Source organism: Sinohyriopsis cumingii, chromosome 3 (genome assembly GCF_028554795.1).
Source record: "Sinohyriopsis cumingii isolate HCF-2022 chromosome 3, ASM2855479v2, whole genome shotgun sequence".
In the NCBI taxonomy this organism is placed as follows: domain Eukaryota; kingdom Metazoa; phylum Mollusca; class Bivalvia; order Unionida; family Unionidae; genus Sinohyriopsis; species Sinohyriopsis cumingii.
Genome location: NC_142963.1, coordinates 134,556,031 through 134,659,972, shown reverse-complemented (window position 1 = coordinate 134,659,972; position 103,942 = coordinate 134,556,031). Strand labels below are relative to the sequence as shown.

Sequence of the window (103,942 nt, the reverse complement as noted above, 5' to 3'; positions counted from 1 at the left end):
TTTAGATGGGTGTGCTCTTCGCAGTATTTTATTTGTTATGCATTTTAACATCAAAATTAATAACATTACCAAGTTTCTGTCTCCTGGTGTGGATTGCTCCTTATGTTTACAATTTCCTAATAAGTTATCGATCAAAACACATGCTACAATAAAGACAATTGCAAGAAACTATGAATATGATTCATAGTTGGGCCACTGTCAGTGGTTTTAAATTCTTCAAATCAAATATAGTGTGCATGCATTTCTGTTAGCTATGAAGGCAACATGATGATCCTAAACTTTGACAGAAAACTCGCCTTCATTCCATATACCGGTACTAAGAAATTGAAAGCTAAATGCTTGAAAACACTTGATTACTCAACACACACAGTTCCCATGCTACTGGGAAATCAGGAATGTCGGGAGAAATAATTTTTCTCCCAACCGTGAAAAGTCCTTGAATTTCGCAACTATTGATGAAAGTCAGGAAGGGAATTTTCTGCCACAACTTGACACATTCACGTAATTGAGATGTAACTAAACTGATTGTGAATTAAATTTATCGAGTTCTAACCAGAATATTTGGAGGGTGGATATTTGGTGGGTGGTATGGATCATTTGGGTGCTTGCAATAAACATATATGCTGAGTCAATCCAAACGCTCAGTGGATTAGATTCGTCTAATAGACTTTTATTTTTAAAGTCAGCTCGATATCTGCATCTTTCCTAACATGGAATGTATGAAAACCAGTCTAGCATCACAAGAGGCCAACATGGTGGTGGCAAAGCGTAGCTGCTTACCGGATGGCCAAGCAAACTTTAAACATTAGATCGAGAGATACATGCATGAAATCAATATGAAAATTGCTTATTTTCTCAGAAATTATGAGTGTTAAAATCGTTATGTCTTTAATCTGCTGAAAGACAAGAAAAAACTACATTGTTGATGAAGTATGATCTCTGTACTCATGATCTGCATTGCTAGCTGCACAAGTACACAAATCTAACAACCCACATTTTCAAATGTTGTAGAGAAAAATATAAAACATTAAATGAAAGTTGTATACTGGTTGTAATAAAAATACAAAAACGAAAGAACACAAAATTCTCCATATTTATATATTCTGAGAACATCTTCTGGAGTTTTGTTGTATCATGTGACTACCACGTTGACATGTGCTGCGTGATAAATCGGACTGGCCAGATTGCTGGTTTTTACAAAAAGTATCTGACTTTCATTTAATATAATTGAATTTCTGTACAACATTATAAAGGAGTTTGTTCTTGATATCAGGTGACTATTGGACTTCCAATGTCGTCGTTTGAGATTTGTGAAGTCATGTGACTTGTAATGCAAATGGCGAGTACCAGGTCAGGTTTCATCTATGCTGTAGTTTCGTCTAGTCTGTCAGTGGATTAAAAGACATAACGATCATAATACTTGCCATTTCTGAGAAAATAAAATCATTTTCCTATTGATTTCATGCAGATATGAGTCGATATCACAAAAGTTTAAATTTTCTAGGTTTGCTGGTAAGTGACTACCATATGTCAGTACTGCAAGGTGGTGGCAAATTCCAAATTTTCGAAATGCAGTTGCAATGACCCCACACCCCAACCTAAATGTCCAAATATGTAAAATAGGGTGGGAATATTCAGAGGAAACTTAGATTAGAAAATGGACTGCTATTCATTTCAAGCCAAATTTGTAGTCCAAATTTTTTAATCTCAGAACTGAAATGAGAAATTGTCGTCCTTTGTATTATGTATTAAAAAATGATACGAGCCCCTGCATCAATACAGGGTTGGGGACTGGTTAAACGATTTACAAGGAGACAAGTTGATTTTACAAAAAATTCAGTCCTTGTTTATACAACAGTATCTAATTTTGAAGGTCTTTTGTCAAAATTTAAATAATCTCTTTTGAAAATGTTTTTTAAATGGTGGATTTTTAACCAGATTGTCTTAAGGAGATTAGGTTGTTTGAAAAATCTTGTTTGGAATTTTATTGGCACAGATAAATTCAGGGTTAAACTCTTTTCATTACAAGATAAGATCCTAATTATTTGCTTCTTTTGTTTTTTTTTTATACTGTAATTGGAAATGTTACTTTCTATGAGATGCATATATATATATTTATTGCTATAGAATTCTTTAGAATTAAAGGTTTGAAAGGAAACAAAACATAATTTATGTTCATTATGTTGTTCCCATTTAGCAACTTAATGCAGCAAAACAAAATTAGAATTTGTATTCTGTACACTGAAATGACTTTACATGCCAATTTATATAAATGTAATCAAACTTGTTTCCTGTGATACATTTTGTGGTTTTGTACATGATTATCTTTTCTGACTTTTTGGAGAGTCTTGAAAGAGAAACATCTATAGATTTAGAAAATGCATGTTTTCTGATCTAAAATGTTCTTTAATTCCATTCAGTAATGGTCATATGTGAACCTTGAAAAAATTAATTTCATCCTGGAAAAACCCTGGAAATTTATCTTTAGAAAAGCGTGGGAACCATGAACACAGTACTTCATTGTGAATGGGATGCTGATAGATATAGAATCTTTATTAGAGATCAAAACTGGATTATAGTTGTGTTGTTTATGGTCCAGCCATATAGTTACATATGAAGAAGTTTGACCCAATGCACTATCAAGCAATAAGACTCATTTTGGGAGTGTTCAGGACCATCCCCATGTGAAAGCCTTTTGGGTGAAGTGAACAAGTCACATCGCAGAGAAACATTATCTTTATAATATGCTTTAAAATTAAGATCCAACCCTTTAAACCCTGCTTTGCATATTTTCCAACCCAAATAAAAAATATTATACCAAAATAAACCAAATGCCATACCTACTTTTGGCATTTGAATATATTCCAGCATTGACAGTACAAAAATTGACCTTTCAAACCTCGGAAGTCATTGGTTTCTTTAACAACTTCTAAAACAAAAATTTACAATGTATGAAGAAAATAAAAAATCTGAAATAGATCCTTCCATTTCTCGTAACTTACAATAAACTTCTCTCCAAATTTAAGAACTACACAAGAATCTACACTGATGGCTCTTATGGTGTATTAGGTAAATTAGGGTTATTATCTAATTACCCTTTGTACACATCATTTACATACACCATTGATTGGCACTGTCATATATTATCCTCACCATCACATTGTTGTTTGTGTATTTTTATCGCTCATTAGTAATAAACCTTTTTAATACATACATTTTTATCATATGACCTTTTTGTGGTGATATACAACCTTACAATGCTGGTACACCGTAAAATCCACAATCGACCAACCAACAATCTTGGATTTACAAAAAAGAATTCTTATGATATCTAGTTGGACCAAAATGAAATTGGTACTTGTCTGACATCCAATATTGCTGCTACAATAGTATCATGACCCCTCCTATATGGATGGTTGCATCAACATAGTGGGTTTTCACCAAAAGACGTATTATGATGTCTAAGCTGGCTCAAAATAAAAATGGTGCTGATCTGATCTCCATTATGGCCACCAAAGTGCTCATCTTTACAGTCTTGTTCATGCTACATGTACTTCTCCTGAATGAAATGTAATATTACCATGGGGTCTTCACTTTTTATTATATTTAGTTGGCCCATAATCAAAATGGTCATGATCTGATTTCTGATATGTAATATATTTATAGGTTACTGCATTTGTATGGGAAAATATGAATGAGTTTTGGGATGGAATACTGCACGACCTAGGGAGTGTAGTATATCCTTTGACAAAACGAGTTCATATTTTCCCATACAAATGCAGTAACCTTTTTATTATATTTTTTTATTCTACCCAAGGTTTAATTATATAGCCACAATACACTAAAAGAAACAACATAAATGAATGTATGCCGCATTCTAAACTAAATACACAAGCGTATATTCATCATTACACAAATCAACATTATTACTGTGCACATAACTCCGCACAGATAAATTTGAACTTAGTTGTGCGCTCGACATAACTTTCGAAAGAAAATGGTGTGTCTAGTTGAAATTTGGAGTCATATTGTGAATTGGAATGAATAGATTTTGGTATTTTTCTCGATTCTAGGAAATTTCGTGATTATGGACTGGATTTGTATGTGACGATTCCACATGAGATTTAATAAGCTAGGGAGAAGCATGTTGACATCTGCAGATGTGTTTCTGTTTCTGTCATTGAATGTTTGAAATCATAATTTGGGAAAAATATGAAGTCTTTCAATTGCAATTATCAAAAAGACGCTATGGAATTTAATGCTTATTTCATTTTGAGTGCAGTAAGGAGGATGCAATTACACTTATCGAAATTACAGTACAATTTCAAAATGTGTAATCCAGATTGAAAACCTATGACTTGGCTCATGTAATTCGGATTTGCAGAATTAAGAAAAATACATTTTGAGGAAATTCAGGATGAAAAACTAAGTATATTTTATTTTGCCATTCTTATCACCAGCTAAAGAAGAGAGTATATGACTTGTCACTTGTATGTTATTTGTAAGGACCTTATCTTGCGTCTGTTATATACTGTAGCTAGCCTAAATCCGTAACATTATATCAATGCAAAATGTGCCAAAGCAGCTGGTATGTGGCAGTCCACAAAACATCTGTTTTAGTTCATTCAGAAACAAATTTAAACAACCACAACGTAAAGAGCCTCTTACGCGAGTGTACATGATTTGTGTACAAATCAAAAGTGCTGGCGTCTGTGTCCATTGTTTGTTTACAACTGAAAGTAGTTCCTTTATGCACGTGAATGCTATATGTGTATTGTCGCGCAAGTTCAGTATCGGGTAATACTGAACTATTCTGACAATGTAAAGTTAACGGGGAAAAAAATGAGCATATAATAACACAAGGTTTTTCACCATAAGACTTTTTATGCTTTGTTGGTCCTAAATGAAAATGATGATTTGATTGCTGATATGGCTGCCACAATGGCCATCTTGAAAATCTTATTGCTAAATCCTTATGAATGAAAAGTAACACTGCCATGGGGGAGGGGGTCACCAGAAGACTTCTTATCTAGTTGGTCTAAAATAAAAATGGTTGTATCATCATGGGGTTTTTGCTAAACAACTTCTTATGATGTCTAGCTGGTCCTAATAGTGCCATTCAGTCATTCAAATTGGCTGCCAGTCTTCAAAATCCTGTTTTCATGCTAAATGAAAGTGTTTATAAAGGCAACATGCTCTTCAGTGGGTTTGTCAGACATTGAATTCTGTCACTGTAAATATCAGTACAGCTAACTGATCAACACATTTTCCCACTCAGCAGGTGGCTAAAGCAAGATTGGCAAGTCTTTGAATTTTGCCACCCACCTATCACATCGGTACAGAGGACTCCTGCCTGTGATTTCTGCATCCCAGATAAAAAATCTGCATCCAAATACATGTGATTAAGCGTTTCCAAGACCTCTGATTACTGGTACATTTATAACTACACCTTTAACATTTCAGGGGAGAATACTGTCTGGAAAAGTCTTATTTTCAGCCTTTACTGTCTATATTTTGAAGGAAATTTGACCGCTTAATCCCCATCTCGCTAACTTAGGTTTTTGCAACATAACCTCATAAGTGTTACATTTTATTCAAATTTTGCTTGCAGCTTTATTGTCATGTCCACCTTAATGGAAGCTTGATACAGCAATCATTTTTCCATCACTGTTTGTCCATCTGTCCTTCCAAACCCTACTGTAATGTAAATGTTAATATTTTTAAGATTAATGTACCATGTTAAAGATTTTACTCTCAAGATAAATAAAATGCTAGGCTTGCCAAAAGAGGGGGCTGTTGTATTACATCATTATTAGCTTAAGTGGCCATAAGTCTAATTCAGTTTACATGAGCAATTGCTTGTTACCACTCCAGAGACCATATTTCTAATTCGATTTCTATCCAGGTTGGAACATGTATTAAATGATGTTGCAGAATGCTGACAATTAAATCTGTTCAAGGTCTCATCAGTATCAAGCTGCAGACCAAAAACTGAGTTGAAAATCAACAATCTTTGTCAAAGTGATGTGGTGGACTATAAGTCAAGAGGACCATCAGGGGCCATAACTCCTGTAAATGTGGTGGAACATTATGCCCAATCTGCATACATGCTAACCCTTGATGAGGAAAAAGTGTAATCCAAGTGGACAAAAAGAGGAATCCAAGCAGAAAACGAGGAATCTACAAATACATGCTAAAAATTCAATAAACAATGATTTATTTGCAACTCTCATCTTTTAACATCCTTTACTGCTTCAAGTTTTCATATGTAGCACTTTTAGCTTTCGAAAGCAACATATTTTCATGTTGCATTTTAAAATACTTTGTACCAGCTGAGACCATGAATGTTTTGCACACCAGTAGAGCACAGTACTGGGTTACTGAGCCTGGATCTGAATTCACTTTTATTTTTGTTAACAATACTGAACAATCTCTCACAGTCAGCATTAGAATGGTAAAGAACCAATATTCCTTTCATAACCTGACAAAGAAGAGGAAATTTATATCTTCCCGTGATTGTGTCTTTTAGCTGGGAAATAAGGTGCCACTGCACATCAAATCTATCTGCATTAAGTATATTGTCAGGTAGAATCCCAACTTTATACTGCAGGAATTCTCCTTCCAGATGAGCCAAGGTAAGCAAGGATGGTAATAGAAAGGGATATCTCTTGACAAAGAATCTAACACACTTTTGAAGCTTTTTGACTATTTCTCATCATTTACATCAGCAACTGAAGCATTTAAAAGCACTTCATTTCCATAGGGGAATTTCTGGAGCATGTAATCACAGTCTGTAGCATAATAATCTCTAACAATATCATAAAACACCTTCACAGCTAGAGTAGAATTGTGTTCTATGAATTCTCTTGCTTCTGCACCAATAGCAAGATCTTCATCATCTTTCTATTTAGAACTCGGTAAATAACACCTCAGCATTTATAACATTCATGTCTGTAATTTAGTTCTGCTGTAGATAAGTTACCTTAGTCTTGGAGTTTGTAAGACAAGCTAATTCGATGTGTTTCTTTGTTTTCAAGTGTTTCTCCACATAAAATTTACCACCATGTTCAATATTAAAATCGTTTCCGCACAGACTGCAATGAGCATGATGCTGTCCTAGAATATAGGGAATCATATCGTTGCTTAAAACTGACCTGTTGTACATGTACTATATAGTACATGTATGCTGTCCTAGAATATAGGGACTCGTATCGTTGCTTAAAACTATATAGTACATGTATGACAGGTCAATTTTAAGCAACGATACAAGCTACTGTGCCCGAGAATGGAACACTGTATTATGCCATTCATGTATTAATCTTTGAAGGATTCGGTTTTTTGTTGTCTTTTTCTGATCCACCTGTGAAATTCTTTGATAAAATATGTGCTCTAACACAAACATCGACTAAAATACATTTGATTACTTTTAGCACCAAATAGTAAAATTATTTCCACACGGCCTGCAATAAACGTCATGTTATGCTGCCCTCATGTCCTCATCTTTGTAGGATTCTGTTATTTTATGTTTCGTTTATTTTTGGCCTTTTTCTAATCCATCTGTGAAATTATTTGGAAGGAGATATTTTTGTTCTCATACACTGACTAAAATAAATTTTACTTTTTAGTGCCAAATACCTATAGACTGGTTCTGTACTAAATATAAATTAGAAAAAAGAATCTGTGAGTAAAGATTAAAAATTAGAAAACCAGTCTGTTCTCTCCTCACTAAGCCATACAGCTGCTAAAAACAGAATACAAGGTCGAAAGTTTGAAAGTAGAACCAGCATGTTTCTGGGTAATAGGATAGTTGCTATAAATAGAACATAATACTGTTAGGAAAGTGCACGGACAAACGTACTCTTATATTGTAGTTACGTAAAAGCCGTCTTTTCTCAATTATGGTCTGTGGGATTAATGGGATGTTAATAAAAACAAGAAAACAAACAACTGATTTTTTTGTAGAAGGTGGATATACCGAAAAAGTGTTATATATACACGTTTATGCGTAAGGCATAATTTAGTGAAAAAAAGCGTAATGATTACACCAAAAGCGTAATGGATGGCATGTATGAATCTGGTTGAAATCCAACAAGTTGTGTAACTTTGATCACAATTAAAGTCCCATAAAGGAAATGGATCAATGTATCAAAATTTACAATAAAAGACATACAATTTTACTGCATTACTAATATTTACTTTTCAACTTGCATATGATAAAACTACTAGGCAGTAGCTTGACATTTGCTAACTTCACTTTTACATATTCAAAATATTAATAACATTTGTACTTTACATTGAGGACAAAGTATATCTATCCCAGTACTATTACTTAAATCAATAACAAAGTAAGCATGCATTAATCAAACTGTACAGAATGAGGAACAATTATACTCTAACTAACGCACATGATATATGTCAGTTCCTTTTGTTTCCTGGTTTGTTTCAACTAGTTCAGTGCTTGGTGTTCCAAACTTAAACAATAATTTCAGACTTGCAGTCACTCATGAAAACTGAAGGTGTTTCCTAACCTTTGTTTCCCTCTTTCTCTTTAACATTTTAAACAATTCTTGTCTGATGTTTACATCACAGCATCATAATGATTTAAAAGAGCAATATGCCACCATTAGCTCTTTTACCAAAACTCAGATGACCACTGCATTCAATGCAATTTCCACAATGCCTGACAAGTTCAAATCCTGCTTTTTGGCTCAAAATGCCCCTACAAATTCCCTTCTGATTGCATGTTTCTCAATACTGGCATCCCTGTGAAGGAAGTGGCTGCTAAAAACTATTAGAAAATCTTGATTTTCTTGGAACTTACCATTATACATGTCTGATGTTTTGTTATGACTTAAGGGGCAACTTAATTTTTACAAAAATGAATCTACCATGCTTTATTCAGCATACTGGAAGAGACACTGCACCTCCCAAGTAGAAAGCTCCCAACATAAACAATTGATGGGGTACTATGTCTAATACTGTATTTTGCCAGCATAAAGGCTATGCAGAACTCAGGAAATTGCATTTTTTTTGCCAGCATAAAAAGAGACATATATCTTCAGCTTGTAATTCCCTGGAAGCTTGGAGATGTTCAAATCCAACATGTACTTCAAGTATCAATCCATTGGCTGTACAGGTTCTGCTACTTTAAGAAGTCATCAGACAGCTGTGACAGCAAGTCATCACTGAGATCTGCAAAATATTAACACAACATATTGATATTTACCATTAATAATTATGTCATTCTTAAAATAAAATTTGAGGAAAAATGAGTTTTGTCATGTTTGATTATACAAGCTGAACCTAAAATTGTTCTTACTTTATCTTCCTCTGCCTTCTAAAGAAGGCAAGAGTTGAATGAGAAATGACATTTTTTCTGGATTATGATAATGATTTTCCAGAGTAATGATAAGAAAAGTCATTTGCTGTAGCTGTCAGAGATCTTCATGGTCTCTATGGCCTTGGACAATGGGAGTCAAGGACACCAAGTTTTCATCAACAGTGACCAGCAGGAAAAAGTGGGATCCAGGTCAGGAAAGGATAAATAATTACATTTAAGACTAACAATCAAATTTTAATATATTTTATTGCCTATAGTCAATAGCTGAGGATGTTTTAGTCTCAGAAACTCATGAGTATGCAGGATGCACAGCCTTATAACACTGAGGGTCCAAGTCTAGCTTTTCATGTCTCCTGAAGGCTTTACAATGAGCCAGGGCTATTCTTATATCTATTATGTTTCTCTAATCATTGTCATCTGATTTAAATCACCTTGAATATGAAAATTAGTGACATCCCTGACTGAAATCAGCTTGAATATGAATTACTGACATCATCTAACTGAAATCACACTGAATATGAAAATTAGTGACATCACTTTACTGAAATCACCTTGAATATGAACATTACTGACATCATCTAATTGAAATCACATTGAATATGAACTTTAATATAATCATCTAGATATCTAACTCTAGATTGAAATCACCCTGAATATGAACATTACTAACATCATCTAACTGAAATCACTTTGAATATGAACATTACTGACATCATCTAACTTAAATCACTTTGAATATGAACAATACTGACATCATCTAACTTAAATCACATTGAATATGAACATTACTTAAATCTAACTTAAATCACTTTGAATATGAACAATACTGACATCATCTAACTAAAATCACTTTGAATATGAACAATACTGACATCATCTAACTTAAATCACATTGAATATGAACATTACTTAAATCTAACTTAAATCACTTTGAATATAAACATTACTGACATCATCAAACTGAAATCACCCTGAATATGAACATTACTGACATCATCTAACTGAAATCACCTTGAATATGAACATTACTGATATCTAACTCTAGACTGAAATCACCTTGAATATGAACATTACTGATATCTAACTCTAGATTGAAATCACCTTGAATATGAACATTACTGACATCATCATTGGATTGAAATCACCTTGAATATAAACATTACTGATATCTAACTCTAGATTGAAATCACCTTGAATATGAACATTACTGACATCATCACTGGATTGAAATCACCTTGAATATGAACATTACTGATATCTAACTCTAGATTGAAATCACCTTGAATATGAACATTACTGATATCTAACTCTAGATTGAAATCACCTTGAATATGAACATTACTGACATCATCACTGGATTGAAATCACCTTGAATATGAACATTACTGATATCTAACTCTAGACTGAAATCACCGTGAATATGAACATTACTGACATCATCTAGCAGAAATCACCTTGAATATGAACATTACTGATATCTAACTCTAGACTGAAATCACCTTGAATATGAACATTACTGACATCATCTAGCAGAAATCACCTTGAATATGAACATTACTGATATCTAACTCTAGACTGAAATCACCTTGAATATGAACATTACTGACATCATTTAACTGAAATCACCGTGAATATGAACATTACTGACATCATCATTGGATTGAAACATTATTAACATCATCTGACTGAAATCACTTTGAATAAGAACAATACTGATATCATCATCTAACTGAAATCACCTTCAGTATGAAAATTAGTGACACAATATTTGCAAGGTGACATAGCAACTGAAAATTCATTCACTGTAAAAAATGTCATCTTTAATTTTCCACATTTTGTGAAGTGATTTTCTATGAATCCAGATAAGCCTATAGTGTATATGCAAAATATATTGCAATTAACTAATGCAAATAGGTATGAAATGTTCCTCTTCATAAAAAAACCTATATTTTCATTAAATATGCTCCTAAAAGAAAACAGAAAGGTGTGTCAACATGAAGATGTGGCTAAGTACTTTTACAGGTGTCAAAATTAAGCCTAAAATAACTGGAATATCAAAATAAAATATATATATATATATATATATATATATATATATATATATATATATATATATATATATATATATATATATATATATATATATAAAACAAGCTGCTATTGCTGTTAATAACAGTGTTACGTATACTGACAAATGATGGCAGACACCTGCTTCCAAGGGAGGTTAATCTGACTGAAAAAGATTAAAAATACTTTACATACTCACCATCCTGCCACAAATTGTCCTCCTCTATCTTCCTCTTCACTCCAGACTGTGTTTCTGTCCTCTGTTGAACAGTCAAATTCTCATCTGTCAAATGACAGTTTGCAGTCACTCCTATGGAGGGACTATTCAGACAGCTCCTTGGTTTGAATGACCATTTTGACTTAAGTTTATTTGAAAGATGTTCTTCCATGTTTTGATTTAATAAATTCATGTTTCTTTCATTTAATCTCTGTCCTTCAAAGAGAGTAGCTATATTGGCAGTACTCTGCACTGCAGAATTGTGCTGATTTAATTGTGAATCTTCACAATTTGAATTTCCTAGAAGCTGACATGACCTTGTGTTTGCAACACTCTTTGTAACAAGATTGATTGAGCCTGTATTCTCAAGGTTGTGTTTATTCCCATCTTTGCTAATACCTGAATTCTGTTGTCCATATTGTTGAGATTTTGTAGTCTGATAAACTGCATCTGAATTAGTATTAAATGAGGTAGATAATCTTTGTTGTGGGGCACTGGATGGGGAAGTTCTGGACTGAAATCTCCAGGGGTTCCCTAAAGGGGAATCGTTACCTGATGAGACATTAAATGCTGAAGTCACTGTTGTTGCAATGCCTACAAGTCCTGGAACAGATGCTGCTGATGCACTATTGGAACTTTTTGAAGATCCTTGTTCTATATGATTCTGCTTATTTACAGAACTATTCTGAACAAAAATGGTGCCTACAGTCCGGTTTGAGGTCTTATTATCTGAAAGAAATGACTGCTCATTTGTAAGCACTGATTGAGTACTGGCACTTGGTGTACGGTTCTGCATTTGAGAACTTCCAATGTATGGCGGTCTAACACTGGCAGCTACGTTGCTTGGAAATGGACTACTGACTTTAAGAATCTGTGACCTATTATCAGAAAAAGGCATACCTGCTCCTTGTATATTAGGGCCAATCTTAAAATTATAGTTCCTTCCTGAAGCAATAACCCTGGACATGTTTGGAGTATTCATTCTTTGAACTCCACTGAGTAACTGAGGTGTACTATTCTGTGCACCTGTAACGCTCCCAGGTGTTCTAACACTTAAATTTCTATTTTGACCTGGGGTAGTAAAAAGTGGTGTGCCTTCTTTATTTATGAAATTTACATTGTTGCCAGTCTGAGTTTCCCACTTCTCCCTCTCTTTAATTTCCTGTTCCTCCTCCTGACAAGCTTGTCTGTCTAATGAAAGCAACACCTCTGACAGGGAACAAGCCTCTTTAATGCACCATACCTTAGCAAGGCCTGTCTTCTTGTTCTGGTAGATAATAACAATATTGGATGGAGTGATGTTCAAATAGTGGTTTCTGCTAGTCAGACTCAGGACACTCACCTTAAAACAACACAAGAGAGAGTAGACCATAAGAACAATTGAAAATTTCACAGATCAATTATGAGTTGAAATATAGATATTTGATTTATAAGTTGAGATTCTCACAAAAACAATTTAAGCTGTGAAGATAGCAAACCATATTCTATAATGAATAAGAAAATTCACCTTGCTTCTTGTTTACTTAGAATGATTGTCAGAAAAAGGAACAATATTTTAAAAATGGGTGCCACTTAGAATCTTAAAAAAACATTGTTACCCTGAAAATATAAACTGATCATGTGTTGTATTTTCACAAACCTATTTTATTCATCACAAAAATTTATTTGTACAGCCATAACTATAAGGTGCTTGTAATAAGCATAATGTCTATTGTACAAGTTGGCATACCATATATCAGGCATACTGGAACCCCCATACAGCATAATGGAACCCCCATATAGCATAATGGAACCCCCATATAGCATTTGGAACCCCCATACAGCATTTTGGAACCCTCATACAGCATTTTGGAACACCCATACAGCATTTGGAACACCCATACAGCACAATCTTCAGTATATCCACTGCTGACAAATAAATGTTTACCATGCAACTCGGAGAGGACTGAATCAACTTTTCTTATGTCAGTATTATGAAATCATTCATTAAAGGTTAGTGGCATGGTTCTAATATTTATTGGATATGCTATGACATCATTCAATAAAACTAAGTGGTATGGTTCTAATATTTATTGGATATATTATGACATCATTTAATAAAGCTAAGTGGCATGGTTCTAGGATTTATTTGATATATTATGACATCATTCAATAAAGCTAAGTGGCATGGTTCTAATATTTATTGGATATGCTATGACATCATTCAATAAAACTAAGTGGTATGGTTCTAATATTTATTGGATATATTATGACATCATTTAATAAAGCTAAGTGGCATGGTTCTAGGATTTATTTGATATATTATGACATCATTCAATAAAGCTAAGTTGCATGGTTCTAATATTTATTGGATATGCTATGACATCATTCAATAAAACTAAGTGGTATGGTTCTAATATTTATTGGATATATTATGACATCATTTAATAAAGCTAAGTGGCATGGTTCGAATATTTATTGGATATATTATGACATCATTTAATAAAGCTAAGTGGCATGGTTCTAGGATTTATTTGATATATTATGACATCATTCAATAAAGCTAAGTGGCATGGTTCTAGGATTTATTTGATACATTATGACATAATTCATTAAAGCTAAGTGGCATGGTTCTAGGATTTATTTGATATATTATGACATAATTCATTAAAACTAAGTGGCATGGTTCTAGGATTTATTTGATACATTATGACATAATTCATTAAAGCTAAGTGGCATGGTTCTAGGATTTATTTGATACATTATGACATAATTCATTAAAGCTAAGTGGCATGGTTCTAGGATTTATTTGATACATTATGACATAATTCATTAAAGCTAAGTGGCATGGTTCTAGGATTTATTTGATACATTATGACATAATTCATTAAAGCTAAGTGGCATGGTTCTAGGATTTATTTGATACATTATGACATAATTCATTAAAGCTAAGTGGCATGGTTCTAGGATTTATTTGATATATTATGACATAATTCATTAAAACTAAGTGGCATGGTTCTAGGATTTATTTGATATATTATGACATCATTCAATAAAGCTAAGTGGCATGGTTCTAATATTTATTGGATATATTATGACATCATTCAATAAAACTAAGTGGTATGGTTCTAATATTTATTGGATATATTATGACATCATTCAATAAAGCTAAGTGGCATGGTTCGAATATTTATTGGATATATTATGACAGCATTCAATAAAGCTAAGTTGCATGGTTCTAGGATTTATTGGATATATTATAACATCATCCAATAAAGCTAAGTTGCATGGTTCTATGATTTATTTGATATATTGTGACATCATTCATTAAAGCTAAGTGGCATGGTTCTAGGATTTATTTGATATAGTAGATGTCGTTATATATAATATTCTTCATTCAAATAACGAAAGGGATTGATTTAAATACCAACAAAAAATCTGAACAACCTTAGTGAAATTAACACCAAAACATGTGCATATAAAAATCTTCACAATTGTTACGACTTTCCTTGTATCTCCACCAATGTCTGTCTACTTCATGTTGTAATTATAATGTTACTAGAAAGAATATATCAGAAAAAAAGTCAGTAAGCATCCTATGCATTTCTTGATTATTAAGTGAGGGGAATATATAATACTCGACTCATAAAATTATTTTCCAGATAGACGGTAACAGGTCATCACTGCACTTTTTTTAAATGTAATTATTTTTTATTTTAAGACATTTTCTGTAGATCCTAGTGCAACAAAATGCACATGAATCTATGAACATCTTAATGTCTTTAGAAAGTAACGTAAAAACTGTGTCTTTAGGCCACGATGAATCATTGATCTGATTTCAAGGTGAACTGACAAAGTATATCACTGTGAAGTTTTTAATGTAATATCATGTTTTACCCTTCACTGATCAATGAAAGTAATTTTTACGAGAAAAAATGTCAAAAAAATATTTTACATGTGACACATTTTAAAGTATCACTCTTACTGGTATTGTCACTTACCTCACTTGACAATGAGGTCATGATACTGTCACTTACCTCACTTGACAATGAGGTCATGATACTGTCACTTACCTCACTTGACAATGAGGTCATGGTACTGTCACTTACCTCACTTGACAATGAAGTCAAATGAGTCCTTTGCATTACAAGCTATATTTAATACCATTTAAATTACATATAAAAATTTGCAAATAAGTCATATAATACATAATAATTAACAACCAACAAACTCTTTCTCTGTTGTTTGTATCTGAGCTTAAATGTTGTTTTTTGGAGGGGTCAAATGACCTGTCAATATGTAATTATTTATCTGTCACTATCGCCTTTCTTACTTAGCTCTTCAGGGACATAGTTATCTTTGTCATACTTCCTTTCTTTTATTAGGAAATGTCTAGAACAGAATAAATAGTCTGACTCCCAAATCATAGGCTCCCTTCAGACTACTTTTTCACCTTGACTAGGACTACACTAACAGAGCCAGGTCTGAGGAGAGAATCTTGCAATAGTGACAGGTAAATATCCCCCCGCCCCCATAGCAGTAATACATCATCTGTTACTACTGCCATGCTGAATTTGCCATTTCAGAGGGTTGCTGATGGCATTCAAAAAATAGGTATAAACTGGTGTACTAAACCTTACAGTAGTGTTATTCATTGCTGTAACCTGGCTGAAAAGGTTGAGCCACCTTTTAAGCGATTACTGTTCAGCACAGTGAGCATATCCCTTTGTTCTGATACATCAAGATCAAAGGTAATAGAAAAAAGTATTATGTGACTGCCAAAATGCAGGTCTCATAACATGAATAAGAATGATAAAGAAAGGCCCAGGAAGTGACAATGACCCTGAATTCATGGTTTTTAAATTCTCCTGAAAGAAAGGGAATGGATGAGTTCACAATTGAAAAACCTGTTACTCCAGGCAAAACCAAAAATACTTCCTGTGGGGAGGAAAAATGTGGATGTGAAGACCTGAATATCAATAAAGACTGCCAAGTAAAAGAGCTTTACAAAATTTGGGAGCCAGTGGTCTCCATCTTGAATGATGACTCCTACAGGAATATGTTTAAGGAGGAAAGATCAATGAAAAGCCAAAACACACTGCATTTTTGGACACTCAATCAATTTAGAAGTAGAAAACTAGTGAATGTTCTTTCTTTGCCCTGTCTAATATGCCCTTCTCAGCCAATTCATTATCAAACTCATAAAAGTCCACCAACACAGAAAGGACATCTTCATCCTGTATTCACTCCTGTGCGGATGCAGGACTTTGCATCTCAATGTCTCTCTGATGTGAGGGAGTCATGGGAATAGGGGTATCCTTGTCCCTCAAATGGAGAGTGAAGGGACTGTCCTTATTAGCAGACCTTACAGGAAGATGAGAATGCTTCTTCCACTTCCTAGAATGTACAGAGTGAGAGGACCATTCCGTTGTTTCTTCTGCACTTGAGCTGACATGTTAGGTCCATCATGTGACATGATTCATCTAAGTATCTAGAGACCAAGACGTAGGCATCCATGACACAATAATGGGGAAGGAGGATTTTCTTCCCCACATCCCACTGGGATTGAAAGGGAACATAGGAAAAATCAAGTTGATATGGCCATCAATTCAGGCGGAGTAGTGGTAAAAGTATTTTTGGACTCGGTAGACATCATAAGAAATCTTCTGGTGAAAACCATGACATTACATTCAAACCCACTTATCTTGACCTCGGTTATGTCGAGTGTTTTAGCCTGCTCTAAAAAAAAGCCTTCTTTGTTATGCTAATTTTTTCCCATTTATCTCGACCCCTGTTAAGTTGACAACTCCATTATGTTGGGCATAAATTTTGTTCCAAAGTAACATGTGGACCCGCTTAATTCGATGAAATGCAACGTTTAATGTCCATCTTCGAGGAATTTTACAACTGATTGGGCATTTCTGCTACTACTGGTACCTTGTACCGCAAGGATGGAAAAGGCTGGTACAGACCAAGTTTTACCAGTACAAATGCTAATCAACGAATCTCATCAATGCATGGTTTATCACTTGCACATGGTGAAGAAAATTATATTGTAAACAGTATTTTAGAGTAAGAGAATTGAATGAATGCATTTCTGACCTTTATGGGAGCTGCATTCATAATGGAGAGCGTCACATATCAACACCATGACAATATAGTTTGTTCCACACTGCATCGCGAATTTTATCGATCTTTAACTCAGTAAATTATCAGGTCAGCATCATTAAACGTAGCTAAAAATACTTGATTCATTTTACACTAAATATTTAAAATGAATTAGGTAATTTTAGCTACATTTAATGACGCTAACCTGAAAACTGAAAGAATTACAGATAGGGTAAAATTCACGATGCTTTTTGGAACAAACTAGAGTGTTATCACATTCCAATATTGTTACACTCAGTCACCAACTTAATTCATACACGATTAAAAACTTCCTTTTAGAGTTAAAAGTAAACAGTTAAAGTGTTTCCATGGTTGGAGCAAGTGTAAGCCTTAAAATTCAGCATGATCATGTGACTTAAAAATATCTAGAAATAGAAACCGGCAATATTCACAACCCAGCTGGTACCCACTCCACCCCCAACAAAAGACATGGTTATTAATTTGTTTTGAACAAGAGCAAATAAAAGCACAAATGGTAATTTTTAAAAATCATAGCGCACAATATTTTTTTTAAAAAAAGAAGTCCCTTGCTGTGCCATGATTACAGATTCTTCAGCGCAAACAAAATGAAGCAGAAAGTGACTGGTAAGAGTAATGTCTATGAAACAGAAAACAGATTGCTTTCATTTGTATTATTTTATCTTGAATCAAATATAAAAGCCTTGCACTCCATGAAAGTATCACGCCAACAGTTCTTCTGGCTACTGTTCCGGTGGCCTAGTGGTAAGAGCGTCTGCCTCGGATGCGGGAGGTCGTGGGTTCGATCCCTGGCCGAGTCATACCAAAGACTTACAAAAATGGTACTAACAGCTACCTCGCTTGGCGCTTAGCATTATGAGGTTAGTGTTAGGACTGGTCGGACTGGTGTCAGGATAATGTGACTGGGTGGGACATCATGCTACATGTCTATGGCATGATGTCCCAGTGCCAGACATCCCTATAAACTGCCACATTGCAGACATCGTAGCGATATGACTGAAAAATTGTTAAAGCTACGTTAAAAATCCAAATCACACACACTTCTTCTGGCGCTATGTTGTTGCCGACAGCCACTAATCAAAGGGGGGGGGACATGCGACTACAACTATATGAATAGAAAAAGTCAGCTTCTTACAGATGTTGAGACGGTTAACTTTAATGACTTTAAATATATTTAACAGTTTGTCGGTACATGAATACTGACGGAACAGAGGCAAATTTTATTGGTAAAAACCGACATACCGGTGTCAAAGAACAAAAACAATCAATTTTCATGCACAGTTTGGTTATTTACACTCTGCTACAAGTTAAAGTCAACACTAAGAAAAGAAAATCCTATAAAATAAAATAAAAACTAAAAAAACAGTATAGTCCTACTTAATGGGATGTTTGGACAGACAAAACAACAGATGGATGCACAGGAAACAGCAATGGGTGCATTACTGAAATCATACAGAAACATAATCATCCAGTTCACATTAGTTTGACTTATTACCTGTCTAAGTACTAGTACAGAACCAGCTTGGAATTCTGACTCATATTCCTTCAACACATCTCTGTGCACAGTTCCCTGCATCTTGCCTATAAACAATGGTGATATTTTATGATAAATTGTATCACGGAAAATATCAAACTAAATGAGATTTTAAAAACATCGAACTCAAAATTCTTGTAAATGTTTTTTTTAAGATAAGGAGCCTTTTTATCAGCTATTGCATTATAGCAAAATTGTGGCTGTAATGTATTCATGTACTGTATATTCTCACTTATAAATCAAGTCCAACTGCAAACTCCATAGACCAAGATCTGCCATCGCATATTTCACCAGCAGATCTGGGTCTATGCACTTTGTCAGAAGTAATCAGTAGCAGAAACCTTGACCTACTTGTGTATTGTGCAATAGCAGATCTGGGTACACATTTTTTGCAGTTGGACATGCAAGAGTATTATATACAGTAATATATGTATCAATTCTTGTTTAGAATATAGCCATGTGTGTGAGGTTTATTTTTTATTTTTTATGTCAACTGTAGGGCTGATGGCGAGGTCAAAATCCTTTTTTTATGCATGCTTCTAATTGGAAGAAAGGAAAGAAGACCTAAATGTCTACATCTTACAATGGCTTTATATAAAGAAGTAGAACAACCCCAGTGTGTGCAGCTTTGAGTGAAGACCTTGGGATGAGTGGATCATTCTGTTTGTTTCAGTCTGGACAGTGAAATCAATAAGACATTGTCCTTCAGGGAAGTGGTGGGTTTGAATGGGGATTTGTCAATGACACAAAAAAAAATCCCAACAAAATGGCAGAGATCCATGGATTTGGATCTCCCTTACCTTTAGAGATAACTAACAGAAAAGTTATTTTAAAAAAGATGAGAACAGTGTCCCCTGCTATGATCAAAAGTCATTTGCTATGTACCTGTAATCTGACTAATCTCCACTCTCCAAAATGGCGGTTGTGGATTTCATTCAGTACTTACGAAGTTGTCATGATTAGAATCACAACTATGCAAGATTAAATAACTTAGGTAAAGGCTCTGATACTGATGTAGGCAGCAATTAGTTTTTATAAATTATCAAATTCAGATGACTTAGTGATATAGACGTAGACGAAAAACGTAAATTTCGAGTATGGGAAATGGCAGCTACGGTTGGTCATGCGGCCTCACTGACATGACGGTGAATGAGATCTCTCAAGATTTTAAAGTACATAAAATATTCTTCCGTGAAAAATAATTACACAGCTATATCAATCGGACTTTACTCTTAAATTTTTCCACATATAATAGATGTGTACCAAAAATGTAAAATGGTGAAAATTGCTGAAAATGGTGAAAATTGCTGTTAAATGTAACATATACTACATTGCTTAACAGTTCACAGGCAGGATTTCATTCAGTACTTATGAAGTTTTCACAATTGGAATCACAACTATGAAAGATTCAATAACTTAGGTAAAGGCTCTGATATTGATGTAGGCAGCAATTAGTTTTTATAAATTATCAAATTCAGATGACTTAGCGATGCAAACGCAGATGAAACACAATTAAATTTCGAGTATGGGAAATAGTAGCTATGGTTGGTCACGCGGCCTCACTGACATGACGGTGAACGGGTTCTCTCAAGATTTTAAAGCACAAAAATAAATCCCCGTGAAAAAACAATTACGCAGATATAACAATCGGACTTTACTCTTAAAGTTTTCCACATGTAATAGATGTGTACCAAAAATGTAAAATGGTTAAAATTGCTGTTAAACGTAACATACACTACATTGCTTAACAGTTCACAGGCAGGCTATGTGTATGCGGTCGACTAGGTAACAGGTGTTCTATTTATAGCACGCTGCACTTTGTCACTATGCTCTATAAGGTAAAGGGTTAACACTTGCATCATTAAAATTGTTTATTATCTCTCACCTGACTTATCTTTCAATATAACACTGGCATCTTTAAAATTGCACATTATCTCTTACCTAACTTGTCTTTCAATATAACACTGGCATCTTTAAAATTGTGTATTATCTCTTACCTGACTTGTCTTTCAATATAACACTGGCATCTTTAACATTACTTATTATCTCAAACCTGACTTATCTTTCAATAAAACGTTGGCATCTCTAACACTGCTTATTATCTCTTACCAGACTTGTCTTTCAAGGTAACACTGACATACTGAATTGTTCTTTATCTCTTACCTGACTGGTCTTTCAATATAACATTGGCATCTTTAACATTGCTTATTATCTCTTACCTGACTGGTCTTTCAAGGTAACACTGGCATCCAGAGCAAGAGTATCCACACTTTCAATCACTGCAAACATCAGGGTGACCTTGCCACGAGGTAACTGTTTCCTTCGTGCCTGTGATGAACAATGACATGTCATTTTTATCAGTTTATCAAAGATGTGTACAGGTAGCAACCAAATGAAGAACACAAAGCAATACTGAACACTTCTATCCTTGCCTGATGCAAAATAAACATGAGGAAAATAACACTAAATACACCTACTATCAAAATGGCATTAACTGTTGCAAACATTTTGCATCAGATGATTCGAACTATTTGGGCATCTTCAAATGATGACCATAACATATCTAAAGTTTCCTGACCATCGATTAAAAACTGATTCTAGTACTGTGCACATGATTCTTTCACAAAAAACATCATGACTGAAGTCAAAATGAGCAATAACTCAAATAAAAAAGCACAAGAGTACAGTAATTTGTCAATATCTCCTGATAATTATCATAACATTTTCCCATTTCACTGAAATTCACTGTAATCTGACAATAGATAGGTTGCAATGCACTTAGTCTTTAGACTAAAAGGGCAATAACTCTTTAACAACTGGAGGAGAAATGTAATTTGTTCACATGCATCTAAGGTGATTACTGTAATATTTAAGTTTCACTGTAATCTACCAAAATCAGAAGATTTTTTACACTAATGAAATTGTCACACCTTGCATTATGATACAAGACAAAAATTACAATAATTCTAACAAAAACTGATGGAACAAAGTGATTATCAGTTTGCACATCTTCAGGTGATAACCATAACGCTTATAAAATTTCATAGCAATCCATCAAACACTGTGGGACTCGCATAACAAGATTCTGTGCTGAACAGATGAATGGATAACTCATATATACCCCAAACATCTTGGGGTATAATAAAATCAGTATAATTATGTTGTCAAAAAACCACCATAACTTGTTAATTCCTAAACAGACTACAGATATAAAAAATAAGAATGGCATCATGTACAACACATTATACACCTACCCTGTGCATAACAGTCCTCATTAAAGCCATTAGTTGGGTATATTTCATTCTGTATTATTCTGTATCAATGACCTGCATTTTGATGAAAGTATGCAGTCTTAAACTAAATATAATGAACAGAAACCTTTCTTATAAGATTTACCATAACCATGACCACTCACCTTTTGACCCCTAAATCTAAAGGTTTCTTTTCTATTCTACATGCAAGTCATCCACAAAGTCTGGACAAGAAATTTCTCCAGAACAAAGCTGTTTTGCAAAATGCTTCTTTCAACCATAATAATTTTGACCTTTGACTGTTTGACTCATTAACCTCGATGTTTGACCTTATGAGCCCAAAAGCTGATAGGCCACATTCTTACCCAAAGTGCAGTCCAGGTCTGTGATGTAGAGCTTGTGCTATTGTGTAGAAACCATCTTTCTTCTATCACTCTAAATAATTTTAACCTTTACCATCTTGCAGACCTGCAAATCCTAGCAAGACCTCAGCAAAGCAGTCTAAATATTTCAGTAAGTTATCAAAATATTTGGCAGGGAGAAACAAAATTTAATGTCCTGCTATTGTTGAAATGGAAACATACATTTAAAAAGTTCAGAAGCATAGCCTGAGACTAAAGCAATGAAAAATTGTTAAAGCAACATTAAAAATCCAAACCACACAACACACACTAAAGCAATGAAGGCCAATATAGCTCAACTAAAAATGTTCGCAAAAAGTACATAAACCTTAATTACCTCCAGTACAATTTCCGAAATTGCAGTTCCAAACCCCACTGAGCTCAAAGGCTTCTTGCTAGAGCTCTCAACATGATTTGTTTTTTTGTTATTTTATTTCAATTTCAAGCAGTGATGTAAATTATCTTTCCCACTACAAAACATACTCAGATCAACACAATATGATGTCCAAGTAACATAAGTGATGCATTTCATGCTTTTTTTCTCCCACAAATCTGAATATTCCTTTTAATGCTTATATCATGAGTGTTAAAACATTTTAAGACTGTTAAGTTAATTTGCTACAATTAAATGGTGTAAACACCAGCTTGATCATGCAGGTGCTTTGCATTAAAAATATATGGACAGTTTACAGCATTTTAGGTACTACTGTAAAAGTTAGACTGCCTCCCTCACCAACTCCAATGCACCTAATTAAGATACCCAGATCAAACCAGCTTCCTAATTTGACCCAAACAATCATATTTCTGTAATTTTTGCTATTATTCCTTAAGTGCATAATTTAAGGTTCATTTAGTAAATCATTTTGGTTAGCAGGTCTGCTTTTGACCCCAAAATCTATTAACAGACTGCCTTCTTACAGCAAGAGAAGCAATCCAAAAAGTTTAGAGCAGGTATGTTAACGTTTAAGTATTGTTACTGTGTGGAAACCATTTTCAGTCAGGTATGTTATGTAGAAGTATTGTTACTGTGTGGAACCCATTTTCAGTCAGTCACCCTGATCTTTAGACTTTTGTCCTGGCAATAAACACGGTTCTTCCTTCAAGCCATCCACTAAGTCTGGTAACTGTAAATGGCAGAGAACTTAAAATTTGACTGAAATTGCTTACAGATGGATAGATGGATGGATGTAATAAGATAATACACTTTCCATATAATGGCCATATAAAAACTGGATGAAGTTAACTGGATGAACACTTGCATCACAGATTTAAGTATCCAGATCAAACAATCCGTGATATTTTAAATGTTGCAATATACAGTATACAATATTTTACAAAGCTGATGATGTAAACTTTCCAAATATTTGTTGTTAGAGATACCATTGTAGGATAATGCATATTACCAGTTTCTAAATGCATTCTGAATAGATCCATCCAATACAACACCCAAATTAATTTAAAGGAAAAAATTATTTAACTTGTTTTCTACCAGCATATGTATGGGTGTGTATTCTCAAGTTTAACTTGTAATTCAGTGTATATTTATATTTCTAAACTGAAATTCAGAGTTTGTGCCGAATGTTGAGAACTAAAATGTGAGTTCACCTTGAGATGCTACATTTGCCATTTTCCCATCTTTGTCTGTGGATAAACTCATGGCCAGATGGGTGAGAGCACTGGTGCATGACAGCTTGTCAATAGATGCCCTTTCTCTCTGCATGGGTGTTATGTATTTCAACTTTATATATATATTATTTTGAAAATAATGATTTTTAATAAGGGTTGTTTAGTTAAATTTTTAATGTTGGTATTCTAACATTGTAGTATGCACTTTAAAATTAGGTAACATCATACATAATGTATAGCACTATTTCATTCATAAATTCCAAAAGCGATCCATGCAACAATTCAAAAACATCACACGATCCAACAAGGACATTGGTACTGATAGGAAAGTCATCCTGATCTAGTTCCTGATTTGCTAGAACTGATTTTGTTTACTACATTTAATAATTCATATGATACATGTTTTTTTTAAAAACAGTATTGTATTTTCTCCGTGTATTAAATGAGAATATAGAGAAATTTTTAATGCAGTGTTTCTCATTCTTGACATAGCTATTGAACTTGAAGAAGTACACTGATTAGTTTGATTGATTTATTTAAATTAATATCATTCACTGGAATTGCAGTGCAAAAAATAAACATTTATTCAAAAACTTGGAAATATTATTGGCTGTGCAGATTTGCTATGACACTTCCATGACCTTTGGATTTAAAACATTGTGATTCTTATATTGGGTACATAAGAACATCACAGTTATCATTTTTGGAGCATTTAGATTACTTGAATTTATTGGAACTAAAAGAACATTTTAGGAAATTTTAAGAATTCATTAACCATTGTTAATTTCTTTTAAAATCTTTCACTTTATATTTTAGGGAAATAAAATTATATTTTGAATGACGAATCACTTGTTGGTTAAGATTTTACTTTTTTTACATACATTAAGTGCCTAGAGATTGTAACAGTGGGTTCAATTCCAGCTTGGAATGAATAACTATCTGACCTTTTTGATTATACTCGTGTCATTCATGAATTTCATTGACATAATCTTTATGTGTGTGTGTGTGTATATATATATATATAAAACACCTTGTCTAGAATCACAGAAATAGCAAATTTTGACAGCAGTTCCTTTCCATCATCACCCAGGTCTTTCAGAAGAGTTTGCCAGGGATGATCACTGAAGATATCTTCACTGCTCTGTGATGATACAACCACAGTATCTTCCTAAAAGATGTGAAGAACTGTATTAGTATTAACTACATACAATTTAACATTTTCATAAAGTGTCATAAATACTGCTGATTGCCATGCATACAATTCATTTTACAAGATGCTATCATATATAGTATATACAGTTAACTCCACAGATGGGCATAACTATAAGAATTTATCAGACCAAGATTACAGAATGATAGGCACATGTTTTTTTTAAAGTCAATAATGGCTTCTAAATATCAACAAAGTCCACAGAAAGATGTAGGGTTTGTAGTGTTTTGAGAATCACATATGAATAGGACAAGCTGATAAAGCTATCGTTACCTGCTCATGCAATATTTGTGGCAATGGATTACAAATTTATTTTGTAATTAGGATGCAGCAATATGTAGTAACCCATAAAGCCTAATTAAAGAACATACATGTAGCTAGAAATGGAGCATTAAATTCTCTGTGACTTATTAGCAATGAATAATACTCTTAGGATTAATGGATACATCAAGTTTTATGACTGTGGATACCAGTGTTCAAAACATGAACCAAGTGTAAAAATAATGAAAATGTTGAACAAGAACCAGTGACATAAATCTAGCTGTGAGCTGGAATCATCACGAAGTAAAACATGTGAAAAACCATGCATGCATGAAAGAACATTGAAGGGTTGACTGAACATCATTCTGCTAATGATAACAGGGATTTCTGTACCAACATTAATCTTCTACTTTCCCATAAAATAACACTGTTATGAATAAAGATTTTATTTTAGATGCCAATTTTGCTTTGAAATGAAAGAAGGGAATAACAATTTTGATATTTTAGTAATCTATATCGGCATAACAGATCCTCTCAACTGGGAATTTTCAGGTCAAAATTCAGAAATATATCCATTTTATAGTTTGGGATAAAAGTATGTCTTTAGAATGGCTATAAAAATCCTGTAATACATTTTTTTTAATCAAATAAACACCACCATGTCTCCAAAAATGTATCATATGTACAAAAATGATTTGATTATCCAAACTTATAAATGACCTGAAACATTCCCATATCCCAGAAAAAATCTGAAAAATTAATTTTCTACTGTATAACTTCTATTTATCTTGAATACAATATCCAATAAATCCTTAATTCTTCAGTAAGCTTTGTCATATTTAATCAGCTAATACAGGGATACAATAAGAACAATAACCTAGTGCCAACCTGGCCATGGAATATACAAGGATACAATAGTAGCACTAATCTGGTTACAACATGACCTAGTTAGCTTCATGAAATGGAATATACAAGGATACAATAGCAGTTCTAATCTGGTTACAACATGACCTAGTTAGCTTCATGAAATGGAATATACAAATACAATAGCAGTTCTAATCTGGTTACAGCATGACCTAGTTAGCTTCATGAAATGGAATATACAAGGATACAATAGCTGTTCTAATCTGGTTACAGCATGACCTAGTTAGCATTATGTAATGGAATATACAAGGACACAATAGCAGCTCTAATTTGGCCTAGTTATGTAATGGAATACAAATGTAGCAAGAGTACCATAAACAGTACAACATTCATCCATCATATGGTAAATAGTATATTTCTATTTTTCTTGTCTTTCCATGGTTAAGGTGGTGCTCCAAACATATTATGAACTTCTGAGACAGTGAAGAGAATGTTGGTATAGCTCTATGTTACTTTCATGTACTGTGGCTGAAATTTCATTGGATATTGTACTTGTGGAAATTGTAAATGATCGAAGCACACGGGTAACTAAAATGACTGCTCCCTTGTGTTAAAAAAATCAGCCTGAATTAGTCTAAAGAACCCTATCTTTAGCAGCTATTAAAAAAGGGAAATTTATTTTTGCCAGACTAGCCAATACCGACTTCTGAAAGTGCAATGAATGAATTACCAAATATATAAAATGTAAAAAAAGTTATTAGCTCTTTCTTTTAAAATTTACGTCTGAAATCCAGGAAGTGAAATGGACCAAGAAGAGCTAGCATTTTTTGAAAGATGCACATCTGGAGTAAGGCCAAACTGTATGCTCTAAAGCCCATATTACACCCATCAATCATACATCAAAATAAAGGGAATTAAAGCTTCTTTGAACATTACCTAAGATATACAAGGTCTTTTTGAAACAGACAGTATAACCAGTGAGGAAACCTGTGGAAATTCTTTTTCTTTAAAATTCTAACCCTATGCAAAATATGAAACTGGTGAATGCAACCATAAAACTTGACCTTTTGAACCATTTTAAATGCAAACCCATCCACAAACTTTTGTAAATATAAATAACACAGAACTGAAACTATTTTGCAGCAACCATTTTCCTTCTTTCAGGATTGAGGACTTCACTTCTCATTTATTGATCTCAAAACTGATCAGTGCTTTTCCTGTCTCAAATACAACCCATCTACAAATCTGGTCTAAGTTTGTGGCAGAGGATTCAAGTCACTCAGTGCAAACAATTCTCGTTTAGAAATCTTCACCTCTGACCTTTTAACCACTACATCAAAAGGTGTTTATCTTGTCTCAAACACATTCGATCAAAGTAAGTAATAAAAACCAAAGAAACCATTTATCTTCTTTGAGTCACTGTGACAAACCAATAGGAGTCTTTTGTATCTCAAGTGCAAACCATTTACAAAGTTTGATCATAGCATCTGGCATAAAGGGTACTGTGTGGAAACAGTTTTCCTCTTTTCAGTTCCTGTAATCTTAACGTTTGACATTCTGAGTGCAAAATTTACAGATTTCTTGCCGAAAATGCAAGCTTATTACAAAGTTTGGGAATGTATATGGTGGAGAACTCAAGTCATTTATAGAAACGAAACAGGGGACAGATGGATGGATAAACACCATCATACCATCAAACACTCAGCCTTATGGTAGGCATATTGTTGTCGTTGTTGTTGTTGTGGGTTTTAATGCCATTGTTCAGCACAAGATAGGCTATACAGGATAGCCAGTATAACTAGTGGAGGAAGAACCCTGGAAAACCCCAGGAAGAACCACCGACCCACGCGAAGCTACTGACAGGCTTTCTCACGTACCTACTTTAGATGAGCCTGAGACTCGAACCCACACAGACAGAGGTGAGATAGCAGTGATCCGGAATGGTGAGTGCTTTAGACCAGTCAGCCACTCAGGGCCCCTGGTAGGCATATAACTAGTGCATCTCTTAATGCATCAACTGCCACATGTAATACTGTGACTACCTGCAAAACTTGTCGGCTCCAAACCAGTCCAGCAGTACATGTAGCAGTAAACAATAGTGAAATAAAGAATATACCATTAGGATCTTAATGTTTAATTTATACTTGGAGATCATTTTCCTACCTTAAGATTGGTAGCTGCTGGATTGGGACTCCCTATTCCAAATATGGCAATACCATCCATTGACTGGCCTGGAGACTAAAGTAAAAAGATGTATACAATTAGATTTGTGTTTGTAAAACACATAAGACCACACTGCTGACACTGACTGAATATATAAACAAGGTCCAAGTCTAAACAAGTTTCAGAACTATAAAAATGTACACATCTGCTATTATAATAGCATGAAAATTTAATGAAGGCATCTATTTCAAATTGTGCTAACAATGCTATTGTTTGAAAAAAACTCTGAAAGGTGTTTTTTTTTTTAAATTAATAATTGCAATAAATCCCTTAAAATCTAATGAGGTCATCTACATGTAAATATAAACAAGCCTATAAAATTTCTTTTGTCAACTTCAAGTGATTTTTGCATCATTGTGCCAACAAGATTTTTGTCAAAGAAGTTGAAGTATAACAATTATAAAATGTGTAGAAAAATATTAGAAATTGCTGTAATGGCTAGAAAATTTAACCAGTTTTTCTGATCATGACCATAAAATCTATTGGTTCTGAGACTGATAGGTTTTGTTCAAATGTGCTAAAATGGATTTGGAATGGACTTGCAGCTGTGGAGACTTTATGACCAGACAATAGCAAAGCAATATGCCTTCTTTACCTCAGAAGTTGAAGAATAATTAAAAGTGTTAAGTGATTACAGTATATTGTGCAGTTTGTCATTTGAATATGGCAAAATACATTAAATTTTGAACACATAAAAAATTTAGCTTTTGGTATGGGTAAAACTAAACTTAAATTATGCAATACTTGTCAGCTATTATTGCACTGCTGTATCTTTTTCCTGGTACTAGTCCCCAGTCAAAGGACATAATTCCCTCTTCCAATTAGTAATTAGGTCTAGAATTAAACAATAACATCATCTCAGTCTGTTACCATCAATATGAATATCATCCTTTTCTGACTTGGACAGAGACTGAGGGATATCAGAGTGTATTACATAATTAAAATTAGTGTTCTACCCAAAAAACATACATTTTAATAGCAGTAATACAGTAATTTGCTAGCCTAGAGTGCCCAAAGATAAGCTGTCAAACTCACTGTCAGAATTCAACTGGGGATGGCTTGACAAATTACTAGACTGATACAAATGGACCCAGATCACAAATACCCTTGCTCTGGTGCAACACTGAATAAAGGTAAAATGATGAGAAGGTGGAGTGAGAATGCCAGAAGGAAGCTTTCATGACATCATCCACATAGCTGTCAACCTCTGAGTACAAAAATACTGACTGCTTATGACAAAAATACTGATTTTCAGGAACAAATATTTATGTATAAAACTTTAATACATATTTAACTAGTTACAACATCTACAACCATCAGTAAAGCCAGACAATAACCTAAATAACTATTTATATCAAAGATGGCTGTGCTGCACTCTTGCATGATCTGAATCATCAAATACAGGCTGTTTACAGAAGCCTTTTCCACACCTTGTCTATTTAATCATTATTGATTCCAATGTATCATCTTTCACTGATGATCTAAATTCTGTGCGACTGTTTGTTAATGAACCCAAAAAAAACTCACAATCAGCAATAGAGTGTGGTAAAGATATAAGTCCTAACATAAAATAACTCAGACTGTTTTTGTTCTAGCACACAAGTATTTCTTTGTCATTTACTGTCTGGAGAAAGTGTGCAAAATAAATCGCCATCATCACTAGCAACTGAACGAAGAAGTTTCCTTTCTAAAAGAAATTTTTTAAACAAACTTCCAATCGAATTACATCAAGGTTCTCTCTGGTATTTATAAAAGTTGGAAGTTCAGGCTGTGCTGTTGATGATGAAGCAGCAAGCTGATGTTTTATTTAGCTTTTTCATGCTGTTTTATCATGGGTGTCTCCATGCCCAATAGCAAAATCACAACTGCACAATTTGCAAAATGCAAAATTTTCTCCTTTACTGGGTGGTTTTACATATTTAAACATGACAGCATAATTGTCCTTCCAGTTCTGTTTTCTTTTCTTTGCTGGAGAAAATTCAGAATCTTCTGCTTTCCTTTTAAACATGATGATGAGATACAATGACAGTGGCACATGCTTTGCAGAGTCTAATATGTTGGTCAATGACTGGCATGACAGCCTCAATTTCAAATGAACCAAACATTTTAGAACTATATATCCCTATATACACGCAATACATTTACTTTAAGAATGGAACCAGGTACACAGTCTAAACAAAACTGCAAGGAAATTTTTAATTTAATTTTTTTTTTACACAAAAAACGTACACCCGTATTCAGGTCCAAAATACCAGAAATACGGGAATAATGGACGCTTAGCGGCTATGCATCAAAGAAGACCAAAGATGCAGCAAGAACACTTACCACATGGACATACTTTTCACGAATGTGATTTCTCTCAGTGAAAGACTGACAGGCTCTGTCAATAGTCCGACAATCCAACTAATTACGGGGAGAAAAGATGCTTACATCCCTTTCTTTTCACTACTGATTGATCTAGACAGAACCATAAGGCTCTACTTATCATTTCTTGCTAAGATTAGTCTGACTATAGATTTCAATTGGGAACAGGAATTAGCAAAATTAACTGATAATAAGGCCATGAACTCAGGAAAGCAAAGAGAGACTGAATCATACTTACCATTCAAATGTAAACAACCATTTCCACTGACAAAGCAAGAATTTCACTCCTTCTTGTAAATGCTCAGTAGAGGAGGGAGACAGCTTCAAGTGAAAGTTTCTCAAAAGATCCTTCACTCAGAGGTTCAGATAATGACCAAACACAAATGGTTCCACTGGAGCAAGAACAAGCAACTTGACTCGGGAGCTCCAAGCACCTGATTAGCTGAAAGATGTACAGCCCTTAGAAACCTTAAAAACATTGAAGGGGGCTGCTCAATAGCCTTCAACAGTGGATACAGTGCGATATTTTTCTTTTTCAAAGAGGAAAAGAAGAAAATTGGCAACTGCAGTTAAAAGAAGGCAGAGAGAACCAACAATTTCCTATAACACAAATTACAGAAAATTTACCACTTGGCATTATAAACCTGAGAATTACATGTAGATTGCCTTCCAGCCTGAGTAATGCATTTGGCAACCTTGTTCAAAAACTGGTCTTGGCACGGAGATTGTTTGATAAAAATCAGGAATGAAGGTGGAGGATTTAGGAAGTGTTGTTAATGAGGCATGGATGCTGCAACAGTAGAACCCACCTCAAATGTAACTGACCTGTATTGTCAACAGACAGTTATGGTGATCACTGAATCATGATTTCAGAGGACACAGCATTCAGAATTTCAGGATGAGCCATAACTTGGAATTCCAGACTCTGTCAAGAAACTTTAAAAAATTACAAGAGTCAGGGAGGCCATAACTATGCTACCCTTAATCACGGTCAAAGGTCAAGCAACACAATATGAATTAAATATACATAACAGGGTGGCCATTAATGCCATACAACAAATTCAGGCAAAAAAGAGAGCTATAAAATTCATGATCAAGAATGTGGATGCCCTCAGTCATGTGCCGGCACCACATCTGTCAACAATTTACTTTTGACTGAATTCATGAAACCAGAAAGCCCATCCATTCGTAAGGAAATCCGGCAAACCTTAACATCACAAGCTTCACACAAAGCACCATCCCTGTTATCACCCTCATTATCATAAACATATTAGATTTTCTCATCATTACCTACCTGGCCAGTATTGACAGGGTGGTCTATATGCACCTCTAGAAAGTATATTATAAATAAGGACAAAACCCAGTACTGGCTATGGCCATTTTCGGTGGAATATCCAGTACTTTAGAACCAAATACCAACTGGTTGTGGACCACACCCATGCTGGCACTACCAAGATTTATGACCTACGACCTATGACTTCTAGGCCTGAACATAGTACTCTATTTTCCCAGAGAGTTACTGTCCATCACCTGGTCATTACAACATAGCACAATGGCCCCATCCCTGGACATTCTATAAGTTACCTCATTTAGACCATATAACTGACTATAGTGATCATACCCTTAATAGTAAATACTGGACTCTGAAACCAAAGTCATTCAGCTCCAACCAAGTGTTCAGTTCTACTTCCCTGATATATCCAGTTCACAGTGCCACCATCAAAGCATTCCTTCATGTCAAACACTACTGGTGGTGACTGGTCATTACTGACATGCCCAACAGGCAAAGCTCATGCTGGCTCAGGTATGACCAAGTTTCTCTTCATGGCAACCTTCTAACAGAAAATCTATATTTCCTGGACTACTGTGTAATCTCAGTGCTTGATGAATCAACTGCTGAAGAAGTCAGATATGTTGAACATGTAGGCCTGGCTCACGTCAATGTTGCCGTCATTATGAAAAATATGTCCGTAATAGAGTAAGCTACTCAACGGCAACAGTTATGTATTTCTAATATTCAATCCAACAATACAAATTCAAAACAATGAATACACAACATGTATATTAATTTTCAAAGAGGGTAAGATCAAATCTTTATTTACCAGTTTAGGTAGGATGCCAGCTGGTCCTGGAAACTTACGCCTACTTCTATATGGCCCTTTTAGGGTTTCCTCATAAGGTAAATTTTCATCTTTGCTTCTGAGTGGATTAGACAAGGATTGATTCTTTGTAAATGAGTGAGATATCTGACCAAGAGATTGGGTTCTGGCTTGCAATGGCCTTGATAACTGGCTTTCATCTCTACCAGCCAAAGTTGCTGAGGGTACAGAATTTGCAGCAGGAGGAGCATCTTCTTTTCCATGTTCATTTTTCATCCCCTTTAATGGTTCTGGGAACCCTAATCAGAACAGAACTATATGATAAATAATATATATAATGTACCATGAATCATTAAAATTAAAAATGAATAATTAAAATTTAATTTTTACAAAAAATTCCAGTAACATTGGAAACTATGGTTACATTCAAGATGAATGTTATTCATTGTCAACATTTTAACAATTTTGTCGTGAACTTCACAATAATTGGAAGTCATACCAGTTTTTTCCCAGTTATAAATCGATATAGAACTATCTTTGGCTTAGTCCTAAACCTCTTCACCTCCTTTTCCAAAGTCTACCTCAATGGTCACATGTGAAAATCATTGAAATATCCTTAAAAGCGTGTCATTCTGCACTTTTTTCCAACATATGTCATACTTCTTTCACTCTAAATAAATTTTAGTTTGCTATTATCAGTTTTAAAAACATGAATAGTCATTTCATGATAAGTGTTGTTTACAATGTCCAATTATCAATGTCTAGAAATGTGGTCATGGAATGTGGCCATCCTACCACTAAACTACTCATACAAATTCTTGCTATGTTTTCCACTTTAGGACACTCATAACAGTACATCCAGGAAAACCATTTAGAAAAGAGACTCAAGTGGGCATGAGGCCACTCACCTGCCTGACATTTGAGTAACTGCCAAATGGAAGAGCAGTTAACCAAGAAATATGGGCCAGTAATGTCCTTTCTGTTTATTTTAATGCTTTTGATTGAATATGTTACAAAAACACTTGTTTTAACAAATTTATTCAGGTTAAAATTTCTTTATGCCAGAATGATTTCTGTCAAATTCTGTAGTTCTTAGCTCATCTGGGCACAAGAAAACTGAGCTTATGATATGGTCTGATGTTGTCCATTATGTAAACTGGGTAATGGGTATCCATCAATATTTGTTATTTTCAGGTTATTTTTTCCCCTCAAAAACTGCTGTACCAATTACAACCAAACTTAGGTTAGAACATTCCAACATGAAAGCCTTCCAACTTTGTACCATCAAATGAGGCAACTGTTTACTAAAAACAGAAAAACCAAGGAAACAATTTCAATATGAAAAATTAACTTGACAGTATTTGAACCAAGCTAAAGAAAAACAACCTAGCATGAGTAGTCAAAATATTTGTAAAATGTTCAAAAATAATGCTGGTCCGACATCCAAATTGGCCACCATTACTAAACATTTCAAAGATAAACATATATACAAAATTTGACAGAAACCATCCTGATATGAATGCCTTGTAGTGGTACAAAAGTTGGTAGTGAGTTAGCAAATATGGCCACTGTTGCTGAAAACAGAACCATTCAACAGCTGTTAAATTTACAGAAACAGATGAACAGAATTTTGAAAAATTTAAATAGCATCTTAGTCTAAACACATATTATGCACAAGTGATACTGATATCAAACAATGATGAATGTAAAAACATCGTCATAAACTTCAACTAAATCACATATAAAAAAGATTCTTGGAACTAAGTCCTTTAGTATCTGTACAACTAGCAACTGTTACAAACAAAAAATGCTTACTGACTTCCCAAAAACAACTAAAAAACTACATATCTACATAAAAATATTAATATAGTGTTGTTTTTTTTTCATTGCAAGTATATAAAACTATGGATGTGGCTGATACAAACTTGTGTATTCTGATTTCTGACCTCTCCAAATGTTCTTGTTGGTTCGAAAAATAACGTTAAAAAATTGACTTTTTATTACCCCACTATCTGTCCAACTGGTTATGTGATGTTCAACAACTTGCCATGTCATAATACCTTCAGTAAATGAAATAGTAAATGTGCATTCTGAGTCATTTTATGTTTTTTTTTTCAATAAAGAAAACTTAAATACTTTTATATATTCAGCATTTGACAAATTTACAGACAAACTGCCCAGTGTCCATCCACTTTCAATGTTACGCGAGTAAATTTTTTTTTGTTCTATTATTATTGAAAACCAAAACACTGCACATGACATTCAGTTTGCACATAGCACACAACCATGATCCGAGGTTGCTTGCAAAGAATGTCTGTAAGATGTTACATGACTATTACGGGAACTGATACATTATGTGATTGTGATAAAATAAGAGAATTCTTTAAAAGTTAGCAAACAGACTTAAAATAAATTGTTTTTCTTTATTTACAAATGCATGATGACCATTAAAATGAAAGAATTTAGCGAGGAAACACCAGTATTTTCCTGGCACTGATGAGATGGTTGTTTATGACTGATATCAAAACTAGCCTTGACTGATATCAAAACTAGCCTCATGTTACATTTACGGACCAGAAGTGTTCATCAATGTTACACTGTTGTGCATAAACAGCAGTAATGTTAATAAACATAACTGAAATTGTATACCAGTTCAATGATCTGATTGATCTTTATGTTTGATAGTAGCCTTGATACTGGCATTTGGTCTTTTTGCAGTACAATCAAAATTGTTAACCAAATTGTGTGCAAATCACAAAACATCGACAGAACAAAAATGACAGCCATAAAACTTGATTACTGTTTACTGATTCTTGTTATTTTACGAGGATAGCACTCACATGCACCTAATTAAACTAATAAATACCGCATTTCCAATTAAGGATTCAGTATAATTTGATTACTTTTAATTAACATGCACACCTAGCGAAACATTTATGGAACAACATTGGCAGTCATAGTAACATTATTCTTGTCTATTGTCAAGGAAAGTTACACAATATAGCATTGCTTTGCTTAAAATAAGATTTTGAAAGAATTTACTGTGATTGAGTACTGTCAAGATTTGATAGCAGCAGCATCAGATCAACAATAAGGGTCAAAAAGTTTCCTTTGACATCAAGCACTTAGTTCAGTAGTCACGCTAAGCAAATCGGAATGCCACAGAGCACACACAAAAGCCAAAATGTGCATAAAGAATCAATATCATATATTGCAAATGAAAATAATGCAACATAACTATATAAATATTTGAATGACCAACATACTAAACAATCAATACACTACATACATTAAATATTTCTCTTTTTAGAATACATCAGAATTATCATTGGCAGCCAAATATATACAGAATGTTGGCAAATTAAGTGGTAATGAAGAAGCTTAATACAAAAAATTATCAACATCTTAAATACAGAAATATAATTATGTTTTTCAATTCTTCTTACATGAGTTACATTTTCTACCCTAATAAAGTTGTAATACAAAATTAACAGAACATTATTTGCAAAATGGTCATTAACATCTTAAAAAATACTAAGAAAATATTTCACATAAGAATATTTGTAATTCCTAATGTAATGTTTAAATTTGTTACAAGTACATGATAAATGGGTTTTATATACATCCTAACCATACTGCTGCTACTTTTATTCATTACGATAGAATTTATTTATCCAGATAATAAAAGAAATCATTAGTTAAGGATCTAATTTTCCCATCCTGTTACATGAATTACAAGTAAATGACTGCAATGATCTGACAGAGGACTTGCTAGGATTTTAAAACTAGGAGTACAGGACTCCCACTTTTGTAAAAATAGGAGTCCCACCAGCAAAAGCTGCAGTCCCCTCCAGGGTTCAAGCTAGACCTGAATTTTAAGAAGAGACTTCTCCTTTTGGACAGAACAGGGAGAACTGAGAGCTTAACAGGGAGAAGTGAACGTGAAGGAAGAAACGCAATACACACAACATATATATATATATATATATATATATATATATATATATATATATATATATATATATATATATATATATATATATATATATATATATCTGCGCACACACACTTATATGTTCTATTATTTCAATTAAGCCCTTTATTTACCAGTACTCATATTTGCATTTAACTTGGGATTTAAGAACTACTTTATTTTCAAGTATTCAATTTTCTCAGTTATTTTGGCCATATGACTCTAAAAGAGAATAAAAGAAACTACATTGTAACAAATTTTAACTGAGTAACCAGATTATATTACTGTAATTTTAAGTTAGTAAAAATGCTTAATCAACTACCCTTAATCAATTTTTTAAAATTCTTTTATTTATTTATACTTTCTAAAAGTTCACAATAATGGCACTTTCAAAGATTTCTAAATGTGTTTGAAACAACTCCTGTACCATGTACATGAGGCAAATGCACATTTGTCTTCAGATCATACTGTTCGTCTTTATTTCTTCGTTGTAGATAAAATATTACCTTAACTATTCATACATAACACACTAAAATGCATAAAATTACAGACATGTCTCCTTTATAGTCGGTATATGAACTAAACCTTTCTTTCCTACAGATTCAACACAGATGTGAGTGAATCTATTTTTAGAAGGAGAGGTTTTCGTAATGTAATCACTCACTTTAATATACATGTAGCTTCATTACAACAGTCCAATGAAAGGATTGCAAATTTATGGTTTATTTATTTGTCAACGTACTTGTAGTAATTTTAGGCAATGGTTAAATAGTATCTGCTTTGCTGCTTTTTCTGTATTTTCACAAATATTGTCAAGTCAGAAAACAACTTAGACCTTACAAAGCATCTCGCAAATTCCACAACATAACATTGTCCCATATGTTTCTGACCCACATAATTTGCATTTTAAAGTTAAATCTTTAATAAAATAATACCAATGGCTTTGCTTTCAATGAATTGGATATTTTTCTGAATATATCTGCCCGATGATTTACGAAAACAGACAATCTAATAAACTGGTAAGTCCCAGACTTAGTGATGTCTACCATTATTTCCTGTTAGGCCAACTGGTTCACTTCCAGTTTCAAACTAATTTTATGACAAAATAGTGTACAAGAGGCAGCTTAAATAAATCCAGATCACTGACTCTGATCTTAAAACACAAACTGCTATTTACACACTATTGTAAAAGTTTCAAAACACAAGTTTGTATGTTTTTACCATCGATGGATAGCATGCAGAATTGGGCAGTGATATTTGCTACCTTTCTCGGGAAAGGGTTAATGGTCAATCAGCTATCAAAACACATGCTTGTGAATGGGCAAGAGTTTGTTCGTCAACGTAATTGATATCAAAACTAAGCCTAGCTACTGATGTCTTGATGAATACATTTCGCTACAACACTAGAATTAACCAGGCTAAGGCAAGGGAGCATCTAAAAAACTATGGTCAGTCAATGTACCTCTTAAAGCATCACAGGGCAAAATCGTTTTCACTTTCCTAACAGACGAAGATGAAGTTTATATTTTTTAGGCGACTTAGTCACCCACTTTGCCTGGTAGTGTGACCCCTGGCCCTCCCCAAAACTATAATAATAATAATAATAATAATGAGGACTTTGTATAGCGCCTAATCTTTAAAAGCTCTAAGCACTTCACAACATTCGACAACACCTATAACATAAAAAAAACATACATAATGATATTATTACAAAAAACACACAAACACCATGAAATTAAAACAACATGCTGAAAATATTTAAGGTAGGGAACATTATTAGGTCTTTAAGTTTGTTCTTGCAGTTGAAATAAGTGAGTTTTATTTAAGAGCACTCTTGAATGGGATCACTGTGTCTTTGTGTTTAGGTTCAGTGGGCAATTCATTCCACATTGCAGGGCCCTGGTATGCAAAAGAACGTTGTCCAAATGACTTCATTTTCATAGTGGGAATAATGAGTATACAATTGTCAGAAGAGGAGCGTAAGTATCTTCCTGGTGTGTACACATGGGTGAGGTCGGATAGGTATGTTGGACAGGAGTCCATCAGTGAAATGTAGCATAGAGAACAAATTTTGTGTTTGATTCTGGATCGAATGGATAGCCAGTGTAGGGTACACAGTGTAGGGTACAGAGCGGCAGGGAGGTGTGCTCTGATCGTGGTACTCTAAGTATGATCTGAGCAGCTGTGTTTTGAACTTTTTGAAGTTTCTGAAGTAGATATTGAGATGAACCAGACAGAACTGAGTTACAATAGTCCAGTCCTGAAAGTACTAATGAACATACAAGTGAAAATTAGAAGAGCTATTGGTTGCCATTGAGTTTAATTTCCACATTCTATATAACACAGACATAGCTCTTGTTTGTCCATCAGAGTGAGACTGAATTTTGTCAATCAAAGTAAGGACTTATTCCAAACACTAAGCTAGGCATCAAAAATTTTCTTACACTTAGCTACTGTCCCATCTGAACTATCAATTCTAGCAGCTTTAGTACTCTTCTGAATCTTGCTACAATCTTCATAAGTTATCCGTTTAACCCCAAAAGACTTAACCAAATTTGCAAAAGGCATTGTCTGTCTCAACATGTCTTGATTCTGAGGTCATGTACACTGCTTATTCCGCTACGTTCAGAAATGAACACAATAATGAAAGCTAAAGTTGTTTATTTGATGGACTCTTACACCTCTCCCTCGATAACTCTTGCACAATGGGGTACACAAACACAGACCGCACTATAAGCTATGGCGTGAGTTACTGAGGGACCTCCACAAATTAAAAAAAATGGCTTTGACATCGAGAAAACTGTTGGTGGTGGGGATTAGGAAACTAGGCTGTTTATGGACTGAATCCTCATTTTACAATCATGTTGATAATAATTTTTAATAACGCGCTTGTTCTAATGAAGTTGTTCATTATTATATTTAAATAACATTTATTTTCAAAATGTCCGACATGTAAAAGATCGTTCCAACTGGTTTCAACAAACATCACGTGTATGCAAAAAATCTGTGTATTAAGTCACTGCTTTTTGTTTTCTAGACGAGTCTGGTTCCCATAGTTTAACTATTTAAGAAGTCAGGTAATGGTTTTCTATTTGTAATAATGGCAGTACAGGATTATGGATCAGCATCATTCAGACAAATTTCAAAGCACAGTACTCTACAAGATTTGGATGAAACTGGTTCATTTATGCAACCAGGGACATAACATAAGCTCTTTCAGACTTACAGAATGTTGACCTAAAGTAGTTAATGAAGAATCCTGAAGAAATTAATCTAATAATCATGGGATAACCCTGCTGAGGAAATAATTAACTCCCAAGTTCAGTTTATCAGATATTACCTTTGCAGAACTGTTTGCCTGAATTTTCATTAGGATCTTTATGATTGTTATTTCTGCCATCATCGACATGTGTTGTTTTAGATGTGGATGAATCCATTCTGTCAACAGTATCCAAAGGGAACTCCTTAAGTATAAATAAAGGAAATATTAATGAAGCTGCATGCATGAAAGTGCATAATAAAGCAAAAAGTTTTACTTAATTTATAAGCAATAAAGAAATGAAAAACACATCAAGATTTTCAACATGGCAAATGATATAAATATTAAAACATTATTTGGCCACATTAAGCAGGTACAATCATGGCCATGTCGAGCGCTAGCATGGGGAAAATGGTTTGGCATTACTTAAAGGTATGATGTTATACCAAATTTAGGATAGACATACAAAGTCGAATGCTAGTCCTACAATGTAAGCCCTCGAGTCCTACAATTAAAGCCCTCAACCCTGATATTTATGTTTTGGGCATCGAGGTCTTACTGCCTAAATAAAGGCACTGTGTCGGTTTTTTCATGTCGACTAACATAACTAAAGTCAAATTTTTTGGAATAGCTCACACTCTTGGCAAGCCATATAAGTACTTTTGTACAAATTCAAGTCATAATGTTTTTTTTCAGACTTTACTTACTCTGATGTCTTTTTTCTAATAAATTCAAATTCTCACACAAGAAAATTGACCTGTTTTCAAGTTACGTTGGCCTACATTTCAGTAGGCTGGAAAGTGATGAAAGCCAGGAATGCCAAAATCGGGTCAAGTTGAAGTATATTTCTTTTAACAAAACGAATAAAAATATATTAATATTGACGAAAGTGTTTAGATAGCTTCGTTTTGTTTAAAATTCTTATTATACTTGTAACCAATTTCAGTATTTCCAGCTTCCATCGCATTCAAGCCTACCATTCCGATGTTATCAACATTAGAACATGCAACACAGTGCCGTTATTTGGGCAGTATGACCTCGATGCCCAAAACAAATATCAGGGTCGAGGGATTACACTGTAGGAATGTCTGAGCTAAACATCAGAACCAAATTTGTTCTGCTACGCGAAAAGTAGCTTGAAATATTAGCTTTGATTTGATAGATCACGCGAGAAAGAAGAGAAGTATCCTCCCTTGTATTATTATATAGTACATTTATAACTATAGTCTGATAATACAAACCCATTTGTTTGTACCCCCCCTACCGATTTAAATAATGGAAACCTTTAATGTTATAAAAAGTGCAAGGAACTTAGTCAATTCATTCACTGATTTATAGTTTCTGACCTGACTCTCAGTAGAGTGGCCCTAACAACGTCATCTTATGCGTGTTTCATGCTTAATGGAAGTTTTCAGTGTAATAGATGGACATGCTCGGATCCATTTCCAGTTTCTGGACAAGTCCATTTTCAGCAAAGGGGTGTATCATGACTAAGGTGTACATGCATAAGTCGTCTGCTTCTGATATTTACAATGTCGAATCAAACAAAGGAAAATAATGACAACTACAAATTTGCTTTTCATGTGGATTTAACAAGCAGTTTAATTTCTATGTTCATGTATGCAGAGGGATATAATTCCAAACTCTCAAGGTTATGTAATTTATGCAATTATTCAACAGCTGCCGAACAGGATGAACTACATCATTATGTTGTCTGATGGAAAAAAACTAGCCTATAGTGTACCGTGTTAGTATGGAAAGTCTGTTAAGCATGAATTGGTGTAGGGGAGGCCAGCATTAGTGCCATTCTGGTCACAGTCAGGTTAGAAATTATAAATCAATGATTCAATTGACTTAGTTCTGTGAACTTTTTATCACATTAAACGTTCTCGTTTTTGAACTCGGTAGGGGGGTACAAACAAACGGGTTTGTATTATCAGACTATAATAGTTAAATTGTAAGCAACGATACAAGCCCCTGTGAAATGGGGTGGGAAGGGTCAGAGGAAACTCGGATTCGGTGTTGGCGAATTCCAACTTTTCGATAGACAAATGACTATGACCCTAGACTCCAACACTAATATAAAAAATGGTGTGGGAGTAGTCAGAGGAAACTCGTATGACGAAGCCACCTATTGCTACTATATACGACCCTCTCCTGAGATCGTTGTTTTATTTAGGTCGCAGTCTCACAGCGTAAATAACGATTTTGTGTAGCGTGTTTCAAAGTCGACCAAAATGCATGCCATTTTTCATGGCTTAAAATAAATGGAAGTACCTCCCAAAAACTGTCATCGTCATCTGGTATTTCAAACATGTTCTAGAGTGAAAAACGCAACCAAGTGTCAGGTTAGTATTATTAAGCTCTCAAAACTGCCGCCATTAAGTCCAATTGAGTTCCGGTACGTGTCGAGGGGAAAACACACTTCCGCTCAAACCCTGGCTGTCGAGAAGGGAAAACTTGCCGTGTATAAGCAAGATAAATGCAAATAATTTACTGTTAATGCATCTTGTATCATGAACCGCAAAATCATATGCATTTGACATAGTCTATGAAGCAACCATATGTAATGTTAACAGATACAGTTTATAAAACATTTTGCATAAATTTGGTGAGTAGACGGATGACCGTGAATTGTGACATGTTATAAACTAGAATTTTACTTTATGAAATTATATCCTATCGGCATCCTAGCCATTATGGACCCAGAACACAATTTTACTATATATTCTCAACATTTGTTTTTCAGTACAGAACTTTCCACTGTGTGACAATCAGTACAAATCAAATGTTAATCTAAAATACCTTCAAAGATGACTTCAGGGTGAAGTTCTTGTCATAGGTTCACCGGCATTTCTTTTGAGAGGCTGGACAGTAAACAAACAATGTGCAGTGGAACACAGATTTCACTTCCAGATCATCACCAAGACCTTATTACTCACTGTACACTGTCGCCAAAACACACACAGACAACCACATCATAAGCTCATGTTCCAAAAGAAAAACAATTTCCTTTAAACCCATACCAAGAATGCCTAAATCAAACTCCAGTGTCACCACCAAAAGGCAACAGGAAAAAATGCTTTAAAAACAGACTGGGACTACATTTGTGGGTACTGAACCGAAGCTAATAATTGTGATCTAATTCCTTAAGAACTGTATCACATTTTCCATCTTCTAAAGGTATGGTTTGAAATTTTTAAAATATGCAGGAATCAGTTATTCTCAGGTGTGAAAAACACTGAAACACATTAGAAACACCATAATGATTCAGTTCAGTACTATAATATTAGTACCTCTATGTCCAGCATGTCTTTTTACTCAAATACTCTTTTACAGTTCTATTGTCATAAAGTAAGTAACAGAAAGAAACAAAACCTACAGTAAAAGTTAACAGATAATTTAATTATCAAAGTTATAAAACAGAAATATAATCAGAACTTGCAGTATTATAAATTGAATCCAGAATAATCTTTAAAAATTCTGTTCAAGTCCAAAAGAATTGAATGGTCTGAATGAACGTATTACAATGGCATTGTCCAAAATGCCATTGAATAATTCACAATAGATCCAAAACAATGTTGTAATGTAATGAGCACTTTGTAATTCCAATGAATAATTCTGTTTCCTTTCAAATTATCTAAAAATAATGTTAAAAACAGCTGCATACTGATTTTAACATACAAAATCTAAATCTGAAATAGGAATGAATCTAATTGCTCAGTTCTGTTCTTATATATACCTTCAAGATTCTATTACGACTATGTCGCAGTATACTGCATGTGATAAACGTTACTACTCATTGTCATTCAGAATATCTCTTCATATGACGTAATCCATCCAATCCGAAATAACAATTCTTCTGTGAACCCATGACACCTAACCCTACTTATGGGAAATAAATTCTTCTACGAACCCACCTGATATCACCAGCCAATGAGAAATTACCCCAAACTTGTCAGCAGATTCAGTATACAGGTTGAATTGAACTTGTCAATACTGATTTTTAGCTTAATAGCTATAAAAATAGAATCTATACCCAGACAAAAAAATTAACTTTGTATTATTTTGGATATAGACAATTACTACAATTTACAGTCATGCACAAAAATTATACACAATATAGGTATAGTCATGTACCAAAAGTTAAAAAAAATATAGATGTACACCATAACAACTCAGATATACTCAAATGCACTCAAAGGAAGCATATTTCATGATGTGAAATATTTATATTTTCTTTTTTAATAAATATGCTGATTTTTTGTATATCATGTAAGACTAACATACATGAGGATTATAACCTCTTTAGGCCTAAAAGAATTGTAGCTTTGTTTTTCTGGTTTCATTACTGACCCAACTTTTTGCCTGCTGTCCACATTGTGGTTTGTAGTGGACAGCATGAATTTTTCACCCTGTCGGAAAGTTGCATCAGTATACAATAGATAGTGCAGAATGATCTTTTTTAAGTTGTACACAATGCCTTTTTGCTGTGTTCGCTAAAAATATATATGCACAGCAAATACAAGATTATTGAATAATTTCCTTTTTTTAATGGTGTTTTGTTGTCCATTAAATTGGCCTCAAAATCTTTGACCAACAAGTCGTTCTCCACTTTGTTTTTATCTTTTTGACATTAATAAATAGTGGAAAAAATTTGTTGTAGCTTTACCAATACCTGTATTGTTGTAATGGTATTGATTGGTAAGCAGCCATTAATACAAATACAGGTTTGGGGATGATTTATTGGACTAAACTGTAGCTGTTTTGTTGCCCATCTGCTTTCTGGTCGTTGGCCACCACTGACCAGAGCTTAATTATATCTTCTGTTCAGTGGAATAGTTTGGACTCGTTCATAATGTATTGACTAATCACTGTGTGGATAGTCTTATTTATTGTGGATAACCTCTAGTCCATCTTCTTTGTAACCTCTAGCCCAGCCTATGTGTAACACTTTAGCACCATAATGTTATACATGTTCATGCCATACATTATCCCAAGAACTGAGGAGGAAGATGGACTTGATTGGACTTAGGTTAGATACAGTACTGTTTTTATGCAGACTGTCAAACACATGCTGCTGATGTATTCTTTTACCAATGGCTTCAAAAACATTATTGCTGGTTGATTGATACAAAAATTGGCATTCCTTTAATAATGCATTGTATTTGAAATATAAGGGCATGGTAAAATGTACTGAAATCAATGTAAGGTGAAGTGAACTTCCTTTTTTGTACCTATTTATGCTAAATGACAGACTTCGCTGCAGCTGCTTCACTATAATTGCCCACTAGAATGGACCCTTGGCTGCTGAATTATTATAATGTTCAAGAATATTTTCATGGTTAACATATGGGAATTAACTGCGTAAAAATATTTTTAAAATTTAGAATGCTGACTTGTACATTACGTTCATGTGCTGTATGACAGGACTTCCATAGTCCTACCTTCTGATACCTTAGCAGATTAAAAACTTTTCCAAAATGAAATTTGCATATATAAATTAGTAAAATTGAGAATCAATAATGATTTCAAAATATGTACTTCTGTTGAATTGAATGAGAGAAATTTGCTTTCTGAATATTGTGGGTGTTCTTTTATTATTATCCATTTCAGATGAAGACACTTTGAAAATTATCCCTTGGTCAGACTGGTGAAATATCGGAACCAGCTTAGAAGAAATTGAAAGCCACAATGTTGACTCTACGACTTGTTGAAAGCTATTGTTGCAGATTACAGAGATGTTTTCTGAGTACAAGTGTACCTATATCAGTCCATTGCAGAGCATTTGGAGTCACAAAAAATATTTCTGTTGACAAGAATTCCATTCAGAGATCAAATGCACAGCATTTTTCATTGACAAAGTCAAATCAAGATATTTCTCCTCAAATTTGTGCTGATCACAGAAACTATATACAACATCAGAGTTGTGGATATCAAAAAATTCAGAACAGACATTTATGGATGCAAACAAAAACGCAGATTTCAAATCAAAAACTTCTTGGACAATATAATCCTGCATTACTGACTTCATTTAGAAATATAAATATTTTATCAACAAAAGAAATATTAGCTTTGTCACCACCATTTCTGCAACCATATTTAAGGCTTATTCGATTTGACAAACCAATAGGTAAGTTTGTATATCCTTTATACTACTGAGTGTGGATTCAATATTTATTGATTATTTAAGCATTTAAAAAGCAAAAACATGTATTCACTATGCTAAAGTAATTAAATATAGAAATTTCAGTACTGTTCTCACAGTGATAGGTCAGTAATGTGTGTTTTTGGAGTAGTTTTGTTTAATGAGCTTGCATTACTATAAATCAAGATCAACCTACAAATGTAAAAGTGAGATGCATGTTATGGAAGTTTATCATTTTTACATTTTAACTCACCATCTGGATATAAATTGTATCAAAGACTACAGGAAACTAACTGATCCAAGACCTCAATGTTCTAAGACTGATTTGGACCTTTCAATAACTTTCCCTGGATTATATATATTCTGAAGCTGACTGCAGTGTATGTACATTTTCTCTGGCAGATTGTAAGAAAAAAAAGCTCTAACTGGCAAGAAAGATAATTACACAAACAGTAATTAAAACAGAGACCATGCTGGATTTTGCCAGTGTTGCAAGTGCCATTTTTTCCCCTTATTAGCAACAAAATATACCCTCTGGCAACATTTTTGGCAACAAAACATTTCATTGTTAAAACTTGTATATCCAGTCTTGGGTATGAAGTGGAGAAGTTCAAATGCACCATGACTTTATGCTGTGATATAACTCAAATTGTCATACTACTGGACTAGTTACAATTGACCACCTCTGAAGTTGGGAACTCAAAAGAATACAATTGACCAAACAATGGCTAATTATTTTTGTTTTTAAGAATATACCAGAAAAATTAGTTTTGCTGAAACTTAAAAGAAAACTGATTACATTTGAAGCACCTATCATTCTGTAGAAATACTAAGCCAATGAAAAACAAAAATGTTGTCCCAATCAGTGTTCTACAATTATTTGATGTTGTGACCACAATAGCAAATGGGAATTTCTTTGGCCTCCAAAGATGGACTTTAGTGGCACCTTCAGTATTACATGCACCTTCATCAAAGCAAGCCAGCTACAATCTTCAAAAACTACAAAGGACCTTTCATCAAAGGATGTCAGCACCAAACTTAAATAAAAGCAATGGAATCAGATCCTATGTTCCATTTTCCATAGTGATTAGAACATGTTTATTATGCTGTGAAACTGTCCTGTTTGCAAGAAAACCGTTTATGTTTATGATCACTAACAATGGTGGCATAAAGAGCAAATTAAATTTCCAATTTTTTGAAACCTTCGATATCTGGCTGTCAAGCTAACTGAAGGTGGGACGTCTTGCAGGGATGTTTGTTAAACTTTTTAATTTGTTCTCATGTTTTCATTTCTCTATGAATCGCTTCATCCTCTTGGTAGCCTTAGCAAGATGATTGTTGACTTTGGCTGACCACAATTTAGGCCAATTTAAGTACATGTACATATAGCATATAAACAACTATACAGCCACATGCTACTGGGGACAGTGAATATCAGAGTGAATTGTTTAGTGACATATGTTTGTTGACAATGGGATATAGATCAAATGAGGACTATATTTTTTATATACGTGTTATTTGTGTTTTCTAGCGGGATTTGACAGATATGTGAATTTTCTGACATATGATCTAATACTGGAATTCTTGGATTTTTCATATACATTATTCAACACAATGTGGAGTGTACTACACAAATGTAAGTTGTCAGTATATAAATATATTTCTGACTAGTTTTGTCTTCACTTAATAAAAATTTCCATTGGTTATTTTCTCTCTATAATGCTAGTCACTAATGATAGGTCACCACTTAAAAATTTCACTTATATGTGAAATTAATTTTTTTTTAGTCCCCCCCATGTCAAAACATCCACTTATGTCAAGAATATTACCTTGGTTCCAATGATGTCAGGATAAATTAGTAGTACTGTATTGTGAAAATGGAGATTTTTTTGAAAATTTGCAACAAAATATTGTGAGCAATTTTTTGGATGACAAGTTTTTTAAAGCCAGTGCCAACCGGATCAAAAATACTTTTTTTCTTCAGAAAGTGAAGAAGATAAACTGAAAATTAAATGAGATTAAAAGATTAGTTCCACCATAGGAAAGTTTTATTAGTTTGAACATATTTTTGTTGCAAACTTAAATATCCTCACACATTAGATGGGGCCCGACTCAATACAAATAGAGTGGTATAAATCAATCGGATATGATAAGTGGCAGAACAGAAAGAAAACAACAAAACATCATTTAATATCTGTTGGAAATTGAGGGATAACAAACAGTTCCAAAAAAAGAATATCAAAGGCAATTAAACAACAGTTGACCAAGCTTTGGAATTTAGTGTGTAATGTGCCTACATCAACTAATCAGTTGGTCATTGTACTAACAAAATAAAACAAAAGAACATGTTTACTCCTTAAGATCTAGTTCTAATAATGGACAGAGGTCTCGGAAATGCTTAATCACTTGTATTTGGATGCAGGTTTTTTTTATATGGGATGCAGAAAGTCACACAGGAGTCCTCCATATGCACACAGTAGCTGGACAGCAAATTCAAAGGCTTGCCAGTCCAAATTCTGACGTTTGCAGAGTGGGAAATTATGTTGATCAGTTGATCATTTTAGCTGTGCTGATATTTACAATGAGAGAATTCAGTGGCTGAAAGACCCTCAGATGTACATGTTGTCATTGTAAGAGTACATCAGAAAAATATGATGCAGTAGCTGGGTGGCAAGTTCAAAAGACTTCAACTAGCTGCTGAGTGGTGATATTTACTATGACTGAATTCAGAGGCAGGAAGACCCAGTGATGTACATGAGATCATTAGAAGATTACATCAGATAAACAACTTTAGCTTTCATTATTATGTTCATTTCCAAGTGTAGCAGAATAAGTTTTGCATGTGACCTCAAACTCAAGATACATTGAGACTTAGACACAATGTTGTTTGCAAATTTGGATAAGTATTTTGGGGTTAAATGGCAAAATTGATGAAGATTGTAATGAGTTTCAGAAGAGTGCTAAAGTCGCTAGAACTGATAGTTCGCATGGAACAGTAGACCAGTGTAAGAAAGTGTGTGATGCCTAGCTTAGTGTTTGAATAAGACCTTTCCTTGACCTGACATAATTCAGTCTCACTCTAATGGACAAACAAGACCTATATGCCACTGGTGTAAAGAATTTAGAAAAGTAAACTCAATGGTCACCACCGGTTCTTCTCATCTGGAAATTTAACCACTTCATGCATGCCCAATATGCTTCTGAGAGGAGACTGCAACTTTTGCTGGTGGGACTCCTAGTTTTAAAATCCTAGTGAGACCTCTGATGCAGCATGAATTTTTTTCAGAGTCGGGGAATGAACATGTATGATATTGTATAGGGGTAATTATCCTTCCTGGTGATAACGTTAAATTTCCATTATCAATAATTTTTTCTGTTACACCTTAGATAAGGCAGTGTTTTTTTCTTTCAGGTTCTTTCCTATTATGGTGGCCATGCAGTTGGAGCATAGCACTGGCCGCAGAGGCTGGTCATTTGCCTGACCTGTATATTATGTCACTATTTGCCACAGGATCATTCCTAATGCGAGGTGCTGGTTGTATCATCAATGACATGTGGGACAAGGACTTTGATAAAAAGGTAAATGAGTGTAAATGACCACTATTTTATTGATTTCACAGCCTAAAAAAAAGATGCTGCAAATAACATAGTTTAAGGTACACATCCTGGACAGTACTAGTTCTTAGTGAGTTGTTAATGAAATATGAAATTTATCATACTTCACTGTTGGGACAGATCCAGTACTTTTCTTGCACACAGGTTCTATTTTGAGAAGGCATGGTTTAAATTGCTTAAAATGGCATTCTTTTTGTTTCTCAGTAAAATTTAGAGTGCTTTAATTGGAATTATATTGGGATTCAAGTGATCCCACCCCTTCTATCAGTCCCCCCATCTAAACTTGACCCAGCATAGGTTATATTAAGATAGCTTTAAGCATCCCAGATTGGCTGTACATATAAGCTTTTGGGTGTTGTTTGTTTCTGTTTTGATATTTTAAATATGTGAAAATTATTTTTGGCAAGTAGACCATTATTACCCCTTAAGGACATTATTTTAGAGTTACATCTTCCTGAAGCAAGTAAAGTGCTTTGTCCAAGGACATTGCCTTGGCAGTCAATCCAAGCATATTCATTGCTGTGTATCATAGTAAATTGCTTAGTCTAAGGATTTAGTCTAAGGATACACCATGGCAGTCAATCCAAGCATATTCATTGGTGTGTATCAAAGTAAAGTGCTTTGTCCAACGATACACCATGGCAGTCAATCCAAGCATATTCACTCGTGTAGCAAAGTAAATTGCTTAGTCCAAGGACACACAATGACAGCTAGTTTACAAACTTTATTTCTCTATCTTTTAACTTTTATTTATATCCAGTCATGCTAGGTTTATAGATTCATAGTTGCAAAAAGTTTTAAAACTCAGATATTATGTTTTAAAACTTTAAAATTCTTCAACTTTGCTATTGTTTCAGGTTGAAAGAACGAAGTTGAGACCTCTGGCCAGTGGAGAGCTCAGCATGTTCCAGGGCCTGACCTGTCTTGCAGTCACCCTGTCATTGTCCCTAGCGATACTTCTGCAGCTTAACTTGTACAGGTAATATTTCATCCACGGCAACTCCTACCCTTTTTGATTTTGAGATATATCTTTTAATCCTTCAGAGTATATTGGGTAATATTTCTTTCACCATTCCTTGCATTATCAGTGGTGACACAAAGGCAATCATTACGTCAGGGATGCATCTATGCAGACATGACCCTTTTCAACAGAGCTGGCAGTATTAGTAGCATCCACAAGTTGGACATATAAAAAGTTCAACAAGATAAACAGAAAAAGCTCATATGAACCTATGTAGAATAAGTGTTTACCAGCATTCATTCATAGATATCTGCTGACTTCAACAAAGACAGTTTCCAGCCTAGATGCCATCTAGTAAATACCATTTTAAAAACCGCCACTGAAATGGAGATTTGTATAATGCATATTTATGTTGATCCCTTATTGTTAATGTTGTTTTACTACAAAAACTGGTTCACACTGCATATATATACAAAATGATTCTTTGGTTTTTGTTGTCTATTTTAGCAGATTTTCCATGACTGTTGTCTTTCCAAGCAATTTTCCTTCAGATACATTTCTGATGATATCATTATTAGCAATATAAGTTTCTCAAATCAGCAGTTCCAAAAAGATGAGAATTTGCTTCGTTTCTAAATACCATGTAAACAAAGGGAAGAAACTCCTACCCATTACCTCCCCTTCATTGCCACTAGGTTAAACTTTTTGCCACAGTATGAGTAACATCATCACACATTGCCTCTTATAATTATTCTATAATCTTTATTATTTAATTTTAAAACTAATATGAATGAGTATGGTGAAATTTTATGTCTGCAAAGGATCTTTGGCATTTTGTATTTATATTGATATTTTTGTGGACTTCGTTTTTCTTGATTTGGTTAGTTGCACTTGATAGTTTCACATATATGGGTGCTGTCATTTTGAATAGTAAAACTTAAACAGTTAAATTTGATAGTTTTAGATGTTATGGGTGGTGTTGCTGAATTTTCATATTTTGGGTTGTTAATTCCCAGCTTTTACTTTGCCATTCTTGCAATAGCAATACAATTTAGTAATTGTAAGAGGTACAAGTTCAGCGAGGATAATCATGAATCGTGTATGAAATGTACTTATACAGCCTCATGTAACATTTGCAAGTCATGGATTGGACGTGGTCTTGCATCCTCACAAAGAACGTCAAGGACAAAAACAGACCAAAGTTAAGTGTGACACAATATTTCTGGATGTGCCAAGTTGAATCTTTGGCTGACAATGTCTCCCTTATCACCATACTGGTAGAAGCTTTGTCACTCTCCCTTCATAACCCAACCCCACCCCACCCCCAGAAGCTACTATCATATCCAGTAAGCTTGGGATGCATAATACAGTGTATCTGTATGCGTCTCAGTGACACAAGACATATCTTCACGGTGTTGGTGATGAGGAGATGAAACAGGGAGGTCACATCACAGGTGCTTTGTCAGAGAAATTGTTGTCCCATCCTTCATCATGTTGTTCTATTAATGCTTTTGTTTTTTTTAGGAAAGTGTCTTCCCCATGTTTGACAAACCTTCTGTTGTGGTTTGGAACTTATGGAAACGTGTCTACCAATTGTTAGGCACCCCAGTGGGGGTAAGTCCCCCCCCCAATCACAAGTTGTAGCATGGCCGTCAGTTCTATATGACAGGCTTCATGGGGTTAGATTATGATTTGTCTGATGTGTATTCCTGGGTGGGACATCATGCTACATGTCCCAGTGTTAAACATCACTATAAACTGCCACACTGCAGACATTGTAGCAATATGATTAAAAAATTGTCAAAGGTACATTGAAAATCCAAATCACACACACACACACACACACACACACACACACACACACACACACATTTCAGCTTGCCATTCAGCCAGGCAGAGCTTGCATTGTTGGCTGCCCATTACTGACAGTGGGCCAGACATTGCTGGTTGCCCAGTACTGACAGTGGGCCAGACATTGTTGTTTGCCCAATACTGACAGTGGGCCAGACATTATTGACTTACCTGAAAGGAAAATATTGTCCCACTTTTAAGAATGATGCTACAGCTACTTCCATGCCATTCGGTATGTTGTATGTAGATACTGAAGCATTGCCAGATGATGGCAACCACCCCACATCTACCTTAAGCATTGCCTGACAATGGCAACTACCCCACACCTACCTCAGGCATTGCTAGACAATGGCAACTACCCCACACCTACCTCAAGCATTGCTAGACAATGGCAGTCACCTCACACCTACCTCTAGCATTGCTAGACAATGGCAATCACCCCACACCTACCTCAGGCATTGCTAGACAATGGCAATCATCCCACACCTACCTCAAGTATTGCTAGACAATGGCAATCACCCCACACCTACCTCAGGCATTCCTAGACAGCACAATCACCCCACACCTACCTCAGGCATTGCTAGACAATGACAGTCACCCCACACATTCCTCAGGCATTCCTAGACAGCACAATCACCCCACACCAACCTCAGGCATTGCTAGACAATGGCAATCACCACACACCTACCTCAGGCATTGCTAGACAATGGCAATCACCATACACCTACCTCAGGCAATATCAGGAGAAACCCTGATCTGATGATTATTCTCAAATTTTAGGAGGGATGGAATTTAGTTTTAAAGCTGCAGTAGAAGAAATATCTAGATTCTTAACTCTGCCAGATTGCCCACCTCCTCCGTCTAGGAGCCACTAAGATTTCCAGTCATCTTTTAGACAAAATCCATAACCCATGGAATTCTTGTGCAGTGGATGAAACTTGCCAAACAAAATTGCAAGCCTACAGGAACTAGGAAACTTGAACTGTTACGGGTCGTGTCTATCAACTCATTCTACATTTCATCATGCAAATTGCTCGGCTAGTGTGGGTACGTGGGAAAGCCTGCCAGTAGCTTCTCGTGGGTCGGTGGTTCTTCCCTCGGTTTTCCAGGGTTCTTCCTCCACCAGTTATACTTGCCGCCATGTATAGACTATCTTGTGCTGAAAAATGGCGTTAAACCCTAGAACAACAACAAAAAAAATCATCATGCAAAGAAAACAAAATGGTAAAATCAGGTAGACATGAATATAAGCCTTTAGCATGATGTTTTAGATAATGTAACATGGAAAATAAAGAAAAACACAAAATAAGATATTTACATCACATAGATTTATTAAATTCAGTAAATGACTGTTTGCTGACCATGACAGCGGTGCTTACTATCCTGCTGATCTAGATCAAAACTTAACTCATCGAGAAGCTGGGCATCAGAATCTTTTGCTGCCATTGATGATTGGTCTCAGTCATAAAATAAGAATCAGGATAATCATCCATTGATTTGTCATGGCAGTATTAGAACTAGATGAAGCTCTGGTTTCCAAAGTATATAGCCCAAGCTATTAGGTCTATAGAAAAATGAATTCCAGCAATAGATTTCTGAAACTGGATCAGATCATACCAGCAAGTTCAGCACTGTCATCATTGTAGCATGCATCCTTTTCCTATATTCCACACAAATTATGTTACCCAATTATTTTTCAAACATCACTTTCATTTGATAGTGACATATTCCTTTTGGATCGTTCCTTGATTGTTTTGGATTTTTGTTTTTAGCCTCCAGTGGCATTGAGGCACCCAAAAACCTCATGTCCCTTTTGAGAATCAGAAGTGGCATTGTCATCAGACACATACATGTAAAAGAGTTTTTAACTGGAGTTGCAAGCATTTGTTGAATGCAAACTGCATGCAATTTATTTACCTTCCCATCTTACACAGGTTTGCAAGTGGTCATCACAACAATTCCCGGTTATTTTTTTTGTCACTTGGTTTCTATTGTTTTCGCTTAATGTCATACAGTATACAACTTGTAGATTAAACTGACTTAAAAATCCAATTGGTCAGACAGACTGGCTACTTATTTTTCACCTTAGTCAGCCATGAAATTAGCTGGCATCAGACAGGTGGGCTGGCAGCAATTTTGCATGCTGTTCATGGTCGTCTTCTTGGAGAGCCTGTTACCAGTATCACATAACATGCTGATATTGTACACACTGGGACACATACAACACTGACATTCCCTGTGTTGCCAAGAACATTGGAGCAGTACACATGTAGAATCCACTGTTATGCCAGATTGCAATGTGATCAGTATTCCTCTCCATCAAAATGGAGGAGTTCATGAAAAGCTTTAATATGACATGCATACATTCCATCTAGTATCTTCACACTAGTTCCTTTGATTTATATTCAAAGGAACAATGTACCAGTTATGTGCTCTATCTTTTGGACTAATTCTTATTCCATGGGCCTTTGGACTAATTCTCAGTCCATGGGCCTTTGGACTGATTATCAGTCCATGGGCCTTTGGACTAATTCTCAGTCCATGGGCCTTTACAAAAACAGTCATCTGCATTGTCTTCTTGTTCAGAGCCACCCAGTTTGCTGTAACTTTTGAGTACCTGGACAACATCCTTAAGAAAATCATTGTAAGTACTGTTTTTTCATTCCACAGGAAATAAACAGGACTGTCTCACTTTTCACCTTTGTACAAAAAAAGAACATTTTTTTGCTGCAAAAACTGTGTAATCTGCATCCAATATTTGCACTGTGCAGTTTTAATATTTCGAAAACAAAAATTGAACAAAACATAAAATTGGGTACTTTTATGTACATTTATTTAAAGGAACGTAACTCCCAAAGTCCATCACATATGTTGTTATCAAAAAATAGATGCATTCATGCAAATATGACAGCTAGGTTTGTAAAGAGACTCCTGTTCAGTTTGAAGTGTGAGCAAGATGACAGTCTTAGAGGTCAAGAACCCATGCTAACGATCAGGTTAGAAATTATAAGTTGATGAATGAAATGACTACGTTTTGTGTATTTTTAAAAATCTTTGATATTTTTTGATGTTTAAAGTCGGTATGGTGGCACAAACTGCCAGGGGGGTAGGTGAATACTATAGGCTGTTTCTATATGCCCTCTGCAGATGGCATTGCTTGCTCAGTAGCACCCATTTTTTGATCAACTAGATTAGCACATCTCAATCTCAAACAAGTTAAAACAGTTCCTGGGGCCCCGAGGGCATAGCTGCCAACCCTCACGAATTTGGTGTGAATTTCACGACTTTTTCAGCGATTCACGGATTCATGCCATAAGCCAAAAATTCACGAATTTTCCAATCCTCAATTATTTTAAATCTTTAATAAAATAACCAGTTTCCCGTTAAGCTCTAGTTGTGATATTCACAGTTGCCAAAACGGTCTGGTACTGCTGGTCACGATATTAGTAGATCTACAGCCGATTAGTACAGTTGGCCCAGTAGCAAGCATTTTAGCTGATTTTAATCTATATGTTTTACAAATGCTTTTGAGAGAAACTGGGGCCTAACCGGAAATTTGCTCCGTGCATGCGTCAAAACCCTGATTTGAGTTACTGTTCAGCATCGCATGTAAGATCTTGAAAATGTCTTCACCACCAAGGAAAAAGAAATGTATTCCTCAAAAAGTGAAGTTTAATTTGGAATATATCAAAAATTGGCCGTGCATTCTGCCATTAAACATTGATATTCGTTCATGCTTTTTGCACTCAGTATGCCATCGCAGAGACGATGTGAGGAAGAATGTCGGTTGCAGAAAACACGTAGAAGTTGGGAAAATTAAGAATTCGCAGATTTCAGCTCTGGAATATTTTAAACCATTGGCGGAAGACCTGCAGGCTACCAACGCTGAAGCATTATTTGTGAGTTTTCTTGTCAAACACAATCTACCTTTGTCAGCTAGAGACCATGCTAAACATTTGTTCTGACAAATGTTCCCGGACTCAAAAATCGCTTCCAAATTTTCCTGTGGAAGAACCAAAAATGCTGCAGATCCTGTGCATTCCTCACAGCAACAGTGACAGCAAAAGAGTATTTTCTTTAGTGAGGAAAAATAAGACAGACTTTAGGGCCTCCTTCGCTGCAGAAAATTTGTCAGCAATTTTAGTCCCCAAGATCAACCAGCAGGCAAGAAGTCGGAACTGTTTAGAAAACAAATTTACGATCAAGCAGTTGAGGAAGTTCAAGTCTGCCACAGTATCATGTCTTGATAAATAACTATTTCTGCATATATGTAGTGTTTTATTTTTATTTTGCGAACTTGATATAGTGTAGTATTGACGGTCGGAGTGGTCAGAGTGGATGGACTTATCGTCATGGTATTTTTCACGAATTCATGTCCAAATTCACGACTTTTTATCCCTATCTTCACTAATTGTGAGCCTTGAAGGTTGGCAGCTATGCGAGGGGTCTAAAGCACTCTCTGTTACGGATGACTACCATCTCACCTCTGTCTGCGTGGGTTCGAATCTTGGATTCGGCAAACGTGGGTATGTGAGAAAGCTTGCCATGAGCTTCTCGTGGGTCGGTGGTTCTTTCTGGGGTATTCCCAGGTTCTTCCTCGACTATTAATACTTGCCGCCATGTATAGCCTATCATGTGCTGAAAAATGGCATTAAACCCCACAATAACAACAACAACAAAACAGTTCCTGCATCAGTGGCAATACAGGAAATGGCTCTTAATTTGTATTGATGCTAGTTTGTTGGGCTGGGGGCTCACTTGTTGCCTCACTTCACCATGTTGATCAGCAGCTGGAGTCAGCAGGAGAAAGCACTTAATATAAACCTCTTGGAAATGAAGCCTATAATGGACATCTTTGTTCATGCAAGATAACCTGTGCTGGATTCTCGTATTGTCAGAATGTTCTGTAGTGTCTACTTGCCTCCTCAAATCGGGGGGTGGGGGGAACAAATCACTGGACTTTTGCATCTTGGTCTGGGAATTTCTATGCTGTTCAGACATATCACTGGCAGCCTGTGTATGTTGGCAGATACGTCGAGATGGAATTAAAATCTGCATACAGAGGGGTCCTTTCATCCATTGATCTTTCAGCATATTCATCCTGTGCTAGAACTCTTTGTGATGCGTTCAAATCACAAACTGTCCTCCATTGTATCTCCTGCCCTGTGTCTTGAATCTTGGCTGTGGATGCTTAGATAAGAGGGAAATTGGGGCTACATCTTTTCTCTTGTCTGATTCCATAAATCATTTCTAAAATCAGGGATCAGAATTGCAAAGTTGTTTTGGTAGCCTAACTTAGATTTAACAAGTTATGGGCAAACAGTTTGCTCAAAAGGTAATAGGCCTCCCAAAGAAGATCCTATCAGTATTCACTCAACTCAAACAACCCTACTTGCAAGTGTTTCAGGCTTCGTTATGGTAGGCTTTTGTCAGGAGATCCTTGAATAGCAAGGAGTTTCAGCTTTCAGTAATGGAGTTAAGAAGGTTCTCCATTTTTAAAGCCTGCAAGGAGATGTAGCATTTATTTAGGGACTGGTGCGAAGATAACATATTCCCCTTGAATGCCTCAATCTCTCAGTTGGCTAATATTTTTCTGGCACGAAGAAAAACTTAGCTCCAGTTACTGTCATCCTCTGGTTACTCTCAAGATATTGCTATTTGATTCCTGACGCATTCAGGTAAGAGTGAATATAGGTCACAACAGTGATCTGTTTAATGTTTTGGACAACTATGACCTGAATAGGGGGGCCCTGAGTGGCCAAGTGGTCTAAGGCGCTCACTGTCACGGATCATTGCTATCTCACCTCTGTTTGCGTGGGTTCGAGTCTCGGGTTCGGCCAGTGTGGGTATGTGAGAAAGCTTGCCAGTAACTTCTCATGGGTCGGTGGTTCTTTCTGGCATTTCCCGGGTTCTTCCTTCCACCATTTATACTGGCCACCTTGTATAGCCTATCTTGTGCTGAAAAATGGTGTTAAACCCAACAATAACTACAGATACAAATATAAATTGACCTGAATAGGCCGAAATTACTCACCTTGTGCACAAAATGGAGTCTTTCACAGGTTTTTACTTTGCTTTCTTACATGACATGATTTCTGAATGCGGTAGGCATAGCATGCTGGTTGAGTGAGTTGTACGCTCTTTCTCTGGACCTGAACATGCTCTAGTTCGTATTGGAAGGCTCTGTGGTGTTAATGACATGACTGGGTTTCATAGCTAAGAACCAATTACTGTCTGGGAGCAGTCAAAAGGTGGTTATCCAAACTCTGTCCTTTCATAAATCATTGAGAGAGGTGAATAAGACCTGGTCCACACTCTAAGAAATTATTAAATGCTTGAAGAGCCATTGGTTCCGATAACTTCTTATTATGCAAGAATAGAGGTATGATCTCTTAAGCCCTGGCTGATGTGGGTAATAGACTTGACTTGTACATTATCTCTCGACCATATGACTCACAAGAATTTCTATTCACAAGATTACATCAGTCTTGATGAATCTCACATCCAGACACAATGGTTTGATCACAGAAGCCATTAGCTGGCATGCAGTCAACCTTTTCAAGTTCTTATCTGTGAGATCTAACATAATAGAAATGTGAGTAGAGTCTGGTGTGTCAAGTGGCTGTGGCATAAGGTGTTCAAACACTAGTATTACGGAAACTGAAAGAAAGAATAATGTTAAAGTTTATGGTCTCTCAAGACATATGGTATTATAACAGGTCATAACACTATATAATCAATAAATCTGTGCTTTGAGAATATGGTTTCTCAGAACAGGTGGTCTTTCAAGACAGGTTTTACTGTACTGATATATGAAAATTAGATTGTAATACTTATTTAGATAAATTCTTCATTCAAGTGAAACTGTTGTCAAAAAAAGTTAAATCCCTGTGCAAGCAACTCCTTTAAAGGTATGCACAAATGTTTGTCCTGTAAATAATACAAATTTCTGAAAATTTGTGACAAAACTGAATAGCTTTTGGAGTATTTTTTAAAAATATAAATGTTATATGCTTGTCAAGACATGTAAATGAAGTTAGATGATGAAAATAACTGTAAAAGAAATTAATAAGAATTATTGATACTTGTTTGATATTTATTAACTAGTATACCACACATCATTCAAAGTCAGAAGAGAGTCTAAACCATTAAAATATTATTTTTAATCTAAGATTTGGTCTGATTCTAGTCCACACAGTGACTATCAACTTTGAGTCTGAGATTTGGCCTCATTCTAGTTTGCACAGTGACTATCAGCTTTGAATCCGAGATTGGCCTAATTCATTCTAGTCCACATGGTGACTATCAGCTTTGAATCTGAGATTGGCCTAATTATTTCTAGTCCACACGGTGACTATCAGCTTTGAATCTGAGATTGGCCTAATTCATTCTAGTCCACATGATAACTGTCAGCTTTGTGTTAACACGGGAGAGCACATATTATAAGATTCAAGTAGAAGAATGTGCTTACAAATTAATCCTTCTAATTAGATGACAAATCCCATTAACCTTATGTTTTGAGACCACCCTTTGTCAACAGACAGTCTTGTATTCTGATAAGATTTGTTATTGTCCTATGCACATTGCTTCATATACAGCAGTTATCTGGGCAACTTCATTGGGCATTGGCTCTGGATAAAATAAGTATAAGCTTTTATAATTTAACCATTTGAACCAAGTTAACTTACAGATAAATAACATTTAATATATAAATGGACATAAACTGTGTGCTTAATTCACTGATCTCTTGATAATAAAAGAACATATTTCAGCCACAGAAAGTATGTTCACTTTATGTAATGATTTTCTCTTTGAATAAAAATTGTATAGCTACAGTGCTTATTTATTTTTCCTCATTCTCTGTTGATTGTTGTAGGCCAGGAAAGAAATCATTTTTCAGGCATAGTGCAGTTTGGGTTACTGTAAGGAGAATAAAACTTGCAGTTGATTTTGATCCTTGTTTCCTTGTGTCTTCTTGGGGCTTTTTGTACAAAGCAAGAAGAAAAACAAGACCATGACAAGAATAAAGGTATTTTGGATACTCTGATCAAAGATTGAAGAATTATTTCCATATTAGCAGTAGCATTGGGTAGCTGGTGGATGGGGAGATGTAGGTTGGTAATTACTCATTTTTGAATTTATTTGTGAAAAGTTTTTGGACTGAATGTGACCCATCAAGTTGTTCTATCTTAATCCTTTTCAGTATCATCCTAGGAGCATCATCAATGTTTCTTGTGATTTCCTATCCCTTGGCAAAAAGATACACCTACTGGCCCCAAGTAATGCTGGGTAAGTGCTCACTTTCACCACAGACACAGATGGCATGTTTAATCATGATTAATTCTGATTGCAAGTTACCAATTAAGCAGGTAATGTTTTGTATGCTAATAATACAATTTAGAATATGTAAAGTTGAAAACTACATCAGAGACTATAGAATTTTACACACCCAGTATTTATTTTTAAAAATTATTTTATAATAAATTTTACATATTTATTTATAATTGGTAATTATATCCATGAGCCTACTCATTAATGTAATACTTCTGTATATATTTCAATCTGGAGTATTTTATATGCAGTAAGCTGAAACTGGAGCACTGTTTCATAAAAATGAAAGTAACTATTTTGCCATTCATGTTGCCTATAACCCATTTTATTTTTTTAGTTAATTTCCTGCTATAAAGGTATATGGACAAACTGTACCCAGTCAGTTTTTATATTGTTGGAGACAGTAGGGTTGTAGTTAATCACATGATGTTTAAACACTGATGATGATTTATTTCTGCAAACAGTGTGTTAAACTAATATAATGCAAAGAAATAACAAGAAAAGACTAACACACTATTTCATTATGTAAAGGAAATATAAACAGTCACACAGTTAAAAAAATCATACATTCCTTGACAGACAGAATAAATATTTAAATTTTCTTGATTTACAAACATTTAACACTGTAGTTCCTGAGTTAAAACTCTTAACCATATGTAGACCTATATCCCTAAATGACATCACACAAGTACACTTTAGGTGAATTGTATAAACTACTTTGTCATTATTCAGTCAAATCACTAACCAGTAATGCAAACATTGAGTAGGTTACTAAAAGCTGTATAACTTCCAGTTTTGTATTTCCAGTAATGTTAAACACAATGTAAAAACATTTGGTACAAAATATGACATAACTGCAATATCCTTTGACTTTGACTTGGTGACCTATGTTGAACTGTCCGGCTTTTCACATTATAATGGTATTTTAGAATTTTTTCTGGTGCCTAATTAATTTGATTATCATCCAAAAATATTGAACAAGAGTCCTATTAACTTTGTTTTCATCAGAGAAAAGCTGAAAGTAATACGGATACAACTCTGCCTTTATAGGGACAAAACACTCAGTTAAAATAGTTGTTTGCAAGATTTATTAAACTATATGGGCACCATTTAGATAAATATATTAAGTTATCTTAAACATTATAGTTTGGTTTCTAGCATTATGATTTTTAATATTAACCATCAACAAGGTCAAGTCATTGTTGTGACGGTTTATATCTATCAATATGCCCCCCTCCCCATTTGCATCAATGATGTCCTTCAGCAGTAGGGCTGATTAAATTACAGTCAAATTTACCTTAAGAATCATCTCTCTTGAGTTGTCACCTGTCCCAAACAAACCAAGCTTTAGAAACAAGTGCTAAGCAGCAATCGGTTTCCTTTGGTCGGTTTATCTATATTTCTGCAGGGGATGCTTACCACAGGTTTGATTGTTTTTGTTAAAAATATATTTGATTGTTGGCTGTTCAAAATAATTTTCTACATTCAGCTCATTTTGAAAAATGAACATCTGAAAAAGATTTTAAAGGCTGATAAGCAGTTTCAGGATTTTCAGAATAGGCTTATTCCTTGGCAGACTTGGACTTGTAGCAAAAACTATTTAGCTGGAATTACTAGCATTAAGAAATATGCTCCATGTAGAATTACTAGCATAATGACTTACACTCCATATTTTTTTAAGGAATCCAGCTAATGATCTAGTATAATGTAGAAGAGAAAGATTTTTGGGCAATTTATTCTTGATTCTTTGCTCATATATAGAGAAAAGTTCTTGATTGTTCTCTTTTGAATTGCCAAAATGTTTCAGAGAACTTGTCTGAAAATTTTTAATGCTCTGCTTGTATCACCATTGTCATTATCATCCACCTCCTGGTGCTCTTCTTGTTAGGGTGAAGAAATGTTAGGAATGATATAACCTAAAGACCCCCCCCAAAAAATGAAAGATTGTGCTATTTGAGGTAAAAGAGATACTTAATGTCAACACTGGACTGTTTTTAAGGTAAAACTCGTGTGAATGTGACATGGCCACAATGCTTGTTGTAGACTTAATAGCAATTTAGTAAAAACATTGCTGAAAGTTCAAAAGACATGCAGATATTGTCATGCTAAAAGACTCAGGTGATTATTATTCATGGCCATAATTTTGCCAACATAATGTAAGTCTGGACTTGACAAGGAATCCAGCAATCTGACTTGACAGAACTTGAGTATAAGACTTGGGTTGGTGGCCTGACCTCAGTTTCATCAACATGTGTCTCAGATTAAATATAGATTTGAAGACACTGATTTCGGTTGGTTACATTGCTAGGTTCTAGACAAATTTAAGCCTGTACTTAAGTTCTTTTGGTGAGATACAGGCCAGGAGTTAAACTTTAAAACATGTTTTAAAAACTGGGGCCAGGCACTTTATTTTCTTGAAGTATTCTAAGCTTGAATCTCAGCAAAGTGCAAACAAAATTCAGCATTAATTCCAGTGTTATGACTATTGCATTAGAGGTGCTCACTTCAAATAAAAATTATAGAGTGATGTAACATGGGCTTTCAATATTTTCTGTATGTTTTTGAATGCCAAACATTTTTGCCAAAACTTTTAACGTCTAGTAGTTTTTTAAACATTTTAAAATAATTTTATTTATGCACTAATATTTTTGGACATGATTGTAGTTCTGCAGTGACAAGACAAAAGAGACAGACTAACACCATTTTTGGAAAGTTGGGTAATGGCTGTTTTATTATAGAAAGTTACATGTGTCAATCAAATTGTCAAAATGGGGAGAATGATGTTTTTCGGTTCATTAGATTGATGTCAGTGACATATTTTTTTAAAGCTATAATATCATCTATACAAAAATAAATAAGAATTGTAAATACATTAGAAGAATATGTGACTTGTAATAAAAAAGAATCCTGTTAAAAAGTCAAGATCTTGATAAGGAAAATTTTGTTAAACACTTCCATTATGAATAATACTAAAATCTATCTGGTCACATACTATTCACATTTTTAGCAACATTAATTTGTAATGTATTTTTAAAAAAAGAACCTAGCACAAAAACAGATCTTTATTAATATATTTTTATATTGTTATGTTATGAATTTATAAATATCGGGGATGTAATTTAATTTAGTCCTTTACAAATTTTGGTATTAGACCACACAAACTTGAATCAGTTCATTGGTTCTGTTAGTAACATTAAGGACTGGTCATCCATTTTTCTACCCACTACAAAAATACATTAGTGCTTTAAATATCTGGAAATTACTACAAAAACTTGCAGAAACTTACTTTTAAAATGTGTCATATAATATCAATTTTCATTTTGTTTTTTTATTAATGGCAAACTTAGTAACAAATCTGAGGTATATTTCTTGATAGGTGGTCAATGGTTGTAACATTGAAACATGGCTGATTTGTTTCCTTCTTGTGTGAAATTGTTTTTGGTATGCATTTTTTAGTGGACTGAAAAAAAATAAACAAAACTATTCAAGAAATGTTGGTTTTCATTTATTTTGATTACTTTGCAGTGTGACTTAAGGGACATGAGTGAGTTTGATTGTGATTACTTTGCAGTGTGACTTAAGGGACATGAGTGAGTTTGATTTGATTACTTTGCAGTGTGACTTAAGGGACATGAGTGAGTGTGTGATTACTTTGCAGTGTGACTTATGGGACATGAGTGAGTGTGATTGTGATTACTTTGCAGTGTGACTTAAGGGAAATGAGTGAGTTTGATTTGATTACTTTGCAGTGTGACTTAAGGAACATGAGTGAGTTTGTGATTACTTTGCAGTGTGACTTAAGGGACATGAGTGAGTTTGATTGTGATTACTTTGCAGTGTGACTTAAGGGACATGAATGAGTGTGATTGTGATTACTTTGCAGTGTGACTTAAAGGACATGAGTGAGTGTGATTGCTTGTTCTTATCATTCCTTTTGAAACAAAGTTAAATATTTTTCTTATTCTTTAAGTTGCAACTAAGAAAAATATTTAAATTACTGAACATATATCAATTTCAACTGCAAAAATGCATAATGCATTGGCAGATCTGGGTCTTTGCATTATATTTGGAGTAAATGAGTTGAACAAACAACAAAGACCCTGATCTGCTGGCACAATATACAGTCGCACATCAGATTCTGTGTTTTATGCAGTTGGACTTGACCTACAGGTAAGTATAAATATGGTATGTGAACCATACCATCTGTAACATAACATGTTGAATATAATAAAAACTTTTCAGAAGTGCATTTTGATGAAGTTAGACTAAAATGTTTTAATGTAGACAAGGGGCAACATTTTAACTAAAAAGAATATTGTTAAAGTTTCTTCTTAATCCCATTCTCTCTCAATTTTCAGTGGTTTAATTTGCTGTCTTCAAACTTGATGACATTGTCCAATGCCATACAGATCTTTCTTCATTAATCATATATTTTATTCATTTCAGGTTTGACACTGAACTGGGGTGTGTTGCTGTCTTGGGCAGCACTCCGGGGTAGCATTGAGTGGCCTGTCATCTCACTATACACTGCTTGTGTTCTCCATACTATGTCTTATGATACTATTTATGCTCATCAGGTAGTCATTCCTCACTTACCCATTAATCCAGCATGTGTACTTACTTAATTGCCCATGGGGGTGGGTGGGGAACTCTTTCACAGACTAGTAAAATCCACATGGTCCATGAAGACTTTCGGCACATCATTTATTGTCTTGCTTGCATTCCATACATATAATGTTCCTGGGCAGTGATGGCATCATTTTTGCAGGCAATAACAAGCCTAGGAGAAGTTTTATTGTCTGATTGGGTTGTTGTCGATAGATCTTACAGCATGTTTATAAATGAGCTAAAAGAAAGTACACAATGTTGTGAACTAATAAACGCACCTATGGTTTTTCTCCATGGGTAGATTGTAGCATGACAGAAGCAGTTGTTTAGCCCAATAAGGATTGTTGTTAGAGGATTTTGAAATGCAGTTAAACATGCAGTTTCTCAGTTTAGTGATGTCACATACATGTATTTTTATGTCTTCAGCTATGCATGCTGCTTGACCATGCTGTGTTGCTCTTCCATTATTACAATGTTCTGTGTTGATAGATATTTACTTCATTAAAAACAACAAATCTGGCAATTAACAATTTCAAAGCCTGATAGCTAATTACCTGTCAGTTTCTGCCAATTGTGACCTTCAAGTTACTATTGACTTCTAGCATAATGTACTTTTGAGGTTATATAAGTGACATCGGTCATTCAATATCTTTCAAAAAATAACTTGCACATATACTCCATTTGGCATTAAATCAAATCTTTATTAGTTTAAAAATAAAAAAGTTTCAGACGAAAATTATTCATGAAGGCATGAATATTTCACAGGTGAAAACTAGAGTTTAATGAAAACAGGATCTAAAATAGAAAATTCCACAGTGCAGTCCTTTATTGGTACACCCCATTAATCCAACATACCTATTCTTCTATCACAAAATTTGGGACTGCATGAAAAATAATAGAATCAACCTTGCAATATTTGCAATATAAATGAGGTAGGAGTTGATTGGGTATTTTAATTACACAGGTCATCCGCATTTGATTTATTCAGCTGACGGATAAAAATTTTTATTTTTATGGAAACTAATTTCCATATTAATATTCTAATTTACACAATTAAACTTTAAACAAAGACTGAACAATATTGCTTATATTCCTTCCCTCCTGTATTACAATGAAATTGTACTTTATCCTGTGCTTTTTCTCATGTACAGTTTGTTTACAAATAAAAATATTTGGTACATTCAGAAGGAAAATATTTAAAATTGTAGCTACCTTTGTCTGTGACAGAGTTCCAGTGCCAGATAAAATATGGGATAAGTTTCCCATTGACTTTGTGGTGTACAGTCATAGATTTGTACATACTGGATGAGCAGAACACTACTATAACCACCGTTTCTGTCGGTTTTTTCGGCTGTTTAAAATTTTGGAAACTACAGTCAAACCTGTCAATAGCAGTCACTCATGGGAAAAGACCAAACTGGCCTTTATAGACAAAGGTGACCTCTCTATGCTTGATTTACCATAAAAACTTGGTTTTTAACAAATACCACACACCAAATTTGCATAATTATTATTATTATTATTTTTATTATTATTATTGGAATTATTATTATTATTATTAAAAGTAGATTTAATCTCGTACAGTTTTCAACAAAATTATAACATTCATGTATGTTGTTCTCTTCCAAACTTATATTCCTCACAAAGATTACTGCATCCTAGTCAGTTTAATCTATCCTGTAAACTAAATCAACACTTCTTAAAACAAAAATCACTTATCTTTGTATTGTGAACCGTGACAAAATGTTAATTTCTGTACAAATTGACAGCTTATACATGACTGTGAAACAAAGGACTGACTCTTTGTTCAGCAGACTAGTTTAACTTGACTTCAGAACAACAGTTCACACTTTAAAATAATATCTGGATAAATTGGCCAGCTCACCAATAACATAAGACAGTTGGCTTATGTGTGAGACTAGTGTTGAATGATTGAAAGGAAGCCATATGTGACTATTGTTAGTCATACACAAACCAAAATTTCACATGCCTTCAAGTTTTTAAATATCTCGACCAAGATTGACATTTCACAGATTATAGTTGATACATGAAAACAGGACTGCTTTTTACATCATCCATATTCCTTCTCATATAATGTTAAAAGCTTGTGTTTGAATTTGACATATTTATATGATTGAGTTACATTGACACTTTGACAGTGTGACTGGAATACATTGAGTACAATGAAATAAGATACGCATATGCATCAATTCACATGACATGTCTTTATCTAAAAAAAAAATTGCTTTCCTCATAAAGCAAATTTTATTTTTACAAACACTGAGCATTCTCTGGAGAATATCAACGTTACATTATATAGGCATAAAGCAGTGAGAAACCATTATTCGATAGGAAACACCAGGCTGTAGACCACAGAAAGCACGTGATTGTTATATACATGACTTTTGTAAAGGATTTTCTTGGGGAAAATTAGAATGACCATTATGACCAGGTGACCACTATATTAAAGTCTCCATTCAGACAGGTTTGACTGTACTTGAAAATTTTATAAAAGTTATATATTTATGTTTGGTATGAAAGTGATGGTATAAGCTATAAAATTGGTTTAAAATTTTTTTCTGTAAAATAGCCTCTAAAGGCAATGTTAAGATCAAAGTTGGTCAATGTTAAGATCAAGGTTGGTCAATGTTAAGATCAAGATAGGTCAGTGTTAAGATCAAGGTCGGTCAGTATTAAGATCAAGGTTGGTCAATGTTAAGATCAATGTTGGTCATTGTTAAGATCAAGATAGGTCAATGTTAAGATCAAGATTGGTCATTGTTAAGATTAAAGTCTGTCAGTGTCAAGATCAAGATAGGTCATTGTTAAGATCAAGGTCGGTCAATATTAAGATCAAGGTTGGTCAGTGTTAAGATCAATGTTGGTGAGTGTTAAGATCAAGATAGGTCATTGTTAAGATTAAAGTCTGTCAATGTCAAGATCAAGATAGGTCATTGTTAAGATCAAGGTTGGTCAATATTAAGATCAAGGTTGGTCAATGTTAAGATCAATGTTGGTCAGTGTTAAGATCAAGATAGGTCAGTGTTAAGATCAAGGTAGGTCAATGTTAAGATCAAGGTAGGTCAAGGTTAAGATCAAGGTAGGTCAAGGTTAAGATTAAAGTAGGTCGATGTTAAGATCACATTGATTTGATCCAGAGTTTACAAAAAATAGGTGGTCTGTTTCCGATTTTGAATGTATTAGGATATAAATATCCCATAAAAGAAACTGACCTATATGAATGTGTATCATGACATCAAATTTTGGATAGCAATTTTATATTAATGGACATAATAATCAGGTATGATAATACTTGAATTTAATGTAAACTTCAGTATTTTGTCATCAGTTATCAACTTATGCTCATAATATTACATCCTGCAGGGGTGGGGTGGGGAGGAGTGTTTCAAACTACAAAAACTGCAAGGTTTTGATATTATAATATATCACTGTAGCATTATGTAGAGTAAATGTGGCTAAACATTGATAGATATCACCACATATTTTCAAGAATCATGTTAAATTGTATCACAGCAATAGCACTCCATGTCTTCAACAAGCGTATTAGATTATACCACAACAAAATACTGCCATATAGGACAAAAAGTTTAAAAATGATTCATCCATATTCAAACAACACAGCAGTGATGCCATCTCCATTTGAGTTTATTATGTCATGTGGATAATTTGAATACGGCTAGGAAGAGATTTTTGTGACAACTGTTGAATCATCACCCATTACCATTCAGTCATCTTCATTATAGGTTTTAATGGAAAGCTCATTGATAGAAATGTTTTCTTTTCTGGGTTCCAGATTCAGGCAGGTCACTGCCTAGCACAATATTGCAAAACATACACTGAAAGATGGCATTTCAAGAATTTCTTCCATCATGTATACATGGTGTGTTCGTCAAAAATTAAAAACAGAAATGTTGAGATTTTGATGAAATGAGATGGTCAGTTTTATGTTATATTTTCACATGTCTTGAACACTAAGAAGGTTGTAAAAATGTTCAGAAGTAACTCATATACTTGCTTATGAGTTAAGTCCAGTTGCAGACTGCATGAGTACATGCAGTTTGTTAATAGTAATCCATAGAACAAGTAGCATAGACCCAAAAATGATTTTTAGATCAGGGTCTGTATTGTTTGCTTTTGAAGTCAACTTACAAATGCATATGCATGGTAGTGTTTCCTTCCAGGTGCTTAAAGGTTTAATGGTTGTTTTCCTAATTGCTTTGCCATGGTAGCTTGGTTGGCTGAGCATTGACTCATATTTCCAGGGGAGTGGGTTTGATGCTCACCAAGACCAAGCCATAGTGTTTCCTTGGGAAAGACACTTATCTCCCATATCATTGGCATTACAAGGAATGCTGCTTGGTAGAAAGGCACAAATGCTGATACTGACTAAATGAAGCAAAAGTGAAATGCTATTTTTTTTTAAAACAGTTGCCAACACAAACACATTATCAAAGCATAGGTAGGCAGTTATTATCTATTCATAAGGATTATAAACACTGAAGTCTGTTTAAATGCGTTACCATGACTAATTTTATATCTGTGACAGGACTTGCTTAAATCTTATTTCAGTATTTAGTTTTGGTGACAACATAACATGACCATGAAACTGCCACGTTTCTCAAATACGTTACATTGCTCACATTAAATTTTGTCACATCAAAGACACACTGCTGGTTAAGGTTACTCTCTGAAATGAACTATATTTATGCTGTACACTGGATACTTTTGAAATGAACTATTCTACTTGTACTCGAGATACTTTGAAATGAACTATTTTAGCTGTACACTGGATAATTTATAAATGAACTGTTCTAGCTGTATGCTGGATACTTTTGAAATGAACTGTTCTAGCTGTACAGTTAATACTTTTGAAATGAACTATTCTAGCAGTACAGTGGATACTTTTGAAGTGAACTATTTTAGCTGTACACTAGATATTTTTTAATGAACTGTTTTAGTTGTACACAGGGTACTTTTGAAATAAACTATTCTAGCTGTACACGGGGTACTTTTGAAATGAACTATTTTAGCTGTACACTGGATAATTTGGAAATTAACTATTTTAGCTGTACACTGGATACTTTAGAAATGAACTATTTTAGCTGTACACTGGATACTTTGGAAATGAACTATTCTTGGTGTACACTGGATACTTTTGAAATGAACTATTTAGCTTATAATGGATACTTTTGAAAGTAGCTATTTTAGCTATCATTGGATTCTTTTAAAATGAACTTTTCTAGCTGTATGCTGGATACTTTTTTTGCAAAAGGCACTTATTTGTAGCATTTTCACCATAAATTGCTTTATGTTAAACTTACGCTGGAGCAAACAGAGCCTTGTTGGTTATAGCTTCAACTTGTGCTCCATTCCAGAGTGTATAAATATATGCAAATCTGCTTTAATGACCACATGTATATAGCAGACACCTGTGTATAAAGGTCAAGTAAAATGTATCACGCTTATATATAGACCAGTATATACAGCCACATAAAGACCATTTGTCCATAAATGTTGTTTCAGCTGGGTTTCCTAAGTGGAGATCATTCACAGTATTTGTGCTGTTTTTTTTGGACTGCACCTACCTCAAGAATAAAAAATGAAGAGCCTAAAGAAACCAAAAGCAATCAACTCCAGCCAGAACTGAATACCACTGATGATTCAGAGGAGCAAATGGATTAAAACTTCACCATTGTTTAGATATGGGCACTAAAGTATCCTGCTTAATGAAGGCAGTTTATGTTCTTTGGCCATGACAGAGTTTTTGTTGTTGTCATGAGCATGTATAGATATAACAAAGGTTTTTTAAGATGCCAAGTGGTGGAAACACTGAGCCTCTGTTCATAAAATAGCACATTTTGTTTTCACTTAAAATATACGGAATTGGAGGAAATAAATTAGTTTCTTTTGGAGTTCTTTACCAGTAACTCAGAACAATCTATTAATGGATTGAAACTTCACCATTGTTCTGATATGGACACTTCAATATCCTGCTTAATGAAGGCAATTTATGTTCTTTGGCCATGACAGAGTTTTTGTAGTAAATTAGTTTCTTTTGGAGTTCTTTGCCATTAGCTCAGAACAATCTCTAATTAATGTATGTAATGATGCTGTACATTTAATTGGATTTAAGAAAAAGTTGGTGGAAACTTATCTCATATTTAGTTGTATTTTACCCTATATCTGGCATATTTTCATTCAGTTATTGCCCAGTTTTGCCCACAATTTATATAAGGATATCATTGTCTTTAAATGAAAGTCCTGGAATAATGGAATATTTCATATCTAGCAGAATAATTTAGGTACCAATACATAAGTTATTAATGTTTATTATTCATTTTTGAGTTGATAGCATAGTTTCTGTAAAGTTTTGTCTGCAAAACAATGTTGATGTTAAAGTTTTAATGGATGTGCTTTGATTCATGAAAGACGAGAAATTACTACACTACTATATATGGAAAGTTCATTGGTTACCATTTTATCAGCACTTGAGTTTGCAGATAATAAGTAACTGAAATATTGATCTAAGATAGTAAGTGTGACCTTTAACCTTTGCATTGTTTTGTGGTTGAATAGCTTTAGTACTGTAGACCTTTTTCAGTGAATATCAAGTTTTATGAAGCATTAAAAATTATATTGACTGATGCAAAACTTGGGTCAATATGATAGGTCTACTGGTTCATAAAACTTAATATTCACCAAAGCAAAGGTCTGTAATCATTTTATTACATGATTTAGTGCAAACTTTTCAAACTGGGCTTGCTTCATTGAAGTGAAAATGCCATTTCAATTGCATGGCATAACAATATATTATGATAGGATGATGCAGTATCATGAATCATCATAAATTACATGCTGTTGTATCAACCATTGGAAAAGTGCCTCTCATGGAAATCATATAATACTAACCAATGGAAAAGTGCTTCTCATGGGAATTGTGTAATATCAACCAGTGGAAAAGTGCATGTCATGGGCATCATGTAATAAAGTGTTTGGCCCCATGCTATAGCATCCATATTTGTCATGCATTTTGTATTGCTTATCTCTTACCAGTCCTTTTGCTAATATTTAGTAAATTGTGTCTTTTATCCTTTTTTGCTTCCTCTGTCATAATGAGTTACTCTTGCATTAATACACTTCTTGCTTTTCTTTAAATGCATGATGCAAAATAGATAGTAAACCAATACAACCCACAGTGTGAATCAAAAGACTCTTATTACTGAATTTTTTTAAATACATTACAAATTTCACTCACACTTTAGTGGGAATTCGTTTTCCTGCTTTAGATTGTGCAGGTTAAATTGGAATTACAGTTGAAAATTGAATTCATTTACCAGTAAGTATAGAGTGGTAAAAACCTTAAATTTGCTTGTCCTTAAAATGTGATTGAACATCATTACATATAAAAGTTGTTAATATTTTTTAAGCGGCTTTTCAGTGATTAGCTCCTGTATGGTCCACTTTGATTTACATGTTCCAGTCATGTTGGTTGGTTGGCATCCATTAGTCTTGAGAGACAGTAGAAGTGTGCCCATGAGAGATGTCCTGGTTTGTGGTTGTGCAGCATCTGCTGTGGCTATGTAGTCCAACACGGGAGTGGCAGTCCTTGCTGCACTTGAAAGTTGAGTCTGGTGTGGGTTGGAGCTGCTTCTTCTTCCTCTGCGATCGCTTTTCATCAGCTAGCAAGCATAGCTTGTCCTCGCTGGCTTACAAACCAGTGATCAGAGCATATCACAAGCTGGACCTGTCTAGAGTAAGCTCTTCCCAGGTGTTGACATTGATGTCAAGGGCTTTCATGTTGTGCTTGTAGACATCTTTGATGCGGAGATGTGGCCGTCCGATCGACTTTTTGCAAGAGGTACATGAACTGACTGACTACCTCTAGTTCGTAGTTGATGATGATGCTGCTTGGGGGGTCCGCGTTCTGAGCCATCACATTTTTTTCTTTAGGCTGATGGTCAGCCCAAACTCCTCACCTGCTTTAACAAAGTGGTCAATCAGGCGCTGTAGCTCAGCTTCTGTGTGACTGGTTAGAGCATCATCTTCTGCGAAGAGCATGTCCCTGATGGTTGTTGCTTCACTCATTTTGCTCATTGCCTTCATTTGTGCCAGGTTGAACAGTCTGCCATCTGATCGAGTGTGCAGATAGATCCCTTCTGTGGATGTTTCAAAGGCGTACTTGAGCAGGACAGCAAAGAATATGCCGAAGAATGTGTGGGCAAGGATGCAGCCCTGTTTCACTCTGCTGCGGATGTCAAAGGGGTTGGATGTGGAGCCATCGTACTGCACTGTGCCTTTCATGTCATCATGGAAGGACTGGATCATGCTTAGCAGCTTTGGAGGGCATCCAATCTTTGCCAGAGATGTGAAGAGTCCATCTCGCTGATCAGATTGAACGCCTTGGTGAGGTCTATAAAGGCCAGGAAGAGGGGTTTGTGTTGTTTTCTGCATTTCTCCTGTAGTTGCCTGATGGTGAAGATCATGTCAGTTGTGGACCTTCCTATGCGGAACCTGCACTGCAACTCTGGATACGCTCTGTCAGCAAGCGTCTGCTGTCTGTCCAGGATGACACATGCGAAGACTTTACCTACGATGCTGAGAAGAGATATGCCCTGTAGTTGTTGCCCTTGTTCTTGTAAAAGGTTATGATTTTGTCATCTCTCATGTCCTGAGGCACTGCACCCTCATCCCACCACTGGCAGAGGAGGTCGTGCAGTTGTGTGAGCAGCAAGCTGCAGCCACACTTGATGACTTCTGCTGCATTGCCATCCTTCCCTGGGACTTTACCTAAGGACAGTTTCTCCAAGGCCTTCTTTAATTTGGCTGCAGCAGGTTGCTCCTCCAGTTTGGCCATGAGAGGGAGATTTTCAATGGCGTTGAGGGCATCATTGATCACGTGGTTCTCTCTGGAGTACAGTTCAGAGTAGTACTCCACCTAATACTCTATCTGCTTGCCCTTGTTGTGGATACCATCGCTTGCAGCAGACTTCAGTGGTGCTGTCACTTTCTTCATGGGACCCATTGCTTTCTTTATGCCATCGTACATGCCTCTGATGTTTCTGATATCTGCTGATGACTGGATGATGTGACAGAGCTGAAGCCAGTATTCATTGTCACACGGCCGTGCTAACCTCTGTACTTTGCTTCTGGTAGATCTGTTTGCCTGTAGTGTCTTCTGGCAGGTAGATCTGTTTGCCTGTAGTGTCTTCTGGCAGGGGTGTTGTTTGTATTCCTAGTGAGCACTGCAGCGTCCTTCTATGGCTGGCATGATTGTGACAGAGTTAGCCTCAAACCATTTGTTGTTCTTTGACTGCTTCTTAACAAAGATCCATGTGGCTGTGCTGTACACAGTCTCTCTGATGTGATCCCATCTCTCTTTGGTACTGCCGTTGGGAGGTTCTCAGTTAAACATCTTGGAGAGGGCATAGGTGAATTCTTCATCCTTGTCTGGATATGATGTTTTGCTCACATCAATGCATGGTGTATCCTCTTGCCTAGAGTGGTGGATCTTCTTTGGCTGAAGCTTCATTTTGCAGCACACCAGTGAGTGGTCAGTGTCACAGTCAGCACTGTGGAAGGTACAGGTAAGAAGCACACCCTTCATGGCAGACCGTCTTGTAATGATCAAGTCCAGCTGGTGCTGGTGTTTGGACTGGGGATGCATCCAAGACACTTTATGCTGTGGCTTTGTCTGAAAGAATGAATTGGTGATGCTGAGGTTGTGTTACAAGGCCTGGAGCTGGATTTGGTTATCAGATGCAAGCCATTGGGGGATTTCCAAAGGAAATGGGTGCTTATCTCCCACATCCGTCCCCGGCAATATCAACCCTTGGAACCAAATCATTAATTTCACTAATTTGATATAAATTTGAAGTATGGCTGTATTCTGGATATAGCTTTATTCAGTAAAAGCACAGCTTACTATATATACATCAGTTTGCATCCCATTTTGTCCCATTTCATTTTCATTAGAGATTGACAGTGTGTAATAGACTTGTCAGCCAGTACAGTGAAAATCTGGTTTTAAAGATCATTTTTAAGGGAGACTACCAATAATTTATGATGGGTCTGTAATACTCCATCCAGCCTTTTTGCAGGATGTATTATGGTACAGCCCTTTCTGTCTGTCTGTCAGTAATTTTGTTTTCAGTGAAGTGATAGCTGCTGTCATTAGAGACCATAAGTTGTTAGTAAAAGGATTGGGTTTCAAGGCTGTAGGTTGTACTTAATTGTACATAGAGGTAGACTTTTTATTAATGTCTCTACAGATGAAGGCATTTACTGTACTTATATTATGTAATTTAATTTAATCAATGCTCCATATAGTGTATTCATTGTAAGCTTTCATTAGTCTAACTGTTAAACTGTATACCTGGTGAACATCCTGATTATTTTGCACATGTTCCTCTCCTAAATCTAGTAAATGGAATTGGAAGAAAAAGAGGAAATAAAATCAATTCACTTGTCATTCTTTCAGAGTACTAGACTGAGATTTCTTGAGAAATCATCCCTGTGCACTAACATTATGTAAATGAATTGTCCATTGCAGATTCACTTTTACTATGCATCACTCACTAGCAGATTGTGTGACATTGGGTTCACTTTTGTAATGTATCACTAAGTTTCAGATTTTGGGACACTGGGTTCACTTTTACTGTGCTTCCCTAAGTTGCAGATTGTGTGACATTGGGTTCACTTTTACCTTGTATCACTAACTTGCAGATTGTGTGACACTGGGTTCACTTTTATCTTGCAAGACTAACTTGTAGATTGTGGGACATTGGGCTCACTTTTACCTTGCATGACTAACTTGCAGATTGTGTGACACTGGGTTCACTTTTACCTTGCATCACTAATTTGCAGATTGTGTGACATTTGGGTTCACTTTTACCTTACATAACTAACTTACAGATTGTGTGACACTGGGTTCACATTTACCTTGCATCACTAATTTGCAGATTGTGTGACACTGGGTTCACTTTTACCTGCATCACAAACTTGCAGATTGTGTGACACTGGGTTCACTTTTACCTTGCATGACTAACTTGCAGATTGTTTGACACTGGGTTCACTTTTACCTGCATCACTAACTTGCAGATTGTGTGACACTGGGTTCACATTTACCTTGCATCACTAATTTGCAGATTGTGTGACACTGGGTTCACTTTTACCTTGCATGACTAACTTGCACATTGTGGAACACTGGGTTCACTTTTACCTTGTATGACTAACTTGCAGATTGTGTGACACTGGGTTCACTTTTACCTTGCATCACTAATTTGCAGATTGTGTGACATATGGGTTCACTTTTACCTTGCATTACTAACTTGCAGATTGTGTGACACTGGGTTCACATTTACCTTGCATCACTAATTTGCAGATTGTGTGACACTGGGTTCACTTTACCTTGCATGACTAACTTGCACATTGTGGAACACTGGGTTCACTTTTACCTTGTATGACTAACTTGCAGATTGTGTGACACTGGGTTCACTTTTACCTTGCTTCACTAATTTAAATATTGTGTGACATTTGGGTTCACTTTTACCTTGCATAACTAACTTGCAGATTGTGTGACACTGGGTTCACATTTACCTTGCATCACTAATTTGCAGATTATGTGACATTGGGTTCACTATTACCATGCTTCACTAAATTATAGGTTGTGTGAAACATGCACTCAGTCTTGACATAAATGATAACTTTTTCTTCTACCCACAGAATTTATTAAACATGTAACTTGTCGTGCAGACATTTGCATGGTATGGTCATTTAGTTAAAAATGTAATGAGGAGAAAATATTTTAGCATAAGAAATTAATATTCATTGAGAAATGGAACTTGTGAAGTGAGTCTGTGTTGATACAGAATTCTGTACAATACTTGCACACACTGAAAAATGTTGCTCACAAGTGTGATTGGGGCATATATTAGTCTGTCCAGTAAAATGTTGTGTTTAAAATCAGTTTGTCAGAGAACATGTTGGAGCATTTTATTTTCCGTGAACACATTTTAGTCTTCATAATCATTTAATAGCCCGAGTTCAGTATTTTTAATTGATCAAGCTTGACTGCACATAGTTGTTCAATTGTTTATGCAAAAAGCTCACAGCTCAATGCTGATCATTAGTAAAATAAATACATGAATTCAGAAATCTTTTTTTCAGGAACAATAAAAACTCTTTTCAGCAGTGGTATAATCAAGTTACTCAGCATGTTTTAGGTATTAAGCCAGCTTCAAGATGGAGTCTTAATGATATATTATCCATCAGTACAAATTTTACAGTTTTGCAGGGCAGCCAAACTTTTATGTCATCTACCCATAAAATAAAACAGAATCTGAAGCAAAACTTAAGATCTTTTGCTGCGCCTAACAAATTTCCATTCCAGACAAGTAGAACATTTTCAGGTTTTGCTGACCCTCGTTGATTACCAAGGATAAGGAAGGCATTAATTCATTCGGACTATTTGCTGACAATATTCTAGTTATTTTTACTTTGTCATACTGCTAACACTAACCTTTCTTGCATTTTCAAATAACTTTTTTATATTTTATTTTTGCTGTTGCTGAGAAGTGATTATGTTGCATTTAAATAATTCTGCCGGGGCCTACAGATCGTTCTTACTAGTGCAATTTTGTAGATGCTTCTCTTTCAATAAATCTAATACCTAATTGTTGCATGTATATACAGTGGTAACTTCCATGTCGGACATCTCAGTACACTTCAAGAAACCCATCCTTAGAGGTTGCTAATAGGGATGCCAGATAAAATCTTATAACAATTTTTCTTTAATTACAGGATGTCTGTGAAAGATATGGCCAAGAAACACCAATTCTGCGTATGCTCACTGATTGTGAAAGATATACTTTTTTACAAAATAATAAATCACAGCAGTTTCACTGAACACTCACTTTATGTGTGTTTGGTAGCTGTCATTATGGAAAAGAATTGTGTGAATGCACAGCTATGTGTAAAGATGAAATTGTTCCTGTCCTTACACAATTGCTGATGTATACAAATTGTTGAATATTATAATGTACAAGGGGTATTTACAAAGTTCTGAATATTAGTCTGCTGTACACAGAGTTCTTTCTCAGTGAGAAATATGTCAGTCCATCCCCGCAAATACTCATGTACCTCTATACACTTTCTCGATATGATTATCCAGTCATTGAATGCCTTTTGTATTAACATTTAGTATGTTCTTCAAACTGTATGCCCCTCAGCAAATCATCTTTAATCAGATTCAACCTAAAATTACTGTGGAGTATCATATGGGATGGTTTGGATGCTGTGCTTCACCAGCAAGTCCATCAAGACAGCAGATTTGTACACTGGTTTGTTGTCATTGAATAGATGTATACCTCAGTTACCACTGCACAGACAGTTGGGTTTGGTAGTTTTTCACAACTTTTGAGGCACAAATATGTTCAGTGACACAAGCAGTATCAGGCACAAGTACCTGATGACCAGGCCTTTTGTATTTACAGTCTAACTGCGTTTGTGGTCTCTGCTCATTTACTCTAATACAAACTTTATTGTTTTCTCTCGTGTCAGCTACAAAAAAAAGTAAGTCTATGTTTCAGCATCTAATTCAAAAACATTCCAGGGCACTTTTTTCATATTTGGCAAGTAGCTGCTCAGCAATTTCAACCATTGTATTTGATAGCCAGCATCTTGCACACCTTTCTGAGCTTCAGATTATTCTTCATTATATTATAGACAGCTGACAATTGAATGCATATGATAATATAAATATTTTCCACTCTGTATAAAGCATTGTCATCAGTTTCCCCCTTCACACCAGCCACTTCACTAAACCAGTCACAAATAGAGGTCTTCTAGAAAGTGGGTCCTCTTCCATGGATTTTCAACCAATAATGAGACCAGCTCAGAATTGTATGATATGACATAATTATTTGGTAAATATAGTCCAAGTTGACCCTGTTATCAATCAGAGGGTACCCCTAAGAACTCGGGGGATTTTGTCAAATGCTCTTTGCATAGTTGCAGAGTTGTTTTTTCTGTCTATGGCAATTTTATGCCATGGTCATTGCCTATGTTATGTTACATCCATATATCTGCAGGTGTCATGTGTGCCCTATATGCATCTGCAGGTTTCCTGTGTGCCCTATGTGCATCTGCAGGTGTCCTATGTGCCCTGTGTGCATCTGCAGGCACCCTGTGTGCCCTATATGCATCTGCAGGTGTCATGTGTGCCCTATATGCATCTGCAGGTGTAATGTGTGCCATATGTGTAGCTGCAGGTGTCCAACATGCCCTATGTGCAGCTGCAAGTGTCCAATATGCCCTATGTGCATCTACAGGTGTCCAACGTGCCCTGTGTGCGACTGCAGGTGTCCAATATGCCCTGTGTGCATCTACAGGTGTCCAACATGCCCTATGTGCAACATGCAGGTGTCCTGTGTGCCCTATGTGCAACTGCCGATTATTTGACAGAATGTTATTTTGTCTTGTCAATTTGAAGAACATTTATTTGCCCAAAAATGTTATAGCAAAATATTTCAAACTTGTCAAATACCCCTTGTACAGTGTATTATTGTCAAATATTTAGTATTAAAGAGTCAAAAGTGGGTGATTTTTACTTGTATATCTGAGATTTCAGATAGTATATCTCATCTAGGTAAAGGGCCACTGTATATGAGCTGCTTCTGTGTTGCATGTATACCTGTCTAATGCTGGTACTGGGAGTAATTTCTGTGTTGCATGTATACCTGTCTAATGCTGGTACTGGGAGTAATTTCTTATTTTAACATCTGTATAGGCAGGTATGCAATAGTTTTAATCAAAACAAAACTTTACAGAAAATGAAGTTGACACATTTAAGCAACCAGATATTTTGCTAAGTGATAAGTATTGAGTAAGAAATTATTTGTTAATTGTACAATAACAATTGTAGTCTAATGAGAAGCTTTATATTGGAAGTTTCCAGTGTATTTTAATTTTTAATAAGATCAGAGTTAAATAAATTGTTATGGGAAGGATTATATTTAACAATTACATGAAAATGATATTTTATAGTATTTATTTAGTAATAATTTTTAGCTCAACCAAAAAAACTTATGGAATGGCCTGTTGTCATTCATCTATCCATTAGCACAAGATTGTCATCTTGCTTCTCCTAAACTACATGGAGGATTGCCATGAAACTTCACACGCATTCATCCCATGGTCTAACTCCCTTAAATCAAAATGGCCCTTCTTGACCTCCAATATGGCCACCATGGCTGAAATCTTGAAAATATTTTTGTAGTTCTGAATGGAAGGTCACATTAACATGGGGTTTTCATCAAAGACTTTATGAAATTTAGTTGACCCAGATCTGATGTCCAGTATGAAAATCTGGTATTGCTGCTTCATTTCATTGGATGGTCTATGGCCATGGTGGGCATATTGGATGCCAAGAAGGGCCATATGGCATTTTCACTAGACTTATGATGTCTAGTTGGTCTTAAAACAAAAATGGTTCTGATCTGATGCCATCTTGAAAATCTTGTTATTGCTACTCATGAATGGAAAGTCATATCTTCATCGTGTTTTCACCAAAAGATTTCGTATGTTGTCTGCTTGGTCTTAAATGAAAATGGCTCTGGTCCAGTTTCCAATATGATTGCCACAGCAGCTGTCTTTAAATTCTTGATATTACTGTTCCTGAATAAAAAGTCAGCTTGGGTTTTCACTAAAAGATTTCTTGAGACACTTGTTCCTACATGAAAACAGTGCTGATCTGACACCCAGTGTGCCCATGAAGGCAGCCATTTTGATAATTTTGTTATTGCTACTTATCAGAAATGGAAAGGCTTAATTAATAGGGGGTTATTACTGAACACTTCTCATTGCATCTAGTTTGGCATAAATAAAAATGATCTGACACGCAATATGGAAATCTTTTTATTTAAGGTATATTTCAACAAGACATTGTCATAATGGTTATAAAAATATACAGAAGTAAGGTACTAGGTTGCTAAATATTTGCTGTAATTATTTGGTATCATTTATTTTAATAATCAATCCATAAAAATCATTTTGTTTCTCCAATTTTTAATGTGAAGAAATTTTTTAATTTATAAACAAAAAATGCAAATTCTGTGTATTGAAATTACAAAAATTAGACAGCACTGACAGTTCATCACAGCCAGGAATTCATATTGTGAAGTAAATGAAGTAGAAATTGTAAAAACAATACACAGATAATAAATGGAAAACTTGACTATAGCGACATAATGAGAGGGACAGTACTATACTGAGGGTCATTACAGTGAGGGAGCACCGCACACTGTCTGGTTGCTTGTCTTTCTTTTCCTAGTTACACTAGTTCACATATGCAACATTCACCCTTTCACTACTGAAAAAGAGGCTTTTTGCCATTGCTTTGTAAAGACAGTTACATACATGGGGAAATTTTGCACTGATTTTCTAATTTTTGGTCAGATGTGCTTGATTAATTTCCATAATTTTGCAGCTTGTATGCTCCTGGCTAGTCTGTCTTTACTTTCCATGATTTTGCAGTTTTTTATGCCCCTGGCTAGTGTTTTTTTTTTCTGTCATTTTGCAGTTTGTATGCCCCTGGCGAGCCTGTGGGAGGGATCATATAAATATAGTTATCCTTTTCTGTCTCTACTGTCCCATGCATGTTGTCACACTTATTAACTTTTGAAGGATTTGAAACCTTATTTTGCATGAGGCTTAAAATTAAAACAACCTAGGTCAGATATTGTTTTAGTTTTTCAACATAATTTTACAGAGTTATGGCCCATGTTACACTTAAAACTTTACCTTTCAACTGTATCATATGATTGGAGACTTCTTTAGTGTATGGACACATTTTTAGTTTAAAACATATTGTCATTCCAGTGTGTGAAGCAAAATTTTTTGTGATTTATAAATATCACTAAAGTCAAACTGGATAAAAAAATTCCCCATACATGGCAACAATAAGCTTGAAGTATTGATATAATTATCATCTTTCTTCTCAAGTCAGAATATTATGTTCCCGCGTGGACTAATAAATTGAGCCTCTTAGTAGTGAAAGGGTCAGTTTTCTTAAAATGTACAACTACAAATATTCTGCTAGATTACTTATAAATTTTTTCCATTTTCAGACTTTGAATGTCATCAGGCATGCGACAGCAATGCTTTTAATCAAGAGCATACCTGGCTTTTTAGCTGATAATTTTTATGCTTTCTGAATGCAACTGTTTAACATAAATTTGACATTTCTGGTTGCTAGGGTTAACATTCAACTATGGAGCGATGCTGGGTTGGTGTGCAGTGAAGGGTTCAGTTCATTGGCCAATCATACCCCTTTACGCAAGTTGCTTGTGCTGGACTCTTGTGTATGACACCATATATGCACACCAAGTGAGTAGTGGTTTTCAGCATATGGCTTCTTAATCTCCATGTAAAAAGAAATGCTAACTTCTGTAACTCATGTAAGGGCATGGGTTGCATATACGTCATCATTTCATATCCAGATTTAAGCAACTCTAATGCCCACTGAGAGTTTCACTAACATGCAAAATAAGCTACTTGGCCCTGTAAAATCATTGAGGACTCTTTGTTTACTAAACAGAACCAAAAATGTTTTGAATTTTTATCCCTGCACATCAGTGAAGAGCAATGATATTGTTATTGTCTATGTGTCCATCTGTCTGTGACAAAGCTTTTCATTACTTCTCCTGGACACACCATTTGGAGAACTTTACTGGAACTTATAAATGTGGTTTCTGTATTTGTGCCATGGGTTGTACAGTTTCTTTTCTTGGGCACACTGTTGTGGAAATTTCTTGACAAGTTTGCTTAAAAACGGGCTAATTTGAAATTTGACATCTTTTCTCCTAAATTGATTGAAGAAATTAAACTGTAAAGTCAAAATAAATGTTTATCGTACATATGCAGTACGGTTGTACCATCTTTTCTCGACTTCATTTTGGATCATTTTTGTGAAAATTGTGGAAAAGTTTTTTAGAGTATGGTTTTAATCAGAAGTTTGTCATCATTCCTCTCATTCTGCACGAAGGATTTTATCGAATATGGCAGGCTAAGTAAGTGGTTAGTGTAAATGTACAAAAAGGTTTTATATTTTTTATCCGTCTCATTTTTGGGTAAACTATTTTTGAAACATGAAACCTGTCAAATTGGTTTTTAGCTTTTCAGGCTTAAGGCCATGTGAGTTTATGACATGGTCCACTATTCACCTTGCATCTGTCATTCATCTGTTTATTATTTGCTAAATTTCTTCGCAAAGCTGCTGGACCGGTTTTGATCAAACTTGGTAGGAATATACCTTAGGAATGCTCTACAAAAATTATATTTGGGGTGGTTTCCCAAGCAGCGGTGTGTATCCATAGCAGCCATATGGAAAACCGCCAGAACTAATGAGCCAATTTTAATCAGATTTGGTAAGAATGTTTCCTATAACATGCTTTGTGAAATTTACATCCCAGGTGACTACGCCAGTAATAGTGTGACTTCCCTAGTATTCACTGGAAACCCTATTTTCAACTTCTTTATTAGAATGGCTGGGCCAATTTTAATAATTCCAGGTGTTCCAGGTTTTCTATGGCATGCTCTGTCAAATTGATTTCCTGGGGGAATATGTTAGCAACAGTGTAGTTTCCATAGCAACCATATGAAAAACCTTATTTGAAATTTTTCTCCAAAAGGGCTTGAGTCTTGGCTTTAACAATATGGATACTTGAGAAAGCTTTCCAGTAACTTCCTATGCGTCAGTAGTTCTTCCCCCCACTAAATATAGACTGCCATATACAGCCTGTATGTCCTGAAAAACGGCATTAAACCCCACAAAACAAAACAACCTTCTCCAAAATAGCTTTGATCATTTTGATCAAACTTGGTAGAAAGGTTTTAGGACATGCACAATAAAAATTCTGAGTTAGCTTCCCTAGCAACATGGTTTCATTAGCAGCCTGGTGCAGTCTTTATAGTGGCCCTACTTTTTCCTGTTTTTGTCAGATTCCCTGTATGTCCCCTACCATCCAAAACAATCCTACATCCCTAAAACATTTTTAAACATTTTATGATAAAAAATAATATGCTGCATGAACTGTCATTGAAAATCTTAATTTAGATATGGTCTTTGTGATGTGGAGCAGGGTATTTAAGAAGATTGAGGCAACTTGAATTAAAGAGATGGCTATTATGTTAGCAACAGCATGTTTTTATTAAAGTTGATGAAGATAAATTGAGTAAATGTCTTTTTCCAGCAATTTATGTAAATTTAATACATTTATTTTTCTTTACAAAATATCCATATTTCCTGCAACTGTTTCTCTGCAGTTTAAAAATAAGTAGCCCTACTTTATACCTACTGTTTTGTAAGGGTTGCTGGAAAGACTACAGGTGGAAAATCTGTTTTACGCTTCTCAAGAACAGCAAGGCCAAGTTTTATCCAACTAGTCAGAGATAGTTTTTTTAAGGACAGTGGAGCTGCTTTTGGACAAAGTGGTTAGGAATGTGTCTTAAGACAGACTCTCTGAATTATGTCGCTTTTTTGTGGCATCCATGGTATCAGTATGGAAAAAATCTATTTTTAACTTCTCCAGAATGGTTGAGCTTGGTAAGAATGTTAAATAGGATATTCTTTATCGTAATTGCCTCTAGCGTGGCTTCCTTAGCAACAGTTTGGCATCTTTAGCAACCAGTTATAAAATCCATTGTTAAATTCTCAAGAGTAGCTAATACAAATGTTTGCAATTTTTAACTTTACCTTTTTAAAACTAACTTGTATTTTGTACTGTGTGTTCTGAATTGTACTGACATGCAGTTTAACTCCATATGACAGACATACGATGAACATATAGAGCCAGTTTTGATCAAACTTGGTAAGAGTGTTTCTTAGGATGGCCTTCATCAGAAGTGTATCTGGAATAGCTTCCTTAGCAACAGTGTAGCTTCCCATCTTAAGAATGTTTGTACCCATGTTGGTCAAATTTGGTATGAGTGTTTCTTAGAACATGCTTTATCAGAATTTTGTCTGGGTGGCCTCCCCCCCCCCCCCCCATCTGTGATGTGGCTTTCATTGTAACCATATTGAAACCTATTTTCTACTTCTCCAGAATTACTGAGCCAATTTTGATCAAACTTGATATGTTTCTTATGATATGCTCTATCAAAATTGTATTTTCATTTCAAATGTAGATTTGATGATATCTTGCAGCCCATATTATTGAGCATTTTTCATCTTTATTTTCAGTAGTACATTGTTTCAAAACAAAAGAAATTAAATGAAAAAGAACAGAAAACTTACCATATATAAAGAAAAATTAGAGACAAAATTGTATCTACCTTTAAATATCTTGAATTGATAAAATACTTTGAATGAAATTTATAATCTTAGATAAGACAGTATTGAAAAAGTGAATGCAATTTGTTTCCTTAAATAGATGTTACATTTCATAATTAAAAATACTAATTAGCGTAAATGAAAGATCTTGTAACTTGTGACTGTCATCATTAAAATGCGTGTCAGCATGAGATGAAAAGATGGGTCACTAAAGTTGTTCATGTCCAATCTGTGTTTACCCGTCTATTTTTATGTATATAGGTACTTGCTGGTGTGTCTGTCCAATATTGTGTGCCACACATTATACATATTAAATAAATAACACTGGAAGTATCATGAGGCAGCTTTAATCTTTTGTTAGCCTTACTACCACTGAAATAAGTATTTCCATTAACAATAGAGCAATATGAACATCTGTCTATCACATTTAGCACATGAATGACTTGTAAATAGTTACTTTATGAATAACGACTAACCAGGAATTTTTTAGATTTCTAATTTTTTTGTAAGCAGATGTAGGTTTGCTTTTGTGAAGTGATTTAACACTTGCTTTACAACGTAATTGCCAAAGATTATAATATTTGTTGATAATCCTATCTAGATTAAGTAAAACTGGAATTATACCTAACAACAAAAGAAATTATATTTTCATCTTTTATACGACTATACATTTCACTGAATCAAACTGTGGAAGAGAAGATGCTTATTTGAAAGCAGCACTAATATCAGTCGGAAACTAGTAATTTCTTTTCAGAAAAAGTTGATGTAATTCTGTCAACACATTTCAGACAATATCACTATCAAAAATAATCTTTAAAAAATGAAAAAGTTCTGTATATGACATTAAAATTTGAAAGATTTCATTATTTTTCTTGAAAATAGCATACTGGTACCTGTTATCCTGTTTTGCTTTTAGTACTTGATGACAATGAAGAATTCTCAAACATCAGTCACCAAACTTTTTGAACTATGTGTCTCGAACATAAGTATGTGTTTTTCTTCATTTAATATAGTCTGCTTTTGTAAAATGAATATTTACTGCACAGCTTGAAATGACCTGAATATTACGTTGCAATTTCATTAATACATCATTAGTTTTTCCCTACATGTATTACAGCACTATTAACTCAGGTAGTCATTGGATATAAAGTAATTGAAACAGTTACAACTTTTAGCATCTTATTAAGTAATTAAAAGAAAAATTATTATACAGATTTATAAATCACAATAACTGTTCTGTGTAAGAAAACGATAAAATCAGTGAAAAGTATACATCAGTCAATTAAAGGATTTAAGTCGCCTACGCAACTAGTACTTTCGCGACTGGTTAAGTCTCGAAGGTCGAGATTTTCAATTGATCGGGACTTTAGGAATGGAGCCACTACAGTCCTGCTTTTATGTGCAAATGTTGCACTTTTTAATTCATGAACATGTCCAGCCGAGGTAAGGAGGCAAGGGATCTGCAGGACATGAAACACCACAGGAAAGCCCAGAAACAGCAAAGTGCGTAAGATCAAATTAAGTCCAGTTATACTAGTGGACAGAAATCTATTCCAATGGTGTGTAAGCTACTCGTGTAATTTTCCTAATCCCTTGAGTTGTGTAATATCATTACTATTTTTAATTAAAGTTGGAATTTGGTGTACATGACCTTTGGAAATCTTGAGCAATTTATGATTTGCCAAAAAAATGAACAGCATATTTTCTGCTACAGAAAAACTGATGTGGTCTACACAGTTGTCGTCCTAAAAATAGTATCTCACACACATCTTTTATTTGTGCATTTGATAAGAGGAACTGACCTTGCCATAAGGTTAAGTGAGCTAATGGCATGTCCTTGTGTCCATTGTGTCTACTGTTCATCAGGTATCCATCAGCATTTGCTTTTTTCAACATCATCTCAAGGATCACTTGGCCAATTTAAGTCAGACTTCGGAGGGACCATCCTGGCAACAGATGCTTTCAAGTTTGTTGTTTAAAAAAATGCAGATCTACCATCAAATATGGCTGCCACTTCTAGAAACCTGTTTAAATAATATCTAAAAACATTATGACCAAATGTTACAGAAACATTGCAACAGAGCTTCACCACATTTGAAAGAAAACATCTTGACATAATGAGTTTGCAATTTTACACAAATGATGCTAAGTTACCTTCAGTTATGACCACCAATACTAAAAATAGAAAATCCTTTATACCATTTTTTTGTAACCACTCAATAGAATTTCACCAAATTTGACAGCATCTAAGCATGAAGGGCTCTCAAATTAATACAGTGATGTCTGAAATCAAATAGGGCTGCTTACACTAAGAATAGGAAACCTTTTAATGACTTTTTCTCAGATACCACTCAGCTGAATTTAACCAAATTTTACAGCATCTTGGCATGAAGGGCATTCATATTCATGCAAATAATGCCTATTTGCTATCAGATATGGTTACCAGTAATAAAAATAGAATACCTTTAAATGGCTTCTCAAAAACTAATGGACAGGATTTTTCCAAATTTGTCAAAGCATCCTGGCATGAAGGGCTTTTGAGTTTGTACAAATGACACTGATCTACCACCAAATGTAGCTGCCATTACTAGAAATAGAAAAACATTTCAACAAGCTGATTCTGAAAACCTGCTAAACAGAATTTTACCAATTTTAACAGAAAGCATACTGGCATAAAGACCTTTCATTATTGTGCCATCAAATATGGATGAAGGTACAAAGGAAAAACTTGAAAGAATTGTCTTTATAACACATGCATTGCAAGAAATTTTAACAGAAAGCATCCAACTGATCTAGATTTCTTGGCAACAGATAGCTATTCAACAAATGTCAGCTGTCAGACAGGTGAAAGGTCCCAGTTCCACTTGCAACTTTATGTTCAATATTCAGTATTTATTTGTTAAATACATTTTGTGATTGAGTACTTTTAACCATCATTTTCTATCTAATGACCCTTAATTGGAAATAGTCAGCTGAGAGTTGTACATGAAAATGCATACCTGTCCATGGATTTTTTTTCCTATGTGATTTTGGATATCTTGGACTGTATAAAAATATCAACTTTTTTCCATTGTTATAAGCAACTGTGCTTAAGAATAGGTTTAGGTTCTTTGGTTAAGAGAGTATTTAAAATTTTTGAGTCAACTCCAGTATTTTGTTTTAGAAGGGATTTGAGTATGAGCTTTTATGAGTAATTTTATCCTTTGCCTGCCATTTGACCAGTAGTTGTTTAGTAATTGATATGGATTGATCCAACTTAATTCTCTTTTTCTTCCACTGCAGATATTCGCATGGCTTGCTTGTACTGTAGAACCTGTCTTGAAAGACACCCCCCCCCCTTATGCAAAACAATTATGGTCTCATAAGACAGGTAATCTCTCATAACAGGTCATACCATGATATAATCAATAAATGTGTGTGATGAGAATAAGGTCTGTCAAGACAGGTGGTCTCACATAACAGTGCTCTTTCAAGACAGGTTTTACTGTAGTTGTTTTCACATGGATTCTTTGGTATTTGCCCAATGACTTTAACTGCCCTTCTCTTTAGCATGCCAGCTTTAAAAAAAAAAAATTAAAAAGTTCTCATACAAAATCAGCTTGGGCTTTTGGACATATTCTACAGATTTTTCTCAAATTGGACAGGAAAGGATCTAATCATAATAATTATGATGTAATTAAAATTTCTCATAAATAGAATAATTTGGACATAAATGTTATTACATAGCAAAAACTTCCAGGATGTGCAAGTCACAATTTGAACCAATCTGACAAACTTCTTGTCCTGACATCACTGCAATACCATTTTCCTCCAATTTGTATTTTCCCAGACACAGACAGAGATGCGAGGGTTGGGGGGTCTGGATTTACCTTTTTACAGAATTGATTGAAATATTAAAAAAATAATACTTGGTCATTTATTAAAGATACAAAAATAAAGTGTGTGCATGCAGACCTGCCTGCCTAGCTGGCCAGGTGACTTAATAGTATGGTCCTGTATTCCTTTTGTCCACAAAATCTTTGTGAACATACAGAGGATTAAGTTCTTGTCAGATTTCAATCAGACTTGGTAGATTAAGATTTGGATGAGTTCATTTGTGGGCAACATCAGTGCATATTAATGAGGTGATTCTACAGTTGATTGTCAGAGCTTGTATTTCTAATTAGATTTTTTTTTGTATGTAAGCTTTTATCTTCAGTATCTTACATAATCTGGTATAAAAAATCTAATATAAAATATGGCCTCAAGAATGTTCACAAAATCTCGCTTATAATTGAGATCAAATTAATAAAACTTCTTAAGCAAGTCTAAATGAGTCATCCTGTATAATACATTTATTATTATTATTATTATTATTATTATTATTATTTTGATCTCGGATGGTGGTATCTTTTATAGTTGTCTTCTATGCCATCTTAGGGCCAACATTTATTACGTCAATAGCACTTAATTTATTTTCTGAATGATAATTATGTTTAAATTATAATTACCATGGCTGCTGGAGACTACAATAACTTAGTAGAAGCAAGTTACATAATCACAGGTTATCACACACATAAATTGTGGTAAAATTACACCCCACTCCCACTCGTCCCATTTGCTACTGATCATGATAAAAATTAGAACTATTACAGTACCACTTATTAATGTTTTTTTTTTTAATAGTAACTTGTCATATATAATTTTATTCCCTGGGGGAAAAAATGAATGTAAATAATTTTGAGGTTTTCTTTGTTATTATCCTGCTAAAACTCTGTATCAAACATCAGTCAGTATTCCCTCGAGTAATTACCTCAAGCAGTAACATTATTTCTCCTTTCAGTGACATTTACGACTCCCCAGCTGTGTACTAAGTGTTATATATTGTATCCGCCATTTATGTATTTTGTCATATATTTTAGATTCCCCAGTTATATAAGGGTTATGTAATTTTCCCAAACATTCTGACTCCCCGGCTATCAAAGTGTTGCGTATTTTGTCTAATAATCTAGACCCCCAGTTAAGTAATGGTTCTTTATTTTGTCAGATAATCTAGACCCCCAGTTAAGTAACGGTTCTTTATTTTGTCAGATAATCTAGACCCCCAGTTGTGTAAGGGTTCTTTATTTTGTCAGATAATCTAGACCCACCCCCCCAGTTATATGTTACTTCATTTGTCAGACATTCTCACTCCCATATTAATGTAAGTGCCATGTTTTTTGTTAGACATTTTAGACTCCCCAGCTCTGTATTATATATTTTGTAGACTCCCCAGCTCTGTATTATATATTTTGTAGACTCCCCAGTTATGTAAGTGTTGTGCATTGTGTCTGACATTCTAAACTTCCCAGTTAATAAGTGTTGTGTATTTTATCAGACATTCTAAACTCCCCAGTTATGCAAGTGTTGTGTATTTTGTCAGCTATTCTTTATTCCACAGTTATGTAAGTGTTTTATATAATGTAACTGCAGTGTTTCCAGAGGTCTTTAGACATTATATGGAAAATGTAACATTAATTCCTGATTACCAGATAGTTATAGATTTTACATTTTCTTTGACCTTGTATAGGAATGTTAAATTAAAATACGTATCATGAAGTCATCAAACACTATTTCTGTTTCTGTTGGAGGAAGAACATTGGTTCAGAGCTATTTTGTGATCATCCATCCACTAAGTTCAGCAAGAATTGAAAATAACAAATTATCTTTGCTGCATGAGATAAAACAAAATACCATATTGCACATTGGTCCATAATTAAATCTTGCTATGTTTTACAAGAAGTGTGTTTTATATTACACCGTCACTGTTAATTTCATAAACAGTACGTACAGAGAAGGTTATTGCTAAAATCTTCATCTTGCTAAATTTAGGACAAGTATGATGACATGCTGATTGGCGTGAAATCCACGGCCCTACTAATGGGGCATCACACTAAGCTCTGGCTGACTGGCTTTAGTACCCTGATGGTCAGTGGTCTTACACTGACTGGCTACTTGTGTGACCAGACCTGGCCCTACTACACCACAGTTGCTGCAGCTGCTGTCCACCTAGCATATCAGGTAACATGAAGATGTTGCAAGTGACTAGTTAAAAAGATAATTGTATAAAAGGCAAAAAACAAATTTTATTTTCACAACTGACACAGTATTTATATTCAGCTTACCATATTCGTATATTTGACACTGTACTCATATTCAGCATACCATATTAGTATACTTGATACTGTATTCATATTCAGCTTACCATATTAGTAGATTTGACACGGTATTCATATTTACCTTACCATATTAGTATACTTGACACGGTATTCATATTCAGCTTACTTGACACAGTATTCATATTCAGCATACCATATTAGTATACTTGACACTGTATTCATATTCAGCATACCATATTAGTATACTTGACACTGTACTCATATTCAGCATACCATATTAGTATACTTAACACTATTCATATTCAGCTTACCATATTAGTATACTTGACATGGTATTCATATTCAGCTTTGCATATTAATATAATTGACATGGTATTCATATTCACCTGACTATATTAGTATACTTGACATGGTACTCATATTCAGCTTACCATATTAGTAGACTTGACATGGTATTCATATTTAGCTTACCATATTAGTATACTTGACACAGTATTCATATTCACCTTACTCTATGTGTATACTTGACACGGTATTCATATTCACCATACCATATTAGTATACTTGACATGGTATTCATATTCAGCTTACCATATTAGTATACTTGACACAGTTCATATTCACCGTACTCTATGTGTATATTAGACACAGTAATCATATTCAGCTTACTTGACACAGTATTCATATTCAGCATACCATATTAATATATTTGACACAGTATTCATATTCAGCATACCATATTAATATATTTGACACAGTATTCATATTCAGCATACCATATTAATATATTTGACACAGTATTCATATTCAGCATACCATATTAATATATTTGACACAGTATTCATATTCAGCATACCATATTAATATATTTGACACAGTATTCATATCCAGCTTACCATATTAGTATACTTGACACAGTTCATTTTCACCATACTCTATGTGTATACTCAACACAGTACTCATATTCAGCTTACTGTATGTGTATACTCAACACAGTACTCATATTCAGCTTACTGTATGTGTATACTCAAAACAGTATTCATATTCAGCTTACCATCAGTCTGATTAAAATTAGATCTCCTCCGTCTTAACTGAAGATCTGACGGCAGCCACTTAGGATTCATGTTTTGGTGTCCTTTGAATTAGCCATTGGAAATGCAGCTTTCAAAAATTTGAAAGTGAACCAAATCATTTGCCAAACATTGATCCTCTTCAGCCGTGCTGCTTAGTCTCCCAGACGTGAAGGTATACTTCATCTGATTGGCTGATCAAATTAAGGATTATGGTAATAATATAGTTCACCAGAACATGACCCGTAAGCAGTCTGTGTCAGATCTTCATGTAGGACAGTGGAGATTTGATTTGAATCAAATTGAGCTTACCGTATGTGTATACTCAACACAGTATTTATATTCAGCTTATCATATTTGTATACTTGACACAGTATGTATATACTGGACACACTATTCATATTGACCTTACTGTTTGTGTATACATGACACAGTATTCATATTCACATTACTGTTTGTGTATAAACATCACAGTATTCATATTCAGCTTACTGCTTGTGTATAAACATCACAGTAATCATATTACCTTACTGTTTTTGTATACTCAACACAGTATTCATGTTCACCTTACTGTGTGTACTCAACACAGTATTCATATTCACCTTACTGTATATGTATACTGAACACAGTATTCATATTCACCTTACTGTATGTGTATACTTGACACATTATTCATGTTCACCTTACTTAGTGTGTACTCAACACATTATTCATATTCACCTAACTGTATACTTGTTTATTATATGCTCATTTTTTCCCCCGTTAACTTTACATTGTCAGAATCGTTCAATATTCCCTGATACTGAACGCGCGCGACAATACACATATAGCATTTGCGTGAATAAAGGAACTACTTTCTATTGTGAACAAACAATGAGGCAGATGCCAGCACTTTTGATTTGTAAACAAATCAAATACACTCGCGTAAGAGGCTCTTTATGTTGTGGTTGTTTAAATTTGTTTCTGAATGAACTAAAACATGTTTTGTGAACTGCAAAAAAACACAGCTGTTTTGGCACATTCTGCATGGATACAATGTTATGGATTTAGGCTAGCTACATTATATAAAAGACTGAAGATTAGGTCCTTACAAATAACATACAAGTGACAAGGCATATACTGTCTTCTTTATCTGGTGATAAGAATGGCAAAATAAAATATACTTACAGTTTTACATCCTGAATTTCCTCAAAATGTTTTTTCTTAATTCTGCAAATCCGAATTACATGAGCCATGTCATAGGTTTTCAATCTGGATTACACATTTTGAAATTTTGCTGTAATTTCGATGATAAGTGCAATTGCATCTTCCTTACTGCACTCAAAATGAAATAAGCATTAAATTCCATAGTGTCTTTTTGATAATTGCAATTGAAAGACTTCATATTTTTCCCACTTTATGATTTCAAACATTCAATGACAGAAACAGAAACACATTTGCAGACGTAAACACGCTTCTCCCACGCCACTTCAATCCGATGTATTTCATGTATAATTTGCACAGATGAATCCAGTCCAAAATCACAAACTTTCGTTGAATCAAAACAAAATATCAAAATATATTCATTCCAGATCAAATGGAAAAGTTGTAATGCATATTCATTCACAATATGACTGCAAATTTCAATTTTAACTAGACATGCCATTTTCTTTCGAAAGTTATGTCGAGTGCATGACTAAGTTCAAATTTATCTGGGTGGAGTTATGTGCGCATTAATAATGATGTCATTGTGTAATGACAAATCTGCACTTGTGCATTTAGTTTGGAATACGGCATTCATTCATTTACGTTGTTTCTTGTAGTGTATTTTGTTTATATAATTAAACCTTAGGTAGAATAAAAAAATGAGCATATAATAAAAAGGTTACTACATTTGTATGGGAAAATATGAACTCGTTTTGTCGGAAGGATATATTGCACTCACAAGTTCGTGCAGTATTCCATCGCAAAACTCATTCATATTTTCCCATACAAATGCAGTAACCTATAAATACTTGATGATTTTTGTGATTGTTACAGGAGGAATGATAAAGCAATGTCTGTATTTGTAATAAAAGTAAAATAAAATGCCTGACATCTGACAAGTCCATGGTACAGTTTGATACTGTGATGCAAATTAATACAAGGCTCAGAAGTAAATGTATCATTATAATGATACATTATAATGATACACTTATTTTGTCTCACCAGCAAAGTGTGGTTGAGACATAGGTACTGGCATTCCTTTTCCATTGGCACTGATGATGCCATTATTGTTAGCATAGGTATCAACATTTGGTTTTCCATTTTACATCATTTTACTCAAAAACTATTGAATTTAAAGTTATTAGAGCTGGGTATTGCCAGCCATGTTGTATCACAATACTAATGACAGCAATTATCTTCAATACCAATTCTTCACATACATATAAATTTGTAAAAAAATACAAGCAAGTCTATATTTGTATCTTTACATAAATCCAAAATGGTAAAAGCAAGTCCATGTTTGTATTATTACTTAAATAAATTGAAAAAGGTACAAGCATATCCATGAATGTATCATTACATAAATCCAGTGTAGGATATGTTACATTCCCAAAATAAATGAAATTAAGTTTGTATTCTCTGTCACTCATTTAAGGTCCATGTTTTCCTTTTGGTCATTCCACCATCTCTTTTAGCCATATGACTTGATATGAGCAAAGCAAAAGCTAAACATAATTAATTTTATCTGTTTGGTTTATATTACACTGTGGTCATTACAAAAGAGTACACTGCCATTTCACCTCTGTCCACATGGGTTTGAGTTATGGGTTGGGCCAATGTGGGTATGTGACAATGCATGCCAGTAACTTCCCATGGGTTGGTGGTTCTTACCAGGGTTTTCCAGGGTTTTTCCACCACCAGTTATGCTGGCTGCTATATATAGCCTATCATGTGCTGATAAATGGAATTAAACCCACAGCAACAACAACAATAACAAATGTTAAAAAATATTTAATCAGCTGCCACTAGAACAAGCAAACGTTACGAGTCTATGCTCTTAAAATAAGTAACAGAAAAGAGTGAAAAGCAACAAGCTTTGTTGTTGTAGGGTTTAACGCCATTTTTTAGCACAAGATAGGCTGTACATGGTGCCCAGTATAAGTGGTGGAGGAAGAGCCTGGGAAAATCCCAAAACGAACCACTGACCCATGAGAGGCTACTGGCAAGCTGTCTCACATGCCCACAGTGGCCAAGCCCAAAACTCGAACCCACGCAGACAGAGGTGAGATGGCAGTGATCCGTAATGGTGAGTGCTTTAGACCACTTGGCCACTTGGGGCCCCAACCAAGCTTTGTAAAATACAACAAATGATTTATTTCCCTCGAATACAAAGTGAAAATGAGAAGAAAGAACTTATGGTATTGCAAATTAAATCCCAGAATAATCCAAGAATTACAAACACAAGTCCTAGTAATATAAAGTCCTGAATAAAAATCAGTAGAAGTCCAGAATAAATCCAAAAAACCGAAGGTGATGATGTGTATGTGGTAGCTTATAGAGTGTTGATGTGTCAAGTCTTTTGTTGAATCATAGTGATATAAGTAGTAGCTTATATAGTGTTGATGTGTCAACAATCTTTTGTTGAATCACAGTAATATAATTCCAGGTTTGAATTTACTATAAATTCCAGTGAATGTCTCTGTCCAAGAGTTTTATCAGAGCACTTTTGTATTTCCAAAGAAAATAATCATTTGAATTCAATATTTTGAAGAAATAAAAAAATTCCAGCCTTAAAATGGTATACTGGACACAACATATAATACAACTTGAAAGTGCTAGATCTTAAAGCATGCCTGAAAAATCCTCTCAGTTACAAGATTATATAGTTCTCTGCTTTACCTCAGGTCACAATTAGTTTCTTTTTTTTAAATAATATTACTTAATGGACAGTAACTTTCTAGAATGATCCTGATGTTTACAAAATAAAATCAGAACCTGGACTATGTAAAATACACTAAAGAAATTCCAAAACCTAGACCTAGACCTAAATAAACATATCAACTTCTATTAATAATAATACTGATTTTAAACCCATACACATATAGAATAATTTAGCTATGTATTTGTAGTTTACAGAATAAAGTCAATTCAGGTGAAGCAGAAACAAACTCAGTTTTGGACAAGGTCAAGTCCAATATTGTGTTACATTACAATAGCATGTAATGAAAGAAATATAAAAAAAATTAAAAAAAACTAACAAACAAACCAATGCAAATCAAATATACATAACAAAAATAGTTTCAAAAACTTTATCAAAACAGTTATATTAATTTCTGAAGTAAACCCTGAAACATGTACAGTGTGACCCCGCTATAGTGCGCTCCATTATAACACGGATTAGGATATAACACAGTCATGGTGTGGCTCCTGAAATTTCATATGCGTGTATTTTTCTTGTACATGAAAATAAATCTTTCTTAAAAGTATGAAAAAACATAAAAAGTTGATTATCATTTTGGGGAAAACATCACATATGAATAATACAAAATGATCATGGCGTGGCTCCTGAAATTTTATATGTATTTTTCTCAAACACGAAAAAGTAGTTTTTTTTTTATTCTTAAAAGTAAAAAAAATAATGTGTAAAAAGCTTATACTGGGATCACGTAGGGCTTCGCCAGTGTCACAAACTTGGATTTATTTTTCTTATTGGTGGCAAAATATACCATCTGGCAATTTTTTGTTTTATTGGCAACATTGTTTGGTTGTTTAAACTTGTATATACAACCATTGGTTTGGACTGGAGAAATTCAGAGGCCCCACGAAAGGAAGGCGCAGACTCGATATAAAATGCACTGAAATTTATCTATTGTTACATAAACAAATTCATTGTCCATATTGACAAACCATCTAAACAGTGCATTGTTATATCATAATCTGCCTATCTTGACATCTAGCATAAGTACTGTATGTTGTGAGATATCCACTTTTTTGTTGTTGACATTTCTGGTAACGGAGATCAACTGGATTAGGCATTATCTCGTAATCTATCTTTCATCGCATTTTCGACCACTTGCTAGCAATTAATATATTAATATATTTACATAGACTGACATTTATATGTGGATGGTCAGCAAAATTCCTCTTCTTTTCACTCAGAATTAAATTAAACACTCAGTTTCTGTATTAATCCCTGTCATCAGACCAGAACACCTGGGTCTCTATCATCCGTTGACCCTTTGTTAAATTTCTGACACGTGCATGGAAGGCAGCATCATGCTGCTACTACAAATGTAAAAAATAAAACACATCCTACTTATTGGTTTATTCAATAGTCAGGGAGGAGCAGTAACTAGAATAGACCAAACGATGGCCAATTCCTTTTCAGAAATGTACCCAGATAAAATAGTTTGTTGAAATTTCTAAGGAAATAGATTACCTTTGAAGCACCAATTGTTATGAAAACATATTCAGCAAATGGAAAAATATCAGCCTTAATCATGCAGTACAATTATTTGATGTTGCCGCCACAATAAGAAATGGGCATTTATTTTGTTCTCCAAAGCGGTGACTTCACAAACGCATGCACCCTTCATCAAAGAAAGCTAACTACAATCTTCAATAAAAACAAAGAACTTTTCTTCACAGGAATTCAGTACCAAACTTGATTAAAAGTAATGGAATCTGGTGGATTTTTGCATTTTCCAACTTGACTGGAACACGTTAACTGTGCCATGAAAGTTTTCTTTTTGCAAGGAAAAAGTTTATGCTTACGAACACTGCCAACAGCAGCTTAAAACGCAAACTTTTACTGACTTTGGACATACTGAAAAGTAAATGTGCTTCGTCATTCAGTATGTTTTTATGCTATGTTCTTTTACTGAATTCAGACCAAAATGACCTGTGGCAAAATTACTGAATATTTTAAATCAGTGTGTGTGCATATTTTCGATAAAATCACTTGTATTGTGGATTCAATGTATATGATGAGATTTGCAGGTGAGTACATGGTGTTGATAGTCTATTCATGCTGTACATTAGACATGTATATATAAACAGTATTCATTTATATGAACCAATTCGTGGTTCTCTAAGTAAATTGAATCATTATATATGCCTTCTCAGTTTTCACTACAGGTGTATTTCTCATTTAATATGCATCGATTTAAGATAGTAACTGTGCTGATGAAGCACGTATTTTACCGCCCACATTTATTACCTACCCACCCTGCACATTTTTTGGGGTACATGCATCATTTTCTTAAGCTAACTGACCTACCTGGTTGCCTATAACTTGGTTCGGTCTATAACACGGTCTGGTTCTTTGGCTCCCAACTATGGTGTTGTAGTGGGGGTCACACTGTAGTTGTAAAGTTGAGGTTACTCACTTTTAAAATCAGTGACCTCAGGGTTGAATACATGACCAGTATGGTATGAAGATATCTGTGCATATTATGTCAAGTGTGTGTGTGTGTATGTATATATGTATATATATATATATATATATATATATATATATATATATATATATATATATATATATATATATATATATATATATGGTTCTTGTGCATGTGTTGTAAAGTATACTAAAGGGTTCTTGCTTCAAACTTTGTCATAATTAGTTATGATTTATAACAAAACAAAATTATTTCATCTTGTGGCACTTTATTAAATATTTGCATTACCTAAAAGTATTTTCAGTATTGTAATTTAATGAACATCATTCACAGTTGGGCATCTAAACACGGCCATTACTGATGTCATTTTCTCTGAAATACACACGTATTTGGTAGAATTGCAAATAGGCTAAGTTGTCATGGCGCCTGCAAGGTCGTATTTTGTTTTTAATTCATCTATCCTTGAAAATCTCTACTTCACATTGGACAGTTCAAGTAAATTGTGCTTTATTTATTAAATTCCTTAATATTATGCTAAGTGATGTTTAATTTTTGGCAAATGTTAAATGTAGAAAATGAACTCAGATTTTAAGATGCATCTGTTCAGCCTAGGGGCAAGTATATAGTAAAGTTTTTATTGGCCTAGTCAATTTTTACCCAGTCCAGACAAGAGATGATTTTTTTTCCTGACCCCTATAATAATAATAATAATAATAATAATGATAATAATAATAATAAATTTTAATTGGCCCAGTCAGTTTTTACCCAGTCAGGACAAGAGATTAATTTTTTTCCTGACTCCTGTAAAAATAATAATGTTTTAATTGGCCTGTCAATTTTTACCCAGTCAGGACAAGAGATGAAGTTTTTCCTGATCTCTGTAGTAATAATAATAATAATAATAATAATAATACATGTAATAATAATAATAATAATACAACATGCAATAATCATTGCAGTAATGGTATTCGGTACATAGTATTTGCTCAAGAAGCAGGTTTGAAAGGTGAACTGATTGAGAGGTCATCTGTAGAAAAGCTAGTTTGGCCATTTCCAATGGTTGGATGCTGTTTGCATGTTTGTTGACTGGGATGTATTGATGCATTGATGATGTTAAACCAGCTCTGAAGTCATACACCTTGATGATTGCTTTGTTTTGAGGAGGATAACCCACTGCAGGCACCCACTTTTTCAGATTCGGTGATGACATTTAACTTGTTTTATCATAGAGTGTTGCCACTGTTATGAAACTTTAATCAAGTGGATTCATTTTGAGAATTAATAATGGCATCTGCAATGTTTGGTTCACATTGACCTTCAGTTGCTCTAGTGACAATGTTATATTTTTGGACTATATACCTATAGAATTCTTGCTTTGCATAAGTTGATATGCAGATTAAATGCAAACAGCAAAATCTGATACAAAGCATTTTTTGCTATGCAGGCAAAGAATAATTATCACTCACCCATTGATTGAATAAACTCCTAAAATGACAAATAGTTTGGTAGTGGAGCTGCTACAACTTTGGCTTTCTTCTATGTAGCTGACTTTCCTTATTGCAGCTTTTTTGAATGTATGAAAATATGTTACATTTACTATAAGCATTTTTATGATAGGACTTAGATTTTGAATAATCAGGTTGATTCATTAAAGTTGTTATGGATTAATTTTGGTAGTTTTATCATAAGTGACATTTCTGATGCTCCTTCTTTGGCTTTGTATCAGATAGGGAAGGGCATCCAGTAGTCTTCATTAATGAGTCATTATGGTTGTCTTGGACTTATTAATTTGTTTCATTAAATTCTTGGTTTGTATTAGCTTTTAAATCCACGACAACAGGTGCCCTCCAAATAAAAGAGAACTTACTGAATCTTCTGTAAACTTATTTTGTTTTTTCATATCTTATAAAATCATCCAGAGTGAATCAAAGATTACCTTTACAGGTTTGTTGTACAACCTCCTTAATGTTCCTGAACATAGTAAAATTCACATGTGCCAGTTGTGATAGGTGATATTTTCCAAACAAAACAGCATAGACCAAAATAACTTAGAAAATTTGTTTCTGTTAAAAATTATTGCACATTTTCTGTTTTCAGCTTTATACAGTTGACCTGAATAACCCTGATGACTGTTTTGCAAAATTTAAATCAAACTCGAGACTGGGTTTCATCCTCTTTGTTGGAATAGTTCTGGGAACTTTGTTAAAACCAACTGCTGAAAAAAAATCAGGATCAGAAAAGGCAATCGCAGCTGGTTGAAAATTTTATACCAGTGGGCACAGTGGAAATTACAGAAACTCGAAAAGAGATAAACTAAGTCTTTTTTACTATTTAGACCTTTTGAAGGATTTTTACAAGTATCGGCAGCAGGTCTGTTACATTTGTGTTTTCCTTAACACTAATGTTTATTCATTGTTACATGCTGGAACCTGGCTCAAGACAAATTTTTAACAGAAAAAAATGGAATGTTTCAGTATTTTATATATATTTAAAATTATTTGAATAAACTTTAAATTATAACCTGTTAACTTATATGTGATTTTACTCGAGACACAGTTAACTTAAGAAATGTCTTACCATTATGTAAATTATCTGTAAATGAATACTGTGAAAGATGTTAGTTTATGAACATTTGTATTAAATATGAACTTGAATTGCTGGTGGCATTATTTACAACATGCTGCTGGTATGTTAGTTAGATCTCATTTTTTTAAAGAATGATTGCGTTAGTTGTTGTATGCGATCCAAGGCACTCCTTAATGCATTGCAGTCATTTGTCACATAGCTGGAAACTTCAGTATCCAAGTTTTTCACTCTTATGTACTGTTTATAAAGACTAGTAAAAACTAAATTTAGTCTGTTTTGCATTGTTAAAGTTACATATATTAATGATTGAAGTACAACTGAAATTCAGATAATTTTCAAATTCATCGATGATGGTTCACAGCATGTATTAGTCACGAGTATCAAGTTGTTTTTATACTTATGAAAGCACTTTTATTCACTGTGCATTTTTTCTGTTAAATTACCAGCATATTAAAGTTTGTTCCTGCTGTTTCAATTTGGTAGTGCTTTAGCATCATTACTTTTACCAACAGGAAATTATTGATTACATATAAATCATGGTAAGAGCTTAATGTTGTTTGAAAATGTAGTTGCTTTTTGTAATGTTCAATAATGTTTAAATGATGTTAATAACTTGTATATTAATAAAGTTCTACACAGTACAATGATTGTATTTTATGACCACCAATCCATGCAAATTCTTATTTGTCCTATCCATCCATACATCCATAGCAGAAAGCTTGTCATTAAGATAGGCACAAAAAATGTATTTTGACAAATTAAAGTTTATTAGATTTTCAGGCCATTATACTAGTATTTTTATTTGTCTACATATTTCTAACTCACCTGGCTACACGGTCAAGTGGGCTTTTAGTGTGGCCCTACAGCTGATGTTTGTCACCTGGCTACAAAGTCAAGTGGGCTTTTAGTGTGGCCGTACAGCTGATGTTTGTCACCTGGCTACAAGGTCAATTGGCTTTTAGTATGGCCCTACATCTGATGTTTGTCACCTGGCTACAAGGTCAAGTGGGCTTTTAGTATGGCCCTACATCTGATGTTTGTCACCTGGCTACAAGGTCAGTTGGCTTTTAGTATGGCCCTACAGCTGATGTTTGTCACCTGGCTACAA

The 103,942-nt window shown here is 34.6% G+C and overlaps 2 protein-coding genes across 3 annotated transcripts; one reads left to right on the top strand and one right to left on the bottom strand.

Moving 5' to 3' along the window:
• Positions 1-7,625: 7,625 nt before the first annotated feature.
• On the bottom strand, positions 7,626-43,188 carry LOC149803908 (uncharacterized). Its single transcript, XM_089953723.1, has 9 exons — positions 43,093-43,188; positions 40,897-41,020; positions 33,587-33,882; positions 29,061-29,135; positions 25,593-25,730; positions 21,504-21,612; positions 19,246-19,331; positions 11,607-12,966; positions 7,626-9,192 (listed from the first exon to the last, which is right to left on the bottom strand). The coding sequence occupies exons 1-9, from the start codon at positions 43,129-43,131 to the stop codon at positions 9,143-9,145; spliced, it is 2,277 nt and encodes a 758-aa protein (XP_089809849.1). The 5' UTR covers positions 43,132-43,188; the 3' UTR covers positions 7,626-9,142.
• Positions 43,189-43,235: 47 nt separating this feature from the next.
• LOC149803907 (4-hydroxybenzoate polyprenyltransferase, mitochondrial-like) lies at positions 43,236-103,478 on the top strand. Of its 2 annotated transcripts, none has more exons than XM_089953721.1 (8): positions 43,236-43,426; positions 46,432-46,948; positions 50,376-50,542; positions 51,436-51,557; positions 61,594-61,679; positions 83,602-83,732; positions 92,527-92,715; positions 102,346-103,478. In XM_089953721.1, the coding sequence occupies exons 2-8, from the start codon at positions 46,510-46,512 to the stop codon at positions 102,505-102,507; spliced, it is 1,296 nt and encodes a 431-aa protein (XP_089809847.1). In that variant the 5' UTR covers positions 43,236-43,426; positions 46,432-46,509; the 3' UTR covers positions 102,508-103,478. The 2 variants fall into 2 exon arrangements, with proteins under 2 accessions (XP_089809847.1, XP_089809848.1); XM_089953722.1 differs by lacking the exon at positions 83,602-83,732 and adding an exon at positions 66,168-66,298.
• Positions 103,479-103,942: the final 464 nt, after the last annotated feature.

What these genes read in the sequence shown, in the direction of transcription:
- LOC149803908 (XM_089953723.1), bottom strand. Translation starts at nt 43,131, where the DNA reads ATGTTTGAAATACCAGATGACGATGACAGTTTTTGGGAG. An exon ending in CTGGCATCCTACCTAAACTG is followed by an intron (nt 29,136 to 33,586) that starts GTAAATAAAGAT and finishes TTTTTACTTTAG; the next exon opens with TCTCCAGGCCAGTCAATGGA. An exon ending in CAGCAGCTACCAATCTTAAG is followed by an intron (nt 25,731 to 29,060) that starts GTAGGAAAATGA and finishes CACATCTTTTAG; the next exon opens with GAAGATACTGTGGTTGTATC.
- LOC149803907 (XM_089953721.1), top strand. Translation starts at nt 46,510, where the DNA reads ATGTTGACTCTACGACTTGTTGAAAGCTATTGTTGCAGATTACAGAGA. An exon ending in ACAAGGACTTTGATAAAAAG is followed by an intron (nt 50,543 to 51,435) that starts GTAAATGAGTGT and finishes CTATTGTTTCAG; the next exon opens with GTTGAAAGAACGAAGTTGAG. An exon ending in CTGGCCCCAAGTAATGCTGG is followed by an intron (nt 61,680 to 83,601) that starts GTAAGTGCTCAC and finishes TCTGGTTGCTAG; the next exon opens with GGTTAACATTCAACTATGGA.